This window comes from Rattus norvegicus, chromosome 19, assembly GCF_036323735.1.
Source record: "Rattus norvegicus strain BN/NHsdMcwi chromosome 19, GRCr8, whole genome shotgun sequence".
NCBI classification, from domain to species: domain Eukaryota; kingdom Metazoa; phylum Chordata; class Mammalia; order Rodentia; family Muridae; genus Rattus; species Rattus norvegicus.
In genome coordinates, this window is record NC_086037.1 from 54,349,838 (window position 1) to 54,491,134 (window position 141,297).

Below are 141,297 nucleotides of genomic sequence, written 5' to 3' on the forward strand. Positions count from 1 at the left end.
TATGCATGTGTCTGTATATGTGTGCATGTGTGCATATATATATGCATATGTCTGTATATATGTGCATGTGTGTATATATATGTATGTGTATGTGTGTATATGTGTGTGCATTGCATAATGTGTGTTTGCGTGTGTGCGTGTGTGCAGGCGTGTGTGTGTGTGTGTGTGTGTGTGTGTGTGTGTGTGTGTGTGTGATGAGTGCACACCAGAATCAGGTGTAGCTCCTCAGGCACCATCTACCTGGTCTCTCAACGATGTGGTGCTCACCAAAATGGCTATGCAGACTGGCCAGTGAGCTCTATGGACTGAGCTGTCTCAGGCGCCCAACACTTTCACATTCTGGGGATCAAACTCAGATCCTCATGCTTACAAAGCAGGCATTTGATTGGTGGCTTAGCCATCTCCCTGTCCCCTCTGAAGATTATTAAAAGAACTAATAAACTAATATTTGTGAAGTTTGACCCTCACTGTGAGGACCTTGTGTGCCCACAGAGAATGATCAACACTGAAAGTTTTTTTAAGTGCCCACTCTCTCCCCAGCCTGCTTCAGCACCATGTCTTTTCACTTTAAGTGCCACTGTCTCCCCACAACACGCTGATCCATTGTTCAGGGATCCTGTTCCAGTCGTTTGTGCCCAGCCTGGCACACGACAGCTCTCACCATGTTTGTCGAATGAGTGGAAGATCGTTAGGGGTGAATTTTCCATGGCAAATTAGAGATGCTGGGCCTCAATTTCCCTTGGGAGGTATTCTGGCAGGGAGTTAGGCTGGGGTTCTGTTAGGCAACGGCACCTTCCACACCCCTGATTTCTCCAGTTCTGTAAACTGATCAGGTGACGAGACCCCTCATGGTGCCAAACCCAATTAATCCAAACCAGAGCGGCTCACGCTGAACCTTTCTGTATCCCGTCAACGGCGCTTTCTTTCCCGTCCCTCATACCTGTTCCCTTCTCCGTAATGAGATTCATATTTAAAACATGAAAGCCAATAAAACACAAAACCCACACATCAACAGCGTGTGCTTTGTTCAAGGACGTCCTGATTAGTCAAGAGACTGTCTGGAGGAACACTCTCAATTTACCCACCAGGTGCCAGGTGGCAACAGGCACGTCAGGGGGATGGGAGCCAGGTGACGACGGGGCTAGACAGTGTGGGAGATGGAAAAACTGTGTTCTCTGCCCCCCCACCCCCTGGACTTCACAACACCGTAGATGCTTTGGGACACATCAGCTGCCCAAGGCAAGCGTCTTCAGCAAATCAAAGCCACTCCCACTTTCATTAATGGGCCTGTGCCTTTAATTAGCCCAGCAGAGCATGGAACACGGGGAGTTTTCTCACCTCGTTTGCTCCTTTCAACTAATATCTGAACACTTCATTTTCTCATAAGCGTTCGCCACATAACAAGCATTAATGAAATGACCAATATTAACCCATTGTTAGATTAAACAGAGTATGCCATTGGCTGATGACACTCTGTATGATTGGGGTTGGAAAATGGGTCCTAGCCCAGGATGAAAACATTTGGTATCTGCCTAATGAGACCACTCTTGTGCCTACCCCCCCCAAAAAAAAGACATTATATTAAAATACTGCGTGTTAATGCTCAGCACTTTCCACTCCTGGCTACATCTGTGGGTGAGGCAGGTTCCTCAATATTAAATGCTGCAGTCAGGGGCGCATTCTTAGCGAGGTGTCTCATTGGCTACTCCCCAAATATAACTTAAATTGGCTTAAAATAGAACAATCACATGCTAACCCGGTAGCATTAGCAACTCTATTAACAGGCAATTTCACATCCACACCAGAGGGAGTACAAGGTAATTTGCTCATTATCAACACCCTCTGGCAGTGGCAGGAAATGACTGTTCATCAAAAAGTGTTTTCCAACGTAACAAGAGCGGCACCCACTTGTAACCACCCCACGGTAACCGCCCGCCTCGCCCTTCCCTTCCAGGACAAGATCCCTGGGAACAGCGACAGGGGAAGGCTTGCAACTCTCAGTGGGTTGCTAGGAGTGGGCTGCTTACCTTCCCCCGATCCAAAATCTTCTCCTACCCCATCTCACTTTTAACCTTTGTGGTTACAAAGAAAAGTGTGACGAATTAGCCTAAAGGTGCGGGTGACTCCTCGACACAGAGGGATTGTTTAGAGCGAAAACATTTCCAAGTCCCAGACACTTGACGGTACCTCATACTGCTCTAAGCCAACAAGATAATTCCTGAAGACCACTGAGGAATACCTGATCTAAACACTCAACCTGGTTTGTAAAGAAAATAGGCCATCCCACAGGTGGTACTGTCCCCTTTAGATCTCACCCACCCCCAGTCTTCATTTAGGAGCTAAGTCTTCAGATCCTGAGGCCTTTCGTTTGCTTTTAACTAGTGCTCCACAAACCTCTCTACAGGGTATGTTCACATATTGGATTAAATATTATACTGTAACACTAGCAAAGAAATCAATTTCTCGGCTATTGCTCTACTCAGTTGACTCTTTCTTTAAGAAGAGTCATCGCCTAACTCCTGTGTAGCTGTCTAGGTCTCTCCCTTTTCTTCCTAGTCCTGGCTCCCTATCTCTTATGCATGAAGGTCAGGCTAATCTGAAGCAATTTTTTCTCACACGTATCTATATGTAATGTACGTAGGTGTATGTATGCATGTTTGTTTCTGTAGAGATGAAGGTGAGGAAGTGTGGTACAGTGCATGTGTGTGTTTGTGTGTGTGTGCACGCACATGTGTGTGTATGTGTGTGTTTTTGAGTGTGTGTGTGCACATGTGTGTGTGTTTGAATGTGTATGTGTGTGTGTGCATGTGTGTGTGCACGTGTGTGTGCATGTGTGCGCTTGAGGTTTAGGCCTGCCTTGGTAACTCTTCACCTTGCTCACTGAGACAGCTATCTCTACAGTACTCATTGAGATAAAGTCTCCCAGATGAACCCAGAGTTCACCCACAGTTAGTGTACCTAGGCGGTTTGCTCTGAGGACCCTGTCTCTGTCTTTGGAGTGCTGGGATTACGGGCAAGCCACCATGCATATCTGGCATTTAGGTGGATTCTGGGGATACGCTCATATTTACATAATAAATAAACCATCCCTTCAGCCCTGAAGCAAATTTTGCTGTCATTCCGAGATTCAGACACCTGTCAGTGCCCCTACTGCCTCTCTAGACAAATTCTAGCCTCCAAATCCTAGTTCGAAAGTTTTATTTCTCCTCTGTATCCTAGAATACAGCCCATCACCATTCATCAGAATCAAGAGTGGACTGAAAGCAGTCGTCTCCATAAAATCTTTCTTGATTTGCGATCCACTGTGCCTCTAAGCAGCAGAGGGTCCGCAAGTTCAAAGGGATTGAAGAGGAGGGAGAGGCGTCCCTTAGAACTTAAAATAAGAAAGATTGCTTGGGTAGAGCTTAACTCATGACAAAGCAGCTCTCCAGCAGGCCAGGATGGATTAGACCAAATAACATAGGGAGGAAAAACCTCAACAGTTGTAGATGTAGAGGGAAAATAGAGTTAGCAAGAGGCACCCAGAGCCCTTCCAGAGATGTCCAGAAGAGAGAGCTTGGCCAATAGACTGAGAGCCTCAACTCCACAGTTAAGATCTTAACTATCTGAGCTATCTCCAGGCTTCTGTCTAAACCAGTTGCCATTCAAGTGGGTAATTTCAGGGTCCTTTGCTTTGTCACCTTACAGACCTCTTCAGTCTCTTATGTCAGTCTATCCATAAGGAAAGAGTGTGCCTGTCATAGAGACTGAGTATCCCAGTCCTGGTGACAGTGATTTCCTTCTAGAGTCATTAGCGAGCTGGTCTCCATTCTCTCAGTCACTATAATTCGGCCTCACTGTATGACAGGTAGTTGTCTGTTAATCTGAGACAAGATGGCTAACTAGGAAAGCACAGTCCCTTGATGGTCTTCTAAAGGAGGATGTGGACACGTGTTCGCATGATTCTAATGCGGTGTGATGACAGGATAGAAGCAGGTTCTCAGAGGAAGAACCCAGGTCTTGGGAACCAGAAAGGGCTTCCCATGAGACATTGTATTTACTCTGAGTCCTGAGGGACCAACTGGGACCCGCATCACCAGCCTGAGGATGATGAGAAGAGGGAGAGGACCGATGCAGGCAGCAGAAGATGGGGTAGAAGCATGGCAGCAGACCCCAGTAGAGCTATGGAAGGAAGAAGATAGAGGAGATGGTCAGAAACATGGCCCGGATTAAAGAAGCCCTCCTGAGCCATTTGACCTAAACTTTATCATGACCTCAATAGAGAGTGATTGAAAGACTTTGAACCAATCAATGCCTGGATCATATCGATAGTATGGATGGAGGTAAAGGAAGCAACGGAAGCTTTATTTAGAAAGTATGGTGAGGGGTTGGGGCGGAGGCTGGAGAGATGGCTCAGTGGTTAAGAGCACTGACTGCTCTTCCAGAGGTCCTGAGTTCAATTCCCAGCAACCACATGGTGGCTCACAACCATCTGTAACAGGATCTAATGCCCTCTTCTGGTGTGTCTGAAGACAGTGATAGTGTACTCATATAAATAAAATAAATAAAAATTCTTTTAAAAAAAAAAGAAAAATATGGTGGGAAGAATTTTGCAAATTATCAGGTTAAGGAGACTGAGAGAGAGAGAGACAGACAGACAGGCAGAGACAGATAGACACAGACAGATAGACACAGACAGACAGACAGACAGACAGACAGATTGACAGGCAGATTATATTAAGACAGCACCAGATTCTTGGACTTTAACAAACAAAGCAGGTGATGGTTCTTTTTACGGACAGCATCAAGCACACAGCTATTTGTATGTGAGATAAACGATCGGCACAAGAGGAGGAGCTCTGGAATAGAGAATTACAGGTTTCCTGGTGGAGATGTTGAATTACAGAAACGGTCAGGGCAGCACAACCATCGAGAAGGCAAAGCCAGGCCAGAGATTCTATGCTGGAGGAATTCTGAATGGTAGTTGATGGCAAGATGATGGAAGGGCCCTTAGATGTTACAGGATAAGAAAGAAGAGGACAGAAAAGAATCTTAGGGACCCGTTCAGGCACAGGCGGGAGGAGTGTGTACCAAGGACTGTAAGGAGCAGCCAAAAGAACTGGAGGAACCTGAGGCAGAGTCTCGGAATCCAAGGACAGAAAGTGATTTGGCAGCGGGTTGGAGCGGTATTCTAGACGTAGCCTCTGGCATCAGGTTGATCAAACACAGGAGGGCCCATTTATTCAGCAAGACAAGTGACTTGAGGTCAGAAGGAGAGACAGAGACTGAGTGAGTAAGGTCAAAAGTGATTTCTTTTTCCTTTTGTGAAGTGGAAGATACTTTAACGTACTTCACTGCTTGAATTAAACTGGGTCCCACCCCTCCCCCAAATTCATATGTGTAGTACCAACCCCCAAGACCCAAAAATGTGACCTTATTCAGAAGCTGGGTTATTGTGGTAATAATTAGTTAAGATGGGGTCAGATAAAGTGGCTTAAAGTTAAAATATACTCTCACCACACTGGGTATAAAATGGTTGAGATCAAGGTTGGTTCTTTCCGATGGCTGGGAGGGGAAATCCGTTCCAGGCCTTCCCTAGTTTGGCTGATTCTCTAGCAATATTTAGCGTCGTTTGGCATATCCCTCTGGGCTCTTACATTTACTCCTGTCACCCAAATAGAATTCTCCCTGTGGGCATGTCTACTTCCAAGTTTCCCTGTCATCAAGATAGTAATGACAGGAGAAACGGAGAGACGGACATGCATCCATGGAGGACGCCATAGAAAGACAAAGACAGACTTAGGAGTGGTGAGTCGGCACCAAGGGAGGAGAGGGCACCCTCCGACAGAGCAACTCTTCAGACACCTTGATCACAGACCTCTGACCTTTTGGAGTGGTGACACCACACATCCGTTTTAAGCCACCTGGTTGTGGGATTTTGTTAAGTATCTCTGGAAGCATGAATACAACTGCTAGCAAGATTTCCCACCCAGTTTCCGTCATTGGTGAGCGTAAGCGGGGACTTAGTGGTGCGCATGCGCAGAATAATCTGTGGCGTATCCCACAGAGATGTGGGCGTGGTTGTGAGGAAGCTACAAAATGCCATGCTGTGCCCAGAGTGCCATGGCCACTTCCAGACCTCAAGGGCCATGGGAGGGAGCAGGGTGGAAATGGTCAAAGGGGTGACTGCACGCAAGAACCCTGAGTGAGGCATCTCTGTCACTCCTGGGGACCTCCCAGGTCAGAAGCTGAGGGCAACATGCACATTGTGCAGTCTTCCGTCCCTCTGGTCTGCTGCTGCTGCTCTCTGCACTAGCCAAGCCAGATGGCCAGAGAACAAGGGTACCCCTTAGAATGCAGAAAACTGAGAGGGAAGAGTGGATGGAACCCCCCCCAACACCAACACCACCACCACCACCCCCGTGCCCCAAGCCTTTTCACATTTCAGAGCCCCTTACAGCAATGTAGACTTAAAGTTTAAGCATGCTAATACTGAGGAGCTAACTCAGTCAATAAAGTGTTTACTGTGCAAGAATGGAGAACTAAATGCTGGCCCCGGAACCCACATTTTAAAAAGTCAGGTTTGGTGCTGTATGCTCAGGTGAATCCAGCCCTAAGGATGCAGAGATATACTGAGCCCTGGTGTTCCCTGGACAGACAGCCCAGCTGAATCAGCAAGCCCCGGGCCAATGGGAACCTGTCTTAGGTGACAGGAGGTGACAGCTCCTGAGGAATGGCACCTAAGGTGGTCCTCTGCACATGTATACATAGGGAGAGAGAGAGAGAGAGAGAGAGAGAGAGAGAGAGAGAGAGAGAGAGAGAGGAACCAGAGAGAAGCTAGTGGTTACAATGCTGTGCTCTACGTGAGGCTACCTACAGGAGGAATGTGGGGTCCCCCCACAGTTGTGTTTATTATTGTACATTTTCATTTCATTTGCTATGTACCGGGTTCCCAGAACTTATGACTTGCTGAATAAATTAATATTAAGTCTGTTTCTCTGATCTCTGTTTGTGATTTGGTTTGGTTTACTTTGATACAAGATCTTGCTGTAGCCACCATGACGCTAGCTTCACAATCTCATTTTATACACACACACACACACACACACACACACACACACACACACAGACAGACACACTGGTGTTACCACACCCAGCTAGCTTCTCTTTTCCTATCTTTAGAAACACCCCCCAAGGGTAGAGATTCCCTGCAGCCACTGCCCAATGTTCAGCTTTTGAAGTAACTGTTGTAGCTCTCTTCTCTTGGGGGTGCTTTGGATATATACCAGTACCCCTGTGGAGAACAAGTCTGTGACTTGAGGACTCATGCCAACCAGAAAGTGACTCTAAGCTTTGGTCTATAGCACAACTGGTGAGAAATGATGTTCCTTTTCTTCAAGATTATAGACAAATATTTAACTAACTCTAGTTAAAGAAACTATATTATCAAAACTGGTCTTGGGGTGGGAGGTGTCTTGGCAGCAAAGCACTCTCTGAGCATGTTAGGGTTTTACTGCTGTGAGGAGACACCATGACCACGGCAACTATTATAAAGGAAAACATATCATGGGGCTGGCTTACAGTTTGAGGGGTTTATTATTTTCACGGCGTCATGCAGGCAGACATGGTGCTGGAGAAGGACCTCCGATTCTACATCTTGATCGGCAGGCAACAGAAATGACTGTCACACTGGGTGGGAGCTCAAAGCCCACACTCACAGTGACACACTTCCTCCAACAAGGCCACACCTAGTCAGTCCAACAAGGCCACACCTCCTAATAGTACCACTCCCTGTGAGCCAAGTGTTCAAACACGAGAGTCTGTGGGGGCTGGACCTATTCAAGCCACCATATTGTGCATGAAGCCATGAGTTCAATGGTTATTACCACGGGGGGGGGGGTGGAATAAACGCTATTAAAAGAAAAAAAAACATAACACCTGTTGTGCTATCCGTGTTCTGCTTCAGCATTAGACCTGGACAGAATTTTGTTTCTAATATAGAAGTTGGCACAGTGGCCCTTGGTAAGAATAACAAATCTTCCATAATGAAGACTGTTGTCCATCTGTTCACGGAATCCACCTTTAGGTTGTACGACTTGGAAGAGCTGCTGCTACTGCTGCTGCTGCTGCTGCTGCTGCTGCTGCTGCTGCTGCTGCTGCTGCTGCTGCTGCTGCTGCTGTTGGTGTTGTTGTTGTATTTTGTCTTATTTCACAAAAGAGGCCCAGCTATGTGGCAGTCTTTGAATCTCTGGGTTGGCTTTTCCAAGTGAGATGAAGGATTTGAACTTTTTTTGCCATGGTTCACCTCGGAAGTCTTCAGCTTCTCAGAAGTCCCGCAGTCAGGGCTCTAACCTCTTGGTTCCCCAGTCTTGAAACTGAAAGACCAACCTTAGATCTCAGCCTAACTCACATATCTGGGTACTGCATTTTCTTTAGTTGGGGGGTGGGAAGGTTCAATAAAATATAGAAGTTTTCATAAATGGAAAAAGACTGCTCATGAGTAAACCATTTGAGGAAAGTCAGAATTGAGCTTTGACCAAATTTCTCTCTCACATGAATAACAGGATTTAAAAGAGGAAGAGAAACAGGGCCCAGAGGACATATGTGGTGACAAATGAGGAAACCAGGCACGTAAGAGGCATCGTGGGTAAAAATGCAGTCCTCGAGTCTGGTAGAGGAAACAGGTGGAAAGGTGACCGCACTGTGGAAAGAACACATGTGGGTCGATGGGGTAAAAGACCGGCAGCCAGGTACTTTAAATACACGCTTAAGTTTTAAAAAGCAAGGGGCGGGAAGAAGGAGAAGTGTCCTGGGGCGCGCTCCAGGACCTGTGCTGTCACCCAGTGAGAAGGAGGGCCACTGATCCTTGCACTGTATCCCCAGCTCTCAAAGGTGTCTCACCCAACCTCCGTTCATTTTGGGTACAGGAATTCCCTTTGAAGCCATCCTTGCTATTGGAACCCTGCAAGCGCCGGGGTTTCATTGCTCGTCACCGCCTGTGTGTTGATGCGCTCTTGGTTACAAAGCGCCGACCGCCGCCGCCTTCAGTCAATCGCTTTAGCCGAAGGCCTCTGATTTGTTCACATTTACTACAACACATACAGAGGGCTGCAAGATTTTTTTTTTAAACTATTGATCTGGTGCTTTAAGAGGGGAAAAAATCTCCTTGGCTGTCTAAACACTATCGATCCCTGCTTGGGAGTCGCAGCAGAAGTGTAGAAAGGGCGTGGATGAATTGAAATTTCATTTCCGACAACTTGTTCCTGTTATTTTTACCCTTTCGGATGGGGAGAAACACGTTGCCGCAGATTCAGTCAATGTGGTCGATAGCTCCACTGAGAAACTCAACACAGCTTCTGCCAGAGCTTTGGCACTGAGACGCGATGTTGGATTTCAAACATGTGAAGCTGAAGGATAGTGGTAAAATGTGTTCAGTCTTAACACCAGACGCCAAGCACGTGGCTCTAGGGCTCTAAATGACCCACAGGAGCTCGGGCGCTGGGGAGAAGGATTCTGGTCACTGACACCGCTTGTGTTCATGGAGCGCCTCAGGTCTGACTCTTACTGGCTTTCTGTGACGATCAAGGGAGACATCCAGATGAGCCAGCTAAGTTTTACCCTACGTGTGGATTCCTTACAGGAGGTCACCCCGACATGTGTGGGAAAGTACCAGTGCAGAAACAGGAGCTGTGGGTCTGCAAGCGTGCACCTCCGCAGCAGGCGGCCTCAAAAGGTACCACAGCCCCCGAAGCACACCAACCGGAAGGCGAGGTCTGTGCCAGCTGCACCAGCTTTGTTCTTTTATTAGACGTTCAAAGAATCCAGGAGAGAACCAGGCTCCTTCTTTCTACTGGGAACATCTGGCATTTATGTAGCTCTGCGCCTTTGATCTTTGTGGGTCCCAAAGCCCTTCACAGCCCACTGCACTGCCAATGGACACAGCAACCACTTGTTAGCAAACACGGACAGATACCTCTTTGCCCCCGTTTTCCATGTTGCAATATGTGCATGGTTCTTGGTTCTGGGAGGAAAGGTTCCATTGTGGATCTCAAATACTTTCTCTCTGTCTCTCTGTCTTTCTGATCTCTGTCTCTCTCTGCCTCTCTATCTCTGTGTGTCTGTCTCTCTGTCTCTTTCTGTCTCTCTGTCTCTCTGTGTCTGTTTCTCTGTCTCTCTGTCTCTGTGTATGTGTCTGTCTTTCTGACTCTTTCTGTCTCTCTGTGTCTGTCTCTCTCTATCTCTGTGTGTCTGTCTCTCTATCTGTGTGTCTGTCTCTTTCTGTCTCTCTGTGTGTCTGTGTATGTGTCTGTCTCTGTCTCTTTCTGTCTTTCTGTCTCTCTCTGTCTCTCTGTCTCTCTTTTTTTTTAAGGCTAAATGTACTTCATAACCACTTCTTAATAAGCAGCATTTCATTTCTATTTCCAATTCTTCCAGAGGCCCATTTCTGTCCCCCAGCCCCAGCCCTCCCATTGCGGAGAAATATGAAAACTCTCTTCTCTCCTGGGAGCCAAGAATCTGCATTGCCGATGAGGTTGCAAATTCAGACACAATAAACAGAATTAAGAAAAACCGAGCTGGCATTTGACAGAAATTGTAAAATGACACTCAGAAATGTTGCTCTTGTGGAAATTACTGATATTAAAATATAAATCAGTGTCTTGTGCTTCCCATAGTACCAGGGGCCTCTATTAGGTTATGCAGTTTGATTGCTGAGCTGAACCAAAGAGACTTGGCAGTTCGCAGCTGAAGTTATCACAAAGTCTTTAACCCCTCTCCTGCTGGAGAGCAGGCACTAGGAGCATCCTGGCGGTGCTATCACAACTGCCCCTGACAGTCCTCATCTTTTTTCTTTGCACTGTTTAAAAACTAGAAGATGGAGAAGGGCTAAGATAAGAAGAAAAGGGGAGAGTATTTGGAAAATCCTTTTTCAAGATAAGAATCTTGTATAATGCCAGGCTGAAGGCAGATAAGGCAACACAAGAAACAAATTCTAACCTCCTGAAGGCAAAAAAGAAAGGAAGAAAGAAAAGTAAAAAGCCCATTCGAATTTTAAAAATATAACACCAGTCACACATGTGTTCCTGTAAGGTGGCTATCACTGTCCCAGTGGTTTCCAAGTAAGGATGCTTAGATTTGAAAGAAGTTACTGTGACCACTGTCATATGAACTGGGTGAACACGGGATCCCCAACTCCAGGGAGAAGTGGGAGAAGGGGACAGGAAATGCAACCTGAGGCCAGAGTTTGCATGCTGTGGCCCTGGACCATTCCGATGTGCTACAGAAATGGTGGAGCTTATTCGAGGGTTAGTGACCAATATGAAAGGACTTCCAATGGTTGAAGTAGGAACAGTTGGGCAACCAAATTAATAGTACTAGACTGCATCTCATCAGATATATATCCATGGGCTCATACCAATACAAATAAGCAATTAACCAGGGATAAAGTGTGGCCCTTCTGTCCAGAAGCACCCCAATAAGTAAATGTAAGGGGAATGAGGGAAATCAAAAATCTCTGTTAGAATACCACAGTATTGGGGCTGGGCTGATAGCCAGTGGGGAAAGCACTTGCCAGCATCCACATAAAAGCCATGCAGGCATAACAGCCCACCTGTCATCCCTGCATGCCACAGATAGGAACAGGGAATCCACAGGACACGTTCCTAAGTAGTGAGCTCTAGCCTCAGTAAGGCATCCTGCCTCAGTAGACAAGAACAGAGCCCAATCAAGGAAGACACTCAACATCAACCTCTGGCTTCCATGGACACCCACACACATGTGCATCTCCACTCCTGCAAACGTGTGTGCATGCAAAAAAAAAAGCAGACAAAAAGGAATAACACAGCAATCATATTTGCAAGAGAGTTCTATCTTGCTAAAAAAAAATAATGGGTAAAGTTTAAGGACAAACAGAATCTTTGTATCTCCCCAGATGTATATCCACCAAAATCCGTTTACAGTAAATAAAACCAGAACTGAGTGACCCAGGATTAAGATCATCGGGATGAAATGTATTAACATCACAAGTACCTGATATGATCCACTAAAATGGCTTATGACACACATGACCAAAATGTAGCCTTGATCTAAGTATGGAGAAAATATGAGAAAAATCCGAATTGAGCATCATTTTATAAATTTACTGGCTAAAAATCTTCCGAAAGTATCTAGGTCATGAAAGAGTAGAGATCTGTCAGATTAAAAGAATCCCAAGTGACTGTCTTAGCGGTTGTTCTGAACATCTAGAATGATTTCAAAAAGGTCTGTATGCTCCTACACTCTCACTAGAGTAGACAATTCTTACCCAGATACACAGGAAATGCAGATCACCCACATCCACAGTAAAGCCAAGAGGTCAAGTTCAAACACATTCATTCACATGCCTTGACTAGGAGAGGCTCACCTACCTGGTAAGGCCACTGGGAGAAGCAACTGTCACTTTATGTCTAGGACAGGATGTGGCACATAGAACTTTCCAGTACAAATATTACATATGGCCATGAGGAGGATGGCTCGAGTGTCCACTAGTTGCTTTGTGGGGGGGGGGGGTCAGGGGAATGTGATTTTTGGCAAACAGAAAGAATGCATCTCATAGACAAAAGGAAGAGGCTGGACTTTCCCCCTCACTGATCATGTATGTGGTCACAGCAACAAAGATTTATGTACTTCCAAAGAGGAAGGTTTGTCATATGGCCTGAGATTAATGATGGTGGCAGTAGGAAACCTGGGCCTGTAAATCCCTTCCTCACCCTGTCTTCCTACTGCATACATCAAGAAGAGAGGGAGGAAGTGAAAGCAAAGAACAACAGATTAAGTCAAGCCAAGTCAAAGAGGGAAGGGGACATTTAAAAATAAATGTCTCTCCCAGTACTCCCTCCGTCCTCCCTCCACCTAATCTACCTGTTCCTAGCCCCCAGATCCTGGTCCCCAGACCCCGCTCCTGACCACCCACAATGTCTATTCTATTTCCCTGTCCTAGGGAGATTCACCCACCTGCCCTTCGGCCCTTCTTGTTACTTAGTTTCTCTGGATCCACAAATTATAACATAGTTATCCTTTACTCAGCAGCTAATGTCTACTTAGAAGTGAGTACATCCCGTGTTTGTCTTTCTGGATCTAGGTTACCTCACTCAGGATAAATTTTTTTCCAGTTCCACTCATTGGCCTGAAAAGTCCATGTTGTTTTTTGTTTAACACCTGAGTGATGACTCCATTGTGTAGATGTATCACATTTTCTTAACCCATTCTTTAGTTGAGGGACAGCTAGGTTGTTTCCAGTTACTAGCTAGTATGAATAAGGCTGCTATGAACATAGCTGAGCACCGATCCTCCTCGTAGTGTGGTAGAGCATCCTTTGGGTATATGCCCAGGAATGGTATAGCTAGGTCTTTGAGCTTTTCTTGGCCATTTGAGAGTCCTCTGTTGAGAAGTCTCTGTTTTGATTTGGACACCATTTTTCAATTGGATTATTTGATTCACTGATGTCTAGTTTCTTAAGTTCTTTACATGTTTTGAAAATTAGCCCTCTGTCAGATGTAGGGCTGGTAAAGATCTTTTTCCATCCCGTAGGCTGCCATTTTGTCCTACTGATGGTGTTCTTTGCTAGTTTCATGGGGGCATCTTGGGCATGAGCTAGAAACCTAGGACAATGGAGACTCCCAAGAATCTATGAGGGTGACCCTAAGACTCCTAGCAATGGGGGATCCCAAGCCCAAACTGGCCATCTCTGAGCTGTAACCAGGCAAGACTTCCAGTGGAAGGACTGAGGCACCAACCCAGCTTCAAAGCCTTCACCTCCATTTTGTCCTGCCTGCAAGACATGCTGGAATAAAGATGGTGCAGAAATTGTGGGAGTGACCAGCCAGTGACTGGTCCAGCCTGAGACCCATGCCGCAAGCGGGAGCCCTCCCATGATACAGCCTAGAGGGGTCAGGACACAGAGACTGGACAGATGAGGGACCTAGAATAGAACAAAACACGACTGGCAAAAAAAAAAAAAAAGCTGATGAAATGATTCTTTATGCTATTCTGCTATACCCATAGCTTGGTGCCTAGGCCAGTTGTCATCAGAGGCTCCGTCCAGCAACTGATGGAAGCAGATGCAGAAACCCACAGCCAAACATTAGGCGGAGCTCCCACAATCCAGTGGAAGAGGAAGAAGGAGGATCGTAGGAACCAGAGGCATCAAGGACACCACAAGAAAACCTACAGACTCAACTAACCTAGGCTCATAAGGTACCACGGAGACTGAATTGACAACCGGGGAGCCTGCGTGAGATTAACCTAGGCCCTCTCTTTTGCCTGCTTTTGGGACCCTTTTCCTCATACTGGGTTGTCTCCGCCAGCCTTAATACAAGGAGAATTGAGAGCCCAAGGACTCTCAAATGCCATATTTGTTGATGGGGGAGGGGCGCAAGTTAGGGGGAGGGGCACTGGGGAGGAGGAGGGAGGAGAAGAGGGAGGAGAATGTAAAACAATTAACTGTAGAAGGAGGAGAAAAAGGAAATGTCATGTACTGATGTCAAAGACTTGTCTACAGTATACAAACTGGGCAGTCCTCTATGCATTCTAGAATTTGTTTTCATTTATATGTATGAGTGGTTTGCCTACAGGTTTATGTGATTTTTCACCATGTGCTTGCAATACAAGCAGGGGCCAGAAGAGGGCATCGGAACCCCAGGAGCTCGAGCTACCGTGTACATTCCGAGAACAGAACCCAGGTCCCTCCCCTACAGCATCCAGTCCAGGATGCATCTTAAGGTGAGCCATGGCGCTAGGTGAATTGTTAGAGTTGCCGCTCCAAGAACATGAACCAGGGTTATGTTGTCCACCTGAATTAAATCCCATAGCATGGGACAGAAAAAGGAGAGGATAACGCGTACTTAAATAAGACCAAAATCTCTCGATTGCTCCCCTCCCCCTCCTTCATCCCCCTCTCCCTCTCCCTTCCACCTCCCCCCTCACACACACACACACACACACACACACACACACGCACACACACACACGGTCACTCCACAGCATTAAGGACCTAAGCTCCACCTCCGTGAGCATCTCATGTTTCAAATGGCTGCTGGTGAGCCAGGCACCAAGTCGGCATCCCAGGCAGTCGGGAAGGGCAGAACAGGCAGAGTTGTGTGCTTCCTCTCTTTAAGATGTCCTAGAAGCCCTCATAATGCTCGCACTTTGTTAGCCAAAAATTAAATGCATAGCCGTACCTGTGCAGGAGGCATGCTGGGAGATTGGTTTCCTAATAAGTACACAGACATTTCAATAAAATTAAGGTTCCGTTACTAAGGGAGATGAGAGAGTGGATGTTGCAACAGGAGGTTAAAGCCTCTGTGAAATGTACCAAAAGAAGTGGGGGATTTTAACCCAGGACAGAGTCCTGAGAAATCCTAGAACAGTTGCCTTTTGCTTCAGACGCCTCCTTTCTTCCTTCATCCCAAAGTCTTGCTGGAGAGAGCTACTGGACTTCGGTACCAGAGTCCCTTCCCTCACACCCAAGCAAAACCTACTAATGCATCAGCTGATCCTGTGGCTCCGCCCCGTCCCTATCAGACACACCCTCCAAGACCAAGAGTTTTCTTTCTTTTTTTTATTTTTAGAATTATTTATTCACTTTATGCCTATGAGTACACTGTCGCTGTCTTCAGACACACAGAAGAGGGCATCGGATCCCATTACAGATGGTTGTGAGCCACCATGTGGTTGCTGGGAATTGAACTCAGGACCTCTGGAAGAGCAGTCAGTGCTCTTAACCACTGAGCCATCTCTCCAGGCCAAGAATTTTCTTTTATTACTGGGTTTAAACCCAAAGAAATGAGGCTCTATATATCATGGTTCCTTCCATACATTCTGGGTGGAAAAAGAAAATTATCTCACGAGAGGTATCTCAGTCCATTTCTAACAGTAACACATTTAAAAAATAAAAAACTTGGAGCATCCTATCATCACTTTGACAACAAATGTCTCTGAGGATTCATCATATTTATTCCTTTGTTGAGACGCAGAATGTTGAAAAACTATCTAAAATCCGGTACGAATACTTAGAAGTGGCTGTAGGTCAGTCTAATTCTGATTAGCCCCTGAAGTTTGTTTTTATTTTAAATTAAAAGGCCTCTTTCCCTGAAAATCCAGAGATATAGTTTATCTGGGGGGAAAATGAGTCCTCGATCCAGTCTGCTCAGGTCAGAAGGAAGAACGAGCACGTGTGGTCGCTCACCTGTAATGCAGGCGCACACAGGTGCGCTGGGTAATTAGCTGTGCATTTGTGGTCAGCCTGGAGGACACGGAGTTCAAAGCCCGTCGGACATGTACCTGTGTCACTGAACTTCTTCATGTGTTCACCTTTCCCTTCCTCTTCCCAAAACTAAACAAAGGCTGTCTGAGCTAAGAAAAATGATGGATGAGTTAGAACAAAGACCAGATTGGGTCCTAGCGAAAGACATAAACTGAGGCAAAGGTGGACGGAAACAATGGCTCCTGACAAAAGCTCAGCACACTGATCTAAGTGAGAGTCGGGATCCTGTATACCTTCAAGGCAAAGCACAGACTCTGGGTAGGGCAACTGGGAGAAGAGCAAAGCCGTGACCACACACACACACACACACACATGCATATGACATATATGTGACATATATACACATGTTAAATATTTATATGTGTGGAAACCATAAAACATGAGGCTCCCAGGGTGAGATGGTACCAAGTGACTCGAAGCCTATAGGGAAGGAAGATACGATACATGTAGCATGTTCCCGGCATGAAGACAGTACAGCAAACTCTAGCTAAAAAAGGCCGGCGGCCATGAGCCAGAAGCCGCCACCCCCGTGATTGCAGGACCCAAGAACTTAGGCACACTCTAAAGTCACTTTAAAGGGGTTTTTAAATAATGTGATTAAATTTTTACCCGATAATAATGACACTTTCATAGAAACAGCGAAGACTAAGTTTCTGTTGTGTATTGGGGATGGAACATAACAAAGAGTCTCTGTAATGAAAACTAGATATTTTTTCTTCCCTACCTGAGCTCATAGTTGACTCCAAGCAGGAGAAAGTATTATTTCTTACATGCATAGGTCAGTGCTCTGAGAGAGGGCTATAAGGGAGCAAAGCAGCACTAGAATATCTAAGATTGTATTTGTTTTGTGTGTGTATGTGTGTGCGTGAAACTACATGTGCACATAGACATGCATGCATGTCGCATCATACATGTGGAGGACACAGGACAACCTCTGATTCTCGGTCAGATTTTACCTTCTTCTTGTTGAGACAGGGTGTCTCTTGTTTCTCTTGTAGCCTGCTCCAGGCTAGCTGCCCCAGAAGCTTCTAGCTGTCTTAATAACCATAGGAGTCCTGGCATTGCAGATGCATACATCCATATCCAGCCGTTTTCTCTCTTAACATGGGTTCCAGGGACCAAATGCCAGGTATCGAGTTTGCGTGACAACTGTCTTACTTGCTAGTTCATATCCATGGGCCTCTAAGTTTCTATTTAGACTACAAATCATTTCCCCCCTGGGCACAGTTGTCACCAAGAAAAACACTAAAAAGCAGATGGCAAGACTTTGAAATGAAGAAAACAGCTCCCTGGGCAAATAGAACAGGCGAGGCAGGAAGAAGGGATGGGCTCAACAGAGACGCAAGAGACCAAGGCAGGGGCTTGAGAAGAGATGGCATTGAAAAAGTGTTAGGTCCAAAAGAGCGGTAACCAGGGATCCGGTAAACTATCGTATTCCCTCTGGGATGTCTCCTTCTGAAAGTCTTGTCAGTCGTTCTCCTAAAAGAGCCCTGTGAGGGTTCCAGACGATTATTTATGAGGTACGGAACCTCCTCCGTCATTGTCTTTATTATCCACCTGGCAAACATTACACCAAGTACCTCGAAAATGGACCGCACAACCCTTCCTTCCTTTCGACCGTAAGTACTGCCCGCCACCGTTAGTGCAAATGACTCACGTGAGTCCTGTCTCCTCCTTGTAGGACAAGATCCCATTATTGTTTTCTCTGACCTTTTACCTGCTACAGCCCCAGTGTATTTCCATGTGGGTAAGAAAACTGACACCTTCTAATTTCCCTTTGAAATATTCTTTGAAAACAAGGCGATCTAGAAAACTATTCGTGTGGGTTTTTCTTTCTGCCTAATTTTAGACACGATTTTATTTGAGAATCATCTGAGGATGACCCCTCGGACTTTCCTGAAGAGAAATGTCATTCTCAAGAACACATTTTTAGTGTGTGGTACTCAGACCAAGTTTATAGTTCTTCCCAAATAAAGAGAACAGCAAGGTGAAATTGAGAGCTAGGACAGACCAGGAAGGTCCCTTACTGCAGCATCTTTAGCTCCAGAGGCAAGGATGAGGACTCAGAGAGATGAGGCCTTCCGATGGGACATGCTTTTAATCTTTTTTGGCTTGCCCACTGTGGAAATTATTTGTGATGTTCGCTGATATCAACCCTGGAGATCCAAGGAAGTTAGGTGTGGTCGTGTGCTTTGTTTGGACCACTGAACGGTGAGCAGAAGTGAAGTGCTTCACTTCCACTTTATGAACCAGTATGTACTTCGCCATGTTACCTGTCTGCTGCCATGGCAACAGACCCCACACTAGATAATAGGGGTCCCACTAACTGAGGAAAATAAGGAACCAAGTAAGGACAATGTGGGGCAGAGCGCCACACGAGTCACAAAGCACGTGTCATCAGAGGGAAAAACAGCCCTTCTCGTTTCAAGCCATTGAGACGTGGGGTTTGTTGGTGTGAAATCACCCAGACTGGCCTTAAGATGGAGCGATGTCATCATTCCCATGATGCATCGCTGTGCGTGAAGATGTAAGAGGACCCAGAATGCAGCTCCGTAAAACATTCTAAGTTCCACACCTCACAGCCATTCTTTCTTCTTGGCTTATATTAGGGATGGGGGATGTAACTTATTATAAAGAATGAGTATTTGGTGGATTCTCATTCTTGGAACCATTCTGCAGGTAAGTGCTTGGGGGAAATTCCCTCCAGCCCTACCATATGGAGCATAGTGAGTTAGATTATTTTAGTAAGTCCAGCCATTGTGACCTCAGCCGCATCATCCTGTACTTACACACCGTTACCTGTGCGGCCATCTTGGTTTCACTGGAAGCTTTTTAACCGAGATAGTTCTCAGCACTTTATAAGATTTCTAACTTTATAATCCCCACCATGGCAAGCTCTGCTTCAAAAACAAGTCCTATCACTGGACATTTCATAGTCCTAGTGGTAAAATGAGTGGGCAAGCTTCATGGAGTAGTAAGAGAGTCTTTGTGACCTTGGGTAAGCTACTTAACCTCCTAAGTTTCCTCCCCTAGGTGATGGGGATATTAGTAGTTCTTGTCCCCCAATCCCCGGGTTACTATGGGAATAGGTCACGAACATCCTGTGTGGTTCATTAAAAAAAAACAACAACAACAAAAACAAAAGCCTAAGTCTTAACTCTATCTGAATCAGGAACATCTAGAAAAAGTTCAGCTCAGCCTTTTTTCTTCCCTAGGGCAGTGACTTCAGGAACTTTTGGGTCTAGCACACAGTGGTTTTCTGGGAAAGATGTAAAACTATGGCTCTGCCTCCCTCACAAAGGTTTTAACCCACGGGAAAACACAAACAGATGGGTCGGAAAGTTGGGGATTGTTAATGGTTTAGTAGATTTTCCAGCTCCCCTGCTGAGGGCAGAGATCCAGCCGGGAAAATCCTTTAAAGGGGGCTGGGCCCGTTTGTGCTTTTCCCATCTTAAACCCTTGGCCTTTTTCAGGTTTACAAAAATGCTAAAGCTTAAAGGAGAATTTCGAACTGCCAAGGGACTGAAAGATGAGGTAAGGCTCCCAACCGCCCGCATGTGTGAAGGTGGATCTTGGTTGGAGGGGATTGCTTTCAAGCTTCCAAATTCCAGGTAGAAGCGTCACAAATCACCACGTGAAGAGCAGACATAAGATGTAAGAACCCCGGTCCCAGCTTCAGTAGTTCTGGGACCACATCTAACAGCAGAGTGACCTGGACCACGCTGCCCACCCTCCTCGGGGACAGCATAAACGATGAGCCCTTATTTCACCTGTTTGCTGGGTACCTTATCAGGTGCTATGTGCGAAAGCACCTAATGGACATTTATTTTTACTAATTAATTTATTTAATGAGTGGTCTGCGGCATATATATCCGCAGGCCAGAAAAGGTCATCGGACCCCCTTATAGGTGCTTGTGAGCCACCATGTGGGTGCTGGGAATTGAACTCAGGACCTCTGAAAGAGCAGCCGCTGCTCTTAACCGCTGAGCCATCTCTCTAGCCCCGGACATTCCCTATTCTTGCCAACATTTCACTTTATCTCTTAGGGATCTGTAAAACGGAGTTTTCTGCTTTGTGTAATAAAGTGTCGGCCAAATTCTCTGTATATATTCCTTCATTGTTCCCCATAAGATGGGAAGAGTCCATTGGGGTAGGTGTAAAGAGGTCTTACGGGCACGTGCTTCCGCCAAGAAGTAAGCTGCTTCTAAAACCAACACTTCTGTTCCTTTCCTGCTGCGTTACTGCTGCCGAGTGTGACTTGCTGCTAGTTCTGCTTGGGAACTGGGCCCGGTATAAATTACCTAGGCTATTTTTTTTTTCATTTAACATATGTCTTTGGAACACCTTCAGTGTGCCAGGCATAGTTCTAGAGGTTCAAAAAGTAAAATCCCTGTTCTCCTGAACCCTACCCTCTAGCAGGGTGGTCCCTCAGGACAGGAGGAGCTACTAAAGTGCCAACACAAAGCATCGGCATTCGTTCCTCAGGTAGCCATGATCTACCACAGATCATGTGTGTCTTAAAGCACCTAATTGTCCGGCGTGCCAGGCTCACTCGATTCAGAACAGTAACATGGCCATGGCCTTTGTTATGTGAGTAGAGCTGTTTCTAAAATCTGTGCTCATGGGGCAAAACCTTGAATGGCTTTCCATTAATTTCCATCGAAAGTAATGCAAAAACTGTAGTGTTTCTATCATAATAAGCTTGGGACTTCAGCCCCAAGTCAGCAAGAGCGGTGCTCATGGAATTGCTATAGACAGCTGTAAACTCAATTATTACTCAATCATTACAAGTAAAATGTAAAAATTCCCGAAGCAACATTAGCAGCCTTTCTGTCTCCAAAAAATCATATTACATTTACATATTAAGAGGGGCAAGGTGGAGATCAGAAAACAACTTCCACCATGATCTCAAACTCAGCTGAGGCTCAGGAGCCCGTGTCATGACCTCACCAGTCCAAGCTTTCTGCATCCCAAAATATAACTCTCACCATAAACTGTTATCTGCCTGGCGGCTGTAGTGTTGGTGATGGCTAAAAGTGGTTTTTCATTATTTTTTGAAGATTGACCTTTGTCCGTGGACAAGTAATTTCCGAAAGACAGTTAACTGGGTTATCATTTGACTACAAAGTTAGCTTAGGAACTACTACAACTCCAATTTTTTCCAAGCCTCCTCCTCCAAGTCCCTAAAGCCTGAGAATGCTGCCGGCCATTTTGAATCCTAGATGTTCTTAGCTCTCCAAGCACTGCTGAGTCATGAGCTTAAGTTTGGCCCAGCTCTGCCTGGGAATATACGTGAAACTATTTGTCAGTCCTTTAAAACTCAGAGGAAAAATGTCTTCCCCTCTTGAAATATATGTTTGAGAAGACATAATAATGGACAGAAAGCTCATTAAATCAATACAGAATCATCTATCATTAAATAGCTAAATTTCCAATCATTACCATGATCATGGAAGCAACAGCAGTATTAGCACTCGCTGCTTTGCCTGTGGGTGGGAAGCTTGGCCAATGTCATGTAGTTCTGGGCAGGTTTGAAAATTGTATCAGAAAAACTGGGTATCTGAATCCACAGCCACTGGAAATGAAACTTCACCTAGCTGCATCCGTTTGGTATTTCAGCCATCACTACCAACTTCAGATCCAGGATGCTATCAGACGGTGCCCAAGGGTCAACGTTAAAGCTTCTTGGTTCATCTCCTACCTCTGGTACTGGTTACAGAGCCATGATTGATGAAATGTCAGCTCAAATCTATACCTAATGCATATTGATACTCTGAAGACATCTGCCTGGAATTCATTCTCTAAAGTACAGAGAATTATAAATAGTTCGCAGCTAATGTCTTGAGCAAGGTATCAGAAAGAAGTTAGATTTATTAGGACCCCATGAAAGCTCGCCTTTCTTGGGTTTCTGAGCACAGCCTCCTCTTACGACTAACTTCATTAAAAATGGATGTCGGGAGCAGCTCCACGTGTGCCTTCTCTCTTGCTCTCATACCTCAAAACTGTGATGATTTGCCGTTTAGGAACGAATGGCCCCATTTTTACTTTAGAGGCAAATTTCATCTGACATCTAGCAAAACACATTTGTTACTCAACTGGCTTCAAAGGAAGGTGATTTATCCCCGCCCTCTTGTTTTATGAATGAAGACATTTCCTCAGAGACTCCAGGCTGTTCCTAAATATCCAAGTGAGATGGTGCTGAAGGCCCAGCCCTGAGGTCCTGATGGTAGAGGAGAATGGGGTGACATTGGGCTTTCTACTCTGAGGAAGCCCAATCTGGAGAGAGAAGGATACTTTCACTAGCTTGAGAGAGTGCATTCCAACTGTTGACTTGGGGAAGCCCAAGTTGTGTCTCACTGGCTTTGTATTAATGAGCCCTCAGTGGCCGAGGCTCCTTCAGAGCAACCAGAAATCATGGTCCTCAACTCGATCGGCACCAAGACTGGCGTGCAGAGCACTCTCACACTCTCCTATAGGACAAGCTGTCGCCCACCTCCCAGATCATACAAACAATTCTGTAGCAACATCCTGGGCATCCAGCTCCCCCATGAGATTCCACATCATCCCTGGGCTGGCAACCATGAATAAAGAAACAAAGTACTACAGAGTGAAGCGTCTGCTCCCTGTGGGGATCATGGTTTTTGTTTTCAAGTTAGAAAACAGTGACTACATGCCAAGGCTTTTTCTTTTCTTTTCTTTTTTTTTTTTAAACCGCTCTACACTATTCTCTTAAGAGAATCCCGGGTAATTGTCTTAATGGTAATCACATGCTTGGGGCAGTTGACATCCACTGTTATTTTTCTGAAAGTGAGGAGTGAGAAGCAATAGCTAAAAAGGGGGAGGAGAGTTTTGAGATAATGAAATCCTTTTAATGACAGAGCCATGCCGTTAACCTAATTAAACTGTAAAGTGGGGAGAAGAAAAACTGCAGGTACTGAATGGAAATGAAGTGAATCAGCTGAGACAGCAGTGCTTCTGGGAACCATGTGGATTCCCGGCACTCTGACATTGTGCTTCCGGTTCCCACACTGTCCTCTGGCCCACCTTGGCCTGTTCAGAGGCCTCCTAGAGGCAGGGCCCATAGTAAATGCCTGATTTACTGTGCCCACCTCAGGTCTCGAGTTCCTGTGGGAATGTGTGTCCTGTGGCTCATGTGTTTCGGAAGCCAAGTCAGTGAGATAGGTGGGTGGAACCCTGGTTCCTCGGTGAAAAGGAATGTGAGCCCTGGCTCTTCTGACTTACATGGCTGTGAAAGGTGGCTCAGATCCCTGCCCGGTTACTGTGTGTCCTTCCCCGGTTTCCTTTTAAAATGGTTGCTTTAAGGCCACTGAGATCACTTCACCTCTAAAAACAGGGCTGGAAGTGCTTGGGAGCTCACAGGGCATGGTGCAGTCTTTGGCTAGTAGCATCACTGGTACGGAGCTGGACTGCTCAGCTTTTATTCCCACTAATCAAGATCGGCTCTGAGATGTAATTGTACTCTGCGATCTCCAGTGGGATCAGGCTAACATCGGCACCCAGAGACCTTTGTGTGAGCCCGTTTGTTTGCCTCAGAGTTTTTCTCCTCCTTCCTTCTTCCTCCTTTCTTCCTTCTCTCCTTTCTTCCTCCTTCCTCAGGAATGTGACAGAGCAGTACAGAACTAGCAAGGAAGCCTTGCAGAGCTTCCCACAGTGCTTCCTGCTAAATTCTTATTACTTTCTCACCACCCATCCACCACTGCATTGTACCCAATTCCCTCCCCGCCCAAGTTGCTACTCTCTACACAATGTTTTGATCTCAATCACTCTTTTCCTTTCTGACCTAGCAACAATTAGCTAACCCTTCTAACTCCTAATCAAAGACCAGGAGAGCCTACTGAGCAAGCAGGGCTTTCGCCTTTGCTCCCATTGGTGAGCGCCTGTAAAGAAAAGCACTAGGTTTTTTAGACAAGAGGGGGTTGGTTAATGGATAAAGAGAAAGTTGGGAGATCTCAGAATCCCTCGTCAACTCTATCACTAATTCGCCGTAGTCTTGTCAAGTCCATTTGACATCTCGATATGTTTATTCCATCGGTGGCAGAACCATTAATATTTATAGACATTTCTCTGGGTGCCTGGAATCATTCTAAGCACTGACTTCCCCTCGAAAAACAGGGGAATTGTCTGATGCACCCAGGGCAGTGTGGCGAAGATTAATTAATATAAATAAGTAATTGTCTGAATAATGCAAGGCTCTAAGACACCTCACAAATGGATCCTGTGTAAATGTTGCCCAAGATGAGTAATAACGGCATGGGCTCAATAAACAAATTCCCAGCGAATTCAGCTCCCTGTCAACCCATTAAGTGAAGGAAAGCAAGCATTTTCTCATTCGTTCATAATGGATGCTTTTGGGGGTTTTTTTCTGTCTGCTTAGGCTGGGGAGAGAGACAGAGAAGTCAGCAACCTGAATAGCAAGCTCTTGAGCCTGCAGCTCGACATCAAGAATCTCCACGATGTCTGCAAGAGACAGGGGAAGACCTTGCAAGAGAACCAGCTCTGTGTGGAGGAAGCCATGCTGAAAACCAACCACGTAAGGCACCGGCCAGCACTGCTTGACCACTGTCACTTCTGATGGGAAGGAGGGGACATTCCACTGTGGGCCACTCAGAGTATCAACTGAGCCTGCATCAGGAGAACCAAATACACCACACACACTCCGACATAGAAGAAACTATTCGTATCTTCAGGATTTTTTTTTTCCAATCTAGCTATTTCCAACATTATTGAGATACTGGGTATTATGTTTTTTTTCTTTATCTGGATTTAGCTCATCCAAAAAATACTAGGATGGGTCTCAGACAATCGTCCACATTAGCCATGACAGTGCCAGCTCTGGGGTATCTTCATGCATGAGGAGCTCCTGATGCCTTGCCGCTCGCTGTTCTTCTGGAGGCTGGAATCCAGTCATTCAGCAGGCTAACATGCCAGAGAGTCCTCAGCCAATAACAAATAGAGAGACGTTGATCAAATAACCATATCCTTTTCCACTTAGTCCAAGTTAACTCAAGGCTGGCTCTTAGCTCTCTCCCAGAATTCCTCAGTGGAACTGAACCCGGTGGACCAGTCCTAACCAGCCTGGTGTACATCTCCCCTTCCTCATCTCAGCCCCCAACTTGTCTGATTTCTCTATAAACAGCACCTGCTTAAAGTACTTGGCATTCAGTGGCTCGTTGCAGGGCCTGATTTCACAGCCCAAGCAAAGTCACACTCAGAAACTCAATTTGAGGGTGGAAATGGCAGACCTCACAGTCTGACGTTGAGTTCCCACTCACCAAGAAGTCTAGGCAGTTCACCCACTGGGCAACTTCACTTTGACCTTCGGTTCTCTTTCTCTTATGAATCTCTAAACCTGAAGTGTTTACGCCAGTTTTTAAATTTATTGACACAAATCAGAGACCAGATGAGGTCGCCTTCCCTGTTTATAAACTGGGTTGCAGGTGACCATGAAGGAGTCGGTGGTTGCACGGCACCTGCTGGGTCCCTAGGTGCTGTGCAGATAGCCACATGGTCTGGTGCCTAAGGACCTGGGCTGTCCCCACTGTGTCTGTCAGCATGCTCCCAGGACTCACACTTGACAATAGAGACCTCACACTGCTCTTTGCAGCTGCCTAAATTTGCTATCAACTAAGCAACTTCCCCTCATCTTACTGGCCTTGCTCAGGAAGTCAGAAAGAGGGGGAAAAATCCACTGGTTTCCCTAAATCAATCGTAGGAAGATGATCATAATTTCTTTCTAAATATTAACATTTTAAGATATTTCCACTAGAGCTATCGTGAGTCTACTTACCACCCCAGTCAGAGAAAGCCATGTGGTTTATAAATGTATCTGGCAACTCAGAAGGAGAAAGGCGTTAAATTGCATTTTATTATTCTAATTGCCAAGAAGAAGGTCTAACAGCTTGATACGGGATCTAAAACAAGCTCTCTTTTTCTCCCTAGCACTTAGCACAGAATTTAAATTGCAGACTATGCATACAAATACACAATTACACTCAGCCCTCCACTCATCTCCTCAAAACCCCTTTAAGACCTGCCTTCCATGGGAAATGCACTGTGTTGACAAAGGAGAAACACCAGGCTTTCTGGAATTTTGACTAATGCTGATGAGGAACTGGGGAAACAGGCAGGAGGTCATGATTGAAGACCACATTTAAGGGAGAAGAGTAAAATATTCCATCAGATGTTATGTGTAATAAAAGAAACAGGAGAGAGACAGGTGGCGGAAGAGAAAGTGCATGACCCTGTAAATCGAAGAATATAGACTCCAAAACCCAGAGACAAGCGGACTGTAGCAACCAAAGTAAGGTTCTGGGGCTAGGGAGCTAACTCAGCCATTAAGACCACAGTGTTGTTGCCAAAGACCAAGACTGGAGTTGATTCCCAGTGCTAGGCAGCAAGCAACCTCTCAAAATTCCAGCTCCAGGGTGCCCGATGCCCTCTTCTAACCTCCATGAACACTGCATTCATCTGCACAAACCCTCACCCAGATGCACACAGATAAACAATTACAATTTAAAATAGAACTGTTTTAAGATAATGAATTATTTGAAAGTAGGGTACCCAGGGTACAGAACTTATGGGCACTTTAGGCTTTGGGCACCATCCTTTGGGTACTTGCCTGACTGGAAGGCTGAGCATTTCCTTCAATTCGTACCTTATGCCCATCATTCTAGTCAAAGTGACTCAAAGTGAAAGAAAAGAAAGAACAACAGAGACATTAAAATAACATGAATAAAGACCGGTATAGTCCACACCTGAAATCCCAGAACTAGGAAGCTTGAGGTGGGGGCATTACCAGCTTCAGACCATCACGGCCTATGTAGCAAGTTGCAGGCTAGCCTGAGTTATGCAGCAAGACATGTCTCTAAAAACAAGTCAGAAGCTGGAGAAATGATTCGCTAGGTAAAGTCTCTGAAACTCAAGCACGAGGGCCTTAGTTTGAATCCTCAGAGCTTAGATAAGAAGTGGCAAATAAAAGGTACCCCTATAAAATGCTGTGGCAGTGCATGCCTATAATCTCATCACTTGGGGAGCCCTGGGCCTTGTCAGTCAGCCTATCAAGCTGAATAGGAAAGCTGCATGTTAGTGAGAGACCATTTCCCAAAAAATAAGGTGGACAGCAACTGGGGAAGGTGCCTGACATCAACTGGTAGCCTCCACACAAATGCACATAGAAACATACACACCTCTCTCTCTCTCTCTCTCTCTCTCTCTCTCTCTCTCTCTCTCTCTCTCACACACACACACACACACACACACACACACACACACATACACAAACTGAAACCAAATAAATAAATAATAATCAGAAAAAGAAGAACCTTAATAACAGTTTACCCAGGTTTTATTCACGTTGAGGAATGGGGAACATGCCAACATACTGGAGCTCCTATTGTTGAACTAATTTTGGAGATGTATGGAGGAGGAGATCTTTTTTAGCATTAAAAGATATAAAAACAAATGTTATCCTTTCAAGTGAAGCTAATTAGTTGAATGTCTAAAGATTAGCAGAAGCCTGGTGAGCGTTATCGTAAGATATCCTTTTGAATCATCGTAATAAAGGCGATTGTAATGAATTTGCTAAATGCAGTGTGTGGTCCTGAATTGGATCCTAGAACAGAAAATAAAAACTAATGGAAAAATACGTAAAATTCAAAACCGGTATCTGGTTTCACTCCTAATACCCTCCCAGCATCGATTTCTTAGTTTGGTTGCATATGAAGTTAAGACTGGGAACGAGTAAAGGAGGATCCATGGGAAATTTGTCCTATTTTTGGAATTTGTCTGTGGAGAGAAAATCATTCCCAATGGATTAAAAAAAAACAGACATGGATCTCATGTTAGAAGAATGTCTGAACCACAAACATTTATTTTAACAAAATGCCTGTTACTGAGCACCCAGCTCTTCTGTATTCAACAAGAAAAGTACACAGATGACACCGGCAGTAACAGACGAGCTTCGCTACTGATGGGGAAGGCTGACCTGGCAACACCAAGAGCTCACTCAGCACCTCCAAGACTAGAAAAGAAGTTCGTGGCAATGATTGGGGGAAAGACAGAGAAACACTAAGTTCTTAAACGAATAAAGGAAATCACCAGGGACACAGTTATCGGAACAATGCCAACCTTTGACAGCAGAGCATGCAAGCTGAAGAGAGGGTAAAGGGTTAAAAGCTATTTTGAAAAGCCGGCTCTAGGCAAATCAGCAGGGCCTGATGATATTCTTCTAAGAGTGCTTAAGGAATTGGCAGGTGTTATTACATAGCTGCTAGTGATAATTTTTGAGAACTCAAGAGGATAAAGAAAGTCCCTGAAGACTGAAAAAAAGGGTAAATGAAGTGCTCATCTTTTTAAAAAGGAAGAAAGGACAATCCTGGTAATTATAGACCTGTCAGATTCACTTCAGTATCAGGGAAAATATAGAACTTAACATCAATCAATTAGCATCAACTTCAAAAGCACAAAGTATTGGGTGGTAACCAACGTGACTTTTCAAAAAAAGAATCATGCCAGGCCAATTAATTTCCTTCTGTGATCAAGTGGCCTTATAGGCAAGGAAGGAGCAACAGCTATAATCTTTTGGACCACGGTGGAGCTGAAAGGTTGACTAAATATGTGAGCAGTTCCTTTGGGCAGCCAGAGATCTCCAGCTTTTCATGTGGCTGATACAAGGGCATAAATCTAGCTGAGAAATCTGGTAGACCAGATGGCCTCAAGCATCGCATTCAATGCTGGACAGTTACCCGAAGAGCTAGTGTTACTTCTCTAAGAGTACTTCAAATTCACTTGGTTTTGTTCCAGATCCCAAATTAAAAGTCGAGGAAGAATATAATATCTGTAGCTTCACTAAGAGGAAACTTCTAGAAGACCAGGACTAGGGGACATGGTTCCATGGGTAAAGTAGAAGCACAGGACCTGAATTCACATCTCAGCACCCATGTTACAGACGGGTGTGGTGGCTCACATCTATGAGCCTACCCCCAGGGCCAGGAGGAGATGGCAGATTCCTAGAACTCAGAGCTAGCTTTGTCAAAGCAACAAGCTCCAATTCCAATAAGAGACCCCATTTCAAAACAATTAACTGAGGAAGATGCCTGATGTCAACCTCTGGCCCCATACGTATGTACAGCCACCTGTGTGTACACAAACACATGTGCACACACCTATAATAGAAAGTGTAGTGGTGAGTCTCTGAATCTGTCCTTTCACAACGTGTAAGTAAAATATGGATTTAGCCTATCGTGTATTATTTCACATTTATCAAGAGTTAAGAAAAATACACTTTTAAATATATACGGACAAATAAGTTGAAATTTACTAGGTCTGAACTCATTTTTAGACATTTTCTCATAGTCTTTAAAATTTGCTTTCTCCAAACCTATAGATATCTCTTAAATTACAAATGTCTAAAATTCCCATCCCATAAAATCCTAGCCTCTCTGTGGATTTAAGCAGCTCTTGGACCTTCCCAATCAGGTACATTAGTAAGGTGCTATGTTTACTGTGAATGGCAAGAGTTCAAATCACCCCCATTATCTGTTACCTGAAATAAAGTAAAATCCAGAAAAATCCCACGTGACCTGTGAGGAAGCGAAGTGACTCAGAGCTCATTAGGATTTCTGCCGGAGTGTAGACCTCCTCACACAGTAGTCAGGAAAAGACACTCTACACTCACAGGAAGCTTCAAAGTCAATGAGCAATTCTGAATTCTCCTGGCATCCCCAGGTACAGGGAGGAAAAGTCTGAGAGACAATTTCGCCTCTCTCAAAGAATGTTTTTCTCATTCTTTTGGACATTGAAGAGCAAAGTGGAGACATAAAAAAAAGGAGGTGCAGTGAATGAATATGCATTAGGAGATGGCAGCTGGTTTTCAGTTGGGGCATCCAGCAGTGGACAAGCAGATCCAAATCTGTTACATATTAGATCCAAGGTCCTAACCCTCGGCAATTGGTCTGCCTTCAAAAAACACCAAGAGGGAGAAAAAAATAAATTGAGCAAAAATAACAGGGAACTTGGGGGTATTTTCTTCAGTGAAGCAAGTCCCTCAAAATCAACCCTAACCCAAAATGTTCACACCTCTTTTTAACTTAGTCCACAGTAAGTATTTAACTGCAAGAATTTTTCCCCACGTAGCTTCCAATAGTTCCTCTATCCATATAGACAAGAGGATTTGGGCTCTTGGAGATTTCCCTGTACATAGACTTGTGTCCTGTGCTCGAGAGTACATGCACAGAGAGAGACAGAGACAGAGACAGAGACAGAGACAGAGACAGAGAAACAGACAGAGACAGAGGACAGACAGAGACAGAGACAGACAGAGACAGAGACAAACAAACAGAGACAGTCTCACACACGCTTGTGCATGCACATGCAGGCCCAACCACCTCTTCTCTCCAAGCCTCATTTACAGAAGAGCTGTGAGAAGGACAGCATTCTTAGCTTGGGAAGACTGAGAGCACCTAACAGTATTTCTTACAGACATAGACATCTATCGCTACATGCTGTAAAGCCTTCCTTTATACAAATGAGAAACAGGCTGAGAAAGAAAAGCAACTACCTTCACAATAGCCACAAATAATATGAAATATCTTGGGGTAACCCTAACCAAACAAGTGAAAGATCTGTATGACAATAACTTCAAGTCTCTCAAGAAAGAAATCAAAGAAGATCTCAGAAAATGGAGAGATCTCCCATGCTTATGGATTGGCAAATTAAAATAGTAAAAATGGCCATCCTACCAAAGGCAATCTACAGATTCAGTGCAATCACCATCAAAATCCCTACACAATTCTCCAAAGATATGGAAAGAGCAATTCTCAAATTCATCTGAAAGGTTAAAAAAACAGAATAGCAAAAACAATTCTTAACAATGAAAGAACTTCTGGGGGAATTACCATCCCTGACCTCAAGCTCTACTACAGAGCAATAGAGATAAAAAAAAAACCTACATGGAATTGGTACAGAGACAGACAGACGGATCAATGGAATAGAATTGAAAACCCAGAAAACCACACACTTATGAACACTTGATCTTTGACAAAGAAGCCAAAAATATACAATGGAAAAAAGAAAGCATCTTCAGTAAATGGTGCTGGTCTAATTGGCAGTCTGTATGTAGAAAAACGAAAATAGATCCATATTTGTCACCTTGCACAAAGCTCAAGTCCAAGTTGATCAAGGACCTCAATATAAAATCAGATACATTCAATTTAATAGAAGAAAAAGTTGGAAAGACCCTTAAACTCATTAGCACAGGGGGAAATTTCCTAAATAGAACTCCAATGTCTCACACTCTAAGATCAAGAATTGATAAATGGGACCTCATGAAACTGGAAAGGTTCTGTAAGGCAAAGGACATGGTCAATAAGACAAATTGCCAACCTATAGATTGGGAAAAAACTTCACGAATACCACATCCAATAGAGGGTTAATATCCAAAATATACAAAGAACTCAAGAAACTAACCACCAGAAAACCAAACAACCCAATCAAAAAACAGGGTATAGAACTAAACCAAGAATTCGAAACAGAGGAATCTTGAATGACTGAGAAGCACCTAAAGAAATGTTCAAAGTCCTTAGTGATCATAGAAATGCAATCAAAACAACCCTGAGATTCCACTTTACACCTGTCAGAATGACTGAGATAAAAACCTCAGGTGACAGCACAAGTTGGTGAGGATGTGGAGAGAAATGCTGGTGGGATTACAAACTGGTACGACCACTCTGGAAATCAATTTTGAGGTTCCTCAGAAGATTGGAGAGAGATCTACCTGAAGATCCAGCAATACTACTCTTGGGAATATACCCAAAAGATGCCCCACCATGCCACAGGGGCACATACTCCACTATGTTCATAGCAGCTTTATCTGTGACAGCCAGAAACTGGAAACAGCCCAGAGAACACAACAGAACAGACAACACACAACAGAAGAATGGATACAGAAATTGTGGTTCATTTACACAATGGAGTACCACTCAGCTATTAAGAACGAGGATATCCTGGGTTTTGCAGGCAAATGGATGAAACTAGAAAATATCATCCTGAGTGAGGTGACTCAGACCCAAAAGGACATGCATGGTAAGTACTCACTAATAGGTGGATATTAGCCAAAGAAAAAGTACAGAATACCCAAGATAAAGTCCACAGAACTCAAAAAGTTAAACAAGCTGAAGGGCCCAAGTTGAGGACACCTCAGTCCCACTTGGGAGGGAGAAGAAAGCAACCACAAAGGAGAAGGGAGGGAGAGACCTGGGAGGGAAAGGAGATGGGTTGTGGGGCAAGAGGGGAACAACTTTCATCTTTGTTTGGCGAGACATCTCACCGCCTTCCCTGCAGCTGCATTCAAGAGGTTCTTGGTCCACGTGTTCACCCTGTCTCTGCTGAATATTTCTGTCGCCGGTGACCATGGTGGGCCATTTCTTGTTCATCTTCTCAACTCTGAGGCCTGTGAATGAGATAGGCTTCACGCAGTCAGCATCTGTCTTTCTGTTTCTGAGCTGGGCTGTACCTCCACCTGGACTCTGCTACACCACCCATCCAACTTAAGCTTTCTTTCCTTAGGGTCTCAGCTAAGTTTCACTAAAACTCCATCTCTCCAGTGACCCCCAGCTAACCCATTAAAATCACTCTTGGATGGCCACAATTCTTCCACAGTCTAACATCTAACCCAGCAGTGAATTCTGGTGGCTGTTTTCAAAATATATCGAGAATCTATCAACTTCTCCTAACTTCCATTATTCCACCCTTGTCCCATACCACACACTCTCCCTCATCGCCTGGATCCCTCCAAAAGCCTCTGTGCTCTCTCTGCTCTTTGCTTTCTTACAGTTGACTTTCAGTAGAACATGCCATGTGTCCTTTGTAAACACTACAAAAGACGGTGTAATTCCCTTCACAGTACTTTCCAGTGAACTGTCACCTCTTGAAAGAACCTGGGGACTTCGTAATGGCCTCCTTACCCTACAGGACCTGGTGTCCTATTTCTCACCTCCTCTCACACTGCTTCCCTGCCTTTATGGTCTCTGCTTGGAAACATGCACAGTGGCTGGAGTTTACCCAGGGATATCAGATCCCACCAGGCAGATTTGCACCTTGTCTATAGATTTGTCTATTATCTGTCTCTGGAACGGCTATTGTTCTCATTCTCCTGCCTCCTTCCCATGTGAACTCAACCCCCCTTCTCTATAACCTTTTCCATAACAACTTCTACTCTGAAACAACAACCAACTCTACTCTACTTGTCTCATCTCCATCTGCTTTGCTCTGCTGTGTGCTACTTCTGCCCACGAAGCACACTACTATTCTCTAGTTTCTCTTGTGTATCTGTCTCTCTCGTGCCCACAGACACTCATGTGTGTGCGTGTGTGTGTGTGCGTGTAAAATGCACATATGCATATATCCATATACATGTAGAGGCAACATGAGGTGCCTTCCACTGTCCTTTATCTCTTGAGACAGGGTCTTCCCTGAATCCAGAGTTCACTGGTTGGGTAACCTGACTACCCCACCTGCCCCACTCTCTCCCCGTAACCAGTGCTATCTCTACAGACCCCGGTGACAGCGCCCGGTTTTTACCTGGCTTCCAGAAAGAGATCTGACCTGATTTATGATGATACAGCAGGCACTTTCCTAGCTGAGTCATCTCCACAGACCACTCTCATAATTCTATAAATATAGCCCAACTATCAAGTTGCATGATTATCAATGGCAGGATTTTTATCCTTTATAAATTATTAAAGTTTAATAAAACTATAGAAATGTTCATTTTTAAGCCCTTGAGTAGAGTCCAAGAGACTGAAAAACGGTATAGCAATTGTCATTGCTCTTGGTTCTGGGAGGAACCTGAAGGTGACACCCTATTGTAGAACACATCACGTGATACATGGGAGATGCAAATGAGTGTTGTCACCTTTTTTCCCTCCTCCAAGTCAGTCTTTCTCCCTACGAAGTCCCAGACAAGCCTGGAAACCATGACAGACCAAGCCGTGGCTTGGAATGACACCACAGAGCTGCAGCCCAGTGCTCTGTGACCCTAGCCTTGGGCCAGAACTGAATTTGGACCAACTAGGGCTGTCCTGATCTGCATGACAGACATGACTAGAAGCTCATGCACAGTGGTTCATGTTAAGCTCCCATAAACCAACCAATATGACCATCCTCCTCCACATGGCACCAGCTACACATAAAAGAACTCATCTGAGCATAGGAAGACAACCCGTCACTGCCCTAGGCTAGCGTGTATAGCATAGTCTGCTTCGCCCGTCAGCCCTTGTCCAGTGTTCTCAATAAGCAAATGATTTTCAAGGTCCTAGTGCTGCCCATACCACATACTTTGAACACAGGCCTGGGAGGAATTGAAGTAGAACTGACCCGGGAGCCTTCTAAAGACTGACTAGCATAGTAATGGAGGTGCTCTGTGAGCTGCCAAGGAGAAAAACAATCAAAAGTCTTGGGAAGCTGGAAAACCTATAAACCACAACAAGATAGGCAAGATAGGTGCAATAGGGGCAGCTTCGCCTTGTGAGGAACCAACCACTGCCTGATTTAACTGAAGGCTCACTCAAGAATTTCTCACTGAAGAAATTTCATACCTGATTCTGAAGACCTAGACAACTACCTAGATGTCATAAACCCCAGAGCCTACCCCTGACATTTTCTAAACCAATATAATTTCTAACTGTATTCTAAAATGTATCCTTATATCCAACAGATCAGTAGCTCTCACCCCTCATCAGAGAACCTGCTTTTTTGCAGCAGATAGGAACAATTACAGAGATCTAAAACTTGGGCAAAAAGTAGAGAACAAATGACCCTAGTGTTGGACCAGGGCTGAATTTGAATGGAAAAGGACCATCCTAATTTGCATGACAGAGACCGCAGACTGCTCAACTCCAAGTGACAGATATCTACACTTCCACCCCAAAGCCTAAGGCTTAGAAAGAATCATGGAAGGTCAGATGAGTAGATTGTAAGAGGCAGAAGATCAGGATGAGACCGGGAAGCTGCATCTGAGTCCTCTACCATATGGATGCTTAAGTGGCAGCACCAGTTTACATAACAACATGAATGAGGGAAACCTCACAAGACTCTCCCCTAAATGAAGAGCTACAAGCAATCAAGGGCTGCTGAGAAAAAGAATTAGTTGTCTCCATAGACAAGACCCTGTACAGATTCAATTCCAACTCAGCCCTACAGTCAGCACTAAATGGGCCCAATAGGCCAGATGGATGGATAGGTAGGTAGGTAGATAGGTAGGTAGGTAGGTAGGAAGGTAGATAGATAGATAGATAGATAGATAGATAGATAGATAGATAGATAGATAGATAGATAGATAGAGATAGATAGACAGATAGACAGATGATTGATAAATGATAGATTAATAGTTGATAGAGTTCATAATTAAAGAGTAAGAGATCATGAATTTCAAAGGGAGAAGAGAGACATGGGAGGAGTTGGAGGGGAAGATGGGAAGACAAGGGATGGAAATTAGGAAAATTCGGTATTCATATATGAAAAGAGTAAAAAGGGGGAAAAAAGAAAATATTCCAAAACCTGTTTGAATGCTGTTTTCTTACATGTATTCTGTTAGTGTGATCAAGGCCATTGGCTCAAGTTCTAGAGAGTCAACAAAATTTCTAAGGCCAGCCTTTTGTCCCTTTTATCCAAAGGCATAGCCAGAAATCTCTAATTTATGCCCTGTAGAAACAGACATAGTCATTATTCTGTGGGAATTTATAATGCAAGAAGAATATTAGACCCACAGAAATAACTACAGGCAAAAATTAAGAAACACTACATCAAGGAGTTGCCAGGACACACTCACACACACACTCACATACACACACACACACACACACACACACAGACACACACACTCATACACACACTCACACATCATTTACCAGGTCACATCTTTCTTCCGGAGAGACAGTAGGTGCCCAGATGTAAGCACTGTGTCTGCCTTCCACAGTCCAGAAGCCCCAGAACCCAGCAATTTCAGTGTCCTGTTAACTGGGTACTTGTAATAACTAAATTCAGCTCAAGAACCATTGACTAAAAATTCACTTCCTCCCAGTCCAGTTCGCCATCTTTCTATGTATAAGTAATATGTATACACAGCATAAACCATACCTCTAGATCATTTATATGCATGATACTTTTCTTCTGGATTGGGGCACAGCACAGTAAGGTGGCTCAGAGAGTAAAGAACTTGCCACCACTCTTGATGGCCTGAGTTGGATCTCCAGGATTCAGAGGGTAGGTGGAGAAAACCAATTCCAAAAGTTGCCCTCTGACCTCTACATGTAGACCACAGTAGGCACATACCCTCCCCCCAACTCACCCAAATAAAAAAATGTAATTTTCAAAAATTTAAAGAACGGTCTTTAATTCTTCAGATTCCTTCTTGCAGAGTAGGACTAGGAAGTGACAGATTCCCTGGGAATGTAGTGAACTGTTTAGAAATTTCTCTGTGGATGAAAACATGAAAGCCAAAGGGCGGCTCTCTATGCTCTCTATGGTCTTCTAACCCTCTTCTGTATATCCTGTCTGTGTTACAGAACAAGAAGCAAGCTCAGACATTAGTATTCACAGATAACCAGGTGGAATTCAAGTCCAATAAGCAGTATCACCTCAGACAACTTCAGCAACTGAAGAAGAAGCTGCTGACCCTGCAGCAGGAGCTGGAGATCCGCACCCAGGAGCTGCAGGCTTCCTACCGCTCCCTCCTGCAGTACCAGTCCATCCTGGAGAAGCAGACTTCTGACCTTCTTGTTCTTCACCATCACTGCAAACTCAAGGAAGATGAGGTATCCTGAGGTTAACCTTCGATGTGTCCCAGGTTGCCCTTGTTCCTCCAGCACTCGGGCGCTGCCTACCATACGGCAAGCCCTGCCTTTCAAAGGGAGGTTAGCAAAGGGAAAGGAAGTGGACTGGCATGAGTAGGTTGAGGAAAACAGTGTTAGTGTGTATGGGATGTGGGGTATAGGCTTTGAGTACACACATGTGTGGCATGAGAGGCCATCCATTCCATATTGTTATGGATATTAAAATAGAAGAGACTCCAGGTCTCTCAGAGAAAAAAAATAAACAAAAGGCCCATTAAATCAAGTATTTTTAGGAAAGTCAGCTGCACAGATGATAGGACGCCCAGCCCCTGGTCCAGCACTGGCTCTAAGTGGTTACTGAGCGCCATTCTGTTTCTTCAGGCTACAGTTTTAGAGCCTTAGAGACAGTCCTTTCTGGACATCCACTTAGATTGATGCTCCAGGGCAAAGGACAGCCTGCCTATGAAGTCCCAAGTAAATCCCAAAGACCCACAGAACCAAGATGGGTTTAGCAGGAAGGACACAGAGAGCCTTAGCACTGTGGTTCTACCTAATACGGCAGGCAGGACTCATGGGCGTGCCTTCCCCTTACACTTGCTTCTTTCAGGCTTCACATAAACTCCAAGGAGTAATTTAGACAGTGCTTTTGCTGAAAGACTAACTCCAGGGACTTTAAAGGGAACCTTGGAGGGAGTATAGGGAAGTCTTTAAAGGGCATAGTGTAGCCTAGAAAGAGTTTGCTGGAAATAGCTGGGATGGGAAGGAAGAAAGGTGATCCCACAAAATGCCCTTTGGGGAAGTCTGTGAGCTTCGACTGTGGTTTAACAAAGCTCTTAGGTGTTCAAGACCGGCTGTTCTCTATTCCCCAAGCCAGAGTCCAGCTTGGATAAAGGAACCCCCAAGTTAGCTGGGATGCTGCTTAGCAACAAGGACCAGAAAGAGCTATTAGCGATAGTCAGAGATGGGTGACCCGTTGGTTATGAAAACAGCACATATCACCACAAACCTAAAGCCTATGTTTTAGCTCTATCACCACGTCCATCCAAGACTTCCATTCCCTCAGTCATCCAAGGTGGCTGCCAGAGCTCTAGCAATCACATCCTTATTCCAAATAACCCAAGTGAAAGGGAAGATGGGAAGAAAGTACACACCTACCATATAAGGACACTTGCCAAAAGTTACACACACACCCACACACACTCCACATGACTAAAGCAAGTTCTTTTTTTTTTTTTTTCAGAGCTGGGGACCGAACCCAGGGCCTTGCGCTTGCTAAGCAAGCGCTCTACCACTGAGCTAAATCCCCAACCCCCTAAAGCAAGTTCTTTGAAGCCAAGAAATGTCATGTTTAAGGAGACAAATCACTGCCCCCAATCTAAAATAGATGCTCAGCCACCAAGAAGGATAGGCTAGGCACACTGGTCACTCCCAGACCTCAATCTGAGAGAGCACTGCGAAATTCATTCTAAACATCCTGCCAAGCTCTCTCGATGCCATTAACACAGAGGCATCGCACCCCTGTCCAAAGCTGGGTTCGGCCAACAGCAGACCCTAAGACGAGCATATGAGTAAAGTCATGTTCTAAATGTGGGAAGTGATTCGAGGAAGCATGAGGTGTGGTCAAGAAGGGCAAATCCCAAATGGAGTGGATTACTGGCTCTAGGCCAAGGGGAGTTCAAGCCCTGGGGGTTGGGGGGGGTCTCTGGATGATATTGTGGAATTGTCCTCAGAGTGAACTTCCCAATCAAATCCACTACTGCTATTCGCTCCTGGGGGCAGTCACTCACTAACATGTCTTCTCTAGCTTTCCCCCTCTGGTTGGAAGAGCAAACAGCCAAACGTTCTTGTGGCTGGAATGGGCTGTGTGCAAAGAAATAGTGAATGCTCAAAGTTCGCTGTCTACAGACCAATGTCAACAGACACCAACAGAGCTGGTCCTAAATACACACCACATGCATATAGATGCATGTGTATGTGCATGCGTGCTCATGGACATGTTTAAAAATAGTGCTGTAGAAATGTGAGTGGGACTCCTCCTGTTATAACACATGAATATCTAACACCCCTCCCCTTTTGCCCTAAGAGATACCTTAAACTAAATGATCCTTTCCTGAGAGGAATCGCAGATGGGAAGCAGTTGGTTTCGCCAGCTTAATTAGTGGGCCGATTTCTGTCAGAGTTGGACAGTTTGAAGCAACATGAAGCCTTCCATGGTGGTACTCTTGATTCTTTGAACGCATATAACTTGACATGCAATTTAGCACACTCAACCACATACAATCACTTGCTAATTTAAAATCCAGTCCCCTCAGCACCATGAGAGAGGTGAGACTGCGTCTCCTCTACGTACCTCGCCCAGTGTGAGGCTCGTGAGTGTCCCAGAGATTCCTGTCAGTGGATGACAGAGCAGAAGAATCATTTGCAAAAGAATCGCACAACTCTCAGAGGAACTTCAGATCGTGGCCCCTCTCTGTCTCTTGGGAATTTGCTGACATGAAACTGTGTCCGTGTGGGACTCCGTGCTTTCCAAATGAGATCCCTAGAGAGTGCCCAGGACAGAAAGGACATGGGCATTCCAAGGCTTTCCAATAAAGGGAATGGCTCGAACCCATTCCAGTTCATCATCCAGTGTTTATTCAGCCCCTAAAAAAAATGTCAGAGAACTTTTCTCTCATCACAGTCTTCATTCTCTTTAATCCTAATAGAAGTCATTAGGGTTCTCCAGATACCAAATAGGACATCCTGTTTAGTACTTCATTCAGCCTGACACTGAGCTGGGGCCCATGTAAATGCTGTCCATGTAGGCTTCTAGTTCAGACTTATGGGCTCTCGCAGTCCTATCTTCCCCTCCATGTCGGCTGTTTGCGTGGCCTCAGTGTGCCTCCCCTCCTACATTACCAGGTCATTCTCTACGAGGAGGAGATGGGAAGTCACAGTAAGAACACCGGGGAGAAGCTCCATCTGGCCCAAGAGCAGCTTGCCTTGGCAGGGGACAAGATCGTCTCCCTAGAACGGAGCCTAAACCTCTACAGGGACAAGTACCAGACTTCCCTGAGCAACATCGAGCTGCTGGAGTGCCAAGTGAAGATGCTGGAGGAGGAACTTAGCGGACTCATTTGTCAGGTAGGACCTAAGTAAGCCACATCCCTTAGCCAGGAGCGCTAACAGGCGGACACTTCTCCAGTGGCTCCCTCTACAGGTCCTAGCCTCTTCTACCCAAGGCTTGAACTTCCTACCAAAGGAGTTCCTCCTGCCACTCAATTTTGTAGCATTCAGGTTTGTTTGTTTGTTTGTTTGTTTTATCAATTTACAGTTTTTACATCTCCTTTAAGATTACCTAACCAGGTGTTTGGGGCTGGGAGGAGTGGGGACAGCACTCAGTTGATAGAGTTCTTGCCCAGCATCCATGAAACCCTGGGTTCAATCCCTAGTACATACAGAGAGTTCAAGGCCCCTTCGTAAAACCCATTCCATCTCAGAAACAGGGGTGGGTGGATGAGAGAGAGAGAGAGAGAGAGAGAGAGAGAGAGAGAGAGAGAGAGAGTCATGATTGCTATATCAAAGGATGTGCTGACCTTGAGCAATTGGCCATGTAAACCAAAATGGTTCTGCCATTTACTACTTTTACCCGAAGTAATTAAAAGAGCCTTGATATATTTTTTTAATCCTTCTAAGTCATGTGAAACGGAAGGAAGGGGCAAGGAACTTTTCACTCAACACAATCTTCATTCTCTTTAATCCTAATAGAAGTCAGTCTCCAGGAAAAGGCCTGGGTAGATTTGCATCCAAGTGTTCGTAGACAGAGATCTTGGCATTAGCCAACAGGAGAGGGAAGAGCAAAGCTAGGTTACACAAAGAGCAAAGACGTCGTGCAGTCTCCCAAAGGCCTCGGCCTACTCCGAAGAGAGCCAGGGAGCTGCAGGAACTCTCAGAGCTGAAGCTGAGGAAAAGGTCACCTTGCCACCTGCATGTTACCAACTACTGAGTGTGGGCCGCCCCTCTGAGACTTGGGCAAAGCAGCTTTCTTCAAGACCCAGGAAAGGCCCTTACATGGCCTGCAGCTAACAGCCACCCTCATAACAGCTAGACAAGGATTGCTAGGAAGCTTTTCACTACCGAAGGGATCTGGCTTCCGGGGAATGAGTAGTTTTACTCCTTTTGTATTGACTTATGGGAGCACCTTAATATCTATAATAAAAATTCTTTGCTGTGTCGCAAGTTTCCCTCACCACCCATAACATTTCACTTGGCTTTATTAATGACATTTTTACCATGTGTGAGCTTTAAACATCTGTGGAGTCAAACCCCCACATCCCTATAGAAACCAGGTTTTACATCTTGCTTTGGAAGGCCTCCCTGACACCCAAGATCATAAAAGGATTTTTTTATTAAGTTTTCATATTTATGTCTTTAGTTTTTAGTCCATATGTGCATAGGAAATGAGATGTAGCTTTAATTTTACACTTATGTACGTGACTCTCCTGGGGTCCCCAAAACCATTCACTGAACATCCCAACCCTTCCCCGCCAATTCAAGCATCCACTTGCAGGAGCCATACTGAGGTACACAAGGTTCTCAAGACTTTCGCACTCATTAGCTTTCCTTCTGCTGGTGGCAGAGCTCCTCAGGGACTGTGACTGACGGCCTGTTGACAGTACCTTGTAGCCCCTCCTCCTTCACTATGTACTTCAAACTTTCCTCAAGCATTCCTAGATGTCCTGATGAAATTCACACCTATGTTGTCTGTTGCTCACATTTTATTATATATTACTCTAGGAGGTTAGTGAGCCCTGAGGAGCATGGTGTGTTATAATTTTTCTTCATTTGTTTCCACTAAAGGTTTGCACTTTTCCTTTACAGGCCTGGTTTTATCACTAGGAGGTTTGCTTGCTGGTTGAGGTTTTTCTGTTTATTTGGTTTTGGTTTTTGGTTTTGGTTTTTGGGTGGTTTTTCTTTTTTGTTTTTGGGGGGTTTGTGTTATTTGTTTGTGGGATTTGGGGGTGGTTTGTTTGTTTGTTTGTTTACTTCGAGATAGGGTCTCACTATGCAGTCTTGGCTAGTCTGGAACTTTCTATAACAGGATGGTCTTGAACTCACAGAGATCTTCCTGCCTCTGCCTAAGTGCTGACTGAAAAAGCTACCATGTCCAGCCTGAAGAGGAACGTCTACACACTTAAGACGTGTAAGGGCTGAACTGTGGGCCAGCAGTTAAGAACACTAACAGGAACTGCTCTTACAGAGGACCCAGATTCAATTCCCACCACCTGCAACTGTCCGTAACTCCATTTCCGGGGATCTGATGCCCTCCTCTGTCCTCACCAGGAACTGCACACAAAGGCTCACAGATACACGTGCAAGCTAAACAAACACGCACACATACTTTAAAAAGAAACCGGCATGATCACTGGTGTACAGAAGAATTTATCTCGTACCAGACACTTGACTGAGCTTACTGACTAGATGTGCAACTAAACATTATGGATTTTTTTTAACTTCACTTTTATCTTCAAATTTTACTCAAGCCGGGTGTGGTGGCACACTCCTTTAATCTAGCCCTCTGGAGGTAGAGGCAGATGTATCGTGTCTGCGAGTTGGAAAGCCAGCCTGGTCTACATAGTGAGTTTGGGAACAGCCAGGGATATGTGGTGAGACCATCTCAAAAACAGAGAGAAGGGAGGCGGGGCTGACCAGCTTTCCTATCATCTCACTGGACTGAGCTGCCCTCCAGGGCGTCTTTGGTCCTAGTTCTCACCACTAAACACGAACCCATTCTCCTGCTAATAAGCTTTCTCGAGTTTGTCACCGCCAGACATGGGGGCACATGCTTGCAATCCCAACACTTGGGAGACTGAGGTAGGGGGATCATAAATTCAAGGCCAGCCAAGGATGCAAAGGAAATTCAAAGTCAGCTTTGGCTATACTGTCCTTTAACGAAATAGATAATATGTCCTCATATCAACACATTTCCATGTAGAATAACCCCATTTGGGGAGCTACTTGATTGGGATGTCAGTTTTAAAACATCTTTTATTAAATTTAAAGAAGCAAGATTAGTTTGACAGTTTAAATTCCTATCTATCAATATGACTATCTGTCCACCTTTATTTTTTTACTGGAATTAAACCCAGGGTCTTGCACATAGTAGGCAAGAGTTCCCCACCTGAGCTACAACCCCGGCCCCTTGTGCTCTCATCTCTGACACAGATGACCCCAGATGAGTGGGGAACTTTCTGCATTTCTCTAGGGCTTTGGAACAGTTCACGTCTCAAAGGAAACGGCTGTCCCTCTAAGGTGACAAACAACTCCAGTGTGTGTTCTTCCTTGGGCCTATCTAGGTCTCTCTCTACCCAACCCGCATTCCCAGACTTTCCTTTTTCCTATAAATAATGTCTTCTTAATTCTTTCAAAAATGGTTGTACTCACAACCAAGCAAGCTTTTTCAATATTTTCTGGTCTGTCCAAAGATTGATTGGACAGAATCTCGAACGCTAGTCAGCCAAATGTACAAACTGATGAAACCATCTTCCCCGGGGTCTCTGAACGCCTCACGGCACTGTTTTGTGTGACTCCAGGACCAAAGCCCAGCAGGTGATGTCTTTCTCTATCTTGTGTTTCAGAGGTGATAGGTCATCTCTTTTCCCTGGCCTGGGGGCAGGGAAGGGGACAGAGCAAACTAAAGACGTTTTCTTTTAGTCTTTATCACACCTCTCAAGCTTAATGGACGACTCAATTTCCGTTTTTTATCCTATGGTATGGAGATGATATCAGAACCTGTAGGTATTTTCTTGCTGTGTCTTCAGTTTCCTATTATGGTTCCAACCCTTCGCCTCCTGTATGCTAAATTATTTACATGCGCATCATGTGTGATCAATTCTGGGTTACTGGCTGACCTTTCTCCAGCATGCTCAGAGGCAGCGTTCACGCCCAGTGAACACGAACTATTTCTAACTTTGCCCGAAATTAGAGTGCTTTGGGAGTTAGGGAGACAAATTTAATGGAGACTGGATCTGCCATCCAGGCTAGAATTCTGAGCTATTTTAGCTATGTGCCTCGGTTTCCCCGTCACTACCACGGGCTGATGACAAGATGGATCGTGAACGTCATGCATGAGTTCAGCTGTCTATTAGAAAGTTTTTAGACACAGTGGAGCTGAGGAGGTGGCTCAGTCAAGAAAGCACCCGCCTTGCAAACACAAGGACCTGAGTTCAATCCCCCAGATCCCACGTGAAAAGGCTGAGTGTGGTGGTGGTGCTTGCAGTCCCAGCTTGGGAAATCAGAGACAGGAAGACCCCTACGGCTCGCTGACCAGTCGCTCTAGCCAATGAGACCCTGTCTCAAGGCAGGTGGGAAGCATTGCTAAAGGTGACCCCTGAAGTTTTCCTCTGGCTATCACACACACACACACACACACACACACACACACACACACACACACACCCTGGTGAACAGTCCTATTGATGAGAGTGTCCAGTGTTCTAGCCTCCTCGAAGGACAGTTATATAATATCTATTTTGGTTTGGGCCGTAGACCACATTTCTAGGAGTTTAATCTACACATTTGCTCAAAGATACTCAAAGGTCAATGTGCAAAAGCATTTGGTTCAGCTTGGTTTTAGAAAAGAACTACAAACAGCCTGTGTGCTCATCAACAAGAAGCTGACTAAATGCATTTTAAAACGAGACAGCACAGAGCAGAAGCACGTGCACCATACACCTCTAAGACATCCACTGTTACGTCTTAGGAATCCAACGCCGCCCATTATCCTATAGATTTGTTTATAATGTCAGTGCAGGGGTAAAAGATCTAGAAGGATGTGCACTTTTTGTCCTCTCTGAAAACTGGAGAGGGTGCAGGGCTAGAGCGAAGAGTCGAAGAGAAATGCACACTTGCCTGCAAGGTCACCGTGTAAAGAGAAGACAGACACAACGTTATATTCAATTTGAAAGTAATTTTATGAATAAGATAGACTTGGAGGACATGGCTCAGTAAAGTACTTAACCTGTAAGCATGATGACCCAGGTTTGATTCCCAGGAGCCACGTGAAAAAGTCAACCTTGAAAGAATTCTTATAATCCAGGAGCAAGGAGAGAGAGAGAGACAGGAGAACCCCTGGGGCTTGCTGGCCAGTCAGTCCAGCCGAACCATTGAGTTGCAGGTTCAGGAGGAAATTCTGTCTCAGAAAATAAACCAGGGAATGATTGAGGAAGACACCCAGTGGTGACATCTAGCCTCCACTCACATGAGCATACACATGCACAGAAAGAGAGAGAGACAGAGAGAGAGAGAGACAGAGAGAGAAACAGAGAGAGAGACAGAGAGAGACAGACAGAAAGACAGAGAGACAGAGAGACAGAGAGAGAGACAGAGAGAGACAGAGAAAGACAGAGAGAGACAGAGAGACAGAGAGAGAGACATAGAGACAGAGCGACAGAGAGAGAGAGACAGAGAGAGAGAATGAATACAACAGATCTACAAATAACAGTATGGAAAAATATCCTCAACAAATTGTCACTTGAGCACATCATTAAAACAGTGTACAGAAACACTCATTTGTAAAAGAAAACTATCCAGATATGCACACAGATATGCCTGGAACATAGAGTCCCAGCTACCAAAAACATTGGTAACACAAGGTGTCATGGGGGGGGGGGGCAGTGGTGGGAACCTGAGTCACAAAACACACAGATGCATGCCTTTGAGGACTGTTGGGTACTTTCATGTTGAGTCTACACTGGCTGCTATTTTTTCTAACCAAAATTCTGCTGACCAAAGGTGAACATACACTTTTAGGACACGAGTCTACTTGTAATCGTAACTTCTATTCTCCTGTAGTAATTGTCTCTGAGGCTTACTACCTTGGTCTGCTAATCTAGGCCGAGGCCCAGAAGCTTCTAACCTCCATACAATCTAATCTAGGCCTACAATGTTTTCAGCCTCTGAGGCTTGCTGCTGAATAAGCTCACTCTTCCTAGTTCTGTCTGAACTCTGGTTGGCTGGTTCAACTCAGCTGCTCTGGCTTAAACTCCTCTCCAAGCTGACTGATTCAATCTGGCTTCTTTCTCTTGGCCTCTCCTGAATTGCTCTGCTTGGCCTGATACTAACCTTGGAAATCTGTTCTAATCTTCTAGCTCCTTCTTACTCCGTCTCATTCTGTCTTCTCTCTGTTTAGCTTGTTCTTGCTTTGTGACCTGTCTCTGTATAACTGTCCTTGTTCCTTGTGCCTCATTCCTTTCTCTCCCTCTCTGCACTACCCTCAAGTAGCTTCCCTTTTCCCTCTCTTCTCGGAGAGTTGTGGCAAATCTTTCTCTGATTCATCACTTTGTCTGCCTCTCAATTAGACTTCACTTTCGAAAACAGAAGCTTCATTGGGATTAATGCTGTGCCCTAAGGGCCTGTCTGTATTCCATCTAGAGGGATTCAAGGTGCAAGCTAAGGTGGAGCGACATTAGAAACAGGGGTTGTTTGTTTGTTTGTTTGTTTCAGTAAATAGCACAATCTTTGGGTTCACAGTATGATCAAATACCCTGCAACATCTAGTGAGACTCTGAAGTCGACTGGAAAATTCCAAACAAAGCCAATTCACTATTTTTAAACGTCCTAGGACCCTGAGAACAAAGGTGACCACTCGAAGGTTCGCATCTACACTTCTCCATGCATGATTCAAGAACATCAGGAGACCCTGAAGCGACTGTCTGAAGTTTGGCAAAAGGTTTCTGAACAGGACGACCTAATCCAGGAGCTTCGGAACAAACTGGCCTGCAGTAATTCTTTGGTACAAGCCTCACTTTGGAGCACTGCCCTACCAGACTCCCCACAGAGCCATGAGAAAGTCTTTACCCAAGACTCCTGAAATGTTTGACCCTGCCTCTTGATCATATTCTTTTGTGGCATATGTCCTCTCCGTAAACACAAATTTCATGTTCCTTCATTTTCCTTGAAGTACTTCCACCCACTCCTCAAGAAACTTTCTTAGTGATCAAACACTCTTGACCACTGGTAAATTAGCCACGTTTCCCAAAGCCCCCCCTAAGCCTGTTCCCTAAAGCAAACTTCATAGAAGTCCAGAAAGGATCCAAAACGAGGCCGCTGACAGAAGTGAAGCAAACCACTCTGTCTGACACAGACAGCCCAATGGAAGTCTAAGAGTGTAATTCCCTCTCTGTCCCAAGACTGCAGGAAGGGCACTGTGAACTGTACAATCATACCACAAGTCTATGCTGCAGAGAGAGCCCGCTACGTGTTACTGATCGTTCCCCCTGACTGACCTGCGATCTCTTGCAGGTTCTGGAACGTGAGGAGGCTTTGATAAAATTACGAGCAGACTTTGCTTCCTACACGGCCACCCACAGGCATCCCCCTACCTCCTCAGAAGACTGTGAAGACATCACAAAGGTGAGGTTCTCTGTGGGATTAGACTGAGGGAGATTGCTCTGGGTTTCTCCGGTTGGTTTTTATTATTATTATTATTTGGATAGTATTTGTAAGTGTTCTGTGTTTATATAATCTTGTCCAGCCCTGCCAAAATGATACTGTGGATACCGTACTCCAGCCCCAAAGACTGTGGCAGCGTTAGGTAGACTGTAGAACTCACCCACCTTCTAATCCACTTCTAACGTTACAACCTAGCAAGGTAGTACTCCTGTTGGCTTGACAGATTCAGACTCTACAAACTTATAGAATCTGCCCAGAGATGAAAATAGGGGGAAAGTTATCAATACAAACCCGTTCATCTTTTTTTTATTTCTTATTCTGTAACTTCAAAGCAGTATCAAAAGTTGCCCTAAAGAAATGACTCAACACCTAAGAGCTCTCAGGTTGCAAACGATCCAAGTTCAGTTCCCAGCACCTATATCAGACGGCTCATAAACTCCAGGAACTCAGCTATAGGAATGTAATCTCCACGGGCACTGGCACTCTCATGCACTAACCCACAAACAAACTCGAATGTGTGCACGTAAAATAGTTTCAGAAGAGCTGTCACATGTTGATTCTAAATAATAAACAAGAAGTTAAGCCACATGGACAAACCGCAAGTTTTGATGAACCCGTAGTCATGAGCTCCGGAGGTGAGCTCTTAAGTCCTCCACGCCTAAACACGACGTCTATGACAAAACCAGCTTGAATAATATTGAGGAGAGTTCATGCAAGCGTGCCTGGGTCTGGATGGAGAAGGAGTATGCATAGAAGGGGCTAAGAAAGGAAACAACACACGAGTTCTCTAAGGGGTCCTCTAGTGGTTAGGCAGACTCTTCAAGACTTTGCAGTGTCAGGTGACTGCGGCATGGATACTGAGCTTTGAGGATACGCATCTCATCCCGACTTCTCAGTCAGGATAGGGAACCATTGACCAAAGTGCAGAGACCACCGAGGTTCAGCCTGGTGAACCAGTGCATTTTCTTAGGGTTACTTACCAGAATATGGGTGAGGGGTGACTCACAGAAGCAGAAATGTTTCAAAGACAGCTGGTCACCAAAGCCTAACCCAGCACGGGTGACAGCTCTCAAAAGCTGGGAACCTGGAGCACACTACACAGCCTGCAGGCTGCTCAGCTGGATGGAGAAGGACCTTTCCAGGGGATTCAGTTGACCTATACAAGATATCTTGGCTGACTTCTGCTTCTTCTAGGTCTGGCCTCAAGGTCTTTGCAGGTTGCCTTGTCTAAGAGTGACCCTCGGCAGCCTCTCTTTGACTTTCTCTGGCAGGGAAGGGGCCTGGTGAATCTGGTCAGTTTCAGGGACTCCATCCAGAAGCTATTTTGAGTTGTTTGTTCTATTTTAAGAAGTTTCCCTGCGGGATGAAATGTTTCAATCTCAGAGGGAAAAGCTACATAACATCATCTCATCAATAGCTGCTTTGAAAGAATGTCAGCTGCTCTGACACAGAGAATGAATAACTATGTATTACTTTTCTCGTTACTCGGACCAAATACTTGGCCAGGCACACCTTGAGGGGAGAAAGATTTGTTTTGGCTCACACTTTGAGGATGCAGTCATGTATCCTCAGGACAGTAAGTCATGGTGGCAGGAGCAGAGGGTGACTGGTCACAGTTTATCCACAGTCAGGAAGCAGAGAGAGGATGAATGTCGGTCCTCAGCTCTCTTTCTCCAACGTTCCCCCGGGTCTGCCATCTTGACTGAACCTTTCTGAAAACACTCTCACAGACATACCCAGAGGTTTGTAAAATCTTGTCAAGCTGACATAAAAACTAACCCTAACAACCTTCCTCCCACCATTTCGTATTTCCTACCCAAAACTCCACCCACCTCCCCCACCCAGATGTGCTGTCTGCACATCAGCTTCTCCCAGAAACCTCCCCTTCCCACAGTTGGCATGGGCTGCTGTAAGTCTTTGAACCCCCACAGTAGCCACACTGGGTGATTTTCTCCAGGGCACCTCTATCTTGATGCTGCTACAATTTCCTCAGCACCCTGGGTACCAAGCCGTCCATTTCTGGCCTCAGCCCCATGCCCTGCCTCCTCAGCACTGGGAAGGCAATGCCTTCTTAGAATGAAAGGAAATATTTGAAGAAACTCTGCACCCAGCACAGTGGGATGGACCAGAGCTCTTCATCATTCCCACGATTCCTCCACTGTTCCCATGGTGACCCCTTCAGCCTCCCCTTGGGCCTCCACCTAGTTCCTTGTCCACGGCCCATCAGTCCCTGTGTCAAAGCTCTCCCATAGGTATTCCACCATGCCTTCGCCCACCCTTTTCCAGGAAGTCCCTGCATGGAGATCCCCTTCCCAATGAGGTCAACCCACCATCCTACTTACAAAGGCAGCGCACGCCCTTCCCACATCTTGTGCACACACACTACTGTGTTCGCTTTGCTCTGTGTGTGGTATCTCCCATAGCCCTCACTGGCCAGCTCAGTAGGTCATTGTTACCATTACTGTCTCTCACTGCTAAAGACCAGCTTCCTCAGGCAAGGGTCTGTGTTCTATGCCCCACTCTCCCTGGTTCCTAGGATGGTTCCTAGCTGGAAACTCCATTAGATATTATTGCCAGGATAGCATTCTGTGTGAGCATGCTAAGTCTTCCGTTCCCTCTTAAAATGAGTTTTAAATGTCTATCAGATTGAGATATCATTGACGAAACACTTTGGTTGTTAGTATTTTCACAAGATTAGGCAACAGTTATTACCGTCTGGGTCTAGAATATTTTTGTCACCCCTGAGGAACTGCAAACACTCACTGGCCTCTTGATACTCTCTTCTCTGCTGTCTGTCCCTGGGTGGTTGGACTATGGACATGTTGCCTTTAAGAAAGCCACCTTCCAAGGGTTAAAGATATAGTTGAGTCAAAAGTGCTTGCTATGCGAGCAAGGGTGCTTGACTTTGACCCCAAGCACTCGTATGAAAAACTGAAAACGGAGTTGTATGTCCGATCTCAGAGCTGAGGAAGCAGAGACAGATCCTGGGAACCAGTCTAGCCAAGTGGGTGAGATTCAGTGAGAGAGACCCTGTCTCAAAAATTGATTGATATTGATTGATTGATTGATTGATTGATTGATAAGGTAGAGAATGATTGAGGAAGACACCAAAAAATCAACCTCTGGCTTGCGCACGTGCACACACACACACACACACACACACATACACACACAAACACATGCCTGCACATACACGCACACACTAAAGACTAGAAAACATGGAAGGAAGGAAGGAAGGAAGGAAGGAAGGAAGGAAGGAAGGAAAGGAGGGAGGGAGGGAGGGAGGGAGGGAGGGAGGGGGAGGGAGGGAGGCGCTTGGCTCCTTGTCCTCCCATTCCGCTCTGTTTCCTTCCAACACTTAGATCCTAAAGTACCTGCAAGAACAGAAAGACAGCCAGTGCCTGCATGTGGAGGAGTACCAGAACCTCGTGAAGGACCTGCGCTTGGAGCTGGAAGCCGTGTCAGAGCAGAAGAAAAAGATCATGAAGGGTAAAACGGGACTGTGAGCCGAAGCTGGGGCCAGAGGGCACCTGGCCTCGGGTGGGTAAGCAGCGCTGTCTCGCCTCACTAGACATGATGAAGCTGGAGCTAGACCTCCACGGGCTGCGGGAAGAGACGTCATGTGTCATCGAGAAGAAGGACAAGGAGACTGTCTTCCTGCAGTACCGGCTGCAAGATCTGCAGCAACAGTACACAGAGTCACAGAAGCTGTCCCTAAAGAAGGACAAGGTGAGTTAGCCTGCTGCGGGTCCTGATTGGTGCAGCCACGGGGGCCAAGTGTGAAGCCGGTCTTGGCCAGGAGCGGCTTTGTGTGGCTACTAGAGAGACCAAGGACTCTCCCAGCCAGGCGTCACTCACAGAACTTCTTTGGCATTTCTAATAACAAGTGAAAACTGGGTGTCAAGCTGGGCACGGTGGTGTGTATGCCTGCAATCCCAGCATTTGGGAGGCTGGGGCAGGGAGATTACAAGTTCAAAGCCAGCCTAGGCTTCATAATGAGCCTCTGTGTCAAAAGCAAACCACATTGTGTGCACGCACACACACACACACACACACACACACACACACAAATTCGCAGTTATCTTTTGCCTGCATAAATCAGAGCATATGAGACGTTAGTGGAGCCATGCTGCAGCCTATGAGGTCTATCGCCACTGTTATAAACCTGTCCCTGGAAAAGCAGAGAACCAGTTGCCAAGAACGGGAAGATTTTAAAACCAGTACAAGCCTTGATGGTCAGCACAGTTCAAACCCTGTACTTTCCTCAGCACCATAAAAAATAATACAATTGATTGTTTTTCATCATTAAAACCTCCCTCTTGTGTTAAAATATGGCTGAAACCCAGCAGTCAAGACAGAAGCATCCAGAGCGTTAAAAAAAAAAAAAAAAAAGGCGCCCATAGATATGTTCATTTAGCACTCCTGACTGCCTATGATATGCTAAACACAGTTGTGCCACTGACACACACACACACACACACACACACACACACACACCAGTGGGTAACAAAATTAACATGTTAATCCTGAAAGAGCTGCAGAGGAGATTGGCAAGTTTCTGAAACAGCTTGGTGCCTGCTTTACCGGGTTGTAATGGAGGGCTTCTCAGATGAGGTGACCCTGGGCAGAGATTGGAAGGCAGGGACAGACCTACCAGGTCAAACCGATGGTGTAATGACTAATATGTGAGAGACAGAGCTGAAGGCAGGGGTCTTAAGGAAGAACACTCCAGACGGAGAGCACACAGCAAGCCCAGAGACCCTCCAGCCCAGGAGGCGAGCTGAGACTGAGACAGGTGGGGGTTCCCAGATGCCAGGCCAGACGGTAGCCTAACCAGAACCAGACCATGAGCCTCCTGGGACATGGCTGTAAAGACTTGGGCCTTTTTCTAAGTAAGGACGGAGCCAGCAGAGGGATTTGAACACAGGTAGCTCTGGCTGGCACTCCGAAAGTTCCCATCTGGCTATTTCAGTTAAAAATAACCTGAGGGGACCCAAAATGGTAGCAAGGAGCTCATGTAGAAGCTTCTTGGAATATCCCAGCACGGCGTGCCAGTGGCGTGCACGAAGATGCCGTATAACTTGTATGGCTGATACTCAGGCCTCTCCCAGCACCCCTTCTTCTCTCACATCCTCAGTTGCTCCAAGACAAGGACGAGAGGCTGAATGAGCTGGAGAAGAAACTGACACAGGTGCAGTGTCTCTTTTTGGAGAAAGAAACGGAGCTGGAGAAGCTGCAGTCTACGACAAAAGAACTGGATGCAAACCTCCAGGAAGTGAGGCAGAGCACATCCAAAATAGACAACGAGGGCCTTCGGTCTGAGATCCAGAAGCTGAAGGAGAGTCTTGAGGAGGCCAGGGAGCAGCTGAGAGTGTCAGGTGAGACCCCAAGCTCACACTGCCCCACCACACTTCCAAACCTCTTTCCCCAAATGGCCACACTAGGGTCCTAGTCCACACCCCGACGACAACTTCATCTTGCAGCTCTCAGCAGTCCCTCAACTCTCCTGAACTCTCAGTTCTAAACCCCAGAACCCCTCTGAAGCCCCTGCTATAGCCTGTTGGTCCCATCATTCCCTCAGCCACCTTAGATGAATGAACGTCCCAGAGAGGACAGGGTTCTGCCCTTGCTTCCTGACATAGCATTTTAGCTCTGTCTTCTCCAAGACCTTCGCTACACACCTTGTCTCTTGCTTCCTTCCCTTCGTTTTCAATCCCACCCACCCCTTCCAGCTTCCAAACACACTCTGTTCTATAACATGTGCTCACCTCTCTGAGGAGACTGCTTTCTCCACTGCTTTCTCTTGCCTTGGGTACAGGGTTTCTTCGGGATTGATGACAGTGATTTGGGGTGGTTTTGATTTTGGTTTTGATTTTGGTTTTGGTTTTGGTTTTGGTTTGTGTTTGTTTTTCAAGACAGAGGGTTCTCTGTATAACAACCCTGGCTGTCTTTGAAGACCAGGCTGGCCTCAAACTCACAAAGATCTGCCTACCTCTGCCTCCTAAGTGCTGGGATGAAAGGTGTGCCATTACCACACCTGGTGCGGGGACAATGTTCTTGTCTTGATAGCTATACAACCTTGAGAGTTCATAAAACTCACTGCATCAGCCACTCTAAAGAGGTGCATTCAATGCTAGATGAGTTGGTTGTCGGTGTAAATAGAAGATTGGAGCCTTGCTCCTCTCTTCCTAGCTCTGTCCTGACAACATTAGCCACCTACACTCAGGCCTCCGCTTTGTAGAATTACCCCCTCCATCTGACACAGACCTAACACACACTATCTTGTCTCCATGCCCTGACCAGAGTCCTCCCTCCCAGCAGGCGCTGCCCCCACCCTCTCCCGTTCTGTATTCATTCTTTAAGGAGCTCCTTCCTCAGATTCTCTGCAGCTGTGATCAGCCTGCCTTGGACGGACAGCATCTCCTAAGCACCCCATCTTCCCCTCAGCTGTTCCAAACAGGAAAATAATCTCTCCTGTGCTTTTTTTTTTTTTTAATTTTCCTGACTCCTTTTTACAAAATGTATGATTCCTTCTTCAGTGACACCATCTTTCTTCCCAATATACCAGACCAGGACACCTCATGGAAAGAATGGGAGGATTGTGTTTAAGGAAGAGTAGGGTGAGAGAACACAGTCAACCAACCAAAACAAAACAAAACCCCCCAGTGACAGCTCAGCCGGGCCTCAGCCCTCAGTGGAGGCAGAGGATGGAGAGAGACTGCTGGAAGTCTTATCTAACTGAACACATTCCTGTTTGTTTGTCTTTGTTTGAGACAGAGCCACACTATGTGGCTCTGACTGGTCTGGAATGCACTGTGTAGACCAGGTTGGGCCTCTAAAGCTCTTCCTGCCCCTGCCTCCAATTTACACCACCACTGCCATTTTCCTAACGTGCTCTTTCCCCTCCACGTGTCTCTGGTTACTGCCTTTGAGTCTGAGTGTTTCTCTCAGGCCTTCAATCTTCTGATCGCCCTCTCACTACCTTCCGGCTCAGTCGCAGCCTTCCATCCCTCCCATTCTCCATCCCAGATCAACTACTCATCCCTCTCCCGCAAGCTCTTCACAGCACATTTGTTCCTTCCTAGAATAGGTTCCTCCTCCTCCTAAGTCTGAATCAGTTTCCCTCCCTCCTCACAAGTCCATTCACAGCTGTCACGGCTGAGTCCAGGGCAGGGTGAGTTTAGCATGGCAAGAGTTCTCAGTTCACGTAGCTTGGTGCTTTGCAAATACATCAATAAATAACATTTCTGCATTCTCTGTAACGGATGGGTAACCATAGTGTTCACCAGACGAAAAACTCCTTGAGGCCCGGGATTTATCCCTAATGACAGAATGAGCTACAGAGGAGATGATGAAGAGTTTCTAGCAATTCGTTTCATTTTAGTCAGGGAGGAAACCATGGCTAAAGGGTAGTTGAAGACAGGCAATTCAGCAGAATTCCTGATGGCATCAGGAGAGGTGAGGACAGGCCGAGAACTGAAGTATGTCACAGAATCAAAGAGTTAGTCTTTAGTGAGTCCTGACCGAGCGTTCGACGCGCTCCCTCTCGCCCGGAGCCCTTCTTGCCTTCTTCAGATCAGAATCTAAGCCAGTGTAAGGATGAGGCGCACCTATCTGCAAATAACCTAGAGGACGCTCATCGGAAACTCGAGAACTGCCTTCTTCAGGACAAGCGGAAGGACGACGTCATTAAGGATCTGCAGAGCCAGCTGCAGAAGCTACAGAAGGAGTCTTCGGAAACTGAAGAGGAACGAAAAAACAACAGGTACCCCGGCCCCCACCCCCAGCCCCAGCCCCAGTCCCAGGACCATAGGTTAGCAACTGCCCAGAAGGGAGACAGAGAAATGGCAGGCCCTAGGGTGGGATCATCTCCACCACCCATCACCCCAGACCCTGAAGCTCTTCCGGTGGCCACCTTGCTATAGACAACAGTTACTGGAGCTGAGCTCAGAACTCAATGAAGGCCAGAGACGGCTCTCGAGCGCAGAGAAGGAAAAGTCGCTGCTTCAGAAGACACTGGATGAAGAGGAGAAGAAAATCGACGAGCTGCTTCATGGCGCCAAGGTTTCTGAGCAAAAGGTGAGAGAGCAGGCAGGCCGTCCGTCCTGAGTGAGGCCGAGTAGTTCATGCTTTCTAACTTTCCAGAATTTGTGTTGAGCCGCTGCTAGGCCAGCCACTTAGAAGCCAGTTCCCATGGTCAAGAGCCAAGTGTTCTCAAAGATTATCTTTAAAAGTAACCAGAGGGCAATGCAATTGTCATATTTGGTTACTTGGCTATAATAAAGTGGCGGCACGACCAAGGAAACTTACTTGGGTTTATGGTGCAGTGGATTTAAGTCCATCATGGCGGGGGGGGGGGGGGGGTTGGGAGGGATTGGTAGGCATGCGTGCTGGCCGGGGTCTCAGCATGAACCACGAGCACAAGGCAGGAACAGGGGAAAGCCTTACATCCTCAAAGCCCGTCCCGTACTTCCTCCGGCAAGGTCACAGCTCCTAACCTTCCTCTGAAAACCGTGCCAACAACTGGGGGCCAGGTAATCAAATGCAGGAGCCTGTGAAGGACCTTCTCATTCAAGCCACCACAGCTGGCTTGTTCATTTGCTTGTTTGCAGTAAACGCTCACCTCCTGACCTATATCCCCAACCTGTACAGCCCTCCTGATGATGACCACAAGGCTGTTTCAACCCATCGGTTGAAAGTCTCTGATCCCCAATGCACCCCTTTTGTGCTCCTCTAGGATTTGCTCTTCGTGCCAAGAAGTTGTTACGGGAAGAGTTGGTTAGATGGACAAGAAAGTCGCCATTGTAGCAACTGGACCCATAGATAAATGGGTTTAGTTAATCCTACCACATCTGTGGAGGTAGGGGGCGGGGAAGAGCTAAGAAATCACCCTCACACGTGTTTCCACCCTCCTTTGTGTAAAACTGTCTGGATTTCTTTCCCCAAATATTATACTATGAAACTGTCTTCCTCCCCCCCACCCCCGCCCCTCCAGCAAAGGGAGCTAACGAACTCCCTAAGCAAGCTACAAGACGAACTTGCAGAAACAAAAAGGCTCTTGGAGGAGAAGCGAGAGCAACTGAGGAAGAGCAAAGATCAGGAAAAGGCACTGGAGGAAGAGATTGAGGCCTTGCGACAGGAATCGAAAAAGAAAGAGAAGATGGTGAGAGACAGAGAAAGGACCTGGGAAGATCAGACTGTGGATGCAGGACCAAGAGGGTGGCAGACAGACAGACACCCGGGGAGCTCAGAGCTCAACTGAGGAGGCTGAGAAGGGGACCAGTCAGGAGGACAGGGAGGAGAGCTGGGGAGCCACAGGGCAGAGGAGGGGAGGGAGGGGGAGAGAAGGAGTTTGTGATTAACCCATGTCCGGGGGTCGGGTGGGCTTCACTGTTCAATGGGAGAGCAGGCAAAAGAGCAGTTGAGGAAACTGGAAGAGGAGAAGGAGAACCTCCAGGCGGAATTGAGCTCCTGCTCTTCACAACTGGACTCCTCTATCAACAAATACAATAACTCTCAGAAAGTCATCCAAGAGCTCAACACGGAGGTGAGTAGAAGCAGCCCCCCACAAAGGGGACCCTCAACTTCATGCCTGCTCTCCTCTCTGTGTCTTCACTGGCTTCAGGCACTGAGGCCCTGAAAGCTCATCTCATGAGTATTAATGGGTGAGGAAGATGGCTACAGACTGGTATTCTGAGGTGTAGGGGGGGGTGAGGTTCTTCTATAAGTAATAGGTTTCTCCTCACACTTGGGGAGCCCCTGCCCCAAACTACCTGGAATTTTCCACCAAATCTTCCAACATTACAAGTTAGACAAAGAACTTTGAATTCGTTGTTTGGAGCCATTTGAGAGAGGACAATCTCACACCTAATTGGAAAGCACCAAAAGGTGGCAGGAGAGGGGCGTTTGATTCCGGCTCGACGTTTCGTTATGCAGATGAAAGGCATGGGACTGTGACATATTCTAGGAGCTGCTCTTGAATTCCCTCATTCTCTTTAGGTACCCTCCGTCTGCTTCCCTCTTAACAGTACACATCACTGTGATCCCCCTTTTACAAAGGAGAGAAAGGCCGAATCCCAGGGCCACTAATTAGTAAGTGATGGGACAAACCAGTGTTTGAACCTGGATCATCCAACTCTAATGCACGCCCTTTTTCTCCAGCGCACACAGTGATGCTTTCCCCCAGCGGAATATATTATACCTTCCTGGACAAGAAAAAAAAATACACAGTACTTAGACGACCAGTCTCTTGAGCTACCCTTCATCTTTCACGATACAAAAAGATCTGAAATCGCAGGACTACTGGAAGCTTAAACTGACACTTCCTATCAGCACTTTGTGACTCACTGTGGGAACGAAAAAGTCACAGTCTGAGCTGGCAGCGACGTGACCACCCGCCATGTCTCGCCCCTGAGAACTGAGGGACTGGCCTCGGGCTTGTAATTAATATTAACTAGTTTTGAGTTTACACAGTGTACAGTCACAGGTACTGGCATTCCTGGAGTCCTGTCCTCTGGAGCAGCAACTCTTGGTCATTGGTCTTGGTCATGCAGCTCCTTGAGAAGCCTCTTTCCATCTAAGGAATGCTGCCGAAGTGTTCAGTACGAGCCTGATCTCCAAAGATAGCCATGTAGATTTGGAAGTAAGAGTTCCAATATCGGAATCCCTCTGCTCCAAAAGTAAAAGGGATCTGTATGGGTGTTGGTGTTGTTGTTGTTGTTTGAGGTTTGTTTTGGTTTGTTTTGGTTTGGTTCGGTTTGGTTTTGGGTTGGTTGGTTGGTTGGTTTTTGGTGTGTGAGCATTTTCAACATTTTTTATGTTCAACTTTTAAAAAAGCATTTCCCATAGATGTGATAGATCCACTGAATCAATAGTAGCTGTTAGACATGGGCTTAGGTTTGCTTTCTAAATATCTACTTCCCTTAATCAATATTCTATGTTCTATTTGGAACTTTTGCTATTTGAAAACAAGGAAATATATATTAAGAACTTTTCCATTTCTTTGATGGTCTCATGTTCCCACTGTATTTTATAATTTCTAATATTAATATAAAGCCTCATTCTTTTGTATGTAAGAATTCTACGAGCATCTTAGTAGGCTCGCTTATAAGTTACAGTCGTCTTTCAGTTTATTCTCACAAGGTGTGTGCTCGCGTACCTGTGTGTGTGTGTGAGTGTGGGTGTAAGTTTGAGTGTGTGAGTGTGTGTATGTGTGAGTGTGTGTGAATGTGTGTCTCTGTGTGTGAGTGTGTGAGTGTGTGTCTGTGTGTGTGAGTGTGTGAGTGTGTGTGTGTGAGTGTGTGTGAGAGTGTGTGAGTGCGTGTGTCTGTGTGTGTGAGTGTGTGTGTCTGTATGTGTCTATGTGTGTCTGTGTGTGTAAATGTGTGTGTAAGTATGTATGTGTGAGTGTGTGTGTGTGTGTGAGTATGTGTAAGTGTGTGTGTGCGTGTGTGTGAGTATGTGTAAGTGTGTGTGAGTGTGTGTATGTGAGTGTGTGTGTGTGAGTGTGTATGTATGTGTCTGCTGTGTGTGTATGTGAGTGAGTGTGTGTGTCTGCTGTGTGTGTGTATGTATGTATGTGTGTATGTGTGTGCGTTCACATAGTGTTAGGGATCAAACCCCAGGCCTTTTGTACATTAGGCCCAGGAACTCCTTTCTTTTGAAAGTAGGGTCTCACGAGCCCAGGCTGTCCTCAAACTCCTGATCCTCCCACCTCTACCTCTAAAGGCATGCACCACACTGTCCAGCTCAGGGGTTATTTTTAGTAAGATGATTAAATCATTTGTAAACAACACAGTTCTCTAAACATTTCTTTGTAATACTTCTCTGCGTTTTATTTGTCTTGCCTTATCACATTGGACGGTATCTTCAGTATGATGGTGGGCTGCAACACTAGTAGGCATCTGGCTCTTTGCTCTAACACCATGCACCCGCTTGAGTGCAATGTGCCCAATGGGCTTGGTGCTGCCTTTATTGGCTTCCTTCAGTTCCTCAGTTACTAAGAGGTTTGTCAGTGTAGGTGTTGAATTCTGTCGAGTGCCTATTTCTTACTGTCAAGATGATACCATCGTTCTCCTTAACTCAATACTATAGCAGACATAATCATAGTTATGGTTCCTCTTTATGTTTCTAGCTTGGCTCCTGTTTTGTGCATCATGTATCTCTCTTTTAACACAGACTTAATCTAAGAACTGAAATGAGGTCAGCGTAGCTAAAACATTGTGAGCTGTATTTTTAAGAACAATGAAAAGCCATCGAGGGGATTTCCTGAAAGGGATGAGACACGCAGAACTCTGACTAATAGATGGAAATGTGTTGGGGAAGAGGGATGCGTAGCTGTGAGGAGACCCATTAGGAGGATGTGGAGATCAGAGTCATACTAGAGAAGACAGGCTGAGGGACGGACCATAGGACAAAGCCAGGAATCAAGGATGGCTTAGCGGCTACTCATCCTTCCTTCTGCTTCCAAACTTAGAAACAGATCTCTGTCCCAGACTTACAGTCTACAAGGAGACAGGAGTTTCCAGCAGTTAAACATATTACATTCATGGTAATTCACATCCATATGGTGACTGATACACTACAAAGCCTATTTACACGTGTCATCTCATTTAGTTGTCCCAAACACCACGTGAAAGGGCTCCAGCCTGTGAAGAAAGGACTGGGGGCCTGAGAATAAGCAACAGAACCTGGACCTCAACCCATATCATGTTATTCCACATCTCAACTGCCTTTAACCACTCCCTCCAGTCTACTCATTGCCAAGTTTAAGATGCAGAGTTGTTTTAAATATACTTCTGCCAGAGTTGTGTTCAGTAAGACACCCTCCTTGCACCACACAATATTTGAATCTCTAAATAGACTTTCATTCGACCAAAAACTTAAGGTTGATTATACGACTATTGCATGGCTATTTTGTGTTGGGCTCTAAGGTCCAACAAGGAGGCAGAGATGACCAAAATACATACAGGGCTGGGTAAGGAGAGTGCTGTATCATATCTATGAACTGGTATTGGGTTCTAGATCAGGTGCACAAGGGTATTCATGAACATATATGTGTGTACATGTAGAAACCAGAGGACAACTTCCGGTAATTCCTCATTTCTCTCTCTCTCTCTCTCTCTCTCTCTCTCTCTCTCTCTCTCTCTCTCTCTCTCTCTGTGAGACAGGCTCTCTCAGTGACCTAGAAGTCACCAAATGGGCCAGTCTGCTTGGCCTGTGAATTCCAGGGGTATACTTGTCTCAATCTCCCCAGGACTGGGATTAATTATAAGAGCATACTCAGCATTTTTTTAATTTTTACGTATATGTATAGTTTGTCTACATGTATATCTGTGTACCACATGCATGCAATACCTGAGGAGGCTGGAGAAAGCATCAGAGTCCCCAGGATTGGAGTTACAGGTGCTTGTAAGCCACCATGTGGGAGCCAGGAATTGAACTTGGGTCCTCACTGGGCCATCTCTCCAGCCCTGAGACCTCTGTATTTTAAACAGGTTCTATGAATCTAACTCAAATCCTTGAAAGCACTGTATAAACTGAGGTATCTCCCCAGCGCAGACAGACATCTTTCCATCAGTTAAACATATTTTGTGTACTTAGCAGGTCCCGGGGCTTCCCACCCCCCACCCCCGCATGCATTTTTATATTGGCGACATGGTAGCCATTAAGGGAAATGAGGCTGGAGGGATGCAGGGCAGCTTAGAAAGAGCTCTGCGCTTTGCATCAGTAAGATGGGGATGTGAACATGAATGTCTACAGCTATGAGGGAGAGCCCGACTCTTGCCTGCCTCCTCCAGTCCTGCATCTGCGCATGCCAGAAACAGCCTTGATGGTGATGTTCTTATTCCCTAAAGATAGCCCGCCAGAAAGACTCCATCATGATTCTGCAGACACAGCTGGATTCGGCCATACAGAAAGAGAAGAACTGCTTCCAGAACATGGTCAGTAAAGAAACTTACGAGGAACTTCTGCGGAAGTCAGGCACCTGCCAAGACGACCTGACACAGGCCCTGGAGAAGGTGAGGCCACGCCTACTCTCTGCCAAGGAAGTAGTCAAAGAAATCCGGGAGCTATGAGTGGACAGGGATCAGTTTCTTATATGACTGACACTCTTCGGTGCTTTTTAACCCTTGCCTGGACAGGGCTGTCCGCCCAATGAAGGCCCCCGTTGTCTTAGTTTTATATGTTGTTGTCTTTGTATTCGTGGTAAGGTGACAGACACCGTAATACCTAACCAGTCTTACCACTGGTGATTCACAGACAGGGTTCTTCCCAAAGTCAGGGGAATCCATGCCCCCTCTCTAGTAGTCATATCTACAGATCGGGGGATCAGAGTAGAAAAAGCGGGAATGGAATGACGTGGGATGAAAGACTGGGAAGGGAGGCGTAGAAAGCCACCCGCTATCCCTCCCCTTCCCTCGGATCACCTGCCACCTGACCATGGGCACCACCACAGGGAGGGCCTGAACCTTCTGTACTAAAGACTCAGCAGAGGAGACCAAGGGCCCTGGAGGCCACTCTAATCCACTCTGTCTTTGCTGAAAGCTCACACAGGCAACCTCCGAGACAAAGAGCCTGCAGCGCAACTTGCAACAGACCCAGGAGAGGAAAGCTCAGCTGGAAGATGAAATCATGGCTTATGAGGAAAGGATGAAAAAGCTCAATATGGAATTAAAAAAACTGCAGGGCTTCCAACAGCAGAGTGAGCTAGAGGTAAGAGTCTGGGGGGCGGGCGAGGGGGGCGGGGCGTGCGCTCGGGCTCCCTTCCTGTTAGAGGTCCACAAGGTCACCTTTTGCAGGCAGAATTATTTAGCACTCAGCCTTTGGCTGCTGGGGTTCACTCCACCTTCCTTGCTTCTGGACTGACAGGCAGGCAGGAAGCTCAGAGCAGGGGCGCCCTCTGCTGGTCACTGGAAATAAAAGGCACACTCCCCCACAACCCCCTCCAAGACAATCTTCCAGGGTAGAGAGGGCGCTCTCCTCCTTGCCTGGTCCTGCCCCTGCCCCTGCCCAACTACCCTCACTTTGCACTTCTGAGCAGGTGCACAACTTTGACAAGAAACTGGAGGAGATGGGCAACCAGGTGTTGCAGTGGCAGAGGCAGCACCAAAGTGACCTTAAGATGCTGGCAGCTAAAGAGACACAGCTCCGGGAATTCCAAGAGGAAATGACTGCCCTGAAAGAGAACCTCCTTGCAGATGAGAAGGAGGTGGGCACTGTTTGGATTCTGTCACTTCCTCTCCACACTGGGCAGTCTTTGGGGATGCCAGGAACAAGGTATACATGCACACGCACATACACATACACTTGTGAACACATACATGCAAGCATGTGCGTGCACACACACACACACAAACGTTGCATGCATTATTCAGCAGGGAGCACAGTCTGGATACTTCCGGCTCACCTCTAACCCAGACAAAGCCTTGTCCCAGCAAAAGACTCCGGCACATCAGTTTCCACTCAAGACGCCCCCCTCTCCCAGTTTGCTGCCCTCTGAGCATGTCCTGACAGGTTTTGCCACCCAACTGGTTAAGTAGCTTTCTAGACAAGTCATATAACCAGCAACAAGAGCAGGTCTACTCATGGCAGGAAGTCTTGGGACACTTTTAGGTGGCCACAGGACACTTGCTCAAAACACTTCTTCTTGGTTCTGCTGCGAATGTTGGCTCAGAACACTACTGTTTTAGAACAAGTCACTTCACTGGCATTAGCCTAGAATCGTTACTCTAAATGCACATGTCCGCCAGGAATGACACCTCCTCAAAGGTGTCACTGCCATGAGGAATGCAGATCCTGCATGTGGCAACTCTGGCCCCAGGTTGGACAGCAGAGTTGATTCCCCCCCCCCCCCAGAAGAATCCAGATTTGGGGGAGGGAGGTAGCAGCCAGTGTTCTCATCCCTTATAGTCTCGTTGTCTTCTTTCATGCAAAGCCGAGCCTTATGCCTTCAAAGCCAGCACCCAAAGAGAACTATAGGCACCACCGGGAGAATGACCAGATTATGTGCAATGTGGAACAGTGGGCAAAGGAGCAGAAGTAAGTGTTTGAGATAGATGTAGGGTGGGTCCCAAGACCAGGAAGGGCTGAGAACCACAGTGGCCCATCACACATGCCTGCCTGAGAACCCACTCACACACAAGACAGAGGGGTCTCACCCCTTCAGGCTGTCTTACAAAGCCTGCAACATAGTAACAGAATAGCATTCCATGATGGGGGCGTTTCTATGAAGCTTCCTCTTCCCAAGTTGGGATTCAACCTCCGGTGGAAGCCAATCCCTTACAGACAAAGATGTCAGCAGAATATAAGTCCTTAGTGACTGACAAGGCTCTCCCTCTAGGGAATAGGTGATTGATGCGGGAGCCAAGGAGCCAGCAGAAACCCTGCCAGGAAGATCCATTACCCATCAGTCAGCTTCTGGCAGACCTAGGGAGGAGTCATTCTTCCCTCGTGTGTTTTGTTACAGGCTTGCCAATGAGAAACTGGGAAACAAGCTGCGAGAACAGGTTAAATACATTGCCAAGCTGACTGGTGAAAAGGAGTAAGTCCTCCTCCCTGGACAGTTGCCTCTTGGGACCACCCCTGGTTGATTGACATTCTGTATGGGGACCAGCCCCCAGGGAAGAGAAAAAAACCCAAAGATCCCAGACGGACCCTGAGACCTGAAACAGCTCTTTTGCTACAGTGGCATTTCACTTGACTACACCAGACCTTAATTCCCCCTCTCAATGGTAACACAGTGAAGGACCGCCCACCTCCTCCCTCCCCAACCGCCTCTGACTTTTCAGAGGCTGAGGGCATTAAGAAAGGAATGAGCAATGGCAGACAGGCTATGTGCAGGGACTGGAACAGAGGTCCATGAACGAAGGCACAAGGAAGCCATGGCTCTCTGGTGGGACAATTCAAGGCAGGAAGTCCAGGTGGAAGGTTCCTCTGCTTTACCTTGTCCCCAGGAAACGGAGGCCCCTGTACTTAGGGTAGAAGGGGAAAATAGAACCACTGTGAATGGAGAATAAGAAACCAAGGCCTGGCGTAGGGTGGGCTTTTCAGAATGTAGAAGACACAGATATACCGGTAGAAGAGAAGGGTCCTTACTAGACCCTGGCCAGGGGCACATGGACTGGGGAGCTTTGGGAGAAGAGACCAGGTTTCCAGAGAGCAAGGAGATAAAGCATGTGACCAGAAATGAAGCTGAGGACCCATCCTGTCATGTGATTGCTCTAAAACAAACCATGGCACTTTGCAATGGAGGGGAAAACATTTTATGAACAGATTTAGCTACAGTAATAGTTGTACTCTCAAAAGTTCCATACCCACTGGCACAGGCCACCATAAGTTCAAGACCCACCAAGGCTATAGATCTAGTTCAAGGCAAGACTGGGCAATTAGTGAGACCTCGTCTCAAAAATTAAAAGTCAGGAAAAGAACTGGGGACTTAGTCTAGCAGTAGAACATTTGTATGGTTTGAGCAAGAAACCTCAACTCAATCTCTAGGACTGACCAAAAAATCCGAATGCAATAGATAACTCCAAGCTTTTCTTATATTTTACCAAGTTCCAGAAAAAGCCATTTTCACCATGAGCTCATTCTTGAAATTCCTATTATTATTATTATTTTAATATTATTGATATTAAAATGGTTTTCCTTCAAATAAGACTAAGGAATTTCAAGGATGAGTTCCTGGTGAAAATGGCTTTTTCTAAAACTAAGTAAAATATAAGAAAAAAGCCTATATTTATTATACATAATTATATTTCATATATAACAATATATAATATAAAAATAAGTCAACTAACATTTGTTATTCAGTATGTGGAAGCAGTGTTCTAAATATTTTGCACACATTGACTTAATCTTTGAGAGACCTCGTGAGCTGAGAATGGAGGCACTCCTTGATTTCAGGTGGGGCTGGGGCTGGATAAACTCATTGTAAGTTGAAAATATTATTCATCCAAGCATGCATTTAATACCCATAATTTGCCTCGTGGCCTGTAGAGCGGTGGCTGTGCTCACCCACAAGCTTCAGTTTCCTACCATTTCCCAGCGTCCCCTGAGAAACTTGGGCCACATCTTGCCAGTCTGAGGACGGAAAAATCATCCAAGTTCAGAGCATGCTTTCCCATTGAGTGTGTGTCATTTATTTCCATGCTGTTTGTTGTGAAGCCAAAGTATTCCAGGTTGAAGCACCGAACCAGGACCTCTTCATTTTGAAGAGGACAGAAATGATCCTGAAAGCTGAATGTCTTCCCTGTCCCCACAGAGTCTTCTGTCATCTACTTCTCTCAAGACTTGTTAGGAGAAATCCATAGGTTGATAATATTGTCGTCTATTCAGCCATAGAAAAGACACCAAGTTATCTCTCCTTTGCCCTATCTCCCTGTCTCTACCAACACATCTGTAAAATGGAAAGAAAAAAAAATCGACTGTCTTCTCAACAGAGCCAGTTACCCTGTACTTTCTCCTCTTCAAAAAGTGGAGTAGAGAGATCCAGGGTGTTGGCTTTGGGTGAGAGAGCTTCCCAGACAAAGCTATGGGCATCCAAAGTGAGAAGTGTCTAAAGCAGCCCTCTGGTTCTTCTATCTGATTTCCACTGTCTGTCCAACTGAATCCGTCCATGAACCCAGACAAAACAGGCTTAATTGTCCCCACTGAAAGTACAAAAGAGGGGCTGGGAATTTAGCTCAGTGGTAGAGCACTTACCTAGGAAGCGCAAAGCCCTGGGTTCGGTCCCCAGCTCCGGAAAAAAAAAAAAAAAAAAAAGAAAAGAAAAAGAAAGTACAAAAGAGCAGCCCGGGGCCAGCAGAGTGGTCCGCTGCCTGGGTCTTCCCCACAGATCTTAGTCGCTTCTCTGGAACTCAGGGCACATGTAAGAACCCAGCAGCTCTGAAAAGGCGGGCAGGCCCTCCTCACCCATCCCGTTTGACCCCCTCTGTGTTCTTTCCAGCAAGGAGCCGAGTAGGCGAAACAGCCACCTGCCTTCCTCACCCCTCTTCCCCTCTCACAGCCACCTCCACAATGTGATGGTCCATCTGCAGCAGGAGAACAAGAAGCTGAAGAACGAGATTGAAGAGAAGAAGCTAAAGGCTGGGAACCCGAGGATCTGTGCCAAGGTCCTAGGCCCGTGCAAACTGGAGCCGTCCCAGAAGGGAAAGCTGTGCGGTGCACTGGGCTGGAGAGGAGTATGCCAGGACCCACTGCCGAAAATGGACCTCACCAAGTACACCGGGGTGCCTCACTGCTCAGGTGCCTGTAGCACTGGCTTTTTGCTTCTGTAATGTCTCCTTTCTTTGTCCCCTGAATCAAAACAGCAATAATGTGACATTGTTTTTTAGAAATAGTTGGGTTAGAAGTCAAAAAGGAAGAAGAAAACAGGTTACTACAGACCTTTGGTCACACGCTTAGCTTGCCTCAAACCAGTGGTCAGCCCTTCCAACATCTGTAGTGTCCCTCAGACCTGAGGATGTTGGTGATACACAAGTACCTCGTATCTCAGACCGACCTCCTCCCCTGACTTAGTCCTGTTGTGGGGCGTAGGGAAAAGAGGGAAAGAGAAGACTTCTTCCTTCCGTTATGTGGCTGGAAACCCCACAAGAGCACCCCAGCTCTCCACTCAGCCTGGGCTATGCCTATGGTTCCTAGCACCTCTTCATTCCATGACACCCCAGTGTCACCCTACAACAGGGCTACCTAGCTGTGAGGCTGGCCCTAAAGGAGTTACTCATTCATCTCCCCTGTCTCTTCCCTGTTCCCCCAGGATCCTCCTATTGCTAGACTTGGCTCTTCACCCTAAGCGTCTCTTCTACACGTATACAGAGGACCGTGAGTTCCCGCCCCTCTTTCTTGACCGGAATCAGCTCCTACAGTCGTCCGTCAAGGCCCCTGCCTCGTTTGCACCATGCTCATGCATTATTGTTTTGCCTACTTCCTGAAGTGGAGTTGTGGTACCTCACTCCCCCCAGACTCTGGGCCCAGACTCTGAAATAAAGATACAAACAACACAGCCTCCACCAGCGCCTGGTGTCTCTGAGGTGTCTCCCAGCAGCCCGTTCATCACAGTGCTTTCCACCAGTCAAAACATGCTAGTCTCTTTACTTCTGTAGGAGAAACAATGTTCCCAAAGGAAGCTACTAAATTACCTGGATTAGGTCGTTTAACCAACAAGAGTAGTAGTACCTCTTCCCCCCTCTGTCTCTGTCTGAAATTTTAATAGAAAATCTAGAGACCCTTTTTATTTCACCCCCAAAAGGGGAAACAGTTCTAGGACCCAAAAGAAAGTGCTAGAAATAGGTGATGTATTTTCCAAGTGGCGGAGGTAGAGCACACCATCTGTTTCCTGCCTGGCTGCCATATCACATTCCTCCTTTTAACAAGTTTACTTTTCTCCCTAGCCAGGGCAATACAAGTAAAATTCCATTATAACAAACTCCAAGGACAGCTAAACTATTTTATTGTGGTAGGATTTTGTTAAGCTGAGTACATGTCTGGAATTTATATTTCCAGGTTATAGGAAATAGAGACAACGAGCTACCAAGGTAAAATATGAAATGGAGGCGCTGGCACTGCTGAGAGGGTGGGGAGAAGGGAGGAAGAAGCCTACTGGTGGACAGTGACTCTCAAAGACTCCCTCCCCAGTCAAATCAAGGCCAAGAAAACTCTGTTAATCATGGTTTCAGCCTTGCCAATGTGCAGAAAGGCTAAGTTCCAACAAGCAGAGAGAAATGAGGTACCGCGAAGCTCTGGAAACTTCTCTCGTGGTGTTTGATGCCCATCTGCTTAAGTGTTTCCAACTTTGTTCCCCACTTGGTTTAGAATAGCTTTTATTTTCTAGAGAAAAGTAGAAATATTTGAAAAAGAGAAACACCTGATACCAGTGAGACCTACATCCTGGTCTTAGTTCAGTATCCTTGAGATTCGCAGACCAGTCTTCTAAAAAGGCAGACTTATCCCCATAAATCATGAAGAGGTTTCAGCCACGTTGGCCAAATTGCAACCTCCAGATACTGTGAATGTAACATAGTCATCCAAAGCTGTCTTTCACTTTCTCTGGGGGTGATTATATCAGATCAAGGAGGAATGAATTATGGGAAGCAAGGAGATAGAAATGCTTTACTACTACACCCAGTCAGCTAGCTGTGAAAGCTCAGACCAGAGTAGCAGAATAGGCTGTGAGAAGGGGGCGGGGGGAACTAAGTATTCCTTAAGTAACCAAAGAAGTCCGCCTCTTCAGAGGCATTTAACAGCTGATACTAAAAAGAAATGGCTGCGGCAATACATCTTGTAATTTTTAAGATACAATGAAGAAAGGGGGTGAGGAAACTGCCTCTGAATGATAAAAGCTCCATATGACCCGGGCAGTATTTGTGCACGCCCTTAATCCCAGCACCCGGGAGGCAGAGGCAGGCAGTTCGAAGCTAGCCTGGACTACAGAGTAAGTTCCAGGACAGCTAGGGCTACAAGGAGAAACCTTGTCTTGAAAAACAAAACAAAACAAAAAACAACCCCCCCCAAAAAAAAAAAAAAACTCCACATGAAAAGCCCACAGCTTCATGCTCAAAGCTGACAGATTACCTTTGAGGCTAAGAACAAGGCCCACTCTTCCACTTGGTCCCTTGTGTTTAACACAGTACCAGTAAGTACCAGAGTGCTTAGGCAGGAAGAAGAGAAAAGATACCCAAACTAGAAAAGGGAGTTGGTGAGACAGCTCATCAGGTATAGTGGTTTAAATAAGAACGTCCCCCAAAGGTTCAGCTACTTAGACACTTGGCCCCTAGTTGCTGACACTTGGGGAAGTTTAGGAGGTACAACCTTGCTGGAGAAAATATGTCATGTGGGGTGGGCTTTGAGGATTCATAACTTCATCCCACTTCCTTCTTGTAGGCTTCCTGCTCCTGCCACCATGCCTACCACTTGCTGTATGCTTCCACTCCACTATGACGGTCTCCTACCCCTCAAACAAACTCTCTCCTCTTTAAGTTGTCTTGGTCACGGTATCTTATCACAGTAATGGCACGGTAATGAATATAATTGCAGGTTAAGGTGCTTGCTAAGCAAACCTGGATACCTGAACCCATGTAAAAATGCTGGATGTGGTGGCCCGCACCGGTAATCCCAGCATTCCTACAACAAGATGGGAGGCAGAGAAAAGAATCACCAAGGACATTCATTGGCCAGCTTGGCATATGCAGCATGGCGGAACAAGAGAGACTCTGCCTTAGTCAGGTGACTGGGGAGAACTACTGATTAACTCTGTCCACAGATCGTATTTTATATCTGTACTGGGATTTAACTCAGTTAAAGAGTTCTTCCTGAGTAAGCACGAGGCCCCGGGTTCAACACCCCATAAAACACATATGGTAACCCACATGTGTAGTGCCAGCACCCAGAAGGCAGAAGGAGAAAGATCAGGAATCCAAAGTCATCTTTCATTACACAGGAAGTCTCAGAACAGGCTGGGTCACACACGATCCTGTCTCAAAGAGGAAAAAATAAACATTCTATGCATTCCACACATACTAAAGAAAATACCTGCTATAACAAACCAATTCAATAAAGTAGCAGGATAAGAGGTAACAGACAAAACTCTATTATGTTTTTGTATACTAATAATGAACAGTCAAGAAAAGAAATTTCAAAAAACCAATCCCATTTACTACAGAATCGAATACATCAGACAGGGTGGTGTAGAACTGTAATCCTAACATTCAGAAGACTCAGGTAGGAGGATCACAAATTCAAGGCCAGCCCAGAAAACAAAACAAAACAAAAAAAAAACAAAAAACAAAAAAAAAAAAAAGGAACTTTGTGCTTCCAGAAGGTAGTGCTGACTAGTTCTTACATCAACTTGATGTAGGCTATAGTCAGAAGAGAGAAAATACCCTACAGATTGGCCTGTGAGCAAACCTGTGGGTCATTCTCTTGATTTGACTGATATGGTGGAGCCACCCCTGAGCTGGTGGCCCTGGATACGTATGAGAGCAGGCCAAGCAAGCCATGAGGAACAAGTCAGTGAGCAGCACCCCTCCATGGCCTCTGCATCAGCTCCTGCCTCCAGGTTGACAGACTGTTAAGCCTTAAGATGAAATAAATCCTTTGTTCTTCGAGTTGCTTTTGGTCAGTGTTTTATCAGAGCAAAAGGAACCACAACTATTAACAGAGTGAACAACTGATGTAAAACTGTAAAACAGACCTGAGTAGAAACAGTCCCTGTCCGTGGGCTGGAAACCTTAGTATCGATGTACTGATAACACCCAAATGGACTTATGGATTTGGTACAACGTCTATCAGAATTTTAAAATCCTTTGCGGACATGGGAAAACACACGCTAAAATTCACATATGATTTCAGGGGAATTCAAAATAATCATAAAAAGGAAGAATGAAGCTGAAGAACTCACGATCTGATTAAAAATTGTTTTAAATGTTTCTTTTACGTGTGTGGATAAATTGTCTCTATGTCACGTGTCTGCCAGAAGTGTGTGTGTGGCGAGGCGGGGAGGTTTACAAATGGTTGTGAGCCATCATGTGGGTGCTGGAGAATTAAGCCTGGGTCCTCTGCAAGAAGAGCAAGTGTGCTTGTCCCTTGAACCTGCAAAACTACTGTGGTCTTGTCATCGACAGTCCTATTGACCAATGGAACTGTACAGAAAGCCCAGATAAAACACCTTGTATATATGGCCACATGAAGACCATTCAATGGGGAAAGGGACAGCCTTCAATAATGGGTACTGGGAAAGTGGATATCAATATGCAGATGAAAGAGAGCTTTCTTCAGCATATATAACGGATAAACTCGATGACTGAGAACAAAGCACCCCGATCCAGGCAGGGCTGTATAAACTGTATAGACACCAGTACCCCAACTCCAGCAAGTCCAGTGTTAGGAGGTCACTTCAGGGTCAAATGTCTAAACAGAGACCTAGAACATTTTTACAAATGTTTCTAACAGAGGAAGCTGGGAAGAACTGGTGGGAAGGCTACCCTAAACGGAAAGTACCTGTAATCATACGAAAAATTGGTTAGAGGCAGGTCCAGCCTAAATCTCAGGCAGATGCTTTAACACCAAGTCACGCTGGATAAAGACCTGCAGGAGCAGGAGGCTGTCCATGCATCTTGTGGCACTTGTGTCCTTAGCCAGGTGTTCCTTACTTTTAATTAAGTTGCATCACACCCATAACTTTCATGACATCCTGTCTTTCTCATCTAGAGGAGCAAGGAAAGGGCTTTGTGCCTGTGGTCTCAGCTCCTTAGTCAAAACTACCCATCAGAGCCTCATTCTTCCAAGTGCACTGGATGCTAAGCCTGAACCTGTAAATGGGCCTCCAACCCAGCCATCTTCTCTGGGCTGTCTGGATACCCTCTCGGCCTTCTCATCCAGGGACAAGGTTAGGTTTCCCAAGCATGCAGCTGGGAGCCTCTAGACAGCATACATGTCTTACAAAGAAGCCACCCTACTCCCTCCCAACCCATAACCACCTGTCCCTGGGAAGGCTAAACCACGCCCCTGCTCCACTCCCTCCATGTCAGTCACAAGGCCTCATCACCGTCTAGTAGCCTCAGGAACATCCCCGAATGTGGCCTGTCCTGTGCTGGATGCCTTGAGCCAGTCACGAGTTTCTATACCTAAGGCAGAAATGGGTGCAGACATACCTAAGGGGCACACATAGGTAGATCCCCACAGCTTGCTCAACAGCCAGTCTAGCAACACTGAATTCCAGGGTCAGTAAGAGAAACTATCTCAAAACTGAGGCGGAAGCAACTGAAGAAAACACCCACGATCACCCTCTGGCCTTTTCCACATGCCCATGTGTACATTCACACACACACATGCACGCACGCGCACACACACATATATACACGAAAGCACCTGAACATATGTATACACAGTCACGCCCACATAAAAGCCACCCTGAAAGCTAAGGTTCCACAAAGAGCTAGCCAAGGACACAAAAGAAGGGCCTTGCCTCTCCTGTTTCTACTGCAGGGATGAGAACAGTAAAAGAGAAAGAGTTAAAATGCAATCGCATTGTACAAATAATATATTTATTTCCAAATCCCATGTGATGACCAAATTACACGTTTCTCTGCCTCTTTACACAAGGATTAAAAAAGTTTCAGTCACAGCGAGGCACTTGTCTGCCAAGCGTCCTAGGGACAGGTAGAGTGGATAAGATGGCCCAGCCACCTCCTGCTGCTCAGGCAGCTCCTTATTGGCCTTGCGCCAGGCTCCTGCCAAGCCCAGCATTAGGACAGCCTCCTCCTGGGGCAGAGCCTGACTCAGCAGGAACCACCTCAATGACCCAGAGATGAACACGCAGATGAAAGCCTTTGTCCAAGTCCTCAGGGAACCCAGGCTGGAGAGCCAAGGACTTAGCGCCTGGCTGCCATCTTCTCCTGGGAGAGCCCCAGCTCACAGTCCAAAGCGGGCTGGTGTGCGGCGAGGTGTCATGGGTTCCCCCTGTTCTTTCCGTCCTGGAGTGTAGATCTTTGTAGACCTGGACACAGACAAAGAGGTAGGAAACTGCTTCTCCCTGAGCAGGGACCCACCAGAAAAGCCTTGAAGCCTTGCTATTCCTACCCAATGCACAGCAGCTTCAGGCTGAAGGACCTCATCTGCACCAATGCCACTGAACTCAGGTAAAACGACGCACAGCAAAGCTCACTGGAGTGAGCCTGACCGGCAAACCCTGTGCGTATATACTGTCACAGACCAGTGTACCACGGTAATGGCCCAGGGGCAAAGCAATCTTCACACTTAGGACACCTCCTTCTACACAGCTCTTCCTTTGGCTGATTCCAGTTCTTTTTCAGTAATAAGAATTTTCAGCTGAACTATGACCTAGGTTCCTGCGTCCAACCAGAAACCAGAGCAAGTCCGTGGGATCCCCAGATCTAAAGAGGAAACCTTCTGGTGGTGTGTGAAGTGAGGACAGCCCCACAGAGGACTGACTCCGTTTTACACGAGCACAGGTGCAGAAGCCTGAGGCTGTCTGCTGTCTGGCATTTTCTTTCCAGACCCCTTGCCTGACAGTAAAGCTGCAGGACCCACACCAAGACTCAGCCCACTTTGGACCCTGAATCTACAAGATGGCAACCAAGAACCACAGTGGACATCTGTGCCTCCACATGGGAGCACCGGGCACACCACCACCACCGCACCAATTTCCTCTTTAAACTGACGACTCTTCTTACCCCTACTCAGCACTGGCCTGGCCCCGGTGCTTCCCCATGCAGTCTCACCTGACACTGCCCAGCGGGCTGCGCTTCTCCTGCTCCTGCCGCCGGGCGCGCAGCTGCTCCTCAGCTAGGGCCATTTCCTCTTCCATGGCAGAGGCCTCCTCTTTAGCCCGACGACGATTCTCCTAGAGAAAGGCAGATGGGACAAACTGGCCTCAGAGGCTACATTTGTGCTTGGGACCACTCTAAGAACCCAGGCTATGTAGCTCTCTGTCCCAGCACCAAGGGCACCTTTCCAGGACATTTTGTAAAATATTCAAGATAGACACTGGATAAGGTGCTCTGAGCCAGGTCACCCCTCAGCACTCCATGCAAGCTGGTAAGTACCGGCATTCTGTGTGTGTGTGTGTGTGTGTGTGTGTGTGTGTGTGTGTGTGTGTGTGTGTCTATGTGCACACATGTGGGTGGATGAGGCCATGACCCGTGAAGTTCACCCAGGCTCACCTCAGGACCCACCTGTGTCTGACCCCCAATAATGGGGTTACAGACATGCATGGCCATTCCAGCTTTTGTATATGGGTGCTGGGGATTTGAACTTTGATCACCATGCGTACATAGCAAGTAACTTACCCAGAGAGCCTCCCAACCCCAAGAACTGTCAAGGCAACCTCAAGTCAAGGTTTCACAGTTTTCTCCTGACAGCACTGAAGACTGAACATACACCAGTGGTTTAAAGCTGAGCTACAGCCACAGCCCAGGACACACATTCTTCTAATCAAGTTCAAGATCATGCCAGGAGGTACAGAGAAATCATGAAGACATTGTTTGTCCCAGTGTGGAGAGAAGTATGTGAAAAAGTAGGAATACAAAAGCAGAGCCACATTTCACATCCCTCAATGACAGCAAAGTGTCACTCATTAGTAGACCCCAAATCCCTGAGATGGAGTTATGAGTGGAAGAACCAGACAGAGCGAGCTGACACCACCAGGACCACAACTGTGGCCATGCACACACATCCTCACAGAACAGCTAAACAGACCCACCCAGGCCTTTAGTTACTGAAGTGTACGTGAGAGAGACACAAGTTAGCCAGTGCTAAAGTAATCAGCCAAGTGTGTGCTGTGGAATAGCCTATAGGACAGATGACAATTACTCCAATAAATCAATGTCATAAAGACAGAAAGCAGGTCCTGTCCCGGAACAAAGGTATTAGCACACACAGCCACCACGGCAACCTTCCATCCCAATTCAAGTGAATTAATTGTGCGATGTTATCTCGGAGATAAATGGAAACTCTGGATGAGAACTAGAGACTCAGGTGACATGAGAGATTAACTGTTAGGAGTGACACTGGCATAGAGGCCATGTTGTGGGAATAAGTCCTACCCGCTGGGGAGGCACACTTTAAAATGCTCTGGGAAGACAAGAGGTGAGTAGGACATGGCTAACGAAAACGACTGGTGTCAGCTACAGCGGCTTCCTTAGAGTACTGCCTACGTTATGAATATTAAGTTTTCAATTAAGTTTAATGAGCAAAAAAGGCCCAGGCATCCACCAACTGGAGGAGCGCAGGACGTCAGACAGGCGGGCTAGCAGGTGAGATGTGTGGGATCAGACAATGACGAGCCTTCCACAGCAGGCCACAGGACCACCTTTCCCACAGGCAGCAGCATCTTCCTGGAGCACAGGGTCCTTACCTGCCGAGACTTGCCTGCCTGTTTCACACTGTAGAACATGGGGCCCAGCTCCGCCAGCCACTCTCCATCCACGGCGGTCACACACTGCATGTACTCCTGTGGGCACAAAGGCAAAAGATAGAGGTCAGCAGGGAGTTGCGTCCCTCCCAGCCTGATGCTGCGATAAGGAGCCATATGGGAAGGGTCATATGGGGAGGGTCATCCTGTTACGCTGGACACTAGAATTGTCATCCCTCACACATTCCTGGGTAAGTAAACAGCCCTGGGCATCCAACAGGAAAGCCCCATCACACAGGAAGCTGCTCTGACAGCACTAACAGGGGCTGCTCTTGCCGTCAGCCAGCAGGGGGCGCCCCTCTGGCTGAGGCTACAGTACCCTTGTTAACTTGATAATCCCCACAGGAACCATGCTGAAAAGCAGCCTAAAGGCCTCAAAGTCTCCAGAGCTCTACACAGGGTAGCACAAGGGAGCAAAGGCCTGGCTCCAGCCAGTGGTCCCGATGTGGGAACTCCTTGGGCGAGACTCACCTTGGTGGTCATGACCAGCTCGTGATATACAATGTAGTCAGGGGTGTAACCCATTCCGAAGAGGGAGCTGGTGGGGTGTAAGTGGCAGGGCATCCCTGTACGGATGTTCACATACTCCCCAATGCCCTAGAGAAGAAAGCGGGTAGCCACGTCACAAATATGGCCTTCACACACTTAGGGGAAGCCTAGCTCTACAAAACTGCCAGAGCGAGCAGGCAGGCCTCAAGAGCTGCCTTCCCACAGGAGTGGAGGAGAGTGGAGAGGCCAAAGCCCTGTGGCTCCCTGTGGCTCCCTATGGCTCACCTTGAGCTTGGCTGCCTGGTGGAAATAGGCAGCACAGATGCACTTCCTGACAATGTCCCAGTCAGTGCCACATGAGGCCAGGCTCATCCGCTGCTGCACCATGATATCCTTGAGCTGGGCCCGCACCTCCCGGACCTAAAGATGACACAGGCAAAACAGCATGGATCCCTATACCCTCCCCTCCCTTCCCTCTCTAGACGGCACCCCTCTGCGCTGCCACCTCACCTTCCGCATGGCCTTGGCGTGGATGAAGTGGTCGTTGCACCAAATGGTGGAGTAATTGTTGTTCTTCCACTGCAGGTAGACGTTCAGGTAGGTCAGGTGATCACTCTCAGGGACAGCAAACTTCTCCCGGATCTGATCGCTCTCCTCCTCTCTGCCCTAGGAAAGGAAACAGGGACTTTCAGCAGGCATGGGGAGGCCAAACCCACACGGCACATCCCGAGGACCCTCACACTATACCTGCTCACACATCAGTATGCCTAACAACATAGAAAACAAATAATTTATAACAAAATAAGCTAGAACAATGGGTCTCAGGCAGAACCATACCACAAGATAGATGATGGTCTTACATATTTCCAAAACACTACAAGGACCCAGCCTTCCCATCTCCCCCTAGCCAGCCGATGAGAAGACGGCAAAGACAGAATCTCCATCCCATCCCATGACACAGAGGACAGATGATCCCTAGAGCTTCTGGGTGAGAAGCCGGCACTGCCTCCCTACCTTGGGCCTGTAGAAGATGGCAGGGACGGAGAGCATGGAGACGATGAGCAGGATCTCGGAGCTGCAGCCCATGTCACAAGACACGATGAGCATCTTGGAGAGAGCCGGGTCCAGTGGGAACTCCACCATCAGCCGCCCCGTGGAAGTGAGACCACCTGGGGGGGGGAGAGCGAAGCTCAAACTGCAGTCAACTTGAACAAAGGGAAGGCGCCCGTCACGGGAGGCCCAGCAGGTCCTGGCCACACACCTGTGTTATCCAGGGCTCCGAGGATCCACAGCTGGTACATGGAGTTGAGCATGTTGTCCTCTGGGGGTGGATCCATGAAGTGGAACTGCAGCAGGTCCTGCACCCCCAGGGACTTGAGCAGCAGCACCACGTTGGCAAGGTTGGTCCTCTGGATCTCAGGCACAGTGGTAGTCAGGAGCTCATTCTTGTAAGCGCTCTGTGTGTAGAGCCTGCCAGGGAGAGGCCAATGACTGGGCCGCACCTACCCTGTGCTGGCCTGCCGGCCTCTCACGTGAGTCAGCCACACTCGGGGACCACTCTGCAGAATGTCGGCAGAAATTATTCCAGTCTCACAAGTATGACCCCCACCTGCTAAGAAATCCTAAAGCAGGGTTGTGACCCACCCACTTATCTGCTTAGCCCTTTCTTCTAACCTTGGCTCTTCTGCTGGAGCCTCCCATGTGCCCGTGGGAGCCAACGTGACTGAGACTAGAATTAAGGCTTAACATCTGTATCATTTCTGAATTTCTGATGAATGCATTATTTTTTTAATCATAAAAACAGGAGGACAAATAATTGGGCATGAATTAAAGCATCACGCTTACTTGGGCCTACCCTGTGGAGGGCAGCCTGCTGTCCTGGCTGCTGTTCACTGAGGTCCCTTCCCACAGAACTGCCCACTGCTCCTCTGAAGACTGCCCCTTCCACTCAGCCCTCGGCAGCACCAGCTTTGAGGATTGGCTCTAGGGGCAGCCAGCACCAGATAAACCCCCAACCCTAGCTGGGCTCTGGGCAGTAGTTCAGCACTGCCCTACAAAGCAGGCTAGCACAGGGCTCCTACCTGAAACACTGACCTGGGCCCGTCCTGCCAGCTCTCCCTGACCTCTGGTTGGCATTGGCCTGGCTAATGGGGTAGATCTGCAGAGCATCCATGCCGATCCTGGGGTTGAAGACCTAGTAGGGCACACGGAAGAACTGATTGAAGATGGAGTGAGGAGAAAGCAAGGAGCCCTGACACAGGTAAGCCCAGTTACTGTTCACCATAGAGAATGCGACTTAGCAATGATGGTGACTGTCAATTTAGAATCAGGAAACTCAAGAAAGCCTCAGAGCTCTCTCCATCAATACCAGCCTGTGACCATTACAGAGCCACTTGAATCATCTACACCTTCAAGCTACCACAAGGATAAACACGGGGCCAAACACAGGGCCAGATCAGCACTCACTAAACGTTAGCCTAACACCTCTGCCCCTCTCATGCACCTGAGTCTCTGTGCTGAATTGCCTTTGGGTGAAGCCTCAGAGTCCTGCCTCCTGTACCATCCTCACCTTTAACTTGCAGTAGCCAGAGTCGATGACAAACATGATGCCGTCAACAGTCAGAGACGTCTCAGCAATGTTGGTAGCAACGATGCACTTCCGGACGCCATCGGGAGCCTAGGGCCAATAGCAGGAGCAAAGGTAAGTTTTGGGGGGTGAAAGACGGGACAGGCAAGAAAAGCCCACTTCACGCCTGCTCTTCTAGGAAAGAAACATCCCCACTCTTGCCCCTTTGTGGGACACCAAGAGACACCAGACTGAAGCATCGCACCTTCTGGAAGATTTTTGCCTGAAGGTCAGACGGCAGCTGGGAGTAGATGGGCAGCACAGCCAAGGCAGGCGCGTTCTCCAGCTCCTCTAGGTGCTCTACGATCTGGTCAGACGTCACCTGAGGTACAGGAAAGAAGGAGTCACAAGACCTTGGAGGCCCAAACTCTCATGCAGAGGATTCCTATCCACCCAGCGGTGACTAAAGCACATACCTCAATGTCCTCTTGGCCAGGCATGAAGATAAGGATGTCTCCAGGGGCCCCAGACAGGTGCACCTGCAAGGACTGCTTCACTGCGGCCTCCACATAATCCTCCTGTGGGGTCTGAACACAGCAGAGGGCCATGGAAAGGGAACAAGGGCGCCACAGGTCAGCAGCCCCCAGAGAACACACAGCCTCATCCCATCCGAGCTGCAGTACTGGACTCAACAATGGTGACCTCAGGGTGAGCCCGAATGCTGAGGCCCTTACAAGTAGAGCTGGTATCCCGACTCCTTACTTCAGAAACAAGGACTCAAATCCTTCCTCAGACCCAGCTCTGCGTCCACCTGGGCCCTGGAGCTGCAGCTCCCCATCTGCCTCACACCACTGAATCTTCCAACTCTGTACCCCTCCTCCAGCTGACTTTTCACCAGAGATGTCAAAGGACAGAGATGTACCTTGCTGAAGAGGATGTCAACAGGAAAAGTTCGCCCAGGGATGTGGAAGATGGGTACATTCCCAAAGAAGGCAGCAAATTTGTCTGCATCCATAGTAGCTGAGGTGACAATGAGCTTCAGGTCTGAGCGTCGAGCCACAACCTAAGAGAAGGGACAGCAGAGGCTCCTGTGGGCTTGGGACCTCATTACCACAAACCACTGGTAGCTTTGTCTGACTGAGCAATGGAACTACGGCATGAACCAGAAGTCATTCGGCTTAATGTGAAGCAGGTGACCAGGGAGCTTCCGAGGAAGACCCAGCCAGAGCACCTAAGCCGCAGAAGAAATAGAGCCCGCAGTCCTTACCTCCCGGAGCAGCCCAAAGAGCACGTCGGTGTTGAGGGAGCGCTCATGGGCCTCATCCATGATGATGGCGCTGTAGTGGTCTAGGTCAGCCTCCCGCAGGGACTCTCGGAGCAGGATCCCATCGGTCATGTATTTGATCAAGGTGTTTTCAGAAGTGCAGTCTTCAAAGCGAATGGCATAACCCACCTGGGGTCAGAGAGCGGTTACTACTCCCTGTAGTTCCCTCACAGGCAGACCACAGCCTCCAGCACAAAAGGCAGAAGCAATCAGGAAAAGGCTACACGGCTCAGACCTCACGCTCACTCACCTCTTCTCCAAGGTTTCCCCCCATCTCTTCACTGACTCTCTTGGCCACTGACATGGCAGCCACACGCCGGGGCTGTGTGCACCCGATCATCCCATAGTCCGTGTACCCATCTTGATGCAAGTACTGGGTCAGCTGAGTGGTCTTGCCACTCCCCGTCTCCCCGACCACGATCACAATGCTGTTGTCTCTACAGGGAAGAGCAAGCAAGGCACTGAGCAGCCCGGGTGGGAAGTCAATCTGAGAAGACTCCCCACAAAGCCTTAAGTCTTGCTGCCTCCGGGAAGCCTAGCTCTCCCAGAAGCATGCTTGACCAGAGAGGATTTCTCCAGAAACCAGCTTCTCATGGGCCCTCCCCATGAAATACCAGGGGCACAGTCAAGGTGAAGCTGAACCACTGGAGGAAGTAATCTCACCTTACTGCACACAGCATATGCTCAGCCAATCCATAGGGGGAAAGTATTTCCTTCCCCATTAGATGCAATGCACAAACAGGAGACAGAAGGGACAGAGGCACTGGGCCACAGGGCCTGGGGACATTACCTGATGATGGTGAGGAGTTCCTGCTGTACAGCAAAGATGGGCAGGTATTGCCTCTGCTCCAGGATCGACTTCTTCTTCGCAAACTCACTGCTGGCCTCACTTTTCTCCTTCATGTGATCTGCAAACTTCTGCTCTGTCCTGGGAAACACAGAGGCACACATGACCTCCCACATTGTCCCTCACGCTGAAGTTAGCTGCCCTTTTTGCTCCTAAGAATGTGAACAACTATGACAAGAAGCAGTCAACCTCCTGGACATCAAAACAGCCTGGGCACCAAAACTGTATCTAAATGTGCCTGAGGAGCAGATATCACGAAAACTCCATCATCCATACCACGGTCCAGAGCCCTCATCAAATGGCTGCATAGGATCAGACATCAGGTTCTCAGGCGGGCAGACTGCCTATCCTAAACAACATGTGTCCACAAGAGGGCTGAAATTAACCAGCAGGTCACCAATTTAGAAAAGGTCCGGGCAATTTTAGTACCAGACTTAAGGGGCTCAAACAGCCGTAGGAGTCCCCCAAGTTCTGACAGCTCAGTACAGGACAAAGATCAGAATCCCTCCGTCCCTTAATAGGGCTGCAGAGTGCAAAGGCCTGTTTCCAAAGAACTCGGAGAACAGCTGACATAACTGCCTTGTTTCTATGTAGGCAATCAGTGTCATACATGCACACACACCCCAAGACCCCAGAGTCCTCTCCTCCCAGGTCTGCCCCGAGCTCCTTCAAGTGTGTAGTTCTAACTTCACTCAGTTGCCCTGGTCATCTGACAACTGAAACCTAAGGGATTAATGACCCAGAGACCAGCAAGGGCTGACCAGCAATACCAACCTCATATTTGGAACACGTTACACAGAGGTACTACTAGCTCCAGACAACAGTTCCATGGGAACAACATCATCAGAGGATAAGCAGTGGGAGGAACATTTGAGTGTATCACCTAGCCAATGTAGGGACTCTGACAAGCAGTGACAGAATAGCTGCATCAAACCCCATGAACAGAGACACTACCAAACTGAGAGCCCTAAAAGGCCTGTGAAGCCAAGCTTCCTTGCTGTGATGTGCTGAGATCTGACCAAGGTAAGAAACCCTGCCTAGACCACCATTTCCTAGCTGGGTGCACTGAGGCAAATTCCTTAACATCCCTGAGCCCCAGTCTACACAACCATCACTGTATCAACAGTGGTGACAGTGGGGAAGCTAAAGTCAGAAGACGAGACTCAGGAAGGGATCAGGGCACAGCAGAGTCTATCACAAGCACGACCTTAGGAGCCGACTTGCTGCCGGCTGAGCTACGCACCTGTAGTCCACTTTCCCATCTTCAGTCATAGCTTTATCTGGCTCCTCTTCTTTTTTGACACCCATTATGTCTCCTAGTTTGGTCCCTGCCAGTTCCCAGTGTTTGTGCTGAGCCTGAAGAGGACAACCAGAGTTAAGTCACTCCATCCTCTGGCTAGACTGTAGGCTGTAGAGGCAATTATGGAGGGCAGGCTTTATCCAGAGGACAGTAAATTCCCACAATGCACTGCAGCACCAAGCCCCACATCTCAAGCCTCACGCCTCCAGCGCCCAACACCAGGCCCCATGGTTGCCTAACTGGTAGAATAGAACACAGTACTCTCCTTGGCTGCCGCTTGACCCACACAAGTATGTCCTCTGACTGCCAACGGGAGTCATTGTACACAGTTCTGACATTTTCCGCAGGAGGAAAAAAGAACGCTCGAGGACCTCAGGCCTAGTGGCAGGACACCAACCTTTCTCCGTTCTTTCTGTTCCCTGTGCTTGCGGACCGTCTGGCTGCCTTTCCGAGCAATAATGGCCAGGTCTGAGGTGGCATCCTTCACTGGGATCACAGGCTCCGGCTGCAGGAAGTAGGGGAGGAAGAGAAATTCCTCACTGGTCACTAGAGCCAACCAGAGGGCCAGTTGTGCATGGGTTCTAGTAAAAGGGGCACTACCCGCTAACATCACACATTACTGTACCAAGCCTCTCTCCCTCCCTCCTCTTCAGCACTTTCTAACCTCCAGGTCCCTGGCCAGAGGCCTTACCTGCTTGGTGAAAACAATCCGTCCATCCAGAAAGGGAGGCACCAGGTTGTGCACCATCAGATGCACCTTGGCCGCGTTGTCCTCTTCAAAGTCCTCATCCACCTCCAGCCGATGGACCACCCCGCTGGTGAGCATCCGGTTAGTCTCCCAACGCTCATTATCCTGTGGGGACACAAGGAGAGCCACATGTAGCCTGCAGCTAAGAGGTGATCCTGAAAAGGCAACAAGTAAATCCACAGAATCATAATCCACAGAATCATAATCCACAGAATCATAATGGAACTCTACACCCTGCAGCTCCTTAGACAGGAGTCATTGAAACTGAGGCCTTGCAGTACTTTGTCCCAAGAAGCAGCTGGGCACTAGGCCTACCCCACTCAGACACAAAACACACACCCAGGGCAGTATCACCATACCACTCCCCCTACAGGCCCCTCAGAGCACAGTGCGAGAAAGAGAAGCAGGAGCCAGGTTCCTAAGCTACCCAAAGCTTCCCACTCCCGCTCCTGTTCTGCAGAGACAAATGTGACCTGGCCCTATCTGCAAACAGCCAGCTACGTCGTGCCATCCCTTGGCACACTGAGACTCCTCCCACACGCCCCACGTCTGCTCTAAGCTGTGCCAGCCATGGCTGCGGCCTCACCTCATTGATCTGCCTGCGCTGTGCTGAAATGCGCTTCTGCTTCTGTTTGTGCAGGTGCTGCTCCCGCCGCCTCACGTAGTCCTCAGAGGAATAAGCCAGAGGGTTGTGGAACTCATCATAGCCCTCGTCCATCATGTACCAATCCCGGTCTGCTTGCTGCAGACAGGAGACAGCAAGAGAACAAAGGGCAGGTCATACTCACGGGGACCTGCAGCAAAGGGGAGCAAGGAGGTATCTGGAAAGAGGCCAGACCTCCAGGGGAACCCTCCTGATCAGTGCGAGGGACCTGGAGAAAGGCAGGAGGCTTCACACAGTTTTGACTTCCCATGGCAGGCCCCAAGCCACACTTCTTATACTTTCCACACAGAGGCGCCTGCATCAGTACAGAAGCTTCTCTGTCAAGCCTGTATCTCTCAAAAGGTTCCAGAGCTCTGGACAGAACAGTACTAACCACCTTCCTCAGAGCCCAGTCCTGCCGGAGAGCCCCTCAGAGCCCTTGGCTCTAACACCTTTCATCCTGTCCACCACCTCCTGCCCAGCCCTCAGAGAGGTTGTCTTTACCCTCTGGTCGTCCTCCCACTGCTGCCGCTCCTCCTCCGTGTCAAATGCAATCCCTTCTTCACCATCCTCACGTCTTCCTGAAGGAAAGCAGACGGCAGAGTCAGCCCAAGAACTCCAGCGGACCCAAAGCTGCACAGCTTCTTGAGTACAGCCTGGGCTCAGCCCCACCTGGACCAGACAAACGGTTTGTCTGCCTCCTGCCTCCCCAGGCCTTACCTCGGCCCCTGGACAGACGTGGGGTAGACCCCAAGTGTCTTCTATCATCAGCCCACTCGTTGTACTTATAGGAGGGGGTCGGCAGTGGTGTGTCATCTGAGGACTTGCTCCTCACAGACCTGGGAACCATCAAGATCAGCCATCACTGAGCTGAACTGTGTCCCCAGCAACATTCCCTGCCCATGTCCCTCTGCAACTGGCTGTCCCATCCATCCATCCATCACCTGTCTCGATCTCGTGTGGACGGCCGATGACTCCGCTCAGAGTCCCGATAGGAAGGTGTTGGGGAGGGTGTTTCCCACTGAGAGCGCCTTGAAGAGCCATAGCCACTGTCCTCCTCCTCCCAGGTGGACCTTGAAGGGGTGGCTGCATCTGGGGCCACAGAGACATCCACAGTAAACACCCAGTGTCAACGAGACATGACTTTAGACAGCATATCTCTGTAAAGACACTGGCCTCAGCCTTACAATCCTCCTGCCTCAGCTTCCCATGTGCTGGAATTACAGGCACAACAACTTACCCTTAACCACCTCTACCTATCTAGTGTGTGTGCACTCGCGTGGAGATCAGAGCACGAGTCTCAGGGAAGGCTCTCCTTCCATCGTGTGGATCCTGGCAAATCAACTCAGATCAAAAGGCTTGGCAGCAAGGGTCAGCAGGCGAGCCATCTCAATGGCCACAACTTACTCCTGTTTCATAACCTTGTACTTGTTACAGATAAGTCACTGCTGACAATGTGTAAAGAGACTGAATTTAATAGTCCGGCTTTCACTGTTTAAAGCAACACTGAAAGAATCAATTTCTCTCTGCAACTTCTTCATCTTAAAACGTTCCTTTTTGGGCTGGGGATTTAGCTCAGTGGTAGAGCGCTTACCTAGGAAGCACAAGGCCCTGGGTTCGGTCCCCAGCTCCGAAAAAAAAAAGAACCAAAAAAAAAAAACGTTCCTTTTTGATAAATCCTTCTTGACCCAGCACATCTCCTGTTTCCTACCACTTGAAAACCTTGCCTTGCAGCAAACTGCCTCTATCCTAAGGAAGCAGCAAACAGCCGTGCCCTCAGGATACATCCACCTCAAGAGAGGGGCAAGGCCACACCACCTGACTCTGGGCCCGGGACTCCAGAGCGTCACGTTGGAAGTAGGGCTCACTGCCTGGCAAACTACTACCTCTCATTCTGCCTTTCAAGGACCTGAGCCCTTACCAGCCGCCACAGAGGACAGGTGAGAATACCTTTTGGGCGGTGTCGAGGACTCTCTGGTTCATTTCTTCTGCTGCTGCGCTCTGAGCCTCCGTCTCGTTCTGATCTGCTGCTGTGCCTACTTCTGTCCCGCTCATCTGTTGTAAGAGTCACACAAGGGGCTTAAAAATATGTACCTCATGCTACCACATACCCCATGCATTGAGCAGAAAACACAAGCCTCCCCTCACACTTGCCCTTCACCCATGGGCTGAGACTCACACAGTCACTCTCTCAATGGACAGAAAGGGTCAAACTCACAGGAGAGCTACTTTCCAAGAAGATCCAAAAGTGGACAGTTACATGCCCGCCATGGAGTTTTGTGGTATAGCATACCTCTAAGCTATAGATGGTTCTGAGCGAGGCCAGCGCTGGACTCTGTCTCGCTTTGTCCCACAACAGTCCTCTCCCCTCATCAGAACTACTATAAACACTGGTTCCTTAAAAAGATTACCCACCATTTCCTTTATCACCAGTTTTCACAATAAAACAAGAACCACACACTCAAGCAAAGCAGCTGTACTACAAGCGAGGTATCTTTCCTTAAACTTCTTCCTAATCCTAGTCCCAAAGAGTCAAAACCACCAGGGCACGCACCATAAAAACCAAGTTGTCCAGTTAATGAATATTATAATGAATATATAATGTTCTTGTGGCAGGGAAAGAAAGACTTGCTGGTTCGTTGCTAATGCCCAGGAGGGGGGCCAGGCACTCTACCTCTGTCTCTCTTGCGGTCATGGTCTCGATCCCGGGATTTCTCCTTCTTCCGATCCTTGTCTTCTTTGGATGAGGCGTAGACTCCATGCTCCCTCCGATCCCGCTCTCTCTGCCTACTGCGTTCCCAAAACTCTTCACTCACACCCCCGGGGTGGGATGGAGTCTCTACCCGAGCAGATCGGTAGTGCCTGGAACAAGATGAGTAAAGAAAGAGCCCTCCATGAAAGAAACATGTCCCTCTACCTCCAGCCACACCAACAAGAAACATGTCCTCTCCACTGCATCTTCCTGGTGCTGAAGGCCGGAACATGGTAAGGACCCAAGCACTTAACTCATCATCCACTCTTAGCTGCCTTCCCCACAGGTCTCTGCAGTTCCTACCTGACACCAGTATTATGGAATCACATTAAGATCGTAAAGCTCTTAGGTGTCCAATAAGAAGTGAGGTAAACCCAGGCTGTATTCTCTGGCCACCAATCTTTACCCTCTTTCCTCACCTGTCTCTCCGGCTACTTCGGCCAGCCTGCTCATCGCCATCCTCCTCGGCATCCTTCTGGTCATCCTTACTCTCCTCCCAGTCTTTGTAGGAAGAGATTCTGGACTTTTTCTTGTCCTCCCCATCATCCTTCTCCTCTCGCTCCCTCCGTTTCAGGGACGCCAGTAAGTCCAGTCCCAGCAATGAAGGGCGAGGAGCAGGGGCTTTGAAGACATGCTGCTCACTGGCTGCACTTTTGGTCTTGCAAATAAGGCCACCAACCTGAGAGTCCAAGTTGGTGCCTTCCAAGCGATGGATGGAGGCGTCCTCACCAGCGTCCTCCATCACAAGTTCTTATTTGTCTGGAAGGAAGGTAAACCATTAGAACTGGACAGAAGAAAACTCAGCTTTACTGCATCCCAGAATAAAAAGTATGTTTAAGTGCCTATCCCAGCCTCCCTATACTGAGCCCAGAGCATCTTCTGCTAGCTGGTGTGCACGTATGTGTTATCATACAGGTGCACATAGAGCCAGAGGCCAACATCGGGTATTTTTCTCAGTTGCTTCTTACTTTTTAAGATGGAGTCTCTCTGAGAACTAATTTGGCCAAGATGACTAACCAGGAAGCTCCTGGGATCAGCCTCACTCTGCCTCTTTAACACATATGTGCCTCTACTCATGACTTCTCCATGGGTTCTGGGAATCTAAAATCAGGTCCTTATGCTTGTAAGAAAGCACTTCACCAACTGAGCCATCTCTCCAGCCCCTCTTGGTACTTGTGAAGACTTTCTCACCAAATCACTGACAATCTCTAAAAGCTGGCCAGTTCCCACCCCAACGTATCCAAAAGACACAGACACACAGACCAAATACTGGGATCAAGAAGGTATCACCCAGAGGATGGCAAGTGGGGAGCTAGCCTGGGCTACATGATGAATGTCATACTACCTAGGCTATTTAGTGAAGTATTTATTCATTCATATTCATTCCCTCTCCTCTTGCTCTCTTGATTCCAGTCTGTTTCCCTACCCATTATCTAATTTATTCTCCTGTAATTTCACTCTTCTACAGAACACACTTTCTCCCACTTAAGGGCCAAAATAATCACCTCTAGGAGTCCCATTAGCTCACTGCCTCCAAACACCAGTCAGACGTGCTTGCCTTTTTCATATGAACTGCAGTAGCACATCCCCTTTCTCTAGTGAGACACTTAAAAAAGAAACGGGAAAAAGGAAGGAAGGAAGGAAGGAAGGAAGGAAGGAAGGAAGGAAGTAAGTAAGTCCAGGCTCTTGGCATTTTCTGTTTCTGTGACAGTAAGTAGCTGCCTTGGTTAGTCATTAGTTCTTCATGTGTGGAACAGAAATCACTTCTTTACACAATCCACAGAACCACTGTGAGAATCAATAGTTGGTACAATGGTGTGACTGTTGCTTACTTGGTATTATGCTCCTGAATCCTGACTAGTTCCCTGCCTGAGTTGTTATATGCATTCTCCTACCCACCCATTCCCTTTAAGTCACAAGCTCCACAGAGCAGAGAAGTTAGCACATAATTTTACCATCCATATTCTACACACTTGACCTTTGTTGTGGATCAGTAGTGGTTTGTGGGAAAAGTAAAAATAAAAGCACCCCAAAGCAGGCAAACAAACAAACAAACTCTTGAATAACAATCCGTGTTCACCAAAACTACTTCTGAAAAACGTTAGGTAGCAGCATTTTGGGAACATGTTAAAGAGACTGTGGGGTTGGGGATTTAGCTCAGTGGTAGAGCGCTTGTCTAGGAAGCGCAAGGCCCTGGGTTCGGTCCCCAGCTCCAAAAAAAAAAAAAAAAGAAAAAAAAAAAAAGAGACTGTAAGATCTCCCAGGTGCTTGACTGATATCAAAGTCATCTTTGCCTAACACAACCCGCTTATAAGCATGAACCTATGCTGGACATGCAGTTAATTCTTCTCATTCCAATTAGGTCGATAAAACACAAGAACTATACCTCTGGAATCTAGACTTCTTCTGCCGTGTTCTAATTAACATGCACAGCTCTACCAAGGAGTGCTGCAACACAATGTGGATGAAGAAGCAAGAGTTCCATTTGTTGTTTCATCAGGTAGAAGAGAAAAACAAAGCTGCATCTGTATGCATATGAGAAAATCTTGACAGGAAGGCCGTGATACTCAGGCTCTCAGCAGTTATCGAACTGTCCTAAATTGTCAATTTGTATGTCTGTCTTGTTAATTGCTACAGCCCAATAAATGGCAAAGTAAAGGTCTGATTAAATATAACTTATCAAAAAGGAACAAGAAGTCAAACGTTTCTCTAGACAGGAAGAAGTTATTCACAACACAGGACAAGGAAGGACTTAAGTCCTCAAAATAGCAAATAAGGAGATCCACGACCAGATTATGGAGAAAGATCAGCGGCAAAGAAGCCGCAATGCACTTCTCAGGTCAGCAACTGCTTACTTACTCTATGTGTCTTTAAACCAATTGCTATTCTCAACAATGCCGATAAGGGAAAAACAAACTGCCCTGCCCTCTTATTGTTAACATTCTTCTTACAGATTGCACGCCAGATCAAGTGGAGACCCTTCTGTGAGAAAGGAGGAAGGCACCAGGAGTCCTCCCCAGTCTCTCCAACTACCCAGTAACAGGTTCGGGTAGGTCCTAAACATGGGCTCAGGGAGGATCCCTGGATCAACGTGGGGCCCTTCCTAAACACCGCGATGTGACCAGAGCGAGGAAAAAGTCCGGAGTAAGCTGAATGGACACAGGACCGCTCAAGGGACTAGAGAAACTTGGGTAACAAGGAGTAGAGGAACTCTGAAATCAGGGCCCAAACCAGAGCCGACACCGGCCGCCTGTAGCTGCCATGGCTGCCAAAGGACGAATCTGGAAAGACTGACACTCACCTCACCAAGCACGACTCTCGAGGCCTTCTGTCTCTGATCTGGGGACGCCAGAGCGGCCACCGCTTGATCAGATGGCCTCAAAGAGGCAAATTCCGCTGTTTGAAAGCGGCCATCATTGTCCCATAATGCCCTGCGCAGGGCCCTCTATCCGTCCAAAACGACCATCGAGAGTAAACCAGAAATCGGGGGTCCCTGAGCTCCTGAGCGCAACAACAAGAACAGGCCTTCCGAGCCTCAGTGTCTTCTTCTGGGCTCAGAGTCTCCTTGCGACCAATCGCGCTTGCCGTAAGAATTAACACCCCGCCTCTGCCCTGTGGGTGTACGAGAGAGGGCAAAATGAGGTCGGCCATATTTACTAAGGGCGGAAATGACATAACTTCCGGTCGGGCAGATGCAAAGTGGAAGGGAACTAAAATAACGTCGTCGATTTACCGGACTTTTGACTGGGACGCGCGGTGGCACGTTCTTTTTCTACGTCCGTGTTTCTCACTTCCGCTTGTGAGGGATTCAGGTCGGAGGAAGCATTTCTAAGGAACAAGCCAGGTTAGTTGGGTTTTAAGCTCCTTTCCCGGGATGGCACTAAGGAAGGAGGCAGTTGTGCCTTAGCTAAGCAGGAGGTTGTGACACGGGTTGGTGACAGGCGGTTTGAAGTGTCCTCCCTGGTACCTGTGAACCAGGAGTAACCCAACCAGCAGTATCTTGTCAGACACATGCGCGGGATGTTTTGTAGACGTCGACCCTGACGTAAATTAAAGTCGTCTACCTGACGTAGTGACATACCCCTGTAATCCAAGCAGTTGAGAGGTTTAGGGATAAAGATTTCCACAAGTTTGGGGTCACGATGGGTACTAAGTAAGATCCTTAGAAAAATAAGCTCATGTTCAAAATGTCCTTTGGTGCTATCTTGGGATGCTTGTTTCCGTTTTTCTATGAAAGCATTATACATGAAGTTTCTACAAAAAAAAAAAATCAAACTTTACGTACTGCTTCCTAACCTTTTCTCGGTGGCTGTGTAAGGTAGATCGCGGGACTACTATCATCAGTGGCCTGTTGGTGAACATTTAGGCTGTTGGCAGCTTTTTGCCGTGATAAGTGTGTTGAACAGCCTGTGAACATAAGTCTGCGTCTGGGTTCATGTTCTCAAAAGTAGAGCAGTTATGAAAGAGGAGGCCAGTTTTTCTTCCAAAGAGCTTTCGTCTCCAGATTCCACCAGCCTAGACACACCTTTGCTCTCTAGCATTCTGAGTATTACTGTCTTATTTAGTGTTTGTCGACTTAATCCATGTCTTACATATGCCTTTTAACTTTCTGTTCTTTGTCTACTTGCAGAACTGGGCTTTCCAAATGTATTTGGTGTTCATAACATTTATGACTCCGTTTATATCCTTCATGTGCACACTGTCTTGGATATAGTCCCAGTTTCCCACTCCTTCCAACATCTGTCCTGTACCACGTGGATCCTCCCTGTTGACCACATACTCTCCTCCTTCCTCTTTTTATTAGTAACATGGGAGTTTGTTTACTTGAATTCTAATAGTGAGACATGTCCAAGTTCTCTTTGTGTTTCGCTTTCCTCAGTAATTTGTTCTGCACTCACAGTTGGGGAAACACCTCCTGGCAGTCAGCTTCCCTATTTAAAGTGTGACCTACGGGCTGGAGAGATAGCAACCTCCGGTGTTATGCCTTGGCTGCTATCCACTTTGGGTCAGGTGTTTGTTTGTTTAGTATTGTTTGCAACATGGTCTCAGGTTGCCCTGCAACTCGCTGAATAGGCTAGGCTGACTGGCCATCAAATACCAAGGATCTGGCTGGGTGCACTGAGTTCGTAAGGATACTCTCGAATGCCAAGTCATTCTTTTAGATGGATTCTGGGGACCAAACTGGGTCCTCACACCTGCCATACAAACACTTTACTAACTAAGCTATCTTCCCCGCCCTAATCCAGACACTGAAATATAATTTTTGATGAAGGGGTGGGAAAAGGAAGGAAATCCCATTTCATAGCATTAACAGACCTGGAAACTAAACTAATATCCCAGTTGTATCCTCTGTGGATGCGCTCGATAGTGAATCTTCAATCATGGGATTTTTCAAATAGGAAATGTCTTGCCAAAAATTAGGAGCTAGACTAGCAATTTTGTAGCATGACTTCTAGCCTTTGTCTTGCAGCTGGAAGGGTAACAGAACAAACTAGTCTGCTTAGCACCAAAGGGAGACAGAGAGAAGGTCAGATGAGGCCTCAGTATCATCCTTGCCATTCATTTGTAGTTTTCACACACTCTTAGTTGGTCTGTCTGCCGTGGGATTAAGTGCATCTGGGAAGACCCCTTGAGTCAGGACTTGAGAATATACAAACCTCCATCGATGAAGGACCAGTGAAGTGTGGTCCACATATGAAGTAGTACGCTGCTGTGACAGAATCACGAAGTCCTCTGTATAGAGAGATGGGAAGCTCACCAAATGTTAGATTTAGAACAATGCAAAACACAGAAAGGTGGGTAAATCATGTACTGAGCCTCACCCCACCCCGCAGCTGCTCCTCCTCTAGTGCTGAGGTCAACAAGTCTGTCTGCCTCAGCACTTCCCATAAGTTCTGGTTCCATCTGGAGTCTGGCAGTGGGATGAGGCATAGCATCCTTTAACTGCAGGCAGACCTTTGTGCAGACGCCTGCCTGCCTACTCAGCTGCCCATGGCTCCACCAAGCCTATTGGGTGGGAACAGCACTCTGAAGTACTCTGTTCTATTTCAAATCTTAAATCCCCAAATCTGAAGGTGGTGTCTCTTCCTTGCTGGACCACTGACTTATATACAATCTATCTTGTGTAAAATGGGGATAATACAGAAACATCTGTATATGCTTCTGGTATTGTACACAATTTCTCATGGATTTCATCCTGGTGTGTCAGGATAGCCCAAAGTTCTGGAAGCTGGGCCCAAGGATGGCAAGCAGGGGTTGGAACCTCTTCACAAAATGGGCTTCCTGAAAGGTTTCTTTTTAAACCACATCAATGTCTGATCAGTGCTAAATGGTGTTGTTCTGTTCTTTCTGTTAGGACTCACGCACTTCATCTAGGCAGCCTTTAGACACTGCAGAATTGACAGTGCCAACTAGCATTGGACTCTTTCAAGATGAGCTTCCTCTTGCCCAAACTGACCAGCAAGAAAGAAGTAGACCAGGCGATCAAAAGCACTGCGGAGAAGGTCTTGGTTCTCAGGTTTGGGAGGGATGAGGATCCCGTCTGTCTGCAGCTGGATGATATTGTGAGTTTTAAATAAGCAGCCTGAATTAAAAGTTCATCCGTGGGGTTGGGGATTTAGCTCAGTGGTAGAGCACTTGCCTAGCAAGTGCAAGGCCCTGGGTTCGGCCCCCAGCTCCGAAAAAAAGAAAAGAAAAGAAAAAAAAAAAGTTCATCCGTTAGCACTCAGCATCCTGAAAAGGAACAGGCTTAGTGTAGATTATCACACTTTCTCTATGAGCTGATCCCGCGTCTGTCCTGATCTGAGGCCCAAATGTGATGTCTGTTGTGACACCCTCCCCCACTAGCGCCTGACAAAGCTCACTTCACTGAGCAGGCATCAGAAGATCAGGAAATGCCAGCACAGCAACAGTCACATAGTGAAGTGCAGAAATGTCTAGAGAGGGCTGGGGGAAACGCCTCCAAGTTATACAGGATGCAAAGTAGAGGTCTGAACTCTTTCTCTGGTTGCCAATACTCTCTTGTTTGCTGCTCCTAGAATGTGCCGTGTGGAGAAATGGAGTTTCACAGCGTCCTCACAGTCAGTAAAGAAGGAAATTGTGACTAGAGTTACTGTGTGTTTTTCTATTTACCATGGAGATTGAACTAAGATACATAAGAGATAGCCATTCTGCACAAGGCCCTGGGTTCGGTCCCTAGCTCCGAAAAAAAGAACCAAAAAAAAAAAAAGAGAGATAGCCATTCCACCACCACCACCACCACCACCACCACCACCACCCCCCATCCAGCCCAGAATGTGCACTCTTTTCCATAGCTAAAAGTATGAGTTTCTGATCACTCCTACTTACTGATTGGTGTGTGTATGTATGACGTATGTGTGAGGTTGGGTGTACATGGAGGTCAGAGGACAACTTTCAGGGTTTGGTTCGCTCCTCCATTTTGGGTTCCAGAGACTGACTGAGGTTAGAAGTCTCCTGCAGCAAGCACTTTACCTGCTGTGCCGTCTCACCAGCTCCGCCTGTTCACACCCGCTCCGCATGTTCACACCCGCTCTGCACGCTCATCTTACATTACGTAATGAGATTCTTACACCTGGTCCCTACAGCTGACTGATGGCAGACCTTAGACCCTGGCTTCAACACCCAAGGGCAACAAGAAAACTAGATTGACCGATTCTGAAACCACACTTCCAAAGTTCAAGTCCCAGCCCTGCTGCCTAGGAGTTGTACCTCCAGGGCCTCAGCTTTGTCATCTGTAAATTGGGAGTGCTGAGCGCTGAGCAGTTCAATGGTTATAGGTTATAGGTTAAATGGTTTCACAAGTGTGAAGCATTGAGGACAGTGAGCCAGCAGGAGGAGCCCAGGCTCTCCTCTGGTTTTCATTTCTAGGAGGAAGGAGCCTGGGGAGTGTCGGCATCCTAGGTTGTTCGGGTGGCTTGTCGGGATCTGTAGTTTTTGTTTTGAAGTACTGAGCATTGAGACTAGACCTCATGCGCTACCACTAAGCTGTGCTCTCAGCTCACTCCAAGGTGAGTAGACGTTCCTTTTTTTTTTTTTTTTTTTTTTCTGTTTTCGATTTTTTTCTTTTTTGTTCCCCCCTTGGAAATAATCAAGCACAAGCCCATGAGATAGCTCAGCAAGTAAGGTCTGTTGCTGTTAAGGAGAGACCTGACCTGAGCAAGTTGTCCTCTGGCTCCTGCACATGCACCATAGCACACATACACCCATCCTGTCCCCCAACCCTCTGCGTGCATGCGCGTGCGCGCGCGCGCACACACACACACACACACACACACACACACACACAAATAAAACTTAAAAAAAAAACTAATTTCAAAATGAAAGAAACAAACATCAACAAAAGAAACGAAGAAAAATCTTTTTCCCAACATGTCTTAGTTCTACATTTCTACTGCTGTGAAGAGACCCCATAACCAAAGCAACTTATACAAGAACAGTTTATTTGGGGCTTACAGTTTCAGAAGTTAGAGCCCATGACCGTCATTGCAGGGAGCATGGCAGCAGGCAGGCTAGCAGGCACGGTGCTGGAGAAGCAGCTGGGAGCTCCCATCCAGACACAAACAACAGAGAGAGCTAACTGGGAATGGTATGGGCTTTTGAAACCTCAAAGCCTGCCCACAATGACGCATCTCTTCTAACAAAGCCACACCTCCTAACCCCTCTCAAACAGTTCCACCAGCTTGGGGCCCAAGTAGTTAAATATACGACACAGGCGCCATTCTCATTCAAAACCACACAGTACCTTCTGACCCTGTCACCAATGATCCTACAGCGAACACCAGACAGCTGTCTAGCTGGACGTAGTGTACACCAGACAGCGAACAGTAATGCCGTGTCTAGCTGGACGTGGCGTACCCTTGTAATCCCTGCACTTGGGAGGCACAGGTGGACCTCTGTGAATTCAAGCCAGCATGGCCTGCATAGCAAGTTCCAGAATTGTGTCTTAAGAGAAATTCAAATGGGAAAATTTCCTCAAACAAAATTCTTCTCAAAATACTATAGCAAGCTTCATGTACAATGTCACAGTGTGTTTCACAAAGGAAGCATGACCGAACTGACATAGTATTGTGTGACCTTCGTCCATCTTGTCATTCACATGACAGAACTGACATAGCATTGTGTGACCTCCGTCCATCTTGTCATTCACAGCTTTCAAAGACTTCAGCTGACCTGAGTAAAATGGCTACCATTTACCTGGTGGACGTGGACCAAACTCCAGTTTATACACAGTATTTTGACATCAGTTATATTCCCTCTACCGTATTTTTCTTCAATGGGCAGCACATGAAAGTGGATTATGGGTGAGTTAAGTTGACTTTACATTCTGGAAAGTTGGTTTTCTCAAGGCAGGTCTGTGGCTGTTGTCTCCTTGTTTGACGCTCTTTACTTTTTTTTTTTTCTTTTTCTTTTTTTCGGAGCTGGGGACCTTGCGCTCGCTAGGCAAGCGCTCTACCGCTGAGCTAAATCCCCAACCCCCCACTCTTTACTTTTTATAGGACACTTTAGTGCAGAATGAGAGTGTTTTAAGTGTGATTGAAAGATTTTAATTTCCAGTTTAAATATGAAAAAAGTATAGCTTTTGAAGGACTGACTCCATCCTTAAGAATAGAAAATATGGAATAGCTGTATTAGCTGAGCATAAAATATAAAACTTACCCAAAAGTCTGTTGCAACAAAATACCTAATATTTGGGGGTGTCATATGGCATTTATGAAAGATTCATTCCTACTAGGGAGACACATCTCTGTGTCAAGTGTCTTCAGCCCCTCAGAGAATTTTGATGTCATTTTTCAGGCATGCTTGTCAAAATAAGTCACATGATGTCTTCTGTAATGTCCTCCTCTCCATCCTGTTCACACTGTACCATGAGTACCTTTGGCTGTATCCAGGATGTGGTTCCTTCTCACACTGGGGTGGGGGGTGGCCTCAAGAATTTAATACTGTTGGCTCGGACCTGCTCATCCTCCTAGGACTGAGTTATTGCATTAGCTTGTTACCAGCTTCCTGCATGGAATTCACGACAGCGTCAAAGGCTTTAAAGTGCTTAACCTTGTAACCCAGTAATTATGTTTCCAGGAGTTTAACAGTATGTTGAAGATGCATACTATACAATTCTGAGGCAGAGAGAGACTGTTGTAAAATCATATTACTAATTTGTGACGTGATTCTTATTATCTTGAAAAAGAAACAGAACACACACACATACAGAGAGAGAGGGAGAGAGAGAGAGAGAGAGAGAGAGAGAGAGAGAGAGAGAGAGAGAACTAGAAGGGTATACATAAAAGGTGACTTCTGACCTCAAAGATGATTTTGTTTCTCTCTTAAAATTTCTACAACCAATATACTTGATGTGTAAAATAATTCATAAGGTTGTTTATTAATACCCACAACTCAGAAGGCCGGCGGTGAGGACTTGAGAAGACTTCTTTCTGAGACACTGAGCAAACTCTGCTGCTCCAGCACTCAGGGACTCCACATGATAGTGGTGTGGGAGGCGATGGAAGGCGGGGAGGCTCCTTCCCACACCCAGACTTCATGTGAGGGGCTCAGAGCCCGGATGTAGTGCTGTGTCCTACACCTGGGGAAAGGCTCTATGTAGAGAGCCTCTAAGACGGCAGGAAGGAAGAGCCTCTGCTCGCTACTGACCCTGCAGGCCTCAGCTCTGACCACAGTTGTTCCCTCTGTGCTGCAGGTCGCCGGATCACACTAAATTCGTAGGAAGCTTCAAAACCAAACAAGACTTCATAGATTTGATTGAAGTCATCTACCGGGGAGCTATGCGAGGAAAACTTATTGTTCAAAGTCCTATTGACCCCAAGAACATACCCAAATACGACCTCCTCTATCAAGACATTTAGCACTCGCTGCTGTTGGAGAGAAGAGAGGCACAGGCTGAAGCAGAACCTGAACTCAGAGAGCCTGTGGTCTGGAGTCCCTCAGAGACATGCTCACTGCCTGAGCAAAGAGGTTTCATAGGTCTGTAATCAACGGCCCCTCTGCAGAAGCCCCAGTGCTCCCAGAATGGAGATGCCTGAGTGTCCATTCTCTGAGAGCCTCAGAGCAGTGAGCGAGTGACAGGTGGCATTGTAACGTCCCTTTATCTTGACTTTCTTTCCCCCTTAAGGTCAAGCCTCCTCCTAGGCGCTGTGAGAACAGTTTGGCCATGTTTGTGCACACGGGCTCTCCTGGGCCTCCATTTACTCATTTACTTGCCCCTCCTATCCCAGCTTCTCTTGAAATAGTTAATACTTAGATGCAGGGGAGTTCATTTGTTTCCTCACAGACTGAAAACAGAACCCGTCCACATATTTACAGCTGGCAGGTCGTTAATTGACGAGAGAAAAATGTGGCTCTCCACCACCCAGCACAGTTTGAGCTAAATAACAAGTTAACTGCCCTTGGGAAGTAAGGGACAGGGCTCCCCAGAAAGCAGTGCCACCACCCCTTATTTCAAGGACTCAAGGCCAAAAGGGTATCAGATTGTTAAGGGAGCAATGCCTTGAGGGGTTTGCGATTCCAAGGGCTTTTTCAGAATGACCCAACCTCAGGAAACTTGTGTTTCTCGTAAGCCTGTGGTAGTAGTTGTCCCTGACACTGGAGTGAGAGAGCAGGGGCAGAGCTGGAGGGCTATGGCCAGGAAGCTTGTGACCTGCTGGGCAGCAAGGGACTTGTTGACAGCAGAGGCCCAGGTGTGTGGGAGGCAACACTGTCACCACAGGGCCAACCCTGGCATTAGCTGCTTACTACTAAGCTTGTCCTTTAGAGAAAAGTGAAACAGGACCTGGTTCTGACAGATGTGGCACAGAAAGAAGGTTGTTTGGGTTTTCTGAGTCCTCTGCTTAAAGCTGAGCAATGCTTCAGGGAGGTGCAGACAGCGTTTTCCCACCACCTCCTTAGGATGCCTGGGGCTGTGGCAGCCACCCTGGACACGTGGGATGAAGAGTTAGAGATTGTAAGAGTCAGATCCCTGATGAAGTCCTGGGTGAACGATAAACTCTCCTCCAGTCCCTATGATGGAATAAAAGGTCTTTGTCCAACTGACTGTCAGCCTGGTCTTCTGTCCATCAGTCTAGGCACACAGGTGCTAGCAAGATCTCAGAATTTGCACAGGGAAAATACTATCAGCTTTCTACCTGAGGGATGGGTGAGGATGGGTGGCAGGGGCTCTGTAATCTGGAGTCACGCTTTAGATCTATCATGGTTACTTTCCCTTCCACAAGTATTTACTAAGCATGTGTTGTAAACCCTGCCCAGTGCTAGAAACCATGCAGCTATGACTCCTGGACAGAGAGAGGTCTCTGAGGAAGAAGGGGAGTTCCTTGTACAGAAAGAGAGAAACATAGCGGGGAGTGGAACAGGGAATGGAGAAAGGGCCCAAAGGTCTCCTTTGTCTATGTAATGTCCTGCCACCTGCTGGCAGGTGCTGTGTAAGTGCTTGACTGCTGTTTCCTTCTGGTTCTGGACTGTAGGTCCTTGTCTCTCTTGATGTCATAGCTCTGCCCTGGGGAGAGACACCAGTGACTCTGAAGATGCAGAGGTAGGCCATGCGGCCTGCCTGTAACCCCAGAAAAGGGTGAGATTCTCCACTGTGGAAGAAGAGCCACTGAGGAAGAGACCCCAACTCTACCAAACCCCAGAGCATTCCAGCCATGGGACTCTATAGAGTCTCTCGTTTTCATCCTCCCTCATGGAAGAAGTCGAGGACAGGTAATGACCAGAAAGTTTAAGTTGCTGAGCAAATCTGGGTTAAGCTGTTGAGAAGACTATTAAGCCACAGCCTGCCTGCATGCACCTGTTTGGGTTTCTGGCAGACGGAAGCACAAACACAAGAGCCTCTGTCACAACTCTCGTCCCACTCCGAGCTCACACTCCTCATAGGCTTTCCTCACCCATGCCAGAGAGGTGACATCATGGGAGAGGAGCCAGAGTTTGCATTCAGGCGGACCCAGGATCAAGCAAGGGACACAGTGATCTCCCAGAGACCTGACTCTTGCACACATGATTTCGGTAGGCAGTCTGTAGCACCCTAGGGAGTTCCTGGCATTTCAGGATGTCCCCATTTCCTAATAGACCATTCTTCTCTGCAGCCTAGCACCATAACGGAGGACAAAAGCCGCATAGTACAAAGAGCCCAGAAATGGGTCCAAAGCTCGTTTTTTATTATTGACTGAGCAATGCAGGGCTAGCAGCCCTCAGATTATGTCCCCAACCCTTCTACTTCCTCTTCCAGGGTGAATTGCCCTGCCCCACTGTGTGCAGCCCTCTAGTCAGCCCTGAACTAGTTCTTGGCCATTGTTTCCTGGACCCAGTCCTTCAGATCAGTTGCCCTCACGTACACACCATACTCAGCTACGGCACAACTCTTGTCAAAGCTCAGGATCCCAGCTGCATACCAGGTGTCCTCCTCCGTGTCATGGACGGCAAAGGCACTGCCAGCGTCACCATAGCAAGTGTCTTCCTCATACTTGGTAAGGCCAGCACAGAAGGTATGCTTATTCAAGATGGGCTGTACCCCAACAGGACTTACAGCGCCTTTCTTCTCAGGCACTGTGCTTTTCTCATAGTGCAGCTCACACTTCTCCTGGTCAGCCACAGGCAGCATGACATACTTGAGACGTTCAGTAAATCTAAAGTTGACATTCCGCCCCCAACCGGACACATAGCCCATGCGGCCTGGCGCTACGTAGTCTTTGGAAGGCAGGCAGATAGGCATGACTTTCTCAGTGACAAGCACTTTCTGTTTGAGCTTGATCAGCCCGATATCCACCACAGAGCGCTCGGGGTGGAGAACTACCTTCTCAATCTCCACCAGCTGGTTTTTCCCCACATAGAGTGTTAAGGTAGGGGCAATGTCCTTGGCTGTCGCATTCTCACTGTGATTCAGGAAGAGGTTTTGGGCAGTGGTCAGCAGCCACTGGTCACTGATCAGTGTGGCCCCAGTGGTGAGTCCATGTCTGGAGATCATCTTGGCCTGCCAAGGAAAGCTGCCTTTGGCGTCCATGGAACCACCGATGATGCGCTGTACCTGGTCCACAGGATGCTTGGGCTTCCCACACACTGCGGAGGGAGGAGGAGAGACCGATGTGAGCAGCAGTTCAGAGCAGGCCCCCTGCAGAGGCTCTGGAAGAATCAGCCACCACTGCTTTCGAAACCAACAGTACAGGAACACTGCCCTTGCCACCTGCTCCCGTGTGTGTGTGTGTGTGTGTGTGTGTGTGTGTGTGTGTGTGTGTGTACGTATGTATATGTGTGTATAAATATATATATGTATATACCTACATACATATGTAATCGTCATCACACATACACATTCCACAATCCTCTGAAAGTCAATGACAGACCTGAAAGCTGTGTACATTTCATTCTTAGACAAAGTTGGCCCTGCAGCAGGAACATGGATTTTACAGATTATAATCAAAACTGACAGCTGAGGTCGGGCAAAATCTTCATGCAGGCAGAAGCGAGGACTACAGGATGCAGGAATCCCAGTTGTCCCCACTTGTCCCCACCTTAGCCCTTGTGGATTCAGCTTATGTTGTTTCCTCCCTGGCCTGGTCCTTTCTGGATTATGGCCTTGACCTTCGACCAAGGCTCTGTAAGCAGGTGTTCTGGACGGAAGGCATCTCCAGGGGAAGCAGGGTAAACGGTTGATTCAGCCAACCCCTTGGCCTAATTGAGCATCGCACTGAACTCTCTGGGAGTGATCTTGTCCCTCCTTTGCCAGCCGTGGTTCTCTCTGACCCCTGTCTTACTCACTCAGGGCACACAAGAGAAACATGGCCCCATTTTAGCCCCATGCTTTAAGACCTCAACACCCACCTGCCTCACACTTGGGGAGTTTATCGCCAGCAGCTGGGTTCACCCATTGCTTCTCACTGTTTAAGGTGTAGATTCCTGAAACAAAAGGAGGTGAGCTCAGAGAAAATGAATGTGGCCTGATGAAAGAGTTGGACAGGAAGAGGTCAGAGTTCAGATCAAGACTCTTCCCTCACAAGCTACCTTGGCATCTCCGTGCCTCAGTTTCCTCATTGAAAAAATGGAATTAAAGAGTGTCTCTCCCAAAAGGAGGCTATGAGAACCACGGGAGCTTTAAAGACACAATGAAGCTCTTAGAAATTGTCAGGAATGTAGGCTGTACAAAGTCGTAGATAGACTACACTCCCTGGACTGGAGACGGCTCAGCGGTTAAGAGCACTGACTGTTCTTCCATGGTGGCTCACAACCCTCTTCTGGCGTGTCTGAAGACAGCATACTCACATAAAATAAACCTTTAAAAAAAAAAAAAAACTACACTCCCAAACAACGGGGCCACGGAATTGTAGCCCCTTAACAAAACAAAACAGGAAGCTGAGACAAGTTAGTTTGGTAGGAGGACCACCAATGGGAGACAGAAACTTTATTCCAATCTTAATCCCCTGGTTCCAGGCAGTACTTAAGTTTCTGGTGTGACAGCCTAGCCCTACCCATCAAACAGGGCCAGGGGTGTGATGGAGGCATGCTCAAACAGCCTTACCATCTCCTTCGGTCTGTAGTTTGTAGAACTGTCGGCAGCGATAACGAACCAAGTGTTCCACATAGCCGTTTGCAATCTCTGGGGGCTTTGGGCAGCTGTCATCTGCCAAGAGAAAGAAGCCAGGAAAGGGCTGTGGGTGCTCAGATGGCTCCCCGTGCAAAGCCAGAAGAGACGGAGCTGCCCTGAACACCAGACTCCCTTGCACCGAGTGGAAGCTGAGGAAGGGAGGCCCCGAGGGTCTAGGCGAGAGGAGGATCTGGGTCTTCCTTAATACAGTGCGGGACTGATGTGGTCAGACAGGGCCACAGCCCTGCTGGGGTGCACAGCTCCTGGGAAACCCCTGAGACTCACCTTCAATGTCTGTGGCATCATTGCCCAATTCCACAGCAAAAAGCTGACCCCAGAGCAGGAGAGTGACGACAGCTCCCAGGGCTCTGTAGAGAAGTGGCAAGAAGGAGTAGAGTTGGTCTTCTTGCATTTGTGCATTACACGCAAGCAAGGTGTCACTGGGAATTTTGTAGAAGCTTAGAAAGGGAGCACCATGACCCGAAGGAAAGCACCACCAGTGTGGAAGCATATGTGCTACCCCAGCTCTCCACTCTGAGGCAGGAGGATCGGGGCTTTAGCTAGTGCTACATAACAAGTGCCTGTCTCCCGCCCGAGAGGTGGGAGGTGGAACAAGAACCAAGTGGGGAGGAGGCACAGAGCAAAGTGAGCCTCTGCCTCTGCCTCTGCCTCTGCCTCTGGTGGTGACCACAACGTCCAGCAAGGGGAAGCCTCTGCACGCATCCATTAAGTTCCAGCTATGAAGACATTGTTAGGACATCGTAGCTAACTTAAAGATGATGGCTCTAATTTATTTGGCTCTTCTCATTTTTGGAAATTTCCCAAAATGAAAAGGTTATTTTAATGTATAATTTGTCAAAGTTGTTGTTCTCCTTCCTAAGACACAGTCCCATTCTTTTTCTAGGCTTGTCACAAACTCCTGAACTCCCAGACTCACCCTGCCTCAGCTTCTAGAATCCCTGGGTGTGCACTATGACCCAAATATATACATATGTATATAACTCACATGTGCTTGCTCCTATTACTTCATAAGTATTTGGTCTTTAAGGGATTATATATCAGGGCTGGAGAGAGGGCTCAGCGGTTAAGAGCACTGACTGCTCTTCCAGAGGTCCTGAGTTCAATTCCCAGCAACCACATGGTGGCTCACAACCATCTGTAATGGGATCCGATGCCCTCTTCTGGTGTGTCTAAAGACAGCGACAGTGTACTCACAGAAAACAAACAAACAAATAAATAAATAAATAATTTTAAAAAAAGGGATTGTGTATCAAACCAGAAGTTACCTGGAGAAAACTGGCTTCCTCTCAGCATGACTTGTGGCCACCATTGGTACACAGACCACACTTAAACGGTAACCAATTCCCTGTAGATTCTGGCCAGTTAGGAATTCCTTTTGGACACTATGCTTCTAGTCTTTTTGTAACCTTCAAAGTCTTTATATTTTGATTTTAAAAAGGAAGGGGGATGCCTTGATGGTGCCACTAGACTGTGTGACTATTGTCTTTGTTCCTTTAAAAGCAGGAAGTCTGTTAACAGCACAGCCAGCATCCCAGGAAGCTGCTGCATGCCTGGTAAAAACAAAACCTTTCATCTCACTGGGAAAGATCCTCCTTAGAGATAGAAAGCCCTGTCTGTCCTGCCCATCTCTCATGGACACAGGAGGAAGGGGCTTTGTCACTGGTCCCTTCACTTCCTGCCTTTGACATTTCAGCCTGAGGTCTTCACCCACAAAATTCACACTCAAACTGCATAGTCAAGTTATAAAACAAAAGTCTCACAACGCGGGGTTGGGGATTTAGCTCAGTGGTAGAGCGCTTGCCTAGGAAGCGCAAGGCCCTGGGTTCGGTCCCCAGCTCCGAAAAAAAGAACCAAAAAAAAAAAAAAAAAGTCTCACAACGCTTCAGGTAAGTTTACAGTGTGTTGCAATGCATCCACAGCTATCCCTCGGCCATATGCGGCCTGCAGGCTGCGGGCTTAACTCCCACGGAACGGTGCCCATCGGCCCTGTTCCTGCATCCCATTTTCTCACCTCTCCCAGAGACATCTGCATTGTGTGCCCAAAAGTGGGACGTGTGGACTGTGGACTCACCTCATCGTGGGCCTCTCTCACCTCTTTCCAGAAGGGCTGCGCTGTGCTGACTCCTGCTCACCCTTTTTATGCTTCGGGGTTTCACCCCACCTCCTTTTCTTCCATTTCTGTGTTTGCACAGTGTCGGCCTTGCTAAGGTCAGTGACTGTTCCAGTAACCACAAAGCAAACCCCTTTTCAAGAGCTGAGCTCTTGCTTCATACTTGGCTCTCCTCGTGGTGTTATTTTACAAATCATGAAGAAATCTAGCAACTTCACGACCCCTCCCACCCACCGCAGTGGTGGATAACCCCAGAGAGTGGGACGGGGAACAGGGGCTGTTAATCTGATACTTAACTGGGAGAGGGTACCGGTTAGACCTCTCTTTTTTTTTTTTTTTTTTTTTTTTTTTTGGTCTTTTTTTCGGAGCTGGGGACCGAACCCAGGGCCTTGTGCTTCCTAGGTAAGCGCTCTACCACTGAGCTAAATCCCCAGCCCTCTTTTTTTTTTTTTTTTTTAAACACCCTTGTGACCCAGCCTTAACTCAGACTATAAAGAAAGTGTTTTCTTTTTTCAACTGTGCTGCCCAAGCATGACCATCTCCTGAGTGTGGAGAGCTCTGGAATTTGCAGGCAGCAGACTGAGTTATTGGGTCTTGGTCCACTGCTCTTCAATCTCAGAGTGACTAAAGCTCTATAGCGTAGACTGACATGGGACCCTTGTACTGGCTCCCTTCTCTGGACTTATCTCGGAATCACTTCAAATCCAGTGTAGACCTTCCTGCAGTCTCACCCACAGAACAGTAAAAAGAAATCGGTTCCGTTTCACAGTTGCTTCCCGACCCATGAGGACATCTTCCTGTTGCTAAAAGTCTTCCGATTTGAAATCAGTGAAATGAGCCTGCTGTGTCTCCTCTGATTGTTCTTAGCGGAAAGCCACACCACATGGCTAGTGTAGACACAGAGTCCTCAATGGCAGGACTCGCTGTGGGCTTCGCAGCCCAGTGGTTAGTCCAAATGGGCAGCTGAGAAAACCAATGTTTCAGCCCGACACCTGTTCTGGAATGCTGTTCACGCTAATGTAGCCGCTCAACCTAAATGGCTTCACTCGTTTTAAAAAACGTTGTTTTTAAATTAGATCATATCACAGAGTCACTTGGGCAGTTCATAGTGGCATTGGTGCAGTACCAGATCAGCTGGGAAGAGCCCAGATCACTCGATGGAGTATTGTACAGCTATGCAGACACTCAGACAACAGACAACAGGGATAATCTTACAATTCTGATCCCATTACAGATGGTTGTGAGCCACCATGTGGTTGCTGGGAATTGAACTCAGGACCTCTGGAAGAGCAGTCAGTGCTCTTAACCTCTGAGCCATCCCTCCAGCCCAATCTTACAATTCTGAAAAAGGAAAAAAAAAAAAAGGACGAAGTAGTAGAGGATTGCAGCAGGAAGTTCACTGTTCTTACAGGACTCAAAGTCAAGCAGTTTGTTAAAGGACACCCAACTCACAAACAACATCTAGATAATGAAAAGACAGGGCTGGAGCTATGGCTCAGTGAATAGAGCACTTGGTGGTTCAGTTCCCAGCATCAGATGGCTTACACTGGCTTGTGATTCCAACTCCAGGGCATCCAAGCGCCTCTGAAGTCAGATGCAAGACACACAGACACACACCCCTACACGTTATGTAGCAACAATAAAAGTAAAAAAGATACAAAATCCACAGGAAAGGAGAAGACGTTTGCAGATGTTCTGTCACAAAAAGGCTTAATATCCAAAATGTATGAAGGTCTCCTCCAACGAGGTAACAAAAAGACAAATAACTCAGTTATAACATGGGCAAAAGATCACAGCATTCAGGAGGCTGAGGCCCAGGCTGTAGAGTGGGAGCCTTGGCAGGGCAAAAAGAGGCAAAAATATAAATAAAGGATTTGAACAGATAACCTTTTAAAAGATACACATATGGCCAAAAATCACATGGAAAGATACTCAGGTAGATTAAAGAAGTCACCTAACATCTCCCTATGGTGTGCATATACACACATACACACATACTTGTACATAACATGTGTGTGCATACACATGCACACCTATACACAAATGCACACAGATGCATGCACAAATGCTCACACTCATGCATGTACACACGTATAACACATGCTCACACACACAAAACTGTACACACACACACACACAAAACAAGAAGGAAAATTTACTCAGGAGCATTGAAAAATCTCATTAGCAAAATGATATAATCACATTTACTAGAAATGGCTATAAATTGTGGGTGGGGTGTGTGTGTGTGTGTGTGTGTGTGTGTGTGTGTGTGTGTGTGTGTGTGTGTGTGTTGCATCTCCCCAGGGAAAAAAACTGTCGCACAATGAGATGTCCACCGAAGGGAACAGAAACATGATGCTTTCTGTGTTCACTGTAACATCTTCACAGTGCTCCAGAGGTAGAAAAAGCCCCAAGGTCCATTGTAGTGGAATTTTTCCTTAATTGATTGATTGGATAATAAAGATGACAAGATGCTAGTCACTGGGCAGGGAAGAGGTGGGTCTTCCGGGTCTGAGAGAGGAAGAGGGAACCTAGGAAAAGGAGCTCACCCTTTTGGATTAAGAGGCCAGAGCAAAGCAGACAAGATTTAGATCGGGGACTGTTAGATCTAGTGGCAGAATCCACCAGGATCCATCACAAGAAGATTTCTAACATAGAATAGTTGATCAGGATGATAGATTCTGCACCCAGTGATTGTGTTATCTGTTGATTCTAAACTAAGATTGTCCGGTTGTTTTCTATTTCGCAGTGACTCAGGTGGGCCAGAGGAAAAGAACTTAGCTGAGGTGAAATTCAGCCAGGCTTTGGGGTGGGAAGATTAGGAAAGGACTGAACTCCAGGGGAAAGGCAGCCAGTGGAGGGAAGGCTGTCGAGAGCACACCCTTAGCTGTCCAAGGGGACCAAGAGCTCTCGGAGCTCTGGATAGGCAGAGCCAGCACTGATGGGAGAGGCTTTGGCTTGGGGAAACATTCGGTCTCGATCTCAGGTTATGTACTGGGCTGGGAACAGATAGCTGACGATAGCATAGATTGATTTTTAATTATTACACCCAACAGCCTATTGACAGGATGAAATGCAAAATGTGGTGTGTACATACAAAAGAATATTATTCGGGGTTGGGGATTTAGCTCAGTGGTAGAGCGCTTGCCTAGCAAGCGCAAGGCCCTGGGTTCGGTCCCCAGCTCTGAAAAAAAAAAAGAAAGAAAGAAAGAAAGAAAGAAAGAAAGAAAGAAAGAAAGAAAGAAAGAAAAAGTAAAGAGAATATTATTCACCCACAGAAAAGCATGGAGCTGATTGATGCCTTCTATGTAAATAAGCCTTGGAAACACACCAAGTGGAAGGAGCCAAACGGGAGATTCATAGAGGCAGAAAGCAGATTAGAAAGTGACATAGGGGGCTGGAGAGATGGCTCAGCGGTTAAGAGCACCCGACTGCTCTTCCAGAGGTCCTGAGTTCAATTCCCAGCAACCACATGGTGGCTCACAACCATCTGTAAAGAGATCTGATGCCCTCTTCTGGTGTATCTGAAGACAGCTACAGTGTACTTGTATAAAATAAATGAATAAATCTTTAAAAAAAAAAAGAAAAGAAAGTGACATAGGATGGGGCTAGGAGACACCCGTGAGTAAAGGTCTTGCAAGATATTTGATTACACTGTGTTATATAACACAGTGTGTTAAATAAACAACCAAGACTGTGTTATTTCCTGGAAAAACCTGTTTCTAGTTGTGGTATGGCTCAGTCCTAGCACACACCATAGGTCATCTTTGTAATCCTGGCTGTCCTGGAACTGGAACACACACACACACACACACACACACACACACACACACACACACACACACACACGCTATTCTTTTTCAAGGGTAAGAAACTGCTAGAGCTAAAAGAGCTTGCTTAATATCTGTGTGGCTTCTGGCTGGGTGATGAAAATGTTTTGGGCACGGTGCTGGTGGTTGGTCAACACTGCGGTTGTGATCCATGCTGCTGAAGTGGAAGCCGCAAATGGCTGAAGTCGGCTGTATGATACATGTATTTTAAAACACCAACTGGAGAAATAAGTCATGGGTAGTAAGTGAACTTCGCTGTATGGGGAGGAAACAAGCACAATTCAGCTGTAAATTGGGTAGCCATACACTCCAGTGATAGAAAAGCTTTATCCTTCAAGTTCTCAACAGAACAGAGAACACAAAATGTCAAGCACTACCCGTCCCAAGGAGGTAGGAAGGAACCACTAGAGGATGCTCCCAGGAAATATAGAAATATAGAAATAACAAGCCATTGTCAGTGCCCCAGCTGTAGCCCTGGGTGGGAAGTTCACAGATGTATATTTTCCATGCTGTATTGTCTGTCCACGTGTATGAACACATACAATATTTTTAAAGTATGAAGTATTTGTATTTTCAAATATACTGGAGGAGGAAGTCCCTGGGACAATCACTGAGGCCTGTCTGTCACGGAGGAGTCTATCTGAGCAAGGACAGGACATTTAGGTCTTGACCCACGTAGAGCACACATGTAGTGGATTCCCCTGGGTAACCCTGGAACTCATTTTGTAGACCAGGCTGGGCTTGAACTCACAGATCCTCCAGCTTCTGCCTCCCAAGTGCTAGCACTAAAGGAATGTGCCATCAGCACGCAGCTGGAGAGCCATATTTAAAGGTTCGTGAAAACGTACTCTAGTTAGTGCACACCCTGCTGACCTTTGCAGGGAACACAGTATCTGTTTCCCAAAAGACGACACAGCCTGGCCAGACAAAGTGGCTGTATCTGTAATCCCAGCATGCACTAGGCAGAGAAATGGGATTTCAAGCCTATTCTAGGCTACATTGGAAACTAGAGAATAGCCTAGGCTACAGAGTGAGTTCTAGAACAGCCTGGGCTACAGGCACAACAAGGACCTGTCTCAAAAACAAAAGAAAAATTCAGTTGGCCACAAAATTCTTGAGATTTTTGCCCACTACAGAAAAAAATATTATTTTATTTTTACTATATTATTCTACCACCCCAAGGTAATCGATAGCTAGGGCTATTGTGTGTGTGTGTGTGTGTGTGTGAGTGTATGTGTGTGTGTGTGTGCACATGTGAGTGTGAATGTGTGTGACTGTGTATGTGTGAATGTGTGTGAGTGTGAATGTGTGGATATGAATGTGTGTGTGTGAGTGTGTGTGTATGTGAGTATGTGTGAGTGTGTGTGTGTGAGTGCATGTGTGTGTGCATGTTAGTGTGTGCATGTATGTGAGTGTGTGTATGAGAGTGTGAGCATGTGCATATGAGTGTGTGTGCATGTGAGTGTGTGTGAGTGTGTGTGTGCATGTGTGTGCGTGTGAGTGTGTGTGTGCGAGTATGTGCATGTGAGTGTGTGTGCATGTGTGTATGTGTGAGTGTGTATATGTGTGTGTATGTGTATATGTGTGTTTATATGTGTGTGGGTGTGTGTCTATGTATGTGTGTGTGTACATAGCTTTGATTATATTTTAATTTGTATGTGGGCACATACATGTTTGTGTCTCTGGTCCTGGCAGCAGGTGCCTTCCTCACTGAGCTGTCTCGGTGACTCCGTACTTGGTCCTAATATTGATTGTGTCTTTTCTGTGTCAGTGACTCCCTGTCTTGTGGTTTTGTTTGACTTCTTTGCTTTGCTCTGTTTTAATGTTTATTTGTATGTGTGCATCTGTGCATGCATGTATACAACCGACATGCATGTATGCACCCACATGCAGGTGCCCACAGAGGCCAGAAGAGGGAGTCAGATCCCTGGAGCTAGAGTAACAATCAGTTCTGAGCCACCCAATGTGGGCTAACATGGGTGCCGGGAACTGAAATTGGGTCCTCTACAACAGTAATAAGCATTCTTCACTGCGGAGCTATCTTTCCAAAACCCTGTTTCTTAGTTTTTGAAGCAGGGTCTTGGGTAATCTTGTGTGTTCTCCAACTTGCTGTTATCCAAGGCTGGCCTTCAATTTCTGCGTCTCTTTCCAAGGGCTGAGGTCACAGGTGTTTTCTCTGCCTCCCCCAGCCCCACCCCAGTCTTTTCTGAATTTTGTAAAGTAGAAGCTTCCACCATGGTAAGCATTGTGCATATGATATGCGGTCCGTTACAGTCCATGTGTTAATATGGTTTCCTTGGCCATTGAAGAAGTCTGCAGTTTTTATTGTGTCACATTTGCTGCATACTTTATTTGGTTTACTTGTTTTTATTTATGTGAATGTGTGGCATACTGCATGCTGTTAAACTTGTAAACATGGAGCTCCTTGATAGTTTCTCCACATTGACTTCAGCTCCAACAGCACTCATTGAATACGGCCCATGTAGCTTCCAAAGCTGGCTTGTCTCCTTTCCTCGAGTTCTGTTATTAGGTACAGTCAATTTTAGACTTAATACTGCATCTCCCATTGGAATTGACCACTTATTATGAAATAGCCTTACTTCTCTCCAGTAATCCTTTGCGTCTTAAGTCTTTCAGGATGTGCTAACTTTCTTCTGACTAGTGATCCTGTACTTTGCCTTTTCTATTCATCTATATTACCTGTAGAACTTACCTATCTTTGCCTTTAACTACAGTATTTGCTTTATTTATATTTAGTGTAATTACAGGTGGGGTCAGTTTTGAGTGTACCATTGTTCTCTTTGTTTCTTTTTAATCCACAATGTCTATTTTCTTGATTTCTCTGTCCTACTTTATTACATCGCTTGGTTGCCGTTGTTTTGAGTTGGATTTTGGTGAGGGTACTTTTGTAATGTCTCACTCTGAGTCTCACTCTGTAGCTCAGGTGGCCTGGAATTCATTAAGTAATCCATCAGGTAGTGGTAATCCCCCTGCCTCTGCTCCCAAGTTCTGGATTACAGGCATGAGCCACCACACCTGTTTGAATTACTCAGTGTCTATGTTTTACTCAGTTTTTCATTTCCTTTTGCTTTGTTATGTCTTTGGAGGGGATGTTGTGGTCATGTATGTTAAATTTTATTTCATGTATCACGTGTGGGGGTGGGGCAGGGAAGTGTGTACATGCATGTACACACCTATGCCACAGTGCGCTTGGGGAAGTCAGAGGACAACCTTAGGAGTCAGTTCCCTCCTTCCACCATGGGTTCCAGGGCTTGTGCTCGGGTTGTCAGGGTTGCACTGATGAACACTTCCCAGCTGCACATTTAGATCCCAATGTTGTAGTTGGAATAAGAAATGTCCCCATAGTCTTGTGTATTTGAACACTTGTCTCCCAGGTGGAACTACGGAGGGACACTGGAATTCTTAGAGATACAGGCTTGCTAGAGTAAGCTTATCACTGGGAATGGACCTCACGGGCCTAAAGACTTGCCCTACTTCCTGTGGGTGGCCAAGCAGCTTCCTGCTCCTGCCCGCTGCTGCCGGGTCTTCCTGACCATCGTGTACCCTGCCGGGAAGCACGAACACAAACAAACCTTGTGTGTTTAAGCTGCTTCTGTCGGTGTTTCATCACAGTCACAGAAACATAACTAATGTAGACATTGGTAGGAAAAAGAAGCCACGAACTTGAAAGACAGCAAGAGGTGGGGGCACACGGGAGGGGTTGGAGAGAGGAATGGGAAGAAGGTAAATGGTGTAATTGTAATCACAAAAAAATTAAAGCCATAAAAGATTGGGGTTGTTGCTCCAAGGAATGTGAATGTCTTGGTTTTTTTTTTTTTTTTTTGGAGAAATGTGGAAGTTTGAGCTTCGGCCAGAAGAGCAGTTGAATGCTGGAAACATCTGTTGATGGGCCGTCCTAGTACGATCCTGCAAGGCTGTAGTGCTGAGAGGGAAGTCCATACTGAAGGCCTAGCTCGTGAGGTTTCCGAGGGACACAAGGACTTTATTAGCAGCTGGGCTAGAGGTCATTCATGGGATGTTTGCAAAGAATCTGACTTCCTTCTGCCAAAGTCCTAGGAACTTGCTTGAAGGTAAATTTAAGAGTGACTGACTAGCTGGGTTTGGTGGCCCATGCTTTTAATCCCTTCACTCCGAAGGCAGAGGTAGGCGGATGATCTCTGTGAGTTCGAAACCAACCTGGTCTACATAGAGTACCAGAGTTATGCTAACACTCTCTCGCCTTTGTCCTTTAGCCCATTTCTGACTGGGAAAGGCAGACTTTAATGAAAATTGTGACAGAATTCACCTTTTTCCATCTTTGTTGGTCTCTCCTTGCTGGAAGGGGTTGGCTTGAAAGCTGGTGTGTAGTTTGGCAGTCACCATCTTGGAAATTCCTCACTTACGCAATGTTTGGGTTGATTTTGGGCAGGAGGTTAATATTTTGGAGAAATTTTTCTAAAAGCTTGAAACTTTGCTACATATGGTGCAAACACTAGCAAGTGTGTCTGACAGTGGCCCGGTTTTTGAGAACAGAATTGCAGGCAGTTGGAAATGACTGGGAGGCAGAGCCTGTGTTCCCAGCAAGGCAGTGCCTCCTGGTCCCTGGAGCTCATCAATATTCTAGAAACGGGTGTCATAACGGGAGAACCTGTTTAATTTGTTTATTGAGACAAGTTGTAATTTTGAACAACACGCTCTAGGCTCCCACACTCCTCTCTTGATCCTGCTGGAAAGTCATGTGTGTACCCCAGGAAAACATGGGGTTCTCTGCCCATGCTGTGTATGAACATGTTGGCATTTGCTTATTCCCTGCCCTCAGCAATGCCAGCACACAACTCGAGTCTGTTTGCTGAACTAAATGGAGGGTAAACAGAACCTCTGCCCTCAAAGTTTGCGGAGGGAGCAGAAATTATGCAAAACATCAACCAAGTGCTACCTGTTCTCTACCTACACTGCTGAATGGCTGGTCCTCACAGAACCACCATACCAAGCCCCTTACAGAAAAGGCAGTCATCACTCAGAAATGGCAGGCCACACGTGAGGGTCCTCGCCCTGGGCTGGGCACTTTCCCGTCCGGATTCTGAGCACCTCCTGCTTGGATTCTTCAACGTCACTGAAGCCTGTGGCTCTGTCATCACTTAACGAGCCTGATTTACAACTGAGACACACACAGGACTAGGAATTCTCTCAAAGTAACAAAGTTAGTGAGAAACAGTAAGCAGAGAGACGGGTCTGAGATACAGGCCAAGCCCACGACCGCCCAGGGGTCTTGACCTATGTGCTGACCTTCTCTAGGTTAGGTCCCCTTCACACTACTGCGTCCAGTTCCCGCCAGAGTCACCTCAAAGAGTCAGCAGGCATGGTTTACCCAGAAGAACACTGACCAGGCTGACGTCATCTCTCAGGAGCTATGGGGGAAGAGGGGTTGTCTTGAAGAAATCTGCATATCAGATTAAAACGGACATGGCAGAGACACCCAGCAAAGTGGAAGGAAGGCCCTAAGACACTGTCCCCCAAAGCTGGGAAAGCCAGTGCTCTCCAGGAAGTGAGGCTCTGTCTCAGCCCAGGTCTCCAGGGACATCCAAGGACACTGTGGCAGAAAGGCCATGAGGAGATAGCACAGAACATGTAGACCATGACTGGGAAGTACATTATTAGGCAATAGCTCAAGGAAATGGCCTCATTGCATTCAGGCAACAGAATCTCGGATACCAACAAGATCCTGGGAGGAGCCACACAGCCCAACCCCTTGACAGATAACTCTAGCAGGGGTGGAATTAAAATAGAATTGAACTTGTGAACAATCAGTCCAAGAAGTTAGGCCTCACAGATACTGGCAACCCAGAAGTGACTCCTCTTCCCACTGTAGAGCCGGGGCTCCTTCTCCTGCCATGGGGTGGGGTGGGTTCCTCTGCCCACCCACCCCAGCCCCTCAGGTGTGGCTTCCCAGAGACTAAGAGCAGCGAAGCGTGGTTATCTCCATCCCCAACATGTAGCCCAGCTACTGACAAGCAGAGTCTCGCCAACCAAGGAAGAGCCCAGCTCAACTCCATTCATGGACACGTTTGTGTTTATTTTTAATGGTTAGACACATAAAATTGAAATTCTGATCTCACCAGTCTGATATATTTGGGGTTCTAAGACTCAGGAATACCAGACTGCTAAGAATCAGACTAAAGGAAGGCAGAGGCAGGCAGACCTCTATAAGTTCGAGACCAGTCTGGTCTACATAGTTTCAGGCCACCTGAGCCTACATAATGAGATCCCGTCTCAAAAATAAAATAAAATAAAAGAAAGAGAAAAGAAAGGTTCGTTTTGGGGTGGTGATGGCATACACCTTTAAATCCCAGCACTTGGCAGGTAGATCTCTGTGAGTTTGAGGCTATCCTGGTCTACAGAGCAAGATCCAGAACAGCTAGGGCTACTCAGAGAAACCCTGTATTTGAAAAACCAAAAAGCAGAGGAGGAGGAGGAGGGGAGAAAGAAGAAGAAATAAAAGCAATAACAAAAACCAGACTCCACATCCAGAGTAACTGAAATTGCCCGCCAGGGCACTGCCCGATGACTCTGTCTGGGGCAAGAGGAGCCAGTTCTGATCCTTTGAACAGTTTTGCTCCTGGACCCAAGCCAACAGGTTGACAGGACCACGGTGGGACAGCCACTCAGCCCTCTGTCCCCTTTTTAATTTCCTGTAAGGTACTCTCCAGCTGAGATTTTCCACGCCCACATCCCAGGTCCCTCCCAACCCTGCTGAAAGGTTGCTTTTGTGTGTCATTTCCCGGCCTTCTACAGCCCAGCTAGGTGCCAGGTCAGGTCATTCCCACTAGGCTCCTGCACAGACACCTCCCAGTCACAGCTCCTGGTGACCGGGTCCACTGACTTTATTCCCCACCTATCTAGCCATGTGGTTCTTACAGGAATGTCACCTGATTGCCAAGACCCACTCAACACAAAAGAAGCCAAAGTAGGCAGTCAGCAGTCCCTTGGCTCCCACTGAATTCTCTGGTGCACTGACCAAGATCTGTACCTAGAAGGACCGTGAAGCACCTCCTAGCGGAAAGCAAATAACATCTCTTTCAGGCCAATCCACGGTTATGAGACTTCAACCCCTCTCCTTACTAACTGGGGTTAAGTTTGACTGCATATGAAAGAAAGCGGTTCACTGTGCAGCACTGGAGGTGAAGGAGTAGACAGAGCTCCTACCAACCATTCCGTGAAGCTCTTTCTGCCCCTGCCACTGTCATCTCTCCAGGGTGACCCTGATGCCAGGACTAAAGTAGGTGCCAGAGCTCCAACCACCACACACTAAGGTTTTAGCAGGAGACTGCCCAGAAAGACCACCCAGTGCCTTCAAAGGGATAGAGGGGTCATATGACTAAACTCGGATAGGTCAGAGATTGGGAACTGAGTCTTCAATCCTCCCTTCGGGGATTACTAACCTGGACTAGAGGGGACTTGAGAGCTGGGGAAGGAGCACAGGGCCAGAAGGCAACACTTGAATATGCTTGCACACTGGAGGATGCTCATTTCCTTAGATGTACTTGTGGATTAATGGCCACCTAGGAATATAGACTTATTCTTAAATAGTTCACATTCTTAAGAGCTTAGAAATAAATCAAAATACAGTATATAAACAGGTTAAAAAAGATTGGCAGAAGGGGTTGGGGATTTAGCTCAGTGGTAGAGCGCTTGCCTAGCAAGCGCAAGGCCCTGGGTTCGGTCCCCAGCTCCAAAAAAAAGGAAAAAAAAAAAAAAAAAAAGATTGGCAGAGCAAACACACACAAGAAAAGACAGAATTCCCAAGTCTAGACTGGGACTTTCTTCTGTGAGGCGGACATTAGAAATGGGTGCGGTGGCACGTGCCTGTAACCTCAGCCCTTCAGGTACAGGTAGGATTGTAACTTCAGTGCCAGCCTGGGCTACATAAAAAGTGTCAAGGCAGCCGTGGCTATACAAGAACCCGTGTGCATATGGCAACTAATTCCCCTCCCTTGAATGGCGGGTTAGATTAAGTGGCTTGTTTTTAACTACAATTGCCAGGTAGACTATGAGATGCCCAGGTCAACGAGAATTTCCGATAAAGAGCCATGAACTTTACTGTACACTCTGCTCATAGTATCACAGACCTACGCTAAAAGTATGTCTTCCTTCATATTTGAATAAGCATCCTGTTATTTAGAGCTAAAACGGTTAACCTCGCAGTGAATATGGCTTAGTAAACTTCTAAGCCTGAGTCACAAAAGGTACCCAAAACTTTGGTCTGTTCTCTTGTAAACTGCCACTCTGGAGAAGCCAGACACAGTACTGGGAAGACACTACCAGCAGACTTTAAAGAAATCGCCTGTACCTCCTGCTGGAGGCCAGCACCATCTCCCCAGTCAGGTGAGGAAGTACCTTTGGTTTGAAGAAATCTGTACTTCCTGCTGGAGGCCAGCACCATCCACCCAATCACATGAAGTACCTTTGGTTTGATTGTTTTTTAAGTAGTGGTAGAACCAGGGTTGTAACTCAGTAGCTGATCATGTGCCTAGCATTCTCAAAGCCCTAGGGTTGATCCCAAGTACTCAAAAAAAAAAAAAAAAAAAAGTTTTGAGTACTAAGATTCAGTTGAAGTCCATCTCTCTAGTCTGCATGTGTGTGCATGTTCGAATGTGTGGAGGCCAGAGGACAACTTGAATTGTTCCTCAGGCACTATCTGCGTTTTTTACTCCTAGGCAGGGTCTCACACTGGCTTGGAAATCTCCAAGTAGGCTAGGCTAGATGGTCAGAGTCCCAGTGACCTGTTGTTTCTGCTCCCCCAGCTCTAGGAGTACCACAAACAACATGACTCCTATCTGATTTCTTAACCCAGGTTCCAAAGATCAAGATTTTAACTTGGGGCCTGGACTCTTCTGGAGTTATTTAGTCCCTCAAAAGCCTTGTCCCCTCTTCCCCTGGCACCCAAGACTTTTATGATGAGTAATATTAGAAACAGCAGCTAACGTTTCTTAGTTTGGGATGTAACAAGTGATGTACTAAGGACTCCACAAAAGTCCGTCCGAGACCGGTACAGTTCTTACCCCCTTTTTACACATTTGGAAACTGAGGCACACAAACTATGCAGATGCCCATAGCTGATAAGAACACAATATTAGCCTGGCATGTTGTGGGCATCTTTTAAAGATGGCTCAGGTTCCTTTAATAAAGCAGTCCTGACAGAGCCCTGAGCCACAGTGACCTGAAGTAACTCTTCCCAGGCCAGTTCATCCCCACTCCCCCCCACCTCAGTGACACACTGAGTCAGCTGGGGACCTCCCAGCCCAGCTGGGGTGAGCCCTTTGATGTACCCGTTAGGTCTGGGAATTTGCATCTGGCCCATAGCCAGTTCCAATAATCATAAAGTGGAGATGCCACAGCAGGTGTGAAGATTTCAGCCTTCTCTTACCAAGAGCTAGAGGGCAAGGTCCACTTCCAGCAGAGCCTCTGGCTGACCACCCTCTCCACTAAGAGCAGAGCCCAAAGAGCTCACACTTAACAGTCCCGTCATGAGGCCCAGAATGGTACCACCAGTGACCTGCCGAGCTCTCTGGATTAGACCCCCAAACTGCTACACACCATGTCCACCTCCCACTTTCCTATGTGGATGGCATGTTCTCCTGTTCAGGTCTTCATGGGCAACTGGACAAAAGTATTGGCCACAGAACCCACCTCAGAAGATCATCAGGGAAATCACTGGGTGAGCCAGCTGACTTTCTCCAAGTGTGAAACACACCAGGGCTGACAGCCATTGACAGCTCTCAGCACCAGCTCCTCTTAACTCCCAAGCAGAAGCATGGATGACGGTGTCCACTGGGGCTCTAGGAGACGTCAAATACTGGAAATCATCAAGTGACTATAAAAGAGGACTGGCTACGTACATCTTACTGACCGACACTCACATCGCCATCTCACAACAGTGAAGGAACTGCAGACGGTCTGCCCTGTCTGTCTGTCCTGTGTTCCTAGATAAAAACCAAACAGCTGTGAGCGCACTCCCACAGCAGGGTGGGCACACGTGTGGATGCTTCCATGTATAGGAGAGTCTGAGGAGACGTTCTGCAAACAGAAATCACTTCCGCAGAGTGAGGACTGAAGAAATAGAAGCTTTTACAAATTTAAGATTACTGCAAGTTTTAATCTTCAAAAATAATGCATAGTGTGCTGGCTAGTTTTTAGGTCCACTTGACACAGGCTAGAATTATCAGAAGAGGGACCCTCAGTTGAGCAAATGCCCCCACCGGATTGCCCTGTGGGCAGGCCTGTGCAGCCCTATCTTGACTAATGATTGACTAATGATTGATATGGGAGGCCCAGATCCCTGTGGGGGGTGCTGCCCCTGGGCTGGTGGTCCTGGGTACTATAAGGAATCAGACTGGGCAAGCCATGAACAAGCGAGTAAGCAGCACCCGCCATGGTCTCTGCATCAATTCCTATCCTGCTTGAGATCTTGCTTGCCCTAACTTCTTTTAATGACAGAATATGACCCAGAACTATAAGATCCAATAAACCCTTTCCTCCCCGAGTTGCTTCTGCTAACAGTGTTTTATCACAGCAATAAAAAACCTAATAAAAAAATAAAAAGACACTTTGATTCTGAAATTTAAGCAGTAAAGTGTGTTTGAGAAGTATGCCGAAACACTCCTGGGGAAAGCTGTGATGACACCGTCTTCGAGATGTTTCAGATGTTCACCACTTGCTGGGTGTGGTGGCACATGCTGCATGAGCTCCAGGTCAGCCTGGTCTACAGAGTAAGTTCCAGGACAGCCAAGGTTGTTACACAAAGAAACCCTGTCTCGAAGGAAAATGAAGTATTTTAGCAATAACCGTATAGCTAGCGTTGTCTGTGCACATGTGTTTATATGAAGAGAAAGGGATAAAAAGTCACTTGACAAATGGTGATCCCTGGTGGATCAGAAGGAAGGACACACAGACTGCATTGACATTTCCTGCAACTCTTGACTACATTTGAAATATTCTCAAAGTCAGAAATTTAAAATAAACCAAGGTCAACTGAAAGGCAGCGTCCTGGGGAGCCCCCTACAGACCAGGGAGTAGAAGCTCAGGAGGACCTTCAGAATCTGGGCAGAGACTTGGCCCCCAAGAAGGGATGGGATTTAAAACAGGTTTAAATGGCTTTATTTTCTCCACGATTTTTCCTCCCAAGAAGCCAATGTCCTTCTGATACTGATCAATCCCAGGATTTAGATCTAGGGAGTGACAATGGGATTTGTGGTCTCCTCAAGTGATTAGAGAAGTTCTTCACTGGCTAGTGATGCCCACAACTGGCCTGTGCAGTCCGTCCAGGCCACAGTTCAAGGGACATGGATTGAGACGGCTCTTCCCTCACGGTGCAGTCACACAGCTCACCTGAGTTGGAAGGCACAATCTGGATGGGACTTCTGGCACGTATGGTCACCTCCGATGATCTGCTCCAATGGCATCCGTGACTGTGGTAAAACCCCGCTCTCTGGAAAGAGAAGCAGCAGTGTGCTCACCGTGGGCACCTGGCTCACTACCCCAGCCCGCACACCTTGTGACCTCTACTCTACCCTCACCGAGGCAGCTGCACAAATGTCCCCAGGCCTTCTGTGCAGGAAGGGAGGCAACTAACTATATCCTGTAGCTCCCAGACAGACGCTGAGTCCATGTAAATTCATTACCTGCTTCCTTCTGCTAGGACTCCTCCATCCCAGAGGCCTGAGAAAGTGACAGGCCTTTCCTGGTAACCAGCACTGCCTCAGACTCATTCTGAATTCTCTTGGCACTGTTGGTCCTTGGTCAAAGGTGCAGCACAGAAATCTTCCCACCCTGCCATCAGCGTTTCCCTCCAGCCCTTTGGGGGTGCACAACAGACCAATGACAAGTGTCATTTTCTCATTTAACCTCTCTGACCAACTTCCCTGTCTCAAGCTGCATCCAGCCCCACTCACTTTAGAAGGGCCTCTAGTTCACGCTTGACCCTGACCACGACTGGTGGTCCCAGGAAGATGAGGGCTGTGTAGAGCTGCACCAGGGAGGCCCCTGCCTGGATCTTCTCCAAGGCGTCCTGTCCGCTGCTCACACCACCAACCCCGATAATGGGAATCCTGCCTGAGAGAACATATAGCAACGCCAGGAAGGAAGGCGTAAGGACCCAGGTCTCCACCACGCCTCAGCCCCCAGTCCCAGAAAACACAGAGGATGCGTGAAGAACCCGGGCTCCACACATATCCAAAGCCACCTTGCCTTGGGTAAGGGCGTACATCTCCCGGATGGTCTGAGTCGACAGATCTCGGAGTGGCTTCCCACTCAGTCCTCCTGTCTCAGAGCGCAGAGCACCCTGGAGACCAACAGGGCGACTCACTGTGGTGTTTGTGACAATCAGTCCATCGATGCCCAGCTAGAGTGTGAGAGAGAGAAACAGCCTTAAGCCATGGACCTGAGGGACTCAAAGAAATCAAGATTCTCACTAGCCTCACCTACATCTTGACTGGAGAAGCTATCAGAAGGAGCGGAGCCTCTCAGGGTGAGAAAGCAGCTGTCTCACACTGAGCCCATCACAGTGCCTAAGCAGGGTTGGCCCCTTAGAGCAAGCTGTCTGGAAGAATCAATCTTATCTGAGGCCCTCAGGCAGCATGAAGGAGAACCAGGATTTAAGTCTAGGGCTGCTGGGCTCATGTGTTCCCTCTTCCCTCCTTAGAGGCCTAGTGCTCAGACTAGCTGGAAAGGGGGGCAGACAGTGTTCTAGTCCCAGCTGAGGCTGGCAGAAAGACTAGCACATCCTTTCTGGGTGACGGTAGATCAGGAATAAGAAATAGACTCACAAACATGTTTTTAAAATCACTGTTTGCCACCAGATGAATTCTGCAAAGACAGACAGACAGACAGCCTTCCACATCACAGAAAGGAAGTTACCAACCAGGACACTCTAGGTTATCCCAGCAGGCACGCAATGGACAATGAAGGCTGCCCCTGCCCTGCCCTGCCCTGCCCTGCCCCGCCCTGCCCTGCCCCGCCCTGCCCTGCCCCGCCCCACCCCACCCTGACACGAACCTCTCTCGCCACGCTGGCAATGTCCTCCTTGTCCTGGGCCGTGAGGTCAGGGGCAATCTTCACCAGCACTGCTGGCTTCCGTGTGCCCTTCAAGGCGTCCCTCTCCTGCAGCACCTAGGTTGACAAGCCAGAGACAGGGACCTCAGAGCACAGCCCAGCAGGGCAGATCAGTATTTTACATACAGTCAACCAGCACCAGCAATTCTCCCCTTGGGATAACTGCTCAAGGGTTTTCATTTTTGTTCCTGAAAACAAGCAAGGAAGTGGTCCCAGTACTGCACAGTGGAAGGTCAACCCCATCCACACACAGCCGGGGGCACCGTGACACACGAGAACAGCTTCCTTAGTGGTCCTGAACCTCCATGTGAAGAATGAAAAAACCAGGCTGGGGAAAAGGAACATGCATGGCGTAATGACACACCTTGGACAGCAGGTGGCGCAGTTCGGTCTTCCCCTGTAGGCTCCTCAGACCAGCAGTGTTGGGGCTGGACACGTTTACCACCAGGTAGTCAGCCAAGGGGCCCAGGGTTCGAACACCCTCTGCATAGTCTGCAGCAGCATCCTCCGAAGTCTTATTCTTCCCCAGGTTTATTCCAAGAGGCAGCCCATCTGTAAATACCAAGTCTGTCCTCAGTGTCCCAGGCAACACTTTAAGTACAGGATGGAAGTCCCCAAACCCGAACCTTGTTGAACCAGATGACAGAGATGGCGCACTACTCGTGCCTGGCACAGCGAGCTGCCTGATGCCTGGGAACTAGCTTATCCACTCCGTGCACATGTGTGCACACTCGGCCTTTTCTCTTTTGACATTTAAATGGAGAAATTAGAAGGCCTAATACTAGAAGTAACAGAAAAACTATAGGAAGCTAAGCATAGTGGACACTTGTAATCTGTTCTTCGGAGGTACAGGCACGAATCAGCTCAAGGCCATCCTTAGCAGCATAGTGCGTTCAAAGCCAACGTGGGCTACATGAGACGTAGTCTCAAACAAACAATAAAAAATGCAGGGCCATGGATGTCATCTGGCGTTGGAGCACATTCTTAGTTTACCCCTAACATCAGGCCCCCAAGCCAAAAGGAGCTCCGGAAACTTAGTAAGACCCCATTCCCAGCAGATCACACAGATCTCCTCGGGGCTCCCACCACCCCATCCCCTCAGCTCCAGAAGGCAATGCAAATCCCCAAATCCCACGCATCAAGGAATCAGGTAGGCAACCTTCACTCTCCCTCCTGTCCTCTCCTTTGTGGCCTCTCCTTCTTCTCTGTCCATCACCCCATGAGCGCATCCAGCTCTCCTCCCTCCTGTGGACCCTCTCAGCACCATTTTGTAGTTCACGCTCACTCCTCAGTGTCTGCTCCCAACACCCAGAAACACTGTCTACCTGGGACTACTAGGGGCCACACTGGCAGGATCTCAGAAGCATTCCCTACCAGGCAACCCAGAGCCACCACACTGTCCTAGGAGGCAACAGAAACCAAGGAATGGAACAGCAACCCAACAAAGGCAAGAGCAGAGGTCAGCACCTAGTATTACAGCCATCTCAAATCCAGTTGCCTAGATGCCAGCATAAAAACACAGTGACAGCCAGGATGTCATGTCTCCTCTAGAGCTCAGCAGCCCTACCACACCAGGCCCTGAGAAATGCAAAATAGGGAAGCACAGACAAGGCCATCAGAACAGCTACTGGAATACACTCAAGGTCCTGCGAGGATGTGACGAGGCCCATTAAGGAAATCTATGAAACCCGTACAGGAGCGAAATAAAGAAAGCAGCTCAAAAACTAAAGAGGAAATGGAGTCAGGAAAGAAAACCCCAACTGAGGGAAATCTGGAAATCAAAAACTTAGGAACCGGGTTGGGGATTTAGCTCAGCGGTAGAGCGCTTGCCTAGCAAGCGCAAGGCCCTGGGTTCGGTCCCCAGCTCCGAAAAAAAGAAAAAAGAAAAAAAACAAAAAAACAAAAAACAAAAACAAAAAAACTTAGGAACCAGAGCAGAAATCTCAGAAGCAAGCCTCCCTAATGCAATACAAGAGATGGAAGAGAGGATCTCAAACACTAAAGACAAGATAGGAGATGATACCTTTAGTCAAACAAAATGTTAACTCTAAAGAATACCAGGCACAAAACAGCCAAGAACTCTGGGACACCATGGAACCAAATCTATGAATAACAGGGCTAGCAAAGGGAGAAGAAAGCCAGGTCAAAGGTACAGAAAAAATTCTCAACAAAATCATAGAAGAAAATTTACCTTGCCTGTCATGGTACAAGAAGCAAGTAGACTGGACCAGAAAAAGAGTTCCACACTACACATAATAATCAAAAGACTTTTGTCTTTTGACAGAACAAAGAAAGAATAGCAAAAACTGTGAGAGAACTTCCAATCACAATGAATGAAGAAAGAAAGATGTTCCAAGACAAAAACCCAACGTAAGCAGCATCTATACAAATCCAGCTCTGTAGAGGCCGCTAGAAGGAAAACTTCAACCAGAGAGGTTAACCACACCCAAGAAAAACGCAAGAATAAACAATATCAGCAAGCAAATCAAAAGAATGGGGGGAACACGCACCACACCAACAAAACAACAGGAGATCACAAATGCTGACCAGCGATACTCTCAACATCAATGGCCTTCATTTCCCAATAAAAAAGACACAGACTAGCAGACTGAATTAAGAAACCGGATCCATCCTTCTGCTGCATCCAAGAAATAGTTTAAAATCAAGGATAGACACTACCTCAGAGTAGTGCAGATGGACCAAGGAAACAAGCAGGTGTAGACATTTTAATATATGACAAAATAGAATTCAAACTAAAATAATCAAAAGAGATAGGGAAGGACACTTACCGAAGGAAAGATTCACCAAGAACATTGCAATTGTTAACATCTGTGCACCAAATTCAAGGTGCACCCAAGTTCATAAAAGAAACACTACTGGAGTTGGGGATTTAGCTCAGTGGTAGAGCGCTTGCCTAGCAAGCACAAGGCCCTTCAGTCCCCAGCTTCGAAAAAAAGAAAAAAGAAAAAAGAGAAAAAAAAAAAAAAAGATACTACAGCCTTAATCACGTACTGACCCCTCACCAACTTACAGTGGGAGACTTTAAGACACCACTCTTGCCAAGAGGCAGATCAACCAGACAAAAACAAAACAGAAAAATGCTGGAGCTAACTGATAGCGTAAAACCAAACAGCCCTGGCAGGTATCTACAGAACATTTCATCCAAGCACAAAAGGATCCACCCTCCTCTCAGCAACTCATGGAACTTTTGCTACACAAACATGGACACAAAGCAAGTCTCCACAGATGACAATTGAAATAACCCCCTATGTCCTGTCAGACCACCATGGATTAAAGCTAGATATCAACACCATCAGAAACAAGAAAAAGCCTACACACTTATGGAAACTCAACAACCGAATGAAAATGAATGAAAAATGGATCAAGACAAAAATTTAGAACATCTTAGAATTGAATGAAAAAAAAACCACAACATAGTCAAACTTATGGGACACAATGAAGGCGGTTCTAAGAACAAGTTCATAATGAAGTGCCTACATTTAAAAAAAAAAAAATAGGGGTTGGGGATTTAGCTCAGTGGTAGAGCGCTTGCCTAGCAAGCACAAGGCCCTGGGTTTGGTCCCCAGCTCCGAAAAAAAGAAAAAAAAAAAAAATAGAGATCTCATACTAGTAATTTAACAGCGTACCTCAAAGCTCTAGAACAAAAAGAGGAAATCACACCCAAAAGTAATCATCAGACTCGGGGGTGAAATGAATGAAATAGAAACAAACAAAACCAATGCAAAGACTCAGTGAACCCAGGAGTTGAGAGTTTCTATGAGAAAATCATAGGAGTGACGTAGTTATCCAAACTAACAGAGAGAGAATCCAAATTAACAAAACGGAGATGAGGGGGACTTTCCCATAGCCATTCACCTTCTTAGTCATCAGCTTAAAAGTGAGATGTGTGTAACTAATTTCCTAAGTGGGCTGGGGCACGGGACTAGACTAGTTATACAGGACAAGGTTTTGAAGCTTCTCGTCCAGCAGCCAACAGGCCAGGATTACGTGTAAGCCTTAGCATGAGACTGGAGGGAGAGTGTGGGTCTCATGAAGGAACTGGACCTTTCCTTAGTGGTCACCTGTCCACACTGACAGGATACTGGAGTCAGGAAGGTTGACGTACTCTGCACAGAGCACCGTCTCTTCTATCAACCCCTGTCCTGTTTCCAGGCATGGGGCTGGCAAAGCTTCTAGACGCTGCTAGCTGCAGCAATGGGTAGAGCAGGGACACAGGACTTGGCCTCAGTCCAATGAATGCAAGGGCACAGAGTGAGGGTGAAGGAAGGACATGGGAGAATGGGCAGTAGAGCTCGCACACACACAGCACTGCAGGCCCACACAGCACTGCAGGTCCACAGAGCACTGCAGGCCCACAGAGCACTGCAGGCACACACAGCACTGCAGGTACACACAGCACTGCAGGCCCACACAGCACTGCAGGCACACACAGCACTGCAGGCACACAGAGTACTGCAGGCACACACAGCACTGCAGGCCCACACAGCACTGCAGGCACACACAGCACTGCAGGCACACACAGCACTGCAGGCACACACAGCACTGCAGGCACACACAGCACTGCAGGTACACACAGCACTGCAGGTACACACAGCACTGCAGGCACACACAGCACTGCAGGCACACACAGCACTGCAGGTACACACAGCACTGCAGGTACACACAGCACTGCAGGCCCACACAGCACTGCAGGCACACACAGCACTCTAGGCACACACAGCACTGCAGGCACACACAGCACTGCAGGCACACACAGCACTGCAGGCATTAAAAAGAAGACATGGAAGGCAGGAGGAAGAAGAGGTCAAATCACAAACATCATGCTTAGACTGTCAAGGTTCTGCAGAACCACCAGGGTCTCTGGTTCTATCAAAGCCAGTGGGGTTTAAACACTGTCATGTCCTGCAACCCCCAATTGAACCTGCAAATGCTTCAGCCCCTTCTCCCTTAGCTCCTCAAATAAATGCAGGAGTCCTTCAGTTTCTCATCACGCTACAAGGACATCGAATGAGACTAAGATCTCCTGAAAGATATTCCAGAGGCAAACGAAGGAGAAAAGTCTCCATGGATTACACAAGACACTAGGGGAGACATGGGCCCCTCAAAATGCACCTCAGAGAGCAGAGCAGACTACAGAGAACCACCTGGAGCATCCCCATGAAAAGCCATCAGAAGTGAAGTTTGTTTGGAAAGCGAGTCCTGAGGGCAGCCGGTCCCAAGCGAGCGGGAGGAATGTGACAACCCTATTTTAGCTTTAGTCTCCCAGAATGCACTGTTAGTTAACACAGTGGACAGAAGGACAGCAGGGTGGGATGTAGGAAGGTGGCGCTTAGGTCCTGCTCACATCTTAGCTCACACATGCTCTCTGCTGACCTCCAAGCCCCCAAGCTAGGACACAACCCAGTGTCGGAGATCAGCAAGGTTCTGCTGAATTGTAACATTCATTTAATTTTTGAATTTTTTTTTTTTTTTGAGGCTGTGGTGGAAGTTGGACAATCCCCCATGGGGAGGAGGCTGAGTTGATCTGTGTGGTCCTTTTTGTTAGTTTGTTTCCTATTTCTGAATCACATGCCCTTCCCATATTTTTTCCCATGTTTCTTTCAAACAGAGGAAGAAGACCCTCCCCCAACTCCTGGCTTTACCTGCAGTGAGCTGGGCCTGCTTCTGCTGTCTGGCCCGTAGCCTGTGTTCCACCACCGAGAGCCCATGGCTGTTGAATCCATACCTGGTGCACATAAACCCACAGTGGAGGGGTGGGGTTAGAGGGTGACAATGTGGAAAAGGCACGGAGACCATCCCCATGCTGTCACCCACTGGCTATTCTTCATTGTCAACTGATGTGACCATGAATCGCCATGGAAGCACACCTGTATGTCTGAGACTGTTTCCAAAAGTTAAATGGAGCAGGAAGACCCACCATGAATGAAGGCAGCACCATCCCAAACTGAGTCAGAAGGAGAAGGTGACTCAGGAACCAGCTCTCCACTCTGCTTCCTCGCTGTAGGTGCAAAGTGACCCACTGCCTCAGGCTCCTGCCACCGTGAGGGCTTGTGCCTCAAACTGAGAGCCGCATAAACCCTCCATTCCTTAAGCCATTTTTATTGGTGTTTCGTCCCAGCAACAAGACTGATAACTAACAAGGTCTGGACACATCGCTGTTGCTTACAGCCAGAAAACAGCATAAGCAGTGGCGTGAAGATCTGCTGACGTAGTAAATACTCACCCACCCCTTCAGCAGGTCTATACTGAACACATATCACACACATGAACAAGAAAGCAAGGTGTACAAGTGCCCAAGAACACAGGCACCTATCCCTCACCACTCCCTGTGTCACAAGACTCTACTAAATACCACTACCCTGAGACTATAACAACCAATCAGAAACACATACAACTCCCAAAGATATCGGCCCCTGCCTGTAATACAACAGAAAGATCGGTGATTTGTAGGGAAGTTTCTGGAAACACGTAGTAGGAAGCACAGCCATAAGGCAGCCACAATCCCCACAAGGAAGCTCTCCGAAAATCACTCAGCAAAAAGTAGAAAGGTCTTCCCTCTGTGGTCTTACTAACTGCACAGAACAAAGCAAGCCTTTATACAGCTAGAAGGACTCCTCCTAAGAGCAGCTGTACATGGTGAACACCACAGCCTTGCTCATTGAAAGCAAGGGTGACCTGTGCAGGACCAGGGCTGCTGACAGCATATGGTCACAAGGCCAGGGTACTGGAGGACCACAAGCCCAGGGTACTGGAGGACCACAAGCCCAGGGTACTGGAGGACCACAAGCCCAGGGTACTGGAGGACCACAAGCCCAGGGTACTGGAGGACCACAAGCCCAGGGTACTGGAGGACCACAAGCCCAGGGTACTGGAGGACCACAAGCCCAGGGTACTGGAGGACCACAAGCCCAGGGTACTGGAGGACCACAAGCCCAGGGTACTGGAGGACCACAAGCCCAGGGTACTGGAAGACCATGAGCCAAAAGAAAAAAAGGAGAATCATTAACCAACGATTTTTACATTGACTGCATGCCAACATAACTTTAGAATAAATTGTTTATAATTAAATTGTAATATAGCCACTAGATTATTCTAAATTACATGTATAATCATTATCTTCCTATAGGCCAGCAGCAGACAATGAAGCAACAGTGTTTTAAACACACACTATAAAGTCTGCTGTCCCATGTCTTCCCAAGCTGTTCTCTGTGACCAGCACCAACCCTCAGAAAAGCATCATCTGTTTTCCAAGGTTGGGCTGAGATCTCTGCCTGGTACACAGCAGATGTCCAAAAGGGCTCCTGAATATTCACTGACAGAATACCCATCTAGCACTGCCACTCTCAATCCCTCACAACCCCTTCCTCAAGGGTCACATATCACATCTCCTGCATTTCAGATATTCACATTACAATTCATAACAGCAGCAAAATTACAGTTATGAAATAGCAACGAAAATAATTTTATGGTTGTGGGAAAGGGGTCACCAGAACATGAGGAACTGTATTAGAGGGCTGTAGCATTAGGAAGGGTGAACCAGTGCTCTGTCGTATGAGAAAACACAAGGCGGTCTTCCATCAGAGATCCAGCAGCGGGAAAGAGAGCCCTGTGGTGCTGAGCCCCCACCTACCTGTTAATGACAGCTTGGTCCTCGGGGAGACGGAATACTCTAGGCCTGGGGTTTCCTTCCTGAGGCTGGGGAGTGACACTTCCTACCTCAACGAAACCAAAGCCCAGCTTGTAGAGTCCGTCCACAGCTTCGCCGTTCTTGTCAAATCCTGCAGCAATTCCTACTGGATTTCGGAATTTATGGCCCAGGACTTTCACTTCCTGAGAAGGAGACAAAGTCAGAGGTATACAAGGCTACACCAAGTGGTCTCACAGCAGGGTTCTCAGCATCCTGTATCAGAATTCCCCTGGAGCTTGCTAAGCATTGCTGGTCCCCCAGAATAGGGATCTTCTGGAGGAAGGACACTCTGAAGGGCTAGGCAGGTGTTCTGGTGCCTGCTGGAGTCTGACACCATGAGGTCTCCAGGCTGGGGGAGAGGGAGTGTCCCACCATAAGTAAACAGGAGCTATCTTGTACAATTACAGGGTATCTTCTTATCTGCTCAACCTGGTGACAGGCTTTGGGTCCTGCTTCTCTGATACCAATGGTGCAGCAAGCCTATAAGCAGTCTAGTACACAGCCCTAGCTGACCCTTCCTCTACAACGAGCAAAAAGCCAGCCCGTGGGCACCAGAGAGAGTTGGAGAGAGGACATCATTGGTGCTGGCTCCAGTGAGCTCTTAAAGGTTAGGTGATTGTTTCCAAGGGAGAAGCCACAAGGCTCTCAAAGCAGGAGATGAGAGACCACAAGGAAAAGTAAGTGTGCACACAGCACTTCAGAACCATGAGGCAGCAAGTGCAGCTATAACTGGCCCTCTTTGAGGGTAGCTGTCTCAACCCTGGCTGCATGACTGGGTGCTGTCAAGCCTCTCTGAGACTATGGCTAAACTGGTCAAGCAGGAGGCCAGGGCAGCCAAGTGTTTCAAAAGCACCCCCACCTTCCCAGGAGAGTCGAACCGTGAAAGCGAACTGAGGAGTTAGTAAACAGCAAGGAACTAAAGAGGTAGATTGGGCTAAGAGTATCAGCCTGGCTGTGGAGGTGTACGCCTCTGGGAATACAGTGGGATATACCACATGGTCTCAGTCGCTTGGGAAGTGAGGCTCAGAAATCATTTGGGTCCACAAGTTTGAGACCAACCTGGACAACATGGACAACCTTTTTCTCAAAGGAAAAAAGGTGGCGTTCAGAGAAATGGTGGAAGAGGCACACTGCTCTGACATAACCCTGTCACCCAGGCCCTCTCACCTTCTGGCCCCCCTTCACACTGGTTCCAAGGCTGCCAAACTCAGTCTGGGGTGAGCAAGCTTTAAGAGAGAAATGTCCTTTCTGATCCTACAAAAGCCCTTTAGTGTTTGAGGCAAAACTGAACAGCTGCAGGAGACTGACTGCTATGGGATGAGAGGAACACTCAGGTATAGAAGGGAAACGCACACAGCAAAGGGGCCCCGAGATTCTAAACAGTGACTCTTCCCCGAGGCAGGTCTGAGGGCATCTTGCTGGGTTCCCACGTTCCCATCACTGCTGTCTCCCATCTGGTAAGATGTGCCTTAGAACTGCCAAGTGATTATGGGAAGCAGACGCTGGGAGGGTGGGTGCTTTCCCCTAAGTCTCCTGCTGACCACAGTGCAGCAATGGTACCAGGTGGGCCAGAGGAATGAGCTGTGGCTGGGGCCAGAACTTAAGTCCTCAACCCCCCCCCCCCCAGGATGATACAACATCCAGGGTCTGACTCTGGTGGGGAAAAAGAAAGGACCCGTCAGGCCAGGCTGTAGCACCCTCCCTACCAGGTCTTCACACCCAGACAGATGACATAATATCTACAAGTGACAGCCCTTCCCTGCTAACACTGTCCCCCTGCATCCATTAGTTGTTTAATGACTCCAGATGTCCCTGCTCAGCCCCGGGATCTCAGCAATGCAGGACACTGGCCGAGGTTGGACACCGCAGTTAAGACTCCATGGGTTTGAATCCTGACCCTGCCACACACTAGTTCTGTGACTTTGGGCAAGTCATTTGCTTAGTCTGTTTAGTGGTTTGCTCATCTGTAGACAGAGATGAGAACAGGACCTATCTCAAAGCATAGCTGTGAGAATTAAAGACTACACTTAAGTGATGTTCTGTACACACAGGATATAATAAAAGACGCTTTCTCAGTCTGGGCTCCAGGTTCCAGCTGCTCATGAACCTGTAGCTCTCAAAAGCACAGCCACAGCAGAGAAGTGTACAAGTGCTGAATAGTGTGACCTCCCCAGCACCTCAGCATAACACAGGGTGATCCAGGGGTACCTACCAGCATGTCAGAGTCCTGAAATGTAGCTCGAGGAAGGAGCCCCAGGGAGGTGACTCGAACAGCTAGCCGGTGGGCTGACTCTGGATCAAGCAGCCTCTGCAGACCTGGCATCAGGTACTCAGCATAGAAATGGTCATCCCCTGTGGCCGTCAGGTAAGAGGTGAAGAGAAGTCCTCCACCTCCAAGGATGATGACTGCATCCAGGGCCCGCTTCTAGTGGGGGAAAAGAAAGGACTCACAGGGACCCCCATTGGGACAGGCCGAAGCACCCTTCCTGGCCCTTCACACCCACCCAGAGGACAGAACATCTAAACAAAGTGACAGCCCTTCTCTGCTTACACTGACCCCTTCATCTCCCGCCCACTCACACACCAGTCTTTATAGAGGTTGTATCCACATGCATTCCCAGGTTCTAGCCCTGAATATATTCAAGGGATCAGCTAGGTGATTTTCAAGATAAGCAGTACCGCCCCCTAGGGGCCATATGGGAAAATTTTACTAGTTAATGAAGGAACAGACTAACAGACTTGGTGTAGAGAAATCAGCCCTGTCAGTATTAGTCCTTGCTTAAAGCTGACACACTAATTTCTCTGTGTACTGTATGATGTTTGAACTTTGCTATTAATTATCTGAGCCAAGGGACAAGCTATAATTCACCACAAACACCAACTACCTCCCACATAATTTTACACATACAGAGAGACCTTTCCAGGAATGCTGGTACCTTGTAATTGAAGGACAACTCTACCGCTTACACAACACATTACCAAGAATAGCATCATTCCTCTAACCTCCACAGAAAGGGTATGATACCAAACCAGTGCACACCTGTGGCGATCATTTCTAAGTAGAGGCTTAAACACTTGACCATCTATATAGGCAAGTGGTGTCCTGACTTCTACATACTAAAATGCATGTTTTCCTTTCTCCTTTTCTGTAGTAAGGAAGAGGTGAGTGTTTATACTTTAAAATTATACCCAGAAGAGTTACTGGCCCGAAATATCGTACGTGTATAATATAAAAGTGGTTGCAATATAAACATAGCTTCAGTCTTGTTGGGTAGAGAACCACAATCCTAGTTCAAAAGTGGTTCATTATGCTCTTCGTAGCTATCACTGCCAGACCATAAGTGGCTAATGCATTCATTCAATCCTTCACCAAAGGCAAGCAAACCAGACTTGGTCCCCGTTCTTCAGGACAGTGTAGTCCAAGAGACAAATTACTGGCCACCTACATACAGAGCCATGACAAGTGACATAGAGGAACAAATCATGAAAGGTTAAAACTAACTTTCAAATGTTACACACAAGCTAAAGAGGTTACAGTTGGAGGAGAGATCTCTAGGTGGGTGGAGCCAAAGAGAAGGGCCAAAGGATGGGGGAGGGGGAGGCCGCTGCTTGGAACTAAAAGGAAAGCATTGCTTTATATGAGGCAGGAGAAATAAAAGAGGTATCAGCCAAAATCTGGTTAACAGATTTGGTAAAGTGCTGCTTTGCCAGAGGTAGTTTGTTTCCAGCTCCCATGTCAGGCGGCTCACCGCTCACAACTCGAACTCAAATCATCTGGTCTCAGAGGGTACCTGCACTCACGTGCACATACGCACGTACGCGCACGTCTACACTTTTTTTTTTTTAAATGGGATTTATCCACTAAACAAGGAAGTAGCGGATATGATCAGATTTGCCTGCAACACAAACCAAGTATTCATTCTCCCTCCTCGGGGAGTTTGCAGAAATAGCTCAAGGGTCAAGGACCAGTATCTGAGCGCTTTTTCCAAACCTGGGACACAACTAAGGGCTCTTCACACGGAACTCCCATTTTGACCACACTTGATCTAGAAGGGTGGCCGTATGTCTTATTTCATTCCGCCTTGGGCGGGCCTTGTGTGTTCTCACAAAGGCCCGATACCAACTCAATTTAAAAATAAAAAATGCCCGCGACCGCTCACGCTCACTCTAACCTCTGCCCACACACACTTGTTTTTTTGCATCCCCCTAGCTACGCACATGCAGGCCACACTTCAAGGGCTCCAGCCTTTCAGTTTCCCAGCCTCATCCCCTCCCTGCCTGTTATCCACACCACGAGTGAGCCTCCCCGCGCCGGACTCACTCTCAGCTGTCTCCACGCCATGCTTCTTCTACCACTAAGCTCGCCTCCGCCTGCATTCCATTGGAAAACTGGGCTTCGGCTCCACCTATCTCCCAAGCCCGCAAGCCGGCCTGGCCACGCCCCTCGATGTTGATTGGAGGGTTGAACGCATGCGCTCTGCCGAGAGCTAAGCTCCGTGGCGGGACGTGCCTAGGTTCTGTTTTGCCACTGTCACGCCTCCTAAGGAACGCTGCTCTGAAGACGCACACCCTCCCTTCTGTACCTCAGTGAGGAGGAGACTTGCAGAAACCTGGGGTAGGACGCCAACTCTCCGAAGACTGCAGACCAACCCCAGCGCCTGCCAGTGCGCACTACACTAATGTTTCCCTGTGCTTGGGAAGGAAACGAAGAACGATGCAGCCCAAAGGTTCCGCATGGTTTGTCTTTATGCCCGAGCTGCGGTATGGCGTTCATAGGCCCTTCCTAAAACAGAAATCCTAAGAATTCTGTTTTATCAGGGCAGTGGTGGCGCCGGCCTTTAATCCCAGCACTCGGGAGGCAGAGGCAGACAGATCTCTCTGACTTTGAGAACAGCCTGGTGGTAGACAGAATGGGTTCCAGAACAGCTAGGGCTAGCCTGGTCTACAGAATGAGTTTCAGGAGAGTCAGGGCTACACAGAGAAACCCTGTCTCTACCCGGAGAAGGAAAAAAAAATACTGTTTTACTGAGCACATTTATACCATTACAATATAAACCATAAACACACAAAAATTTACTTGATGATTTAAAAAGTAAGCTCTGCCGTGTTGATAAGTAAATATGATTTAATTTTATTTTTAAGATAACCATGGTGTAACCCAGGTTTCTCTAAAATAAACAATCCTGCCTCAGCACCCAAGTGCCTCTGTGCCAAGTGTCCACAGAGGCCAGGAGGGGGCATCGAATCACCTGGAACTGGAGTTACAGATGGTTGGACCCTCACCCTCAGAGAGAAGAGTCAGTGCTCTTAACTGTTGAGCCTTCTCTCAAGCACCCACTCTGACCCTATTTGTACCCATTCCCACTTGTCCCCTTCCTTTTCTGAAATAATACTCCCCCACTTTAGGTCACAGTTTGGGGCGGGTTGCGGGAGGCTAGAAAGATAGCTCAGCAGTTACCACCTGATGTTCGTGGAGGGGATTCAAGTGCCTTTGCCAGCATCCACATCAGGTAGCTCGCTACCACCTGTAACTCCAGGATCACTTCTTCCAGGGCACTGTACTGGTTTCCACATAGCCACATGCAAGGGTGTGTGTGTGTGTGTGTGTGTGTGTGTGTGTACATAAATGATAAAAATAAACCCTTTTAAGGTCTATATTCTATTCTGCATATGAGAAAAAAGTATATTTGGCTGTCTGAGATTGGCTTGCTTCAGGTAACATGATCTCCAGTCCCATACTTTTTCTCGTAAATTATCTCATTTCATTCTTTTTAATGGCTGAATATTGTTCCATACCATAAATATAGATATGATGTTATCTTTATCTGTTCATCTGCTACTGATTCCTTAAGTTCAGTGTTGTGAATAGTGTTCCAAAAAACGTAGTTGTACAGGTACCCCTGTCATATGCTAACTTGGATTCCTTAGGAACTATACCTAAAAGTGACATATCTAGGAGTTTGGGTTGGTGATTGAATGTTTGTTTGTTTTAAATTTGTGTTCTGTGTGTGAGAAAGTTCAGGCAGCAGCCTGCTATAGCAGACACATGTAGACCAGAGGCAACCTTCAGGAGTCAGTTCTCTCTTTCTATTTTGGTGAGGCAGGACCTCTCTGGTTACAGGAGCTTACAGACAATTCTGTCTGTATCGCCCATCTCCCAGTAGAAGTGCTGAGATCGCAGGTGCTTGCCACTGCGCATTCTGGGGTTCCGATTCAGGTTATCAGGCTCTCACATGTAATGGTGGTGCCAGTTTATGTTTGCACAGTGTCTTAGTAATGGTTTGTATTGCTACAAAGAGAAACAATGACCACAGCAACTGTTATAAAGGACAACATCTAATTGGGGCTTGGCTTACAGTTTCAGAAGTTTAGTCCATTATCATTTTGACAGGAAGCATCACAGCATCTAGGCAGACGTGGTGCTTGAGAAGGAGCTGAGCATCTTGATATGCGGGATATAAGTTTGTCGTAGACAGCCTTGTTTGGTTTTTTTTTTTTTTTGGTCTTTTTAAAATAATTTTATGGTGGGGGAGAGAGCTGAACTCCCAGAAGTGCAGACACTCCTGAGATCTCAGGAGAAACTGCCACTTCTGCTCACATTCCTGGCCCAAGAGGAAACTGCATAGTGCCTCTGGTTGCAGGAATATAGAAGCAGTAAGTGACAGGAACTTGCTGGTTTCTGCCTGTGCCCGAAATTGAACTGAACCAGTCCCACAGCTCCTTGCACATAAATCCTGTTGGGGAGAGAGCTAGACCCTCAGAAATGCAGACAATCCTGAGAACTCAGAGGAGACAACGACTTTCTGCCCACATTCCTAACCCAAGAGGAAGTCACCTAGTACTATCTGTGCCCTCTGTACACAGGGACCTAGGAGCAGTCAGGGGCAAGACTCTTTGGGTTTCTGCCTGTGCCAAGAGTTGAAAGCCGGTCTCCAGGAGGTCTACATACCTGAGAGAAGAACTCTCTGTTCCTGGATCTAGCTGAAAGAATACAGGTCTACAGGAGTGCTGACACACAGCCCTAAAGGAGAGTGAAGCCACTGTCACAAGACATCAAGACAAGCTAACACCAGAGACAACCTGATGGTGAGAGGCAAGAACAGGAACCTAAGCAACAGAAACCAAAACTACTTGGCAGTTCTCCTACCAAAGCAAATACTGGATAACCAAACACACCAAAAAAAGCAATATTTAGATTTAAAATCACATTTTATGATGATGATGGAGGACTTTAAGAAGGACATAAATAACTCCCTTAAAGAAATACAGGACAACACAGGTAAACAAGTAGAAGCCCTTAAAGAAGAAACACAAAAATACCTTAAAGAATTACAGTGGGCTGGAGAGATGGCTCAGCAGTTAAGAGCACTGACTGCTCTTCCAGAGGTCGTGAGTTCAATTCCCAGCAACCACATGGTGGCTCACAACCATCTGTAATGAGATCTGATGACCTCTTCTGTTGTGTCTGAAGACAGCTACAGTGTACTCACATAAATTAAATAAATCTTTTTAAAAAAAAAAAGAATTACAGGAAAACACAAACCAAAATTGAACAAAACCATTCAGGATTTAAAAATTGAAATAGAAACAATAAAGAAAGCACAGAGGGAGACAACCCTGGAGATAGAAAACCTAGAGAAGAGATCAGGAGTCATAGATGCAAGCATCACCAACAGAATACAAGAGATAGAGGGGAGAATCTCAGGGGCAGAAGATACAATAGAAAACATCAACACATCAGTCAAAGATAATGTAAAACACAAAAAGCTCCTAGCCCAAAAAATCCATGAAATCCAGGACACAATGAGAATATCAAACCTAAGGATAATAGGTATAGAAGAGAGTGAAGACTCCCAACTTAAAGAGCCAGTAAATATCTTCAGCAAGAAAACTTCCCTAACCTAAAGAAAGAGATGCCCATAAACATACAAGAAGTCTACAGAACTCCAAATAGATTGGACCAAAAAAGAAATTCTTCCTGTCATATAATAGTCTAAACACCAAAGCACAAAACAAAGAAAGAATATTAAAAGCAGTAAGGGGAAAAGGTCAAGTAACATATAAAGGCAGACCTATCAGAATCGCACCAGACTTCTCACCAGAGACTATGGAAGCCAGAAGATCCTAGACAGATGTCATACAGACCCTAAGAGAACACAAATGCCAGCTCAGGCTACTATATCCAGCAAAACTCTCAATTAACATAGATGGAGAAACCAAGACATTCCATAACGAAACCAAATTTACATAATATCTTTCTACAAATACAGCCCTACAAAGAATAATAGTCAGAAAACTCCAACACAAGGAGGAAAACTACATCCTAGAAAAAGTAGAAAGTAATCTCCTTGCAAAAAAAAAAAAAAAAAAAAAAGAAGAGAGACACACAAACATAATTCCACCTCTAACAACAAAAATAACAGGAGGCAACAATCACTATTCCTTAATATCTCTTAACATCAATGTACTAAATTCCTCAATAAAAAGACTAGGACTAACAGACTGGGTATGGAAAGAGGACCAGGCTTTTTGTTGCATACAGGAAACACACCTCAGAGACAAAGACAGACACTACCTCAGAGTAAAAGGCTGGAAAACAAGTTTCCAAGCAAATGGCCCAAAGAAACAAGCTGGAGTAGCCATTCTAATATAGAATGAAATCGACTTTCAACCAAAAGTTATTAAAAAAGATAAGGAAGGGGTTTGGGGATTTAGCTCAGCGGTAGAGCGCTTGCCTAGCGAGCTCAAGGCCCTGGGTTCGGTCCCCAGCTCTGAAAAAAAAAGAAAAAAAAGATAAGGAAGGACACTTCATATTTATCAAAGGAAAAACCCACCAAGATGAACTCTCAATCCTAAATATCTATGCTCCAAATGCAAGGGCACGTACATTCATAAAAGAAACCTTACTAAGTTCAAATCACACATTCAGCCCACACAATAATAGTAGTAGATTTCAGCACTCCACTCTCATCAATGGACAGATCATGGAAAGAGAAATTAAACAGAGACATAGAGAAACTAACAGAAGTTATGAACCAAATGGACTTAACAGATATTTAGAGAACATTTCATCCTAAAACAAAAGAATATACCTTCTTCTCAGCTCCTCGTGGTACCTTCTCCAAAATTAACCATATAATCGGTCACAAAACAGGCCTCGACAGATACAAGAAGATAAAAATGATCCCATGCATCCTATCCGATTACCACAGACTAAGGCTGGTCTTCAATAACAACAAAAACAACAGAAAGCCCACATATACATGGAAGTTGAACAACGTTCTACTCAATGATAACTTGGTCAAGGAAAAAAGAAAGAAATTAAAGACGTTTTAGAATTTAATGAAAATGAAGGGACAACATACCCAAACTTATGAAATAGAATGAAAGCGGTGCTATGAAGAAAATTCATAGCCCTGAGTGCCTTCAAAAAGAAGAAGGTGAGAGCATACATTAGCAGCTTGACAGCACGCCTAAAAGATCTAGAACAAGAAGAAACAAATACACCCAAGAGGAGTAGAAGGCAGGAAATAATCAAACTCGGGGCTGAAATCAACCAAGTAGAAACAAAAAAGGATTGAACAAAGACTCAAGAAAACCAGGGGTTGGTTCTTTGAGAAAATCAACAAGATAGACAAACCCTTAGCCAGACTAACCAGAGATCACAGAGAGTGTGTCCAAATTAACAAAATCAGAAATGAAAAGGGATACATAACAACAGAATCTGAGGAAATTAAAAAAAATCATCAGATCCTACTACAAAAGCCTATATTCAACAAAACTGGAAAATCTGGAGGAAATGGACAATTTTCTAGACAAATACCAGGTACCAAAGTTAAACCAGGATCAGATAAACCATCTAAACAACCCCATAACTCCTAAAGAAATAGAAACAGTTATTAAAAGTCTCCCAACCAAAAAGAGCCTAGGACCAGATGGACTTAGTGCAGAATTCTATCAGACCTTCATAGAAGACCTCATACCAATACTGTCCAAACTATTCCACAAAATAGAAACAGACAGAGCACTACCTAATTCCTTCTATGAAGCCACAATTACTCTTATACCTAAACCACGCAAAGACCCAACAAGAAAGAGAACTTCAGACCAATTTCCCTTATGAATATTGACGCAAAAATACTCAATTAAATTCTTGCAAACCGAATCCAAGAACACGTCAAAATGATCATCATGATCAAGTAGGCTTCATGCCAGGGATGCAGGATGGTTCAATATACAGAAATCCATCAATATAATCCACTATATAAACAAACTCAAAGGAAAAAAAAACATAATCATTTCATTAGATGCTGAGAAAGCATTTGACAAAATTCAACACCCCTTTATGATAAAAGTTCTGGAAAGATCAGGAATTCAAGGCCCATACCTAAACATAGTATAAACAATACACAGCAAACCAGTAGCTAACATCAAACTAAATGGAGAGAAACTTGAAGCAATCCCACTAAAATCAGGGACTAGACAAGGCTGCCCACTCTCTCCCTACTTATTAAATATACTACTTGAAGTCCTAGCCAGAGCAATCAGACAACAAAAGGAGGTCAAAGAGATACAAATTGGAAAGGAAGTGGTCAAAACATCACTATTTGCAGATGATATGATAGTATACTTACGTGACTCCAAAAGTTCCACCAGAGAACTACTAAACCTGATAAACAACTTCAGCAAAGTGGCTGGATATAAAATTAACTCGAACAAATCAGTAGCCTTCCTCTACTCAAAGGATAAACAGGCTGAAAAAGAAATTAGGGAATGACACTCTTCACAGTAGTCCCAAATAACATAAAATACCTTGGTGTGGCTCTAACCAAGCACCTGAAAGATCTGTATGACAAGAACCTCAAGTCTCTGAAGAGAGAAATTGAAGAAGATCTCAGAAGATGGAAAGACTTCCCATGCTCGTGGATTGGCGGGATTAATATAGTAAAAATGGCCGTTTTGCCAAAAGCAATCTACAGATTCAATACAATCCCCATCAAAATCCCAACTCAATTCTTCATAGAGTTAGAAAGAGCAATTTGCAAATTCATTTGGAATAGCAAAAAACCCAGGATAGTGAAAACTATCCTTAACAATAAAAGAACTTCTAGGGGAAACATCATCCCTGACCTCAAGCAGTATTACAGAGCAATAGTGACAAAAAAAAAAAAAACTGTATGGTATTGGTACAGAGACAGGCAGGTAGATCAGTGGAATAGAATTGAAGACCCAGAAATGAACCCATACAGCTATGGTCACTTGATCTTTGACAAAGGAGCTAAAACCATCAAATGGAAGAAAGATAGCATTTTCAATAAATGGTGCTGGTTCAACTGGAGATCAGCATGTAGAAGAATGCAAATCGATCCATTCTTATCACCTTGTACAAAACTTAAGTGCAAATGGATCAAGGACCTCCACATCAAACCAGATACACTCAAACTAATAGGAAAAAAAGTAGGGAAGAGTCTCGAACACATGGGCACTGGAGAAAATTTCCTGAACAAAACACCCAGGGCTTATGCTTTAAGATCAAGAATCAACAAATGGGGCTTCATAAAACTGCAAAGCTTCTGTAAGACAAAGGACACCGTCATTAGGACAAAATGGCAACCAACAGATTGGGAAAAGATCTTTACCAGTCCTACATCTGATAGAGGGCTAATATCCAAAATATACAAAGAACTCAAGAAATTAGACTTCAGAGAGTCAAATAACCCTATTAAAAATGGAGTACAGAGCTAAACAAAACATTCTTGGCTGAGAAGCACCTAAAAAATGTTCAACATCCTTAGTCATCAGGGAAATGTGAATCAAAACAACCCTGAGATTCCACCTCACAGCAGTCAGAATGGCTAAGATCAAAAACTCAGGTGATAGCAGATGTTGGTGAGGATGTGGAGAAAGAGGAACACTCCTCCATTGTTGGTGGGATAGCAGACTAGTACAACCATTCTGGAAATTAGTCTGGAGGTTCCTCAGAAAATTGAACATGGTACTACCTGAGGAACCAGCTCTACCTCTCCTGGGCATATACCCAAAAGATGCTCCAACATACAACAAAGACACGTGCTCCACTATGTTCATAGCAGCCTTATTTATAATAGCCTGAAGCTGGAAAGAACCCAGATGTCCTTCAACAGAGGAACGGATTCAAAAAATGTGGTCCAGCTACACAATGGAATACTACTCAGCTATCAAAAACAATGACTTCATGAAATTCATAAGCAAATGGAATGAACTAGAAAAATCTCATCCTGAGTGAGGTAACCCAATCACAGAAAAACACACTTGGTATACACTCACTGATAAGTGGATATTAGCCCAAAAGCTCGAATTACCCAAGATGCAATCCACAGACCACATGAAGCTCAAGAAGAAGGATGACCAAAGTGCAGATGCTTCGCTACTTCTTAAAAGGGTGAACAGAAATATTCATAGGAGGGGATATGGAGGCAAAGTTTGGAGCAGAGACTGAAGGAACAGCCATTCATAACCTGCCCCACATGTGGCTCATATATATACAGCCACCAAAACTAGATATGATTGATGAAGCTAAGAAGTGCATGCTGACAGGAACTGGATATAGATGTTTCCTGAGAGACACAGTCAGAACATGTCAAATACCGAGGCGAATGTAACAGCAAACCATTGAACTGAGAATGGGACACATGTTGGAGGAATTAGAGAAAGGATTGAAAGAGCTGAAGGGGTTTGCAACCCCATAAGAACAACAATGCCAACCAACCAGAGCTCCCAGGGACTAA

At 46.8% G+C, this 141,297-nt stretch overlaps 5 protein-coding genes and 2 long non-coding RNA genes across 34 annotated transcripts; 3 read left to right on the plus strand and 4 right to left on the minus strand.

Annotated features, from left to right (window-relative positions):
• Positions 1-17,724: 17,724 nt before the first annotated feature.
• On the plus strand, positions 17,725-67,568 carry Pmfbp1 (polyamine modulated factor 1 binding protein 1). Of its 16 annotated transcripts, none has more exons than XM_006255570.5 (21): positions 17,788-17,898; positions 19,753-19,813; positions 24,675-24,830; positions 36,862-37,110; positions 40,030-40,251; positions 46,730-46,900; positions 47,410-47,520; positions 50,922-51,048; positions 51,131-51,288; positions 52,697-52,937; positions 55,135-55,324; positions 55,485-55,638; positions 56,555-56,722; positions 56,969-57,106; positions 61,416-61,580; positions 62,107-62,274; positions 62,603-62,770; positions 63,497-63,600; positions 64,028-64,102; positions 66,506-66,804; positions 67,316-67,568. In XM_006255570.5, exons 1-21 carry the CDS (start codon positions 17,795-17,797, stop codon positions 67,330-67,332), a joined length of 3,246 nt encoding a protein of 1,081 aa, XP_006255632.4. In that variant the 5' UTR covers positions 17,788-17,794; the 3' UTR covers positions 67,333-67,568. The 16 variants fall into 16 exon arrangements, 14 of the variants coding, with proteins under 14 accessions (XP_008770690.3, XP_006255632.4, XP_006255633.3 ...); XM_006255571.5 differs by having other exon boundaries at positions 17,800-17,898; positions 50,931-51,048; XM_006255574.5 differs by having other exon boundaries at positions 17,803-17,898; positions 66,566-66,804.
• Positions 28,141-53,573, minus strand: LOC134483362 (uncharacterized). The gene is made up of 2 exons (XR_010060225.1): positions 53,328-53,573; positions 28,141-32,747 (listed from the first exon to the last, which is right to left on the minus strand). It is a non-coding gene; the product is annotated as an uncharacterized LOC134483362 (long non-coding RNA).
• On the plus strand, positions 40,262-41,361 carry LOC134483363 (uncharacterized). The gene is made up of 2 exons (XR_010060226.1): positions 40,262-40,404; positions 40,876-41,361. It is a non-coding gene; the product is annotated as an uncharacterized LOC134483363 (long non-coding RNA).
• Positions 67,569-72,580: 5,012 nt separating the features above from the next.
• On the minus strand, positions 72,581-89,597 carry Dhx38 (DEAH-box helicase 38). 2 transcript variants are annotated; one of them, NM_001399194.1, is made up of 27 exons: positions 89,458-89,586; positions 86,576-86,915; positions 86,079-86,266; positions 85,355-85,459; positions 84,349-84,496; positions 84,125-84,243; positions 83,909-83,985; positions 83,348-83,503; positions 82,705-82,866; positions 82,411-82,518; positions 81,957-82,069; positions 80,657-80,794; positions 80,117-80,303; positions 79,810-79,995; positions 79,465-79,605; positions 79,019-79,129; positions 78,808-78,924; positions 78,546-78,653; positions 78,058-78,170; positions 77,238-77,446; positions 76,991-77,145; positions 76,487-76,642; positions 76,262-76,396; positions 75,959-76,084; positions 75,431-75,526; positions 73,797-73,918; positions 72,581-73,051 (listed from the first exon to the last, which is right to left on the minus strand). In NM_001399194.1, the coding sequence occupies exons 2-27, from the start codon at positions 86,896-86,898 to the stop codon at positions 72,967-72,969; spliced, it is 3,684 nt and encodes a 1,227-aa protein (NP_001386123.1). In that variant the 5' UTR covers positions 86,899-86,915; positions 89,458-89,586; the 3' UTR covers positions 72,581-72,966. The 2 variants fall into 2 exon arrangements, with proteins under 2 accessions (NP_001386123.1, XP_038953559.1); XM_039097631.2 differs by lacking the exons at positions 72,581-73,051; positions 73,797-73,918; positions 75,431-75,526; ... (2 more) ...; positions 76,487-76,642; positions 76,991-77,145 and having other exon boundaries at positions 77,274-77,446; positions 78,071-78,170; positions 89,458-89,597.
• Positions 89,598-89,848: 251 nt separating this feature from the next.
• Txnl4b (thioredoxin-like 4B) lies at positions 89,849-99,940 on the plus strand. Of its 6 annotated transcripts, XR_361828.5 has the most exons (5): positions 89,849-90,000; positions 92,512-92,719; positions 95,325-95,476; positions 96,868-97,151; positions 98,645-99,940. XR_361828.5 is itself a non-coding variant. In XM_006255579.5 (4 exons), exons 2-4 carry the CDS (start codon positions 92,588-92,590, stop codon positions 97,031-97,033), a joined length of 450 nt encoding a protein of 149 aa, XP_006255641.1. In that variant the 5' UTR covers positions 89,860-90,000; positions 92,512-92,587; the 3' UTR covers positions 97,034-98,212. The 6 variants fall into 6 exon arrangements, 5 of the variants coding, with proteins under 5 accessions (XP_006255641.1, XP_017456724.1, XP_063134000.1 ...); XM_006255579.5 differs by lacking the exon at positions 98,645-99,940 and having other exon boundaries at positions 89,860-90,000; positions 96,868-98,212; XM_063277930.1 differs by lacking the exons at positions 89,849-90,000; positions 98,645-99,940 and adding an exon at positions 90,055-91,951 and having other exon boundaries at positions 96,868-98,212.
• On the minus strand, positions 99,314-103,864 carry Hp (haptoglobin). The gene is made up of 5 exons (NM_012582.2): positions 103,847-103,864; positions 102,040-102,122; positions 101,689-101,790; positions 100,995-101,069; positions 99,314-100,232 (listed from the first exon to the last, which is right to left on the minus strand). Exons 1-5 carry the CDS (start codon positions 103,849-103,851, stop codon positions 99,454-99,456), a joined length of 1,044 nt encoding a protein of 347 aa, NP_036714.2. The 5' UTR covers positions 103,852-103,864; the 3' UTR covers positions 99,314-99,453.
• A 6,934-nt stretch (positions 103,865-110,798) lies between these two features.
• Positions 110,799-133,212, minus strand: Dhodh (dihydroorotate dehydrogenase (quinone)). 7 transcript variants are annotated; one of them, XR_010060026.1, is made up of 11 exons: positions 132,852-133,212; positions 130,743-130,955; positions 128,474-128,673; positions 126,486-126,568; positions 121,187-121,374; positions 120,766-120,879; positions 119,959-120,112; positions 119,664-119,823; positions 119,101-119,200; positions 117,403-117,551; positions 110,799-113,123 (listed from the first exon to the last, which is right to left on the minus strand). XR_010060026.1 is itself a non-coding variant. In XM_006255601.5 (10 exons), exons 1-9 carry the CDS (start codon positions 132,870-132,872, stop codon positions 119,146-119,148), a joined length of 1,188 nt encoding a protein of 395 aa, XP_006255663.1. In that variant the 5' UTR covers positions 132,873-133,212; the 3' UTR covers positions 110,799-113,123; positions 119,101-119,145. The 7 variants fall into 7 exon arrangements, 4 of the variants coding, with proteins under 4 accessions (XP_006255663.1, XP_063134344.1, XP_008770751.1 ...); XR_005496685.2 differs by lacking the exon at positions 117,403-117,551 and adding an exon at positions 119,394-119,566; XR_361830.5 differs by lacking the exon at positions 110,799-113,123 and adding an exon at positions 119,394-119,566 and having other exon boundaries at positions 113,764-117,551.
• Positions 133,213-141,297: the final 8,085 nt, after the last annotated feature.

What these genes read in the sequence shown, in the direction of transcription:
- Pmfbp1 (XM_006255570.5), top strand. Translation starts at nt 17,795, where the DNA reads ATGAGGTACGGAACCTCCTCCGTCATTGTCTTTATTATCCACCTGGCA. An exon ending in GAGGAACGAAAAAACAACAG is followed by an intron (nt 55,325 to 55,484) that starts GTACCCCGGCCC and finishes ACCTTGCTATAG; the next exon opens with ACAACAGTTACTGGAGCTGA. An exon ending in CCAAGGTTTCTGAGCAAAAG is followed by an intron (nt 55,639 to 56,554) that starts GTGAGAGAGCAG and finishes CCGCCCCTCCAG; the next exon opens with CAAAGGGAGCTAACGAACTC.
- Dhx38 (NM_001399194.1), bottom strand. Translation starts at nt 86,898, where the DNA reads ATGGAGGACGCTGGTGAGGACGCCTCCATCCATCGCTTGGAAGGCACC. An exon ending in TTGACATCCTCTTCAGCAAG is followed by an intron (nt 79,130 to 79,464) that starts GTACATCTCTGT and finishes TGCTGTGTTCAG; the next exon opens with ACCCCACAGGAGGATTATGT. An exon ending in GGCCCAGGTCAGTGTTTCAG is followed by an intron (nt 77,447 to 78,057) that starts GTAGGAGCCCTG and finishes TCTCCCTGGCAG; the next exon opens with GCTCTACACACAGAGCGCTT.
- Txnl4b (XM_006255579.5), top strand. Translation starts at nt 92,588, where the DNA reads ATGAGCTTCCTCTTGCCCAAACTGACCAGCAAGAAAGAAGTAGACCAG. An exon ending in GTCTGCAGCTGGATGATATT is followed by an intron (nt 92,720 to 95,324) that starts GTGAGTTTTAAA and finishes TGTCATTCACAG; the next exon opens with CTTTCAAAGACTTCAGCTGA. An exon ending in CACATGAAAGTGGATTATGG is followed by an intron (nt 95,477 to 96,867) that starts GTGAGTTAAGTT and finishes TCTGTGCTGCAG; the next exon opens with GTCGCCGGATCACACTAAAT.
- Hp (NM_012582.2), bottom strand. An exon ending in TGATGCCACAGACATTGAAG is followed by an intron (nt 101,791 to 102,039) that starts GTGAGTCTCAGG and finishes TTCTCTTGGCAG; the next exon opens with ATGACAGCTGCCCAAAGCCC. An exon ending in ACTCCCCAAGTGTGAGGCAG is followed by an intron (nt 100,233 to 100,994) that starts GTGGGTGTTGAG and finishes CTCCCTCCGCAG; the next exon opens with TGTGTGGGAAGCCCAAGCAT.
- Dhodh (XM_006255601.5), bottom strand. Translation starts at nt 132,872, where the DNA reads ATGGCGTGGAGACAGCTGAGA. An exon ending in TGCGCCACCTGCTGTCCAAG is followed by an intron (nt 120,880 to 121,186) that starts GTGTGTCATTAC and finishes TTGTCAACCTAG; the next exon opens with GTGCTGCAGGAGAGGGACGC. An exon ending in GAACTAGAGGCCCTTCTAAA is followed by an intron (nt 119,201 to 119,663) that starts GTGAGTGGGGCT and finishes TTCTCTTTCCAG; the next exon opens with AGAGCGGGGTTTTACCACAG.